At 49.9% G+C, this 142,979-nt stretch overlaps 2 protein-coding genes across 7 annotated transcripts in view; one reads left to right on the forward strand and one right to left on the reverse strand.

Annotated features, from left to right (window-relative positions):
- Positions 1-56,161: 56,161 nt before the first annotated feature.
- On the reverse strand, positions 56,162-115,084 carry WNT7A (Wnt family member 7A). The gene is made up of 4 exons (XM_033210778.1): positions 114,711-115,084; positions 109,925-110,151; positions 92,831-93,102; positions 56,162-58,750 (listed from the first exon to the last, which is right to left on the reverse strand). Exons 1-4 carry the CDS (start codon positions 114,779-114,781, stop codon positions 58,271-58,273), a joined length of 1,050 nt encoding a protein of 349 aa, XP_033066669.1. The 5' UTR covers positions 114,782-115,084; the 3' UTR covers positions 56,162-58,270.
- Positions 115,085-129,747: 14,663 nt separating this feature from the next.
- Positions 129,748-142,979, forward strand: part of LOC117083293 — a 16,845-nt gene continuing 3,613 nt past the window's right edge. The window contains exons 1-3 of one of the 6 annotated variants that reach the window (XM_033210781.1): positions 129,748-130,437; positions 133,085-133,138; positions 133,367-133,549. In XM_033210781.1, the coding sequence (XP_033066672.1) occupies positions 129,844-130,437; positions 133,085-133,114 (624 nt within the window). In that variant the 5' untranslated portion in view covers positions 129,748-129,843 and the 3' untranslated portion in view covers positions 133,115-133,138; positions 133,367-133,549. Of the gene's footprint in view, positions 133,550-142,979 lie in introns of those variants that run through there. The other 5 variants (XM_033210784.1, XR_004437034.1, XM_033210782.1 and 2 more) reach the window with 5 other exon arrangements.

Consider the following 142,979-nt stretch of genomic DNA (forward strand, 5'->3'; position numbering starts at 1 on the left):
GCTTTTGTCTACTTGTGGAGATCTTCCCTGTTGGGATCTGGTAAAGTACTTGGTGGTCACTCTTCAAGAAAATATGATGATTCCTCCTATGGTAAACATTTGCTTCACTAATGTTGCCTTTATACTCTATTTCCAGAGGCAGCAACAACCACACTCCACATCTACCTGGTGATGAGGACGGTGAGCTGCTGAGGTTCCTTCTCAGAGATGTTAGAGAAAACCAGGTATATGGCAGAATTAACAAAATACACTGTCAGATGCTGCCTGCTGCCAGGAGGTGCCTGTGCTGGCTGGCATTCTGTTGTCCTGTGGCTGTGTGTTTACCTGATGAGCCCTCTGAAGATGGTGAGCTCCTGTGAGCAGGTGATAGAGCCCATTTCTCTTGGTACCCCCAGGACCTGGCCCAGGGAAATGTTTTGGGGCAAATGGATGAATTGAGTTAGACACACAGTAGCTGAGGGCAGAGATGGTGTAGAAAGATTCCAGAAAACACTGCAAAGCAGATGTAAGAACTCAAATCACAGAAGTCTGGGGCCAGGTTGTGTAGGGTCAATATGCCTACTTTGCCTGAGATAGACTCTGAAAGTGTCACAGCTTTCCAGCACAGAAAATAGTTGGTAACGATATAAAGGCAGACCTGAGATGCTCTTAAGAGATCTTGTCCAACCCTCACCAGATAGTTTATGGAGGATCCAAGATTCAAACCTAAGTGGGTCTGGCTCCAACCATGGTGCCACTTTTCACCACCTCTGGCCAGGCAGGGCTGCCTTGGGTAGCACCCAGCTCCCTGACACTTGAGGTTTACAGGTAGTGGCAGGAAACTTGGAAACTAGACCCAGTTCCACCTTTTGCAATAGACAAAGGAGACTATGAGATGTCCAGCATTTGGAAGTCTTATCAAATATGTTTAGCCCAGCTTAAATGTTTTATGGAAGAGAAAATGGGCTCAAATATCACCTTCTTTAGGAAGCGTCTCCTTCCTCTTCCCAACACCCTTCAGTGCCCCAGGCCATTTGCCACTTGGTTGGTGGTTTGTCTGTTCCTCTGCCCTAGTGTATCAGCCATTCATGTCTGAATTTCTCTCCTTGACTACATAATAAGCTTCAGTAAAGACCCCATTTCCTTCGAGTGGCCACATGATCTGGTGGAAGGAGGGTTGACTTTGAACCACTTATACAGCTGTGTAATATTGGGAAAGTTACCCATAATATCCATGCCTCAGTTTCTCCCATCTGTAAAATGGGGATGATAATAATAGTACATACCCTCATCTGTAGTTGAGTGGACTAAATGAGATTCATAATGGGAAAATGCCCCAAAGAGTGCAGGCATTACGAAGTGAGTTCTCAGTAAATGTGAAGTTTGAGTCATCATTGCCATCATCATCATCACTATCATCATCTAGGCTTTCTTCATAGTGTGAAGCAGGTGTTTGTCTCTGCAGCACCCCGTTACTCCTTCTCTGGCACATGCCCCATCTTCTTTTGCGAATTCACTCCTGTCCATACAATGGCTAGCCCCCAAGTTCCTGGTAGGTTCCACCCTAGCTCAGTGGCTCTGGCCCCATACAATCTGTGCATCACGTCCTCAGACACAGTGATTGGTTCAAGGATTATCACATAACTCAGGGCGACCCACTCAGAAATTACAACAATTCCAGGTCTTTGTGCTGCCTTTGCCTTCAGGGACTTTGAATTGGGAAGATGTAGTGTTGACACCTCAATAGTCCTCCTTTCGCCCCAAAAGAGGAGCCTAGCTGAGGATGGAGCCAGTGCAGAAGGTGTAGACCCCATAGAGGGAGTAAGAGACATCAGTACCAGTGACATAATTGGACCCTGAAGGCAGATCTATACCTTTTAAATTATGTGAGCAAAAGAATAATAAAATAAAATAATTAAAAATTGCTAAAAATCCCTTCTAGATTAGGTTAGGTTTTCCGTCATATGCAACTAAAAGGGTCCTACACAATAGTTATTTCCAAGTCTGTATGACAGACACATTTACATATATTTCTAATTGAATTTTTAAAAGAACTTATGCACATATTTAAAATACAGTGCAGTCAGTGTGGAGATCACAAGATACTTGGCCTTTGACTGGCTTATACATACAAATGCCTCGCTCTGTACCTGCCTGGAAACCCGGTCGCCTGCTTCCCTCCACATCCTCCACAGGGTGTGAGCTGCAGCCAAGCTGTCTTGTGCTAACGCTGCTGCCCTGTGGCCAAGGGCTGCTCAATGTCCTTCCCACACCTTTCTTCACTGTGTCCCAGGAGGAAATTATCATCATCTGTAACCTTGTGGATATTTTTATATATATAGTCATCTCAACTCAATTCAGGCAATTTGGTAAGTTGTGGTTTGGTTTAGGAGCCCCCTTCATCTTTTCCCATCCCCACCTTTGCCCCTACCTGTTCTCTAGACAGTGTCACTTTAAGCCACCTTCTGGGCTAGGCTCCCATGGCTTAGAGCTCAAACTGCTGTCTCCCCTTTCAAACAAGTATATTGTAATGGTTCCTCTTCTCTCCAGAAATCAAATTCATGCATAATATTATCTACTTGCAACCCATAATTTAAACAAATCAACATAATTCCCCAGTTGTCATATTAAAGTGAAATAATAAGAAAAATAACTTGTGAGAAAATAACATATATTTCATTACATAATGCTTGAGTAAGACTACCTCAAAAGGGAGGATAAAGTTGTCGAATGATTGCACCTATTTAATAATGAATACATGTAGATTTAAGAGAAATAAGACACTCTAACTGAACAATGTGACACTCTGAAATAAAGGGCTAAAATATACATTTATACATATGCATAGAATTCACTATGAATACAAAACTGCAAACACAGACACACAGGGGTGGTTCATAGGTTAGGTTGCTGGGGGCTGCAGGTGATTTTCTGAAAGAGTGAACCATTCTTGGAAAAGTCCTAGGAACAGAAAGCATAGCTATCCTTGGATACCTGGTATCATACCTGGGTAAGTTCATGTGCATTAAAAAACCTTGCAAATAATCAAGCCACTCTGTTTAAATGGAAAATTGAAACTCTGGACACCGGTCATCATAGGTCCAATGTTCAACACCTCAGGATGCTCTCTGCAAAACGGGAGTAGCTCCACCTGCCAACCACTGGTCGACATAAACACCCCATAATTGTCCACATGCCCCTGGAGTGATACAACTGCCTTTGAAAAGCTCTAGTCTAGAAAAGAGTCTGACAGCTGCAGGAATCAGGCTGGACTTTGTGTAGCCGTGGGCAAACTGCTCCCTGAGCCTTGGTTTTCTACTCTGTAAAGTGGTGCATTTTAATGTCAGGTAAGATGGTGCATTCACACGAGGCAGGCACTCAGCAGACAGTTCTGTTGTCTCTTCTGTAGTCCTCAGTCAGGCCCTCCATTCCCTGCTCTTCCTTGCACTCCAGGATGCTGGGCATCAGGCCCTCCTAGCCCTGCCTGCTTTAGCGGCCTCCATGGGTTGCCTCACATTGCATCTAAGCTCCCTCATCCCCTGAAAGCCAGTGCCATCATCCAGAAGCCTGAAGTGAACTCTAACAGTCTCTAGCTGTCTCCCTCCAACATTGCCCAGACACCTGCTATGTATCCCAAAAGCCCTATGAATACCTGGAGGCTGAGGAACAGAGCAGGGCCCTGAGGGTGAAGAGGGCTTAGATGTAGAGCTGTGAGAAGGACATTCTAGGTAGAAGTGTTGGAGCCAACATCTGAGAGGCTGGAACATGGAAGGGAATGGAAAATCACTCTGCTTACTACCTGCCTGTTTCATGTGATAACCACTCTGATCCGCACTATTGCAACAAGGCCTGCTGGCCCCAGCTGTACCCCTCCAGTCCAGCCCTCACACCTTCTGCCAAGAGGAAATAGTCCCCGAATTCATGGTTAACCTTGTTTGTCTAGCCCCTGCTCAATCAAACCCTTAGTTGCTCCCATCTCTCGTTGGACACTCAGGTCCTTGGTGACTTGGACCCACTGATTGTTCCAGATTCTACCCTATTACTTCCTGCCCTCACCTGCTAGTTTATTCATTTCTTCATTCAACAAATATTTACTGAGCACCTACTGTGTGCCAGACCCTGCTCTAGAGGCCAGGTAGAGAGTAGTGAGTCCGAACAGAGAGATTCCCCATCTCATGAAATTGATACTCCAGTTGGGAGATAGAAGATAAAGCAAACAGAAAAATAGAAGATGATGTGGAGTTAAGAACAGAAAAGAAAAATACAGCAGCATCAGGGAGCAGAATGTGAGAAAAGAGGTTTTAAAAATGTATATTTTAAAATGTAAGGGTTGATCGGAAACTATTTTGTTTTTGCTGGTTTAAAGAATCTGGATTGGCTGGTTGCAGTGGCTCATGCCTGTAATCCCTGCACTTTGGGAGGCTGAGACGGGCAGATCACCTGAGGTCAGGAGTTCAAGACCACCCTGGCCAACATGGTGGTGAAACCCCATCTCTACTAAAAATACAAAATTAGCTGGGCGTGGTGGCAGCTGCCTGTAATCCCAGCTACCCGGGAGGCTGAGTCAGGAGAATTGCTTGAACCTGGGAGGTGAAAGTTGAAGTGAACCAAGATCATGCCATTGCACTCCAGCATGGGCAACAAGAATGAAACTCCATCTCAAAAAAAAAAAAAGAATCCAGATTTTGTTGTTGTGACTGTTTGGTGGCTAATTCTGAGAATACATTCTCATTGGATTTGGCTGATTTTGGCAGGCCCACTCTCCTTTGCCAGGGATGGATCCAGGGATGGTCATGAAACTCCGCTTTGGCCATTAGGGCTTAAGGGAAAGACCTCCAGGGGCTCCTGGAAATGATTTTCTTAGAAGGGGACATGTGTAGAGAAAGCCCTTTTTTCTCTCCTTACTTTTTGCTTTGAGCTGCTATTATGAAATGATGTTTGGAGCTATAGCAGCTGTCTTGTGACCATGAGGTCTTGTGATATCATGGCATACACAAGTAGCAGAGTGTGGAACTGGAAAGACTTATGTCCTCAGGGACAACACTGAACCCCTGGACAAGCCCAGGGGCCTTATCTTGGAACTTCTTATTCAGTCAACACTAATGTTTTAGACAAAACTTCCCAACCAGCAGGTGACAAACAGCTTCTAGTGTACAGACAGTCCTCAACTTATGATGGTTGAACTTAGGACTTTTCAACTTTCCAATGGTGCTACTGAACATGCATTCAGTAGAAACCAAACTTTGAATAACCATATGACCATTCTGCTTTTTACTTTTAGTACAGTATTCAGTACATCACGTGAGATATTCCACACTCTATGATGAAATAGGCTTTGTGTTAGACACTTGTGCCAACTGCAGCTAGCATAAGTGTTCTGAGTGCATGTAAGGGAGGCTCGCTAAGCTACCATGTTTGGTAGGTGAGGTATATTTTTGATTTATGCTGGGTTTATTGTAAGCCATGGAGCATCCGTACTGAGTTGATTCCAGGTAGCTGGAGGGGGCCGAGTGGCCTCAGTGCCTTCTGTTTTCCACCAATAATGAGAGGAACCAATGCATGCCATCATCTCTCTGCACATCACGGTAGGACGGGGCGAAAACTGGGAAGCACTGCTTGAGGGCCCAAGAGTTGCATGCGCCGCCATGGACAACCCCTCCCCATCTTCACTCCCTCCACTCCTCCTACTCCCCAGACACTTCAGACCCTATCTAACTCCATGATTTCCCACTTGCTGTCTTCTCTACCTAAATGCCCTCCCTATCTGCTCATATCTTCCTGGCAAACTCCTACTTACCTCTCAAAGCCCAGGTGTTGCCTCTTCTTTGAAACTCCTCTGAGTCTCCAAGCCTCTGAGCCTCTGCTCCATCTCTCATCTGTGCTTCCTTTTGCCCCACTGCTCATTGCCATTGACTGATGGTCTCTCCTGCTATAGACTGGGACCTCCCCAGAGCTAGAGACTGGGTTTCATTGGTGTTTGTACTCCCTGTTCCTCATGCAAGGCCTGGAGGGCTCAGACCAGGGGCTAACCATTTTTGTTGGTTAGTTAAATGAGCAAGGTAAGTGAGCGAATGAATGAGTGAATGTTTTCAGCTGCCAGACCTAGGGCAGAGGCCAGGATGGTCTCTCCCCTGAGCAGGGCACAGTCCAGAGGTGGTGTTGGCACAATGGATGTTCCAGTGGTGGAGGCGACTCTGCAAAGGTGGGCCAGGCACCTGCTGCCAGTGAGCAGGTGGAGGCCTGCCTGTGCCCAGCCCTCTTGCCTCCTCTAATCCTGCTTCTCCCCCTGTACCTCAGGCTGCCTTCTGGGGGCCAGTTCCACCCTCACTCCTTCCCTAGGCTTCTGCCAGCTGAATTATCCTCTTCCCATCTCCTTCCCTCAGATGCACTTGGGGGCTGGGGTGATGGCCCTCACTGCTCTGGGGAAAATTAACTAGCCTGGGTTCTGCAAGTCACTTTGAAGACAAAAAACAAACAAACAAACAAAAAAACAAAAACAAAACAAAAAAACAGAAAAGAAAGGAAAGGAAAGGTAAGGAAATACTCGCACGGGCCGACTATTACCATGAGGCTCATTGCTCCCCTATGCTAGGGCAGGGTACGCACCCATCATTCCACTCCACACCTGTTTTTCTAGAAAATTCGTCTTCTGAATCTCAGCTCTCTGGTACATGGTGAAAGGAGGCACAAGGAAAGCTGCATTGGTGTCCTCTCTGGTCAGGCCCCACCCGCAGAAACTGATTCCCAGTGGCTGCTGGGATCCGGAGCTTCAGAGCTGGGTTAGAATTCCCAGCCTCCTGACCCCTGCTTGGGGCCTGGCCTCTCTAAGCCTCAGTGTCTCAGCAAAATGACGACCTCAACACTTCTGGCATACAACAGGTGCTCAATAAACGGAGCTCCCAGCCTCCTGTCACTGTCTTGGGATGGAGCCGACAGCATCCTCACAGCCCCAGGTCAAGGCTGAGCCTGCTGTCAGGGCCTGGTTTCCCGGCTGCCTCCCTAGGGACCACCCAGCCAGCCTGCCTGCTGCAAGGCAAACTCCAGCTCAGAACCGCAGAGCAGCTGACAGCCCTGGGCATGAGGATGCCAGCTTCCTCCCCACAGCCGGGAAGTCCTCGCCAGGCCACGCTGGGCCAGGACAGGCTGCAGGGTGGACCCTTGGCATTAACACCCCCAGACTGGAGTTGTCTCCTTGACATACCCTGGAATGCTCCCCCTGCCCTTTCCCAAGGTGGAAACTGAGGCTCGGAGGGGTCTGGCCTCTGGTTAACAGGTACCCAGCCAGGCTTCTGGGCTTCCCAACCCAGCTGGGCTGGGGGAGGGGGTGGCTGACAGGCAGGCAGGTGAGGTTTGGCAGAGGGAAGGTCTGGGAGCTATTTAGGGCTTCAAAAGTTTGGCATGGGGAGCTGGAGGTGAGCGACGCTTCCTTCTTGGGACCCTCCTGCTTTCTGGTCTTGGCAAACCTGCCAGGCACAGGTGGGCCTCAGAACCAGCCCGTTTATGGCTCCAGGTGAGAGCTCATGGGGCCCCCCACTGAGGAGTGGGGGAGGAAGGCCGGGCCGTGGGCTCCAGATGAAAGGCCAGAGGCACCCCACTATCTCCGCTGCTCCTCATCTGGGGTTCCTGGTCGGCTCCATCACCTGGAAAACCAGAGGGCTTCTCTTTTCTCTACCCCTACCCCCACCCGGGCCCCACCCTCTCCAACTGAGTCCCCTTTGCCTTGGAAGATGCATTACCAGTGCCCGATAGGTGCCAGGCCTGCAGAGGGCACTACAAGGGACCCTTGACAGAAGGACCGGGTTGGTGGGCTTCATCTAGAACAAGCCCTTCACCCCTCCAAGCCTCAGTTTCCTCTTCTGTAAAGTGGAGATAAGAGTTGCCTCCCTCACAGGGTTCCTGGGGAGATAAGAGAGATAGAGAAATAGCTGAGTGGAGTTGTGGCCCTATCTTCAGAGGACCCCCAGGTGTTGGTTCCTAGCAGCCATGGGCTCGCCTTGTGCAAGGCACCTCAGATAAAGAGGGGAGGGGGCCTTAGACTCTGTCTCCCAAGGGAAGGCAATGCGGCTGCTTACTCCTCTGACAAATAATGCTCGGCACCTACCTGGTGATAGACCCAGTCTGAGCTGGTCTTTGCCTTAGAGAAACTCTCAAAGTGATACAGGAGATTAAAACATGCTGATGCTATGGGGAGGGAATAACAGTGACCAGCATTTATTAAGCACTTACTGTATGCTAGGCCCTGTTTCCAGTGCTTTTCATGTTTTAACTTATCTAAGGCTCTCAGCCAACCACAAGGTTGGTATTTTCACAGGCTGAGGACACAGCACGCAGTTAGGAAGTGGCAGACCTAGGATTTGAACCTGGGCTGTTGGGCCTAAGAGCCCCTTTCAGAGAAGGCTGAGGATTTCTAAACTAAAGAATTGTGGCTGCAATGCCATAAAGGAGAATGGAAGAGGAACCTGGGAGGGGCCTTGCTGTTCCTTCTAGACCACCACCCTCTCCTGCTCACATGTCTTCAGTGACTTCCCAGTGCCTACAGGACCAGAGCAGGACCCGGGGCTTCTGACCCCCATGCCCTCTGCTGGCCTCACCCTTCACCTCTGGCTGCACCCTTGCCTCCCTCACAGGGCTGTCCTGCCTTTTTTCCCTTTCTGCAGGCCCAGCTCTGGCGTCCAATCCCAATCTCCCAGCTCCCTGTGTTAGGGTCAGTCTGAGCAGTGGCACCATCTGGTGAGTTGCTGGTCCTGCCAGCCAGACACACTCACGCCGGGAGGTTCAAGAGGTGCTAGTTTTTAAAACTGGGATTGTTTCATCACGTTTTGTTGTCTTTCTTGGTTAAACCTGTGAGTATATAGTAGATATATATGCATAGCAGAAAACCTGGAAAATAGGATAGTAAAAGACCAGCAAAGACTCAGAATCCTGCAGTCCTCCCCAAGAGGTAGCTGCTATTCAAAGATGGGATCTGGCCAGCGCACCTTTTCTGTTTTTCTAGGAATGCATATTTTTAAAAGTGTTTACTTAAATTTCTGCAGGCACTGGGAAGTCTACCTTTTCCTTTCCTGTTTCACGGTTTGTTCCTCAGGTGATCAGTGAGTCCTTCTTGCTTCTAGCCTAAAACCCGCGTATGGGGTTTCCCCTCCAGAGTGGGGAAGCCCTGAGAAGATGCCATTCTGGGTTGCAGGGGTGGGCAAGAAGAGAGTCTTCCCTGACATGCGGTCACAGAGACCAGGGGTTCTGAGTATCCCATGAAATAAGGACTAGGGGGTTGCTAAGTGACCTCTACAACCCGGAAGTCCCATTCCGCGGGGTAGGTGCCTCTGTCTGTCCCGTCCATTCTTTAATCCCCATAGCTACAGGAGTGTGGGCTAGGAACAGGCACTCACTAAGTAGTTATTGAATGAATGAGGCCATCCGTTCTGTACAGAGCAGAGCATACGCAGATCAGAGGGGAGAAGGCTTTGCCCGTGGCCCTATGCTTAGGAGTCAGGATTCAGAGGCTGGGTTGTCCTCGAAGGGTGGGGTGGGGGTGGGGAGCCCTGAGGCCGGGATAGGGTGCTGCAGCTTCCTGGTGGGGTCAGAGGCCCTGCCCAGCCCCCGCCCACCATAGGGCAGAGGAAGTGGAGGCTGCATGTCAGAATGCCTGAGGACAGCCTGGCTGCAGAGTCATTTATCACCTGCAGCAATTCCAGGAATGTGGAAATAGGCCAAAGTCAGAAGAACTTGGAGGGTGGGAGGCCAAGAGATCCCCCCACCCCTTTTTTTCAAGAAGTAGAGAAGCCTAGAGCCTTGACACATGAGATGTGTGTTACCTGAAGAATCAGACTGATGGAGCATGGGTTAACTTTTGCTTTTAGAGGATGCCCACCATGTGCCTGGCACTGTCCATTGTACTTCACACCTGGCCATCTGGGGCTAGAGCTTGTGCAGTGATGCCCTGTGCTTTCCTCAAACCCGAGCCAGGCTGGGGCCTAGCTGTCTGCCTAACACCCTGCATAGCTCCCACCTGCTGAGAGGAAAAGTGGAATTCTCACAGAGGCCACAGCCCTGAGCCAGGTCTCCTCCAGTCTCCCTCCTGCTCACTCTACTCGAGCTGCTGCCCGAGCCTGCCTCAAGGCCTTTGCCCCTCCTGCTTCTTCTGCCTGGGATAAGTCTTCCCTATTCAGCTGCTTGGTTTATTCTTTTGTCTCCAGGGCCCTGCTCAGAAATCACCTCCTCCCAGAGGCCTTCTCCGACCACCCTTGTATGAGAAACTCCCCTAGCTGCTCCCCAGTCCCCTAGACCCACACTATCAAATACAGCAGCCACAGCAATGTGTAGTCTTGAAATGTGCCCGGTGACAATCCAGGTGTGCATAATGTCCAGTATGCACTGATTTCACAGACATGGCATGAAAAAAACAAAATAACTTCTTAATCATTTTTTTCATTGATGGCATGTTGACATAATATTTGGACCTAGTAGGTTAAATCACCTATATTGTTAATATTAGTTCCATTCGTTTCTTTTTGCTTTTGTCCAAGCAGCTACGAGAAAGTGTAGAATTACACAGGTGGCTCGCACTTCGGGGCACCATCACCTGACCTGTTTTTCTTCCTGGCCCTCACCTGTCTGCCACATCGTGGGTTTATTTGTTCATCTGTTTATTATCCACCCTCCCCAGGAAAACACCAGCTCTGTGAGGGCAGGGATTTGTGTCCGTTTTGTGGCGGCTGTACCCCGCACACAGAGAGATTATGAATGAATGAAGGGGTGCCCTGTGTCCGGCATTGTGCTCAAGCACTTAACCTTGAGGGAAGGCGGGAGGAAGGGAGAGGCGAGCCCACAGTGGGTGGCCAGAGTACTATAGGGAGATGAGACCTGGTTCCGGGTCCAGACGCTGCCTCTGCCTGTGGGTGGTAGGCGCCTCAATTTCCCTGTCTGTCCTATGAGGGTCTTGCTTTCTGCCTAGAGGTTCAAATGGCGGGTCCTCCATGAGGCTGTCTTGGGAGCTCCAGAAGGCAGGGGAGCTGGGCACAGCCCTTTTGCTGACTCGCACCAGAGCTGGACAGCGGATGAAAGGAATCGCCCCCTGAGTGAACCCACTGTCTTCACCATTCCTATGGAGGTGGTGGGAATGCAGGAGCTGAGACTGGCTTGGGCAGGAAGTCTCCATGCCTCAGGGTGGGGGCGGGGCCAGAGAGACTTGGGGACACACAAGTGGACATGGCACGGTCCAGGTCCTTGAGAGGAATGTCAGATAGCTCCAGTGAAGTGAGGTGGATGATGGGAGGATGTCAGAGGGGCACTGTTGGCTTCCAGGGCAAGGGTGGCCGCTGCTGGGGCTGATGGAAGAAGGACTGATTCCCGGGGCAGAGGCGTTCCCAATGGTGAGAAGGCTGCATGGGCGTCTGCAGAGCAGGGCAGCCCAGGGGGAGAAGAGCCGGCCAAAGGTGTAGGGGTGTTTGGGGCAGCAAGGAGGCTGATGAGGCTGGGAGCTGGGGGCCCTGGGTAGTAGTAGAAGCTGGCAGAGGGCTCGTCAGGGGCCTGGCTGCTCCCGAGTGGATGTGGCCTTCCATGGACTCTGTGGTCATGGTGGGCATGGTGGCTGCTGCTCCCAGTGTACTCAGAATGGGGCCACCTGGGTATCCCTGCTGCAGGGGTGCTGGAAAGTCAGCCAGCCACCAATCCAGCTAAGATAGCCTCCCCTGGGAGGATCACCGGCCAGCCCCAGCTTGCACACTTCCCAGCACGAGGCAGTTGCTTATTCACAGCGGCTCAGGATGAGGATAGCTGTTCTCCACAGGGCAAGTTGAGTTTGCCTTCCTGTGACCCCACCCCTTCCCAGGCCAGGGCTCTGTCCTTGGGGACAGAGATGTAAAACAGCCCTGCAGGGATTGAGGACCATGATGAATTCTCCAGCTGCTCCTTGAAGCCCATCTCCAGCCTGGTTCCTCCTCTGGTGACTCCCTGCCTGCCTCTGCTCTTCCTGCTGGGAGATGCAGAGGGGGAGGGAGCCCCATTCTGCAGGACCAGGGGGTGGATGCCCCCAGTTTACCTGTGACTTTGGGCATGTATGGCCCTGCTCACAGCCTCAGTTTCCTGCTCCGGCAGGTGGGTATGAATCGCAGAGCTTCCCTCGCAGGGTGAGCATGAGGCCCTTGCAAATGGCGCCAGGTCTGGCCCCATGGGATTGCTGGGCGTGCTCCCTTGCTTTCTCGGGGAACTGGGATCTGAGTGTGGGCTGCCAGGCAGGCGGGCAGGCCTGGCCCGTTACAGGGGTTAATGGGTGTCTGGCTTTGGAATGATCACCCCCCATACATGGGAGGTAGGGTGGGGGGCAGCCAGGGAGCCAGGAGTGATTTCACACCTGCACATAATTACCAAAGGATCTGCCTCCTGGGAATTATTTTGATCTTAACATTTTATGTGGTTCCAAAAATTGGGAGAGGGTTGAGCAGGGCCTGGGACACAAGGAGCAGGAGTTGCTGGGGCACCAGGCGGTCACTGCCCCTCATGGCCACCTGTCCAGGCACCTGGCACTGGAGTTTGCCTGCCATCGGGAGAGGATGCCCAGCTGTTCTGGGGCCTGCAGACCATCTGTGAAAGGTGAAAGCCCATCGAAGGCAACGGAGGCCCTGTGCTGCTGTGGCTGGGAGAGCGTGTGTGTGTGCACATGTGTGCACGTGTGTGCACGTGTGTGTGTGCAGTGTAGTGGCCGCACACTGTAGTGGCTGAGCAGGACTGGATGTGTGAGTGAGTTTAGATGGGACATATCTGAGCAGGTGAGTGTGCCTCTGAGTCTGCTAAGTGTGTGTGTCAGGGCAGTGTGTGCCTGCGCATCTGAGTGTGTCTTGGAGGAGGGCTGGGGTTGATCTTTAGTGGGGGGCGACTGTGGGTGTGCATGCACCACAGTGTGATGGTGTGTGTCTGTGCTGTGGAGTTGTCGGTGCATTTGGTTTGGGTGTGTGGCAGTGCTGGACTGAGTGTGTGGCTCAACTGGGCAGGTACTGGGAGAGGTGGGGAAGTTGTGTGTGGGGTGGGATGTATACACTGTGGGTGCTTAGCACCATAGGGAGGTGCTGAGTCAGTGGCAGTGAGGGGGAGAGCTGTGAGTGTGCAGGGGTGAAGGTGTGAGGGCTATTTGTGTATGACTGGGTGGGTATGAGTATGTATATTTGATCTGAGCCCAGATAGGGTGTATGTGTGTGTGTGTGTGTGTGTGTGTGTGTGTGTTTGAGAGAGAGAGAGAGAGAAAGAGAGAGAGAGAAGGAGAGAGATGAATATGTGTGTGAGATGAGTGGGTGGGTGTATTTACAGTTAGGCAGTTTTATGGTTCCTACTTGGGTTGAGGGACCTGTGGCTGAGTGTCTGTGCGATTGCCTGGCTGGGGCTGACCACCAGTGGGTGTGGGATGGCCCAACCAGTGAGGTGCCTGTAAGTGTTTAGCACGGGTGTGATCTGGGCTCACGGTGACCTATACCTCCCAGGCTCAAGTGATCCTTTTACCTCGGCCTCCCAAATAGCTGGTACCACGGGCATACACCACCATGCCTGGCTAATTTTTGCATTTTTGTAGAGTTGGGGTTTTGCCATGTTGCCCAGGCTGTCTGGAACTCCTGGCCTGAAGTGATCCACCCGTCTTGGCCTCCCAAAGTGTTGGGATTACAGGTGTGAGCCACCGGGCTTGGCTAGATTGTTATAAACTTAATGAGATGGTGGCTCAATCGTGGCAGCTGCTCCATGCTTGTTTGCTTGTTTTTAACCTAGAGCAAATCAGTACAGCCCCTTGCAGCTGGTGGCACCTGCTTTCTTTGCTCTCCTCATTCAAGGGGCCCTGGAAGCAGCTGGCTGCCATCTGGAGGGGCAGCAGCACCCCTGCCCTTCTTTCCCTCAGTGTTCTATCAATTCACCAGCCCTCCCTTGAAAGCCAGAGTACCCAGCCATCCTGCAGGCCACCATGCTGGTCCGCTTCATTGATGACATGCCATTTGGTCCTGGGAAATGAGAACCGTGAACGTCTTAGACACCTTGGTCAGATACATGTTGTGAGGAGACAGGAAAGAAGCCCCAGAAAAATTCAGGAACCTGTCACCTTGGTGAAACTTCTAGGGGTCCCATAAGTTGGGGCATGTCAGGGTATCCCCTCCTGGGTGAAGATGGCTAGATGGCTGCACCTCGCTCCTCTTGCCACTAAGGAAGAAGCCATGCCTGGTGGGGCTTTGGATTGTGAGGACAATGTTGAGTGTGTGGCTCTCACCCAGATTGCTGCCAGTTTTGAAAGTGACCCCAAACAAGAAAAGGCTCTGCAATAGGTCCAAAAGGCCTTGTCACTTGGGCCATATGACCCAACAGACCCAATGGTGTTTGGAGTGGCAGTGGCAGATAGCGAAGCTACATGGAGCCTTGGCAGCTCCTATAGGTGAGTTGCAGGGAGGACCCTTGGGGTATTGGAGCAGAGCCATATGATCGTCTGCAGAGAATTATTTTCCTTTGGAGAAAGAGTTTCTGGTTTGTTACTGGTAGAGCTGGGAGAGACTGAATGCTTGATCATGGGCCATAAAGTTACCATACCGCCAAGCTACCTGTCATGGCTTGAGTGCTGTCTGGCTCACCAGGCATAGGGCTGAGTGAACTCAGAAGCATCCCATCTGCAAGTGGAAATGGCATATAAAACACTGGGCTGGAACAGGTGCTAAAGGCACAAGTGAGTCGTATAAACAAGCAGCTCAGACTCCCGTGTCACCTGCTTCTCCTCTCCTCATACCTATGTTCCATGGGGAGATTGCTATGATTACTTGATGGAGGAAGAAAACATTCACCCCAGTTTACAGATGACACTGCATGATGTGTTGACACCACTCCACAGACAGCGACAGCACTATAGCTCCATTCAGGGTGGCCCTGAAGGGCAGCAGTGAAGAGAAATCCTCTTTGTGGAAAGAACTTGAACAGTGTATCTGGATGGTCATTTTGCCTTCAGGGAGAGATAAGGGTATGGATCTACATAGGTTCATGGGCAATGGCTAATGATTTGGCTGGATGATCAGGAACATAGCAGGATGAAAGGAACACTACTGGAGAATGAGTGACAAGGAAGCCTGGGATGAAGTATGTGGCTAGACCTTTGCAAATGAGCACACACTGTCAGGACATTGGTATCTCATCACTGTGCTCACCAAGGGGCAAGCTCAGCCGAGGAACCTCCCAGCAATCCGGTGGCAAGATGACCTGTATTGAGGAGGTCAGTCAGCCTCTTTCCCCAGTCACATCTGTCATTGATTAATAGCTTTATGAACAAAGTGGCCATGGTGGCAGAAATTGAGGTTCTGCTTGAGCTCGGCAAAACATGGATTTCCACTTACTAAGGGTGATCTAGCTGCAGGTACTGCTGATATTCTATCCCACCAACAGCAGACACCAGCACTGAGCTCCTCTATGCCCTTTTTGGCATAACACCAGCCAGACACCTAGTAGCAGATGGATGACATTGGACCACATCCATCATGGAAGGGGAATGATTTGTCATCACTGGAATTGTCACTTTTGCTGGATATGTATTTGCCTTCCATCTGCACTGCTTCTTCCAAAGCCATCATCTGTGGTCTACAGAATGCTCAACCCATTGGCCACAGTGTTCTACACAGCATTGCATATGGCCAGGAAAACTCATTCTACAGCGCATTAAGTGCAGCAACAGGCTTGTGCTTGTGGAATTAACTGGTCTTTACATCTCCCCATCTCCCTGAAGTAGCTGGCCTGATAGAACAGTGGAATGGTTACTTAAAGACTCCCAACTGCATGACAACAATTTGTGGGACTGAGGGGATGTCCTACAGGATGTGGCATGTGCTCTAACACAGTAACCAATATATCTGTGTGGTTTCTCCCAAAACCAGGATTCACATATCTGAATATCAAGGGCTAGAACTGGGAGTGGATCTTCTCACCATGACCTCTAACATCCCATTCGCCAATTGTTTGTTTCCTATCTCCATGGTTTAGAGATTTTGATTCTCAAGGAAGAAATGCTCCCACTAGGAGATACAAAAAAAACATTCCATTGATTGGGAGTCAAAACTGCTACCTAGCCCTTCATACCACTGAACCAATGGGCTTAGAAAGGTGTTTTTTTAATGACTGGGGCAATTGATACTGATAATCAGAAACAGAGGGCAGGCAGAGGGGAGTATAGCTGCTACAAATGTTCTCTGGGGCACCTCTTGGTACTCCTGAATCCTATTGTTACTAGAAAACTATAGCAGCATGGTATAGACAGAAGCATGAATAACATTATCCTTCCAGGAATGCAGCCATCAGGCTAGGAACTACGCTGAGATGAGGGCAAAGGGGATATGGAATAGGCAAGGAAAGATGGAAGTTACAAATACAGCCATGTGACTAGTTGCAGAAAAAGAGACTGAAGAATTTGTGCGTGTAGTGTATTTCTTGCTTTTCTGTGCATATACCCGTATAGATTCATCCACCATCTTTCTCTTTCCTTCCTCTCCTATTTCCATACTGTTGAAATACAAAGTAGGCGAATAGTAATGAACCTGTATCTTTGCATTAAAGTTACAGACATCAAAGGGGGCATGTGCCTCCGCTAGCAGAGGGGAAGTGACATGTGTAACTTGTGTCTCCTCTTGGGGGAGAAGATAGTTGCTTCCTGTTGGTTGAGGGGTTAGTTGCATTGGCTTAGACACAAGCGCAGTATTATGGTCTTCATTCAGAGGTTAAATGTAGTTAAAACAGATGTGCAGGATGCCGACTGGACAAAGTGTGGTCGTGTTGGAGCATCTGTCATTCAGCTTGGCACACTGCAAAGGCTGGGAGCAATGTTTTCATGGATCCCTTCCCGTTTGGTCCAGGGAAGAGTTTTTCCAATGAGTGGTATCTATGTGAGGTTGGGAGGTAGAGGAGATGTGGCTCCGATGTGGCAGGGTCAGATGCTGTGGTATGGGCAGATGTTGTGGCTTCCACGAACCTCTGCATGAGCTCTCATTTCATGGGCCCCTCTTGGGAGGCAGACCCCACAGGTTCTCAGATTTCTTGACTTTTCCTACATGGAAATGTATTGATCGGCTGACGTGTGATAAATGCCTAGTGCTATGGCTTGAGTATTTGTGACCCCCCCTGAAATTCATATGTTGAAATCCTCACCCACCAAGGTGATGGCATTAGGATGTGGGGCCTTTGGGAGGTGATTAGGTCATGGGGCAGAGTTCTTATGAATGGAATTAGTGCCTTATGAAAGAGGCCTGAGAGAGCTCCCTGGCCCCTTATGCCATGTGAGAACACAGTGAAGGAAGCCATCAGTGAACCACAAAGTGGGCCTTCACCAGACACCCAATCTGCAGTCTCCTTCATCTTGAACCTACAGCCTCTAGAACTATGAGAAATAAATTTCTGTTACTTACAAGCCACTGAGTCTATGGTATTTTTTTTTCCCACAGGGTCTCACTGTGTCACCCAGGCTGGAGTGCAGTGATGCACTCTCAGCTCACTGCAGCCTCAATCTCCCGAGTACAAGCGATCCTACCAGCTCAGCCTCCTGAGTAGCTGGGACTATAGGCGCACACCACTGTGTCCGGCTAAGTTTTGTATTTTTTGGTGGAGACAGTGTTTCTCCATGTTGCCTAGACTGGTCTCTAACCCCTGAGCTCAAGTGGTCCACCTGTCTTGGCCTCTCAAAGTGCAGGGGTTACAGGTGTCTGCCACCATGCCTGGTTTTATGGTATTTTGTTACAGCAACCTGAGTGGGCTAAGATACATCTACAAGCATATGGGATATAAGTATCTCCGCATGGGTGGGGACCCCAACCTTGCAGAATTGCTAAGATGGTAGAGTTCAAGTCCTCACCCCAAAGCTACTAAATAGGCCAGGATTTCTTGGTGCCAAGAAATCTGCATTTTTAGCAAGCTACATCCCTCCAGACAATTGTGGAGGCTGCGAAGACAGGCTGGGAAACTGAGATAGAAGACTCAGAACTTGTCTCCTAATCGTGGTCAGCACACGGCATTGAAGAAAGATTGAGCCAGCCAGCGAAGAGTTCTGATGGTTCTGATGACTCTTTGAAAACAACAGTAGTAATAATCCTCAATAAACCAAAGCAGCACTTTGCACTCAAAAAAATCCTAAATAACAGGGTGTCCAATCTTTTGGCTTCGCGGGGCCACACTGGAAGAAGAAGAATTGTCTTGGGCCACGCATAAAATACGCTAAGACTGATAGTAGCTAATTTACTTAAAAAAATCACAGACAAAAAATCTCATCATGTTTCAAGAAAGTTTACGAATTTGTGTTGGGCCACATTCAAAGTTGTCCTGGGCTGCATGCGACCTGTGGGCCGAGGGCTGAATGAGCTTGCTAAATAATATAAAGCAATGTTTGTCAAAAGTGGTACCTGTAGCCTTGGAGGTCATCGAGACGATTTTAGGCGGCACAGGGAAAAAATATTTTCTATTTTAGTAGCTGTAGCATGTCAAACCTATCACAGTTTGAGGGATGTTCTTGCTTACAGTTACATTAAATCAGGCAGCAAGTTTAAAAGAAGAGGGTTGGTTCATGCAAAGACATAGGTGACAGGAGAGGTGGGCAGTAATAAAGACATACCACTGTGTACACCCCTGTGCAAGACCTTCGGAAGCACCCGTCACTTTGGTGACATTCTTGCCAAAAATACATAACCTCGTTCTGATCATGAGAAAACATCAGACAGATCCAAACCGAATCCAAACTCCACAAAATTACTGAGCTGTGTTCTTTAAAAACATAAAGTAAAACATAAGTGACCAATCACGACTGAGGAACGGTCCCAAGTTGGCAGAGACATGACAACTAAAGGCAATATGGGATCTGATTTGGTACCAGAAGAAGGACATTTAGGGGAAATTGGCAAAATTCAAATAAGGTTTTTAGATTGGTTAACCGTATTTATTCATGACAATTTTCTGGTTTCAATCATTGTACTTTATTGTGCAAGATACAAACATGGGGGAAACTGAGTGAAGACTATATAGGAAAACTTTGTGAGTCTAAAATTATTCCAAAACAGCAAATTAAAAAGGAAGATAAATGGTATCTGATTGAACTGAAAAATGAAAGAAAAACAATAGGGTCTATGTGGAGTGGGCAGAAGTTTTGCAGGATGTGTAAGGGTGTCTGACTCAGGAGAAACTCACTCAGAAGTGTCTGCTCATTTGAAAGTTTGAATGATTCTTTAAAAATCAAAACACTTGGAAGTTCTAAGGATTCCAGACATTCTCCCTTCCCTCCCAAATCGAATATTCTCCAATTCTAAAGATTAGGGTGTCAGATTATTGCAAAGTTCTCAAATTGCCAAATATTCTACGGTGTTAAAATAAGGCAGTGCTCTTCAACTGGAGGATGCACAGGGTCACATTGTTTAAAATGCAGATTCATGAACTTTGTCTCCAGAGATTTGGAATTGGTAGGTCTAGAATAGGGCCCAGGAATCTGCATTGTGAATGCCCCATCTTTGAGGCTGTTGTAAGCACCCCAGAGGCCCCTCTGAAATCTCTGCTCTAGGGGTCCCAAGCTGCCCTCCAGATCAGCCCAGTAGTAGGGACCAGCCCGACTGGGAAGGGGTCTGTGTGGAGCAGAGGATGGGGCATCCTCTGGTGGGAGCTGGACAGCAGCCCAGCAGACCTCACCTGTCCCAGGTTTGAACCTGGCTGTGCCAGGGGGATGGAGAGGTGGGGTGGGGTCTCTGGGGACTCAGGGTTCCTGCCCCCTCCTGATCCTTGCCCATCTGCTGCCTGGGAAGCCAGGCCACTTGTGGGGCTGCATGTGTGGGGCAGGCAGCCTAACTGGGTTGCCACAGGTGCCCTGTATCTTGGGGATGAAGCAGGCATGCTTCCTGCCACAGGGTCGGGAAGGAGCCAGGGAGAGAGCAGGGGGGCCTGCAGCAACAGGCTGGGTGGTGACACAAAGGCCCATTCACCATCTCCAGGGCAGTGGCGACTCTCAGGGGAATCCCTCAGCAGTTGGGGGTGGAGAGAAGCCAGTTCCCAGCAGACAGCTTCATGCCTGTGTGGCGTGACATCTCTATTTCCTCCCGAGGCTCTAGAACACAGGAGCCTGCAGCCTAGGCCCCCACACCCCGCCATCCTAAAGAATGGTGGCAGGCGCTATTCTCAATACCTTAGCTGCTCTTGCTTGCTGAATTCTCACAACAACACAGATCTCATGGGGAGGTGAGTGCAGGGACATCATTGGGTAAGGATGTCATGGATCAAGGGCTCAAACCCCAACCCTGGGCTGCAATCTGCTCCCCAGCACCTCTGTGCAGGCTGTCCTGCTTGCACCCCACCCCCCAATACCATGGCCACCCATTCAGTCCCACACAGCTCTGGCAGTTAAGATGCTCTTTCTTGCAGGGTCTGCCTCCCTGTGAGTTTCCTTATGGTTCTGGCTCCTCCCAGGCTGGAGTCTCCAGCCCATCTCCTCCTCTCTTCTGAATATACCTAGGATATTCCTGCTTCTCCTCAAGGGTAGGACCCAGTTCTTTCCAGAGGACTCTGCATAGTACAGAATATAACTGAACAATCATCTCCCTTATGTTGGGTATAGGTCTTGGTTAGTATGATCTGAACTACTCACTTCTTTAGAGAAGCTATCCCACTGTTGATGCCAATCAGTTATCTCAGGTAGGCCTTAAAGTGTTAATGCTTTTCACTTGGCTTTTCTATGATGTCTGCATTCTGTGCATTTTACTTTTGCCTCTTTTTAGCTCCATCATGCTCAAGGGAATCATGGGGCATCCTTGCAGTGCCTGACTCTAGTGCCCTCATCCTGACAATAACCAATGCCAGTAGCACCCATCACACACTACTTCACACCAACCTGCTTTCCCTCACCAGTATCTCACGAACACCTTGCAAGCATCAGGAAACCGAGGCTTGGAAACGTGGAAGGACTTGCTCAAGGTCACACAGCGGAGAGGAGCAGACCTGATGACAGCGCTAATGACCACCTTTTAGCTTTACTGTGTGCTAGATATTGGGCGGGGTCTGTCTTACAGCGACCTACTCAGGTAGACTCCGTGCTACTCCCTTTGTGTAGGTGAGGAAACAGGTGCAGTGTGGTGTAATCACCCATCTGCTGCTTCGAGTGCACAACCAGTGTAAGATTTGAACCTGATGGGCAGGTTTGCGTCTACACTCTTCATTCCTGAGCTGTTCTGCCTCCCAAGGCTGTGAGGCTTCCTCATTCATACCAGGCCCCTCTCAGGCTCTTTCCTCACTGTGATTTGGGGAGAATGGTGGCTTCCCCATGGGCTTAGGGGTTAATGTGCATCAGCTGACCGCCCTCCCCACACAGAGCAAGTGATCAGGGAATGAGCATTTATAATGAAAGGAAAAGGAAGGAGTATTCACAAGCCTTTTCTGATGCCTGAATGGAGTCAGACTGCCTCTCAGGTTTCCTCCAGCTCCCCCAATTCATTCCTTTGACAAATATTTTTCAAGCACCTGCCCGAAGTCCCTAGTGGCCTACAAGGTCCCTGTGATCTGGGTCCTGTGACCTCTCTCACTCTATCCCCTTCACCCTCCTGCAGTCACTGCACTCTGGCCACACGCTCTCAGCTTGGCCTGGCACTCTCCTGCTCCAGGCATTTGCACTAGCTGTTTCCTCTCCCAGAAATCTCTTCCCCCAGATGTCCGGTTGGCTCACTGCCTCAGTTCCAAAGACCTTTCATTTCTCAGGGAGATCTTCTGTGATCACTGTGTCTAAAATTTCCACACCTGGCCCACGCAGCACATCCCGTCTCCCTTCCCAGTGTCACAGTTTCTCGTTAGCCTTTATTGTGCTTCCCCACACCAAATACCTTCCTCACGTTTGTGGTTGTTGCTGTTTGACTGTCAGCTCCACTGGGAGGGGATTGTTGCGTGGTATACTCACGGCTGTAACCTCAGCCCCTAGCCAGTGCCTGGCACTCAGAACATCCGTGAACATTGATGGGGTGAGCACAGGCTGTGTGCCTGGAGTAGACGTGTGGGAAGCAGACACTTCTTCAAGGAGCTGACGCCTGTCTGTTCATTTGCGAATATTTCTTGGACATCCTCTGTTTCAAATTTCACAGCCCTCCCCATTTTGTTTTAGTGATCACGCAGCATCCCAAGGCATGGATGGATGGCTCATGACTTGTTTAGCCAGCCTGCTAAATTAAGCCAGCCCTGTTGGATATTCAGACTGTTTCTGATTTTCGCTGTCCCAAGCTACAAACCCCCACACTGGTGGCCACCAGCCAGGAGGTGGCAAAGCCCCTGCTGAAGCCAGTTGAGGTCCATAGAAGAGCTGAAGTGGAACTTGGGCCCTTTCTGCCTGGGAAAGGGCATCAGAGTTGGGGGAGGGGCAGAACTTACAAATTTGCCATTAATACCTCAGGACCTAATTCAGAAAAGCATCTAATTAAGGGGTGCCAGTGTTTAATTGTAATTTTGGTAATGACCTGCAACTGCATACAGATTATAGGGTAATCAACTCAAATGTGCTGACAGCTGTTATAAATGCCATTTAATCTGACATGGAGCACCTCAGCCAGTGCCTCTGGGACTCAGGCAAGGCCAGGGTGTGGAGGATGGCCTGTATTTTGGCTTATAATACCAAGACAACGAGAATGGCATAAGGCCAGACTGCAAACACCAGCTGCCATGCATTTTTACTCACCCCTCGCCCCTGCCCATGAAGTGTGGCCCAGGAAGGATTGCAGCAAGAGGTCAAACCCAGATTGAACCTGGAACTGTTTGGAAGGTGGAAGAGGAAGTCTGCCTCGCTGGGTTGGCTTGGGGCAGGATAAGGAGCTCAGAGACAGGGCCATGGCTAAACTGACTTCCTCTGCACCTTTGATAGGGGATGGGCCAAGTCAGAGGTTAGACACTGGTGGCCCCTGATGTGTTTAATCTGGCCTCATGTGCTCTGAAATAATACATCAGGAAACCTCAGGTGAGGCACGTGCTGCCTTGTAACCACACACCCCACCATTCTCTGTCATCTTGCCTGTAGCCTACTCTCTTCCACTTTAACCTTTACCACCTGGGTCCTGTTGGCATTGAGTTGCCAGCATCTTTCCAGAGATAGTGTCTGTGTTCAGGGGAACACAGGCTTTGGAGCTGGACACACAACATTAAAGCCCGCACTCTGTCCCTTGCCAGCTGAGGGGCTGTGGGCAAGGAAGAGATCTCTCTGTGCCTTTCCACGTGCCAGAGAGAGTGTGCACACATGTATAATGCCCCACTTGAAGGGTTCAGTCAAAAGTTCTCCAGCTGCAAGGGTAATGCCATGCAGTGTGGGTTGTGGTGCAGACCGCCCAGGTTCCCATCCCAGCCCAAGCACCAGCAAGCTTCTGGAACTTGGATTAACTGCTTCAGCTCTTAAAGTCACAGCTTCTTTATCTGTAGAATAGAGAAACTAATAAAGAGTGCTACCTACCTCAGAGGGTTATGTAGAGTTCATGAATATGAAGGGCTAGAACAGCGCCTGGCGTACAGCTGGCACTTCACAAATGGTAGCCAACACTGATATATGCAATGCTGACTTTTGACATCTGATGTGTCTGACACTTGAAGTACATCTCATTGAGTGCCTACCATGTGCTGGGGAATTGAGGACAGGGTGAAGGACAAGACAGACAAAGACCTTCACATACACACACCATTCTCTTTTCCTCTCCCTCTCTTTGAAAACTCTTCCTTGTTGATCTGTCCTGAAAACTCATATTCATCCTTCAAGACCCAGCTGGTTTCTCCCCCTTTGCCCAGTCTTTGCTGCTACCCTCCCTCCTCTGGGGCAGTATCTGTTGAGCACTGGCTGCCTTTGTGACATCGAGCTGAGGAGGCCGTTGGCTTGTCTCTGTCTCTGAGTGGGGGTGTTTTGGTGGCTGGATCATGACCACACTGGATATGGCTCTCTGAAGAACTTGCTCAATATGGGTTGAACTGATCCTATTGAAATAGCAAGTCAGGAGGACCTTAGAGGACTTTTGTACCAGGGCGGTTGCCTTTCTACTAATTTGCTTTAAAAGGAAATGTATGTTCACAGGGTAAAAAAATCTATTACAGTAAAGAAGTACATAAGGCACAGAGTGAAATTTTCCTTTTCAGCCTTTTGAAGTTTTTAGAGATTACCAATGTCAACAGTTTTTTGTGTTTCATTGCAGACATTCTCTATGCATCTCCACACTGTCTATTTCCCCTCTAAACACACTCGTCTGCACCTTTCTTTGTTCATTTGCTAATATTTCTTGGACTTCCTTCCATTTCAAATTTCACAGCCCTCCCCCATTCATGTTAGTGACTGTGTGGGGTCCCAGAGTATGGATGGTTTGTGATTTATTTAGTTGGTCTCTTATTTATGGGCATTTGGGCTGTTTCTGAGTTTTGCTATCCCGAGCCTCACTGTGTGAGTGTTTTGGTACCAACCTTCCCATGTGTAATCTGCTGCTGGTGACACACTCAGAGGGGGTAAGGTCCCCTGAGTGGGCTGGCCCGTCCTCTATTGTTGAGCCTCCCGGTTGCTTTCAGTCCTTTTGTATTTCGCACACCTTTCAGCTGCTGAGTGCTGCTACTAAACCGCTTTAGAAACAGTCTTATCCCATGGGTCCCTCCGTAGTTCAGGATCTCCAGAGTTTTGCTGGGAAGCACCCTGAAGGATGGACAGCCAGGCACATCCCTGCCACCCTCGTGTCCTGCCCCCACCCAAGTGGGACAGTTGTGCCTTGTCCTGTATTGTATGCATTTTTTACTGTCAACTTGGAGTTTCTCAGCTATAGAACTAAGTCTGAAGGCACTCATTTAGCTGGGAGCCTCCCTCTGGCTCTCCATTTCAGGGCTAGGGAAGCTGAGGCCCAGGGAGGGGGCTGTGTGCCCCCAGGTCATCTGGAAACCTCAGCTGCAGGTCTGAGGCCTGCCCGGTCTGGGTGGGCAGCGGCTGACACCAGCCTTCCCTGGGGTGCCCCCCTCCAAGGGGCCTTCAGCCCTGTCCTTGGCCTAATCCCGTTTTCTGCCCAGCTGAACAGCCGAGAAGGCTTATTTCTCGTCCTATTTTAATGCAAAGGAGGCTGCCTGGCCTGGCCTGGCTTGTTCTGAGTGCAGTGACAGTGGCCGTGAATGGGGACCCCAGTAACGGGGACAAAAATGTGACAGGGCCCTCCATCATGGCATTGTACGACAATCGGGACATTATGGTTGCTCCTGGAACCCTCTCCAGGAAGGGGTGGGAGCCTCCGCCTGGTATGCTAAGCAGACAGAGGCCAGGCCTGCCTTGGGCCCCCGGCCTTGGCCTGGTCAGTGATTCCATTGTGTGAGGCGCTTGGACCTGAGCAATTCAAAGGGTTCTCCAGCTGCCTGCCTCCCTCCCACCTCCTGCTACTGAGGCCTGGGCATCTGGGGCGTGGGTGGAGGGGCTTTCAGATCCCACTGCTGGTCCCACCATCTTGCTGCGTGTCCCCAGGACAGCTGCTTCCCTCTCTGGGCCTAAGCTGGTAATAACAACAGCAGCAAGAACAACCACCACCACGTAACAGGGGCATTTGAGTGTTGGCCACAGCGCTTGACATGTGTTCCCTCTACCATTCTCACTGCCTTCTGCTGATTAAGGAGGTCATCAAGGCCCTGTACGTTAAGTGACCAGATGTGAGAGGCACAGTATGGCACAGGGGATGGGCCTGACTGTCCCATAGAAACACAGTGCAAGCTTCACGTGAGATTTCCAGCTTCCCGGAAGTTACGTTAAAGAATATATCAAAAGAAACAGGTGAAATCAAATTTAATTATCTAATTTATATAACTCAATCTACCCAAAATATTATTTCAACATGTAAGCTATATTTCAACTGCTACGAATGAGACATTTTACATTGCTTTTCATGAAGCCTGGTGTGCATTTGACACTTAGAGCACATCTCAATTCAGCACTTAGCACGTTTCAATTGCTCAGGAGCCACACGCGGCTGGTGGCTGCTGGCCCGGCAGAGCAGCCCTAAAGGGGACCAGGACATGTGCTCACTTCCAGCCTGGGCTGCTTACTCTCTCCATGATGCCAGGCAAGTCACTCTGCCTCTCTGAGAATCCCTTTCTGGCTGATGAAGAGGAGCAAAGTAATTCCTGGGGTCCAGGCTGCTTGGGGACAGGTACCTGAAAGGGGCTCTCTGAGGCCTCTGGGTCATTCTTCAGACCCTCTACCCACAAGGGTTTCCCCCACCAGACTGTGGCTGGGGTGGTCTCTGCTCCATTCAGGCACCAGCAGAGCCCAGGCATCTTCAGTACACTTTTTCCCGGGATGGGGGCCAGGGGTGACCTAGATAGGTCCTGAGTCAGGGAAGGTGGTCCCCAAAAGATTGTTTCCCAATGTTAAGCCTCCCCACAATGAACCCATTTTGCAGCAGTGGAAACAAAGTCCCCTTCACCCAAAGACACATAGGAAGGGAGTGGCTAAGCAGAACTTTCTCCTGCCTTTTGTCAAAACTTGGGCTAGCAGCATCTCCCTGTCCTCAGGTTCCTCAGGGCTCCATGAGATTCTCCCACTGACAAACAGAAATGCTCCTCCCTTGGATGAAAACCAGGGAATAGTTTTCCACTGGGAACTGAGGCTGCCCCACCTCAGCTCCGGCTGGTCTATCTGCTGAGCAGCTTCCAGTAGATCGTTTCTTCTCTCTACCCTAGTTTTGCGTGGGCAGGTCCAGGGTCCCTGCAGCAGGGGGCGGAGCAGGGATTGGTCAGTGTTTACAGGCCACTGAGGGTAGGTTCCAGGTCAGGGGTTGGGGCCAAGACCTGGGGCAAGATGTGGCTCTTTCCTCTCCCCCTACAGCATTCTCCCCAGACCCCATTGATCGGAGGAGGCTCCCATCCTCAGAACCACAGACTCGCCTGCTCTGCCAACCCCTGGCGCCTATTTGTGACTGGACAACTTCCAGGGCCGGAGTTGGGATAGGCGGTAATGGACCACAGAGTGAGTTATGGAGCCGTGCAAGGCGACCTCAGAGGTGATGGGGACTGGGTTGCAGAGGACACAGCCCCAGGGCCCCTGTGCAGCTAAGGGGTGGTGCCCCATCTGTCCTCACTCCCTCAGCCCCCAGTTCCTCCCCTGCGCCCCATCCTGTACCTCAGCTGAGCCTCTCTCCAGCCCTCCTAGGTTAACTTGATGGCTCCATTGTCCAGAATTGGAGACTGAGGCCTGGACAAGGAAAGGAGCTTGTCCAAGGTCACATCATAAATGAATCTGGAGTCCAAGGCCCTTCTCCCCCTGGTCTGGAGATCCTAGCAGCCCAAGCCACGGGCCCTCCCACGACCTATTCCAGTGCTAAGGGGTCCAGCCAGAGGCTCCTAAATCTGTTCTTTCCCTGCCTTGGATTGACTTTGCCTGCCCCAGGATGCTGGTCCTGCTGCTTCCCACCTTTATGTGTTGTGGCTTTGGCCCTGTAACTTCTCACTGAGTCTCAGTTTTCTCATCCATAAAATGGAGACGGGCACCCTGGTAGGGCCTCTGTGGGATCCCTGGGTCACAGAGTAGTCGGGGACAGTGTGAGAATTACCTTGGACATTCAGGACATGCAGGAAGATCCCAGAGGATAATCAGGAGCTTATCAGCCTCATTATGTTGCTCATGCATGTGGGACCCTCAGTGGACAGGACAATGGAGACAACACAGAGGTAAGCCCATGGCTGGGCCAACTTGAACTCAGGTCCAATTAATCAAGGTCTGTGCCAAAAATGAGGGAGGTGAATTTTGTGCTTTACGCTGCTTAGACTTTTCCTGGATCTTGTCCTTGGGGCTGTTTGAGAGAAGCCAACCATTTGGCTTCTCTATTTGGAGAATGTACTCCAGATGGAGAATGGGGTTGCTGGCAGTCATTGAAGGCTGCCCTAGGGCAGGGGAGTAAGTGGGGTTGTGGGTAGAGAGGGTGAAGCTGGGCTTCAGTGGCCAGAGCAACAGAGGTAGGCTCCAGGTTGTCGGGAGGGAAAGCTTGCTCCCCACAGGCCCCACAGGGCTGGAGCAGGTTGACCCAAAAGGAGGTAGCTTCCTATTCAGGGAGCTGTGTGAGCTGTGGATGGACAGCTTTGCGTGGAGGGGTACGCGAAGGGTCTCAAGCATCAGAGGGGGGCTGGACTCTGGGATCTGCAGGACTCCTCCTGCTCAGAGATGCAGACGGGGAGCAGTGTTCCCAGGGAGCAGCAAGAACCATGGCTGATTACAAATTGCTCTGTGATTTTCTCCTGTTACCATGGTGACAGCTGGTCTAGCATCTTAAGCAGCAGCAGGATGCAAGTGGATCTTTTAAAGCCCTTCAGGCTTCTTCATCCTCCCTTTCCCCTTCTGCTCCCTACCTCCTTAACACTGTTGACTCACTCCCTTATTCGCCCATGATTACTCACCCTCTCTGTGCTTGGCATTAGGAATCACACCTATTTCCTGCTCACCTTCCGAATCCTGTACTTTCTCCTTGTAACTCATGCCAAGGCTTCTTGCTCACTTCTCTTGGCCTCAGTTTCCCCATCTGTAGAACAAGGAGGGCATGAGCCTGGGTGACCGTGTCTAGCCCCACATGTTCAAATACAGCTCCCCCTTGGCTATCCAATGCCAGTAATTCCTCCTCTAGAAAGCCTCTTGATTTCCCCAGCCTGAAGCAAACTCTCAATCATTCATTCGTGGTTGCATGCGTTCATGAACCTGCGCTATCTCATATGGTAGCTGCCAGGCATGTGTGGCCACCGAGCACTTGAAATGTGGCTGCTGCTGGGTATTGAAATACTATTTGGGACATGTTGGATTAAATAACATATTAATATTATTAAAATTAATCTGTGTCTTTTTGCTTTGCAGACAATTTTAAGTTACCTATGTGGCTCGTATTTTATTTCTATTGCCAATGGCATTAAACTAACATTTGCGAATGCATGCAGGGTTGCAAGGACAGTAGCAGCTACTGTTGACAGAGTGTGGTGACTCATTTCATCCTGACAAACCCTGAGAAGTGCATTCTGTGAGTATTCTTATTTAACAGGTAAGAAAAAGGAGGCTCAGAGAAGGGGAGTGGCTTGCCCGAAGGCACACAGCTCTGGATTGTGGCAGGTGCTCTAATCTAGAAAATAAACTGGACAGCCACAGTGGTGTAAGGAAGAGACCTGGCAATTTCAAAGCTGGGGGTGGCAGTGGGCGCAGCTCCTGCTGCAGGCACCCAGGATAGTAGCGGCAGCCAGTGTTCTCCAGGCATCTGGGGTGTCAGAAGTTGGTAAGCCCCACCAGGGTGAGAACCAAGCTGGTCACAGCACCCTGAAACTCCAGCTTAATTTCATCCTGTGCTTGGATGTAACATTCAGGTCCCACCTGCCATTCTGCCCACAGGTGGAGTGATGGTGGCTGGGCCCTGCCCCTATGCAACTTCATTGCAGTTTAGGTAGCACCCTGGCCTGCCAAGCATGCTTGGCTCAAAGTCTCTGAGGCCACAGTCCGCAAGAGGAAGCAGCAGGGCTACAGCCCACCTTAGTGTGGAGCTGTCACCCAGACCTAGTCAAGATGGCTCCACAGAGTCAGCTGGGCTGGCTATTTTTTACCTTCCCACCTCTAGCCCCACCCTGCACAATGTCTGCCCTGGACCCAGGAGGCTGACCTCCCGGACCATCCAGGCCTCCTGCCCTCCTGCTTCCCATTGGGTTGAGCCTCCCAGGGTCCCAGCTCTTGCTGGGTTTTGGAACCCTTCCTCCTCTGCCCCTTCAGGCCCAGGGTGGTGGTGGCTCCCCACTGCTCACTCCCCGCTGTGCTGGCCCTGCTCCTTTCTGTGTGGGCTCCCTGAGCCTGGCCCACATCCCTCTAAATAGCACTCCCCACAGAGCTCTTCAGCTACCCCTCCTGAAGGAGCCGTGTGCTGCCTGCCTGATCCCATCTTAATCCACCTGCTGTCCTTCGTGGCCTGGAACTCGGTTCTCCCTCCTGATAGAGTCAGCAGTGGCTTCCCCTCCCAGTCTCCTGGGCCCTGAAACCACCTTTCTGTCTGGTGTGCAGCATGTCTTGCCTCTGAGCACAGCCAGCTCCCAGGAGTCTTGGCTTCCTCACAGGCTTTGAAGGCCTAAGGAGGGGATTCTGATACAGCTCTGGGAACACCATGGCTTGATGCTGGGGTCTTTGGTGCAAAGGGCTTCTCAGAGACTATTGTTCTGTGCCCAGTTCTTCTCTCCACCTCCTCTGTCCTGGGGCCTGGGACGCGGCTGACCTCAGGGCATTTTGTTCAATGACTAAGTGAAATAATAATCCAGGACATCCACAAAGTCTGCAAACACAGATGTATGTATGTGTGTGTGTGTGTGTGTGTGTGTGTGTGCATGTGCATATAGGTACATATATTATGATGTACATGGCTGCTACACATAGTATACATATATGAATATAGTTAATGTTGTCTAAGACATCTGTAGCTTGTAAAACCATCTAAAAATGCCATGTAAGTATCTAGACACTCTGGACATCCTGCAGGTGCTGATCAGATAATGTGCAGTTGCAGTGGATGGAGGATAGAATGCCTTCAGCAGTCTTCAGAGCTGTCTGGTTCACCCCGTATCCGCAAAGCATCTAGCCCGAAGCCTCCAGCCTACTCAGCATGAAGAGCGTTTAGTAAAGGATAAGCGCTTCCTGGATGGAGGCACTTTATCTTTGTGACTTGGCGTCATCTCTGTGACCAAGGCCAAGACTGAGGACTGGGGCTGGTCCCAGGCAAGCTAGTGGACAGAAGGAAGCCTGCAGACGGGTGGGTGCATGTGCTTTGCAGGAGCCCAGCTCCGGCTTTGTGGAGACAGCTGGCTGGTCATTCCCTGTAAACCCCTCCAGATCCCTTCTTAGTCCTTCACCCTTCTCCGTGCCCTGGGGGCTGACCCTGGGGCTGTGTCCACAGGCTCCCAGCCTGCTGGCTTCTGTGGGCCTGAAACGGGGCTGGAGGGTGAGCAGAGCCCCTGCACTGCAGGGCTGTAGGTGGCTGGGGCTGCATCCACTGAAGCTGCAGCTGTGGGCGGCTGCCTGCTTTTCTAGCCTCAGCTCCCTGAGCAAGTTCCAGGAAGGGCTCTCTATTCCTGTGTCTCAGGCCTTGGGAGGGAATGCTGCCTACTGCCACCAGCTCCAGGGCACCTCACCATTTCCCTTAACTCTTCATGCGCCTCTATGACAGGTCCCTTTTCTCATCACCCATTTGTGCTGTTTCCTGCCAGGGCCCTTCATGATTCACCAGGAGTAACCACCTTATAGGGCGGCTTAGCAAGTTAAGTGAGAGAATTCACCCAGCAGCCCACCTGGCTCATTGCTAGTGCTCAGTAAATGGCTGTTACTAACCGTGTCATGGAGGGTAGGGTAGGGTAGGGGTTAAAACCATGGATTCTAGAGCCAGATGGGTTCAAATCCCGGCTCTGCCGCATCCCGGCTGTGTGACCGTGGGTAAGTTGCTCGACCTCTGTGTGCCTCCCCCGTGGGAGTTACCATAACACTCATCACACGGGGTTGTTGTGAGGATTAAACACTTTAACATCACTAAACACATTAACGGCAAGCACTGGCACGCACTCAGTAAACCTTAAATAAGCACTCAGTCCACCACCGTTACCTGGCAGACTCACAGTCCCCATGTGTCCTGGTTGGAAGTGGAGTCTCAGCAGCGTGCTGCAGCCAGTACCGCTGAGATTTACCCCGTGGGGATCCGCAGGGATTGCAAATGCGAGAGCTGGTTCCCCATGCAGCTGGAAGCCTCCTGCCCGCTCATCTCCACTCTCTACTCACAGTTTTATTTCCCCATGTTCTCCTCAACTTCCCCTTCTTTTCGGAAGTTGGACACAGTCAAGCAGTCCCGAAAGTGTGCTCCCAGCTCCTCCTTCCAAGGTGAGCTCACACCTGGGGAAAGGCTCACAGGGCTGTGCCCTCTTCACACCTCACATCACCTCCCGGCCTCGTTTGTCTCAGCTTCTCACCTTCTCGCTCTGCTGGCTGGCTCCCTGTTGCCTGCCCTGGGCATGCAATGGATGGGGGCACGTCAGCCGGGCCAGCAGCTCCATGGGCCCTTTCCAGAGCTGGTGCACCCCCCTTGCCCAGCCGGCCGTGTAACTGGAGCTGCAGGCACTGGAACTGAGTCCCCCGGTGGCCAGATCGCACAGGTATCAGCTGACCGCCTGTGTCCCGTTTTCCTTCACACACGGCGCAGTTAACAATGGCCGACAGTCCTCACAGGGGGCCCGAGCCCCCCCAGGGAGAGGCCCCGGCATGCTATCGGGCCACATGATCTTGCCCCTTAAAAGGCCTGCCCTCCCTGCTGACATAGCACACAAATAGGGCCTTTACTCGCTGCCAGCGACCGTCTGCCGCCCTGGGAGTGTGAGCCGGAACCCGGGCCCCTGTGCCAGCCAGGCCCGCAGGGCTCGCTCTCTCCCTCCATGTGAACCTGCTCTCGATACACCTGACCATTCTTCTCCCCTCGGCCTGGATTACACCCCATGAAAGCCCTTTGTTCCTTGGCCCTGGACGAAACTGAACCTGGCACCGCAGGGGGCTCTGCCAATGTAGCCATCTGCCCTGACCCACTCTTGGTGGAACACCAGCTCTGGGCAGGGAATCAGGTCGGGGGTGGTGGGCGGGGTGACAGGGGTGCTATTATTGTCCCAGATAACCCTGGTTGGTCTCTGCGGCAAGATGCTGGGCTCCTTGGCTCTAGAAGTTTCTCTGCAGCAGCACATGGGAGGTCTGGGTTTGTCGTTTCGTGTGGCCTCTGCTTTCCTGGGGGACCTGGAGAAACCTCTGGCCCCTGCTGAATATTTCCCCTCTTGCTTGGCAAAATGGGATAATAATGATTCCTCTCTCCCTGTGCACACCTGGATCCTCGCAGGCCCTCAGTTAATGCTGGCCATGGCTGTGGTAGGCCCAACAGACAGGAAAAGAGTGGGGCTGTCAGGAATGAGGATTTCTATGCAGGGATGGGGAGGACTGGGCCCAGGTCCTAAAATTGGGATTGAGACCTTTACAAATACACCTCTCAGGTGGGGCAGTGGAGTGTTGTGGGGAGGTAACTTGAAGAGGCCCCAGGGATTTGAGATTCTGGAGAGATCATTTGAAGCTAAAACCTGCCCTTGGAACCCAGTCTGAGTCTGTAGAGAGCCCAGGTCCTGGGAAGATGCTAGAGCTGCTCTAGCTATCTCATGCTCATGCACTAGATGCTGGAGATGCTGTAGCCAGGAGCCACAGGTGGCTATTTAAATTTACCAAAAGAAAAATGCAAAATCCAGATCCTCAATTGCATCAGCCATGTTTCAAGTACTCAGTAGCCACTCATAGCCAGTGGCTGCCACACTTGGTGGTGCAGAATATGATATTTTCATCATCATAGTAATTTCACTTGGACTGTACCACTCTGCAGGCTGTGGGGGATTAATTCAACACACACTGCTGAGCGCTTCCAATATGACATGTCACGTGAATGTGACAGTCACAGGAGCCCTCTGAGCTTCCATGACGTGCTCTTTCCACGCCCGTTTTTTTTTTAATACTTTAAGTTCTAGGGTACATGTGCACAACATGCGGGTTTGTTACATATGTATACATGTGCCATGTTGGTGTGCTGCACCTGTTAACTTCTCATTTACATTAGGTATATCTCCTAATGCTATCTCTCCCCCCTCCCCCCACCCCACGACAGGCCCCCGTGTGTGATGTTCCCCACCCTGTGTCCAAGTGTTCTCATTGTTCAGTTCCCGCCTGTGACTGAGAACATGCAGTGTTTGGTTTTCTGTCCTTGTGATAGTTTGCTGAGAATGACTAGCTTCATCCACGTCCCTACAAAGGACATGAACTAATCTTTTTTATGGCTGCTTAGTATTCCACGGTGTATTTGTGCCACATTTTCTTAATCTAGTCTATCATTGATGGACATTTGCATGGGTTCCAAGTCTTTGCTATTCTGAATAGTGCCACAATAAACATACATGTGCATGTGTCTTTATAGCAGCATGATTTATAATCCTTTGGGTATATACCCAGTAATGGGATCTCTGGGTCAAATGGTATTTCTAGTTCTGGATCCTTGAGGAATCGCCACACTGTCTTCCACAATGGTTGAACTAGTTTACAGTCCCATTAACAGTGTAAAAGCGTTCCTGTTTCTCCACATCCTCTCCAGCACCTGTTGTTTCCTGACTTTTTAATGATCACCATTCTAACTGGTGTGAGATGGTATCTCATTGTGGTTTTGATTTGCACTTCTATGATGGCCAGTGGTGATGAGCATTTTTTCATGTGTCTGTTGACTGCATAAGTGTCTTCTTTGGGAAGTGTCTATTTATATCCTTTGCCCATTTTTTGATGGAGTTGTTTTTCTTGTAAATTTGTTTAAGTTCTTTGTAGATTCTGGATATTAGCCCTTTGTCAGATGGGTAGATTGTAAAAATTTTCTCCCATTCTGTAGGTTGCCTGTTCACTCTAATGGTAGTTTCTTTTGCTGTGCAGAAGCTCTTTAGTTTAATTAGATCCCATTTGTCAATTTTGGCTTTTGTTGCCATTGCCTTTGGTGTTTTAGTCATGAAGTCCTTGCCCGTGCCTATGTCTTGAATGGTATTGCCTAGGTTTTCTTCTAGGGTTTTTATGATTTTAGGTCTAATATTTAAGCCTTTAATCCATCTTGAATTTATTTTTGTATAAGGTATAAGGAAGGGATCTAGTTTCAGCTTTCTATATATGTCCATGCCTGTTTATTAAACATGACGGTGGAGTGGGCTGGCGCTAGAGGGAGGGGTGCCGAGCTCTGTCCTCAGCAAGCTCGCAGGCAAGCATCCCAGTCATACAAACCTGCATGTGCAGGCCAAGTGCTGGGGACCTCGTGGAGGAGAAGTCCCCCCAGGTGGCGCCAGGGATGCTTCAGTGTTTCTAGACGTGCTGAGGATGAGTTCCCAGGTATTCAAGTTCTGAGTTAAGCATCTGGGAGCTTTACCACCAGGGTTTCCAGTGGCCTCAAAATGTGCTTATAGACATCCAGGAAGGAGGAGATCATTAACTCTGCTTCAGCAAAATGTAGCCTGGCTCAGCTATGGTGGGCAGGATAATGGGCCCCAAATACATCCATGGCCTAGTCTCTGGGACCTGGGACTGTTACCTTATATGGCAAAAGGGTCTTTGATTATTGTGAAGGAATGAAAGCTCTTCAGATGGAAAGATCACCCTGGATTATGCATAGAACCAGGCATAGTCATGAGGGTCATTACAAGAGGGACATGGGAGGTCAGAGTCAAAGAAGGGGCAGTGATGATGCGAGCACAGAGTGGAGCCATGTGCTCTGCAGGTGGGGAAGGAACATCAAGCCAAGGCATCCAGGAGCTGAACAAGGCAAGGACACAGCTTCTCCCCGTGGAGCCTCAGAGGAGCCGGCCCTGCCCACACCTTGACTTTAGCCTGATGAAACTGATGACAGACTTCTGGCCTCCAGAACTGTAAGAGAATACATTTGTGTTGTTTAAAGCCACTGAGTGTGTGGTCATTTGCTTCAACAGCTAGAGGGAAGTCATGCACTAGCATAGAGGTGACAATCATAGGTTTTGGCAAGGGATAGAAACAGGTTTGAATCCCAGCTACTCCCTTTTCTAATGGGATAATCATGAGCAAGTGGCTTCATCTCTCTGCTCCTCAGTTTACCTTATCTAAGAAACGGGGAACATAATGATACCCATCTAATAGGGTCATTGTGGGACTTGAAGGAAATAAGTAAGTGGATTATTCCGAAAACGCTCCCTGCTGGCCTCAGTATTGCTATCCCTTGGAAGGAAATTTGTGGTTTATTGAGCATGGAATGCCCAGAGTCAGACCATCTGGCTGTAAAATTACGCAAGCCTGCCTCAGTTTCTTTAAATTAGGGTAATAACAGAGGATATAATGATCACCAAATGAAATAATCTGCACGTGGCACTAAGAATAGCGCCTGGCCTCTGGTAGATATTTTGTCAACACTGGTTATCTCTGGTGTCATTTTATTCCCAGCTCCAGTACCCCATACTGAAGCCCCGCATAGGCCTGTCCCTTTGACAGAAGGGCCCGAGGTTCAGGGTTGGGCACATGGCCAGGAGGGCTGTCCAGCAGTGCCCTGAAGAGGAGCAGGGCAGGAGGGGGCTGTGCTGGGCCTGGCTGGGCCTGACTCTCGGCATCTTCACTTTCTCTGCCCCTGCACCCCTCAAGCTGTCCAAACACCGGCCAGGCGCCCGAGGAGGACTCCCAAGGTTTGGCCCTGGGAAAGGTTGGCTGTCTGCAGCGTGTGGTTGGAGGAAGTGGCCCTTGTTTGCTTTCCCGCAACCCTAGGAGCTTCCTTCCCTCCGCGTGTTTGCTTTGCTTTCTTGAGGCTACCTGCTGTGGAAGGCTGGCTGCTCAGTGGACCTGGGCCCTGGAGCCCTGGATGCTTCCAGACCTGGAGAAGCACCCAGAACAACAGCTCTGTCCTGGGCCTCTGCTCCCAGGATTGACTCCTGGACTCATCACAGTTGAAGCTCAGGACAAAGCTGCCAAAGCCAGCATGAGCTTCACACCCACTGTGTGCTGGACCTCGCTTCAGTGGTCCCTGAATGCTCTCACGACACCACGAGCCCAGATATTCTCTTCCCATTTACAACCCAGGAAACTGAGGCATGGAACTGGCAGACAATGTGCCCGGGTTCTGCAAAGTACTCAGAGTTAAACTTGGTCTTCAGTAGCCTCACTCTAAAAGCTCCTGCCCTGTGGGGCCTCCCTGGAGCTTTAACATAGAATGAGAGGTTCAGAATCACCAGATCAGAGCATTGAAAAACAGAATCACAGAATCCAGGAATCTGATTATGGAAATTCTCAACAGTAGTACAGGATCTTGTAACGAAATCAGATTCTTAGATTCTCTGGCTCATCACATTTCACTGGCAAAAAAGACCCTATATGTTGTATGGTCACCCCTCCTTCTCCACCCCTTCACCAATGATTTCCTTGCAACCCCCAACACAGGACACCCCCAGCCCACCCATCCTATAGCGCCGTGGTTAGAATTGTCTTCCTGCCACCTCCACAGCCCCCCTTCCATCTTCCAGCCCCCTCTGCTCATCTCTTCTCTTCCTACTTGCCTGCATAAATTAGCACCCCAGCCTCTGAACATCTGGTGACAAACAGTGGCACTGATTCTAAAAGGCTGTGTACTTCTTGTATGTATTTCACAGGGCTGTCTCTGAGGGATGGATGGGGAAATTTCATCTTCAAGCTGTTTGTTTGGCTCAGGGTTGCTCTAGTCCCCCCAGGCAGGCTCTGGGAGAGGGAACTTGAGCTGCGAAGGAACCTCACGCAGCTCTCAGCCAGGATTGGCCCCCAAAAGTTTGGATGAAAATAAAATCTGCTAGTGGGAACAAATGACAGGTCATCCTGGACACCCGGTGTTCGATGGAGAAACCCCACCTGCAGCATCCTCGTGGTGGTTGTCTGAAGCCCCTTGCATCGCTCCAGCAAAGGAAAGCTCACTACCTCCCCGGCTCTCCGGCGTTTATCCAGGGCCATGGTATAGAATGTACGATGCTCCAGCCCCCAGGTGCTGACACCCTCTGTGGAGTAGAGTCAGTGGGGGCATCTCTTTTGACAGGGAATCTAATGAAAATGTAAAAACCACCACTGTCTGTCCCCAAAACCCCACTCTAGGAGCCAATCTTACAGCAACACTTGTGCAAAAGAGAAAATGTTCAAGGATCTTTGCTATGACATCGTTTGTGATGGTGGCAAATACGTGGAATCTTATTCAATGTCCATAAATAGGAGATGGATGAAATACATTTGGATACTTTCAGGCTGTGAAATACTCTGACTTGTGTTTGTTTGTTTGTTTGTTTGTTTGTTTTTGAGGCGGAGTCTTGCTCTGTCGCCTGGACTGGAGTGCAGTGGCCAGATCTCAGCTCACTGCAAGCTCCGCCTCCCGGGTTTATGCCATTCTCCTGCCTCAGCCTCCCGAGTAGCTGGGACTACAGGCGCCTGCCACCTCGTCCGGCTAGTTTTTGTATTTTTAGTAGAGACGGGGTTTCACCGTGTTAGCCAGGATGGTCTCGATCTCCTGACCTCGTGATCCGCCCGTCTTGGCCTCCCTACTCTGACTGTTAAAGAGAATGAGGTGTGTTTACTTGTGCTTCTTGTGACGTTCAGAAAACAACTTGTAATAGTCATATAATGGGAGTATGTATGTATATGTTTATAATTCACATAGGCAAAACTGGTCATAGTGGTCACTTCTGGGGAGTACATAGTGGTCACTTCTGGGGAGTAGGATTTTGGAGGAGATGGGTATACTTCAACCCTTTGCTTTAGATATTTCTGCATGTTTTAAAACTATGAAATGTGTATTACTTTTGTTAATAAAAATATAAAGGATATGGCCAGGCGCGGTGGCTCACCCTTGTAATCCCAGCACTTTGTGGGGCCGAGATGGGTGGATCACTTGAGGCCAGGAGTTCAAGACCAGCCTGGCCAACATGGTGAAATCCTGCCTCTACTAAAAATATGAAAAATAGGTGGGTGTGGTGGTGCCTGCCTGTAATCCCAGCTACTCGGGAGACTGAGGCAGGAGAATCACTTGAACCCAGGAGGCAGCGGTTGCAGTGAGCTGAAATTGTGCCATTGCACTCCAGCCTGGGTGACAGAGTGAGACCCTAACAACACCTATATCTATATCTATATCTATATCTATATCTATAGCCACACACATATATGGATATTACTTCTTTGCACTGGAGGGAGCACAGAGGGGCAAGGGCTGGCTCAATTCATCCCATCCATGGATTCACTCACTGAGATCTATCAGGCACTGGCCTACTCTGGTTTCCTCCTACAGTGAATGTGACAGACCTGCCTCAATGCCTCAATCCATGTTTTAGTTGGTTATTCCAGTTGCGGCTAAACCAAGGCATCCTGGTGGCCTAACACCATGGAGGTTGGTTTCTTGTGTTTCAGTAGTCCAGGAGGGCATGCAGGAAGGGGGTCCCCATGGGCAAGGTGGGTCCCAGCCTCCTGCCACCTGTGGCTCCTCTATTAAGGTGATAGTCCAGCCGGCTAGGTTCATCAGCTTCTCTCCACCCAGGTCTGGCTGTGGTGTGTCTCCACTCCTGCTCACAGTTCCCTGAAAAGAAGCCGTCCTGCAGAACCATTGTCTGGGTGCATGGGGCTGGGGGTAGGTGGGAGATCCATGCTGGGGCCTGCAGGAAGTGGCTGTGCTCTGAGGAGGTGCAAGCACAAATGCACTTGGCCTGTCCGCCTCCACTGCCAACATCTTCTCTGGTGCTGATTAAGCCGCCATGCCTTAAGAGCAGCCAGTGGAGAGGTATTAGGTGGAATCCCATAAATGCCAGAGTTTAAACAGCCCTGGGCACTATGTCAGGGCAGGGTGGGGAAGGCACCTGGGGGCCTGGGCTCCCGTATGGGGGCTACACTCTTTGTTATGGACTTGGCATTCATCAGCTGCCTCACCTCCAAAAACCCACAGAACACGCGTGACTTAATGACCAGATAGATTGGTAAGGGCCAGGAAAAGACAAAGCTAGCTCAGGGAGTGGAGTGGAGGCAGGTATCCTTGCACTGGTACTTCAGGCAGGGAGGTCAGGGAAAGCCTCAGGGAGGAGGTGACTTGCGACTTTTTTTTTTTTTTGACAGGGAGTTTTGCTCTGTTGCCCAGGCTGGAGTGCAGTGGCGCAATCTCTTCTCATTGCATCCTCCACCTCCCAGGTTCAAGTGATTCTCCTGCCTCAGCCTCCCAAGTAGCTGGGACTACAGGCACCTACTACCATGCCCGGCTAATTTTTTTATTTTTAGTAGAGATGGGATTTCACCACATTGGCCAGGCTGGTCTCGAACTCCTGACCTTGTGATCTGCCCGCCTCACCCTCCTAAAGTGTTGGGATTACAGGCATGAGCCACCACGCGTGGCTGGGAGGAGGTGACTTCTAAACGAGGGCCTGCCTGGAGGAAGGGAGGGTGGAGAGGAGCATGGCAGGTCAGACCCAGCCAGGAAGCCCAAGTGGCTTAAGCAAGTGAGCAGGGACATCAAAAGTGCTCAGAGTCAGCTGGGGCCAGAGTGGACCCTCTGGCTATGGTAAGGAGTTTCAATTTTATCCCAGTTGTGAAGGGAACCCAGTGGGTGAATGAGTGAGGCAGATGGGTGAGCAGGGGTAAGGATGCAACACAGTCCCTGCCCCCGGCTTGGAAGGTGATACCCAGGGAACTATGGGAGTGCAGGGAGCCCAGGACACTAGGGGCCAGTGTAGGCTTCCAAAGGAGCCAAGGAGGCTGGCTAGATGGGAAGCTCAGAGGAGGCTTTTCAGATAGTGGACCCAGTGGAAAAATGCACCAAATGTATTAAACCAGCAGTTTATAGAAGTGGAAACAGAAAAGGCCAAACAGCTCAGGAAGAGATGGGCAAACTCATTAGTAACGAGAGAAATGCAAATTAAAATAACAATGAGCTATCACCTTACATTGATTAGACTGGCAGGAATTAGAAAGCTGGGTTATGCCAAGTGCTGGCATGGGCGTGGCATAGAGAACCTCTGGTGTCCTGAGTGGAAGTGGTCACTGGTGGAACCAATCAAGAAAGCCATCTCCTAATCTCCCGGTTCTTATGTACATGGAGTTACACTCACCCGAGAAGTAGCAATTCTGCTCCTTGATATTTATCCTGAGACATTCTCTCAGGTCCCTTAGGCCACATGCAGTGTGTGAGGATGTGCTCTGCAGCACCTGGGTGCCCACCACTCAGGTGCAGATGGACCTGTTCTCACCAACCATCACAAGGCACGTGACCTCATTCCTTCATTGAAGAAGGAATTCCTTATTAATCCCCATTTGACTGCTAAGGAGACAGGCTCCTCGGCAGGTGGAAGCCCTGGCCCAAGTCATGCAGACAGTCAGTGGGTAAGGTTAGTGACTCCACCTCACCAAAGGCAGCCAGGGTCCCAGAGGAGTCCTGTCCTCAGTGGTTTTACTCTGCTCCCCATTAAGGGGGCTGCTCCTGCAGAAATGGAGGCTGTAAGTTCGAGTGGAATGTGGTCTTGCAGCATATACCCTGGCTATTTTTGGGAGCCCAAGTGTAAATCCTGGCTCTGCCACTCAGCAGCCACTGCTTGGCAGGCTCAGGCTTGCCACCTGTGAAGTGGGTCCTCATGACACCCGCCTCCGAGGCTTTGGTGAGGTTTCTTGTGCCAAGCTCCTGGCATAAGAAAGATGTTTCTTTCCCTTCTCCCCACTTCCCAAGTTCAGGGGGAAATCAGCCATCACTGCCCCACATTTAAATGAGGAAGACTTCTCAGATGGGGCGTGTCTAATCATGGAGACCAGTTTTGCAAAGGTGAAATCTGGGCAAACTGAGCTCTCATGCCTGCTGTGCAGCCTCTGCTAAGTGCCCATCCATCTCGGGGCCTCCAGCCCACCCTTTGTTAAATGCAGGGGCTCTCCGAGCTGGTCCAGGTGAGTAGATACTCTATGACCCAACCAATGGTTAGGGACCAGGAGCACTGGATGCTCTTGAAGAAATTGCCCAGAGTGGGAAAGAGGGACATCTCAAAGAAGCTTGGGATGATCTCCACATTGACTCATGTGGGACATGTTGAAGGGTTCCAAGCAGCTGGAGGCTGCATCCTGGTGCCTGCTACATTTCCAAACCTGCTCCAACCAGAAGCCCTTCTCCCACGTAACCCCCTTAGCAAAGCCAGCTGAAGCCTAGTATGCCCTGCCCTCCACCTGGGCCCAAATATATCCAACAGGGAAGCCTGGCACTGAGCTGCAAGCCTTCCTTGGCTAGTAAGCTGGAAGCTGGGATGGGGATGTCAAGAACCTGAATCATGAGAGAGGCAGAAACACAGAGTCATCCGATGTGGGGCTCACTTAAAAGAGTCCAGGCCCTGGAGCTAGCCTGCCTGGGGCAAGTCCTGGCTCTGCCATCTCACAGCTATGCACCTGGGCAAGTCCTCTTGCCCCCTATGTTGCTCCAAGGGGACAACAGCAGTAACTGCTCACTGGATTGTGCTGAAGATGAAGTGGGGGCAATTGCGGGGTGGTCTGCACACAACACAGATAAGCCACTGTTACTGTGACACCTGCGAGGCCACCCTTCCCAGTGCCAGGGGTGGGTGGGCAGGGTCAGCAAGCGCTCAGGGTAACACATAGACAAAAATTGCAGATTCAGATCTATTAGGACCAAAGAGCTTATTCTGTTGGCATCAGTCAGGAGAGGCGAGGCTATGTTGTTGTGACAAAAGGCCCCAAATCCCAGTGGCTTAATACAAACAAAAGCTTATTTCTGATGCGTGCCACATGTGCAAATGGGCTAGCAGCAGCTTTGCTTTGTGCCATCCTCACTCGGGGAGCAGGCTGATGGAGCAGCCACCATTGGGAGCACTGCCAATCTTTGGGCAGAGGGGAGAAGAGAATGGTGAGTCACATGCTGGCTATTATGGTGTCTCATCACTTCCCCTTCCGTTCAAACTGGCCAAGGTGTGTCACGTGCTGAACCCCAATGGGGCAGGAGGCACAGCCCAATTCCATGCCTGGAAGTTGGACAGACAGAATATCTGTGAGCAGTTCCAATGATGGTCACACCTCCCAACCTCCTCTATTACAATGTTGTTGTTTGCTATTGTTGTTCTAAGGATGAGTATGCAGGAGCTCAGAGGGATTGAGGAGTTGGCCCCAGACCACAGAGCAGTCAGCGCAGAGCAAGAGCCATTTTCTCATTCAGTAAGTATTTATTGACACTCATGCTAGACAGACACTGTTTTAGGCACTGGGGAAATTACACAAAACAAAGATCTGTGTTTAAAGCAATTGTTATTCTGGTGGCAGGTGGGACACAGATGATAAGTGGTAAACATAATAAGCAAGTGAAAGGGATCATAAATGGGAAGGTGGGAACAACAGAGCGGCAGGGAGGGGAGGTTGGAGTCCTGGAAGGAAGCACATGCTTTTAGTTCCAAATAGGGTGGTTGGTCCTCCTTGAGGAGGTGACATGTGAGGAAAGACTTGCAGGAGAGCCATGGGGATGTTTGGGGGGAAAGCATTCCAAACAGAAGGCCCATTCTGTTATTCAATCAACAAACATTTATTAGGGTTTGCTCAGGCAAGGCCAGTGCTGACAGCTTGGCACACAGAGCAGAATAAAAGAATCTTTCACTTTGAATCCTTGGCGCCCAATGGGGAAGAAGAAAAAGACCTGATCATTAAATGAATTTGTCATTTATTAATTCCCTCATTCACTGAATTCATTGACTCATTCACTAAGCATTTATTGGTATTCACAGTGCGTCCTCCCTGTATGGGGTGTTGGGCCCTTGTTGCAGGATCAGATATGGTCCCTGTCCTTGAGGAGCCCCCAGTCTAGTTGGGGGAGGCAGGAATAGATAGGCAACTACTAACCAATGGGAGAGAGAGAGGGGCACGGAGGTCAGAGGAGCCCAGAGAGGGACTGTGGCTTGGACAGCTGGGAGACCTGGCCACATTTTGGGGAAAGACTGGGGAGGCCTGAGTAGGTGATGACAGTGGGGTTGGAGCAGGGAGATTTGGGAGATGGGATCAGTAGGACTTGGTGACTGATTGGATGTAAATGCTGGGAGGAGAAGGGGGAACCAAGATTGACTTTCGGAGGGGGGGTCCCACCTTGGGTTCTGAAAATCTGGAGAAGGACCATTCTCTGGGATCACAAATAAGGAATGCAGAACAATTCTGGTAGAAAACGCTGAGTCCAGACTAGGTGTACATACACACACACACACACACACACACATGTATATGGGGTGTTGGGGCGTTGTTGCAAGATCAGATGTGGTCCCTGTCCTTGAGGAGCCCCCCAGTGTAGTTGGGGGAGGCAGGAATAGATAGGATATACACATATGTATGTATGCGTGTGTGTGTGTGTGTGTGTATGTAAGTATATCCACTCACAGCTGACCTTTGAGCATATGGGTTTGAACTCCTTGGGGCCAATTATCCTCACAGTTTCTTCTGCCTTTGCTACCCCTGAGACAGCAAGACCAACCCCTCCTCTTTCTCCTCCTCAGCCTACTCAACGGGAAGATGAGGATGGAGACCTTTATGACGATCCACTTGCAATTAATGAATAGTAAATATGTTTTCTCTTCCTCGTGATTTTCTTACTATCACTTTATATTTTCAAGCTTACTTTACTGTAAGAATACAGTATATAATACATATAGCATACAAAATATGCATTAACTGATGAGGATGGAGACCTTTATGACGATCCACTTGCACTTAACGAATAGTAAATATGTTTTCTCTTCCCTGTGATTTTCTTATTAACATTTTATATTTTCAAGCTTGCTTTACTGTAAGAATATAGTACATAATATACATAACATACAAAATATGCATTAACTTTTGATATTGTCAATAAGGCTTCTGGTTAACAATAGGCTATTAGTAGTTAAGTTTTTGGGGAGTCAAAAGTTATACATAGATTTTCAACTGCAAGAGGGGCCAGTGTTCCCAACCCCCACGTTGTTCCAAGATCAACTGTATGTATAACTATTATAGTTTCATTTCCACCAAAAATGAAATGAAACTCTTAAAGCCTGGGTTCACATCCATCACACTGTGCAGCAGGTGATTTACCCTTTCTGTCCCTCTTCTCCACATTTAAACGATAACTTCTGTAATAGGCTGGTATTTTTGTTTAAACAGTCAGATGCGGTGGGGCGTGCCAGTAATCCCAGCTACTTGGGAGGCTGAGATAGGAGGATCCCTTGAGCTCAGGAGTTCAAGACCAGCCTGGGCAAAATAGTGAGACCTACCTCTAAAACTACATTAAAAAAAAGTCAATTCTTGAAAGATATTTAAATAACATAAAAATCATCTTTTACGTCTCTCCATGGAATTACCATTTCCAGTGCTCTTTGTTCCTTTGCATAAATCTGGGTTTCCAGCTGGTGTCATTTTCCTTTTGCCTAAAGGACATTCTTTAGAATTTCTTGTGGGTAGTGTGGGTCTGCTGATAATGAATTCTTTCACCTTTTGTGTGTCTTGTTTTCCTCTGGCTGCTTTTAAGATTTTCTCTTTTTCACTGGGTTTTGAGAAATTTGATTATGATGTGCCTTGGTGTGATTTCTTTCATGTTCCTGTGCTTGGGGTTTGTGGAGCTCTGGGCTCTGTGGGTTTATAGTTTTCCTTAGATTTGGAACATTTTTGGCCATGTATTTTCAAATACTTTTTCTGTTCCCCTAGCCCCTTCTCCTTCCCAGGCCCCAATTCCTTGCATGTTAGGCTGCCTGAAGTTGTCCCACAGATTGCTGATGCACTTTTTTGTTAAAAAGTTACATTTTCTCTGTATGTTTCATGTTGGATAGTTTCTATTGCTCTGTCTTCAAATTGCTAATCTTTTCTTCTCAATGTCTAATCTGCTGGTAGCCCTGTCTAGTATATTTCTTCATCTCAGAACTTGTAGTTTTCATCTTTAGAAATTTCATCTCTAGAAAGCTTTTTCTATATTATATGTATCTCAGCTTAACTTTCTGAACATGGCATGCAGTGACAATGACAATTGTTAATGTCCTTCACTGCTAATTCTACTGTCTGTGGCAGTTCTGGCTTGTTTGGGGTTTTTTCGGTCCGGGGAGAGGGTAGACAAGGTCTCTCTGTCATCCAGGTTGGAGGGCAGTGGTATGATCATAGCTTACTGCAGGCTTGACCTCTTGGGATCAAGAGATCCTTCCACTTCAACCTCCCCAGTAGCTGAGCCTACAGGTGCAAGCCACCATCTTTGGCTAATTTTTGTATATTTTGTAAAGGCAGGGTTTTGCCATGTTGCCCAGGTTGGTCTCAAGCTCCTGGGTTCAAGCAGTTTGCCCACCTTGGCCTCCCTAAGTGTTGGGATTATAGGCATGAACCACTGAGCCCGGCCCTGAGTTGGTTTTGATTTTTCTTATCATTTTGTTTGCCTGTGCATGTCTGGTAATCTTTGATTGAATGCCAGACTTGTGAGTTTTTCCTTGTTGGGTGCTGGATATTTTTGAGTTCACCCGGTTATGGCCTTGAGAGCTTCCATGTGGTGGCCTGGGGAGGTGGGGCTACACAGAGCCCAGAGAACCCCGGGGAGTCCAGGAAGATGGGACAGTTGTGGTTCAGAGGGCAAAGTGCCAGCGAGGAGAGAGGGAGCTCTGGAGACCTGAATCTCCTTGAGCTTTGGGGTCTTCTCTTTCAGAGAAGTCTGAAACCTCTTCAGGTACCCAGGCTAGGACGGATCATTCCCCACTACTGAGGCAAGACCTTCCTGAACAGTCTACTTGCTGCTCTGGCAATTGTGAGATATCTCAGTCTGGCTGGCGGGAACATTTACTATCCCCAGCCTGGGACACTACAGGCAACCTTCTCTCTAATCCTTTCAGATGATTCTTCCCTGGCCTCAGCTAGTTTCCTCACACACATGCACTGACCAGTGCTCTGCCAAATACCCAGGGGAAACCTCTGCAGGTCTCCAGAGCTCCCTCTCTCCTCGCTGGCACTTTGCCCTCTGAACCACGGCTGTCTCCGTCTTCCTGGACTCCCAGAAGTCCTCTGGGCTCTGTGTAGCCCCACCTCCCCGTTCCACCACCTGGAAGCTCTCAAGGCCATAACTGGGTGAGCATTACATTCTTTGTTGCCTGAAATCCAGTTCCTTGAAAATCGCTGTCTCAGGGATTTTGTCTGCTTTGCTTGTTTGTTTCACGTAAGAGCCTAATTTTGGCTGCCGTGACTCCATCTTCCCTAGTGATTCTGTGCCTTCTTCACCTGAATTAAATTCAGTTACTCTCCTCTCCTCCCTCTTCCCTTCTGCAAACTGAGGCTGATAGGTCCCCTGGTTCAGGCCCTCCACTGAGCCTCAAGGAAGGCCACAGGAAGGTGGGATCACAAGGTTTGGAGAGCCTTGGACATCAAGGGTCCCAGCAACTGGAAAGAAAGAGGAATGACGCATGTGGCAGTGCTGTCCCAATGCGCAGAGGCATGTGCTTAGGAGGACATCTGGGAACCCATTGGAACCTGGTAGCAGACATCTGAGGAAGGGTTATTACCCAATCTGAGAGAGGAAGGAAGTCCCAAACCCCAGCCACAGAGCCATGAGAGATCAGGGCTGCATTTGAACCCAGGTCTGGCAAACCCTCATATTAACAGCTAACAGGTACTGTTCCAAAAACTTCATAGGGCTTACGGCATTTAATGCCCAGCATAGCCCTGCCAAATATGACTGCCTGGCTCAGTTTTGAGTGGGCAACACTGCAGAGTGATTGAGAGTGGCCTGAGTTTGAATCCTGCCTCTAGCTCCCTGATGTGGGTGACCTTGAACCCACCACTTTGACTTCTCTGTCTCAGATTCCTCAGCACACCCAGGTGTTATGGGATGAGTTGTGCCCCCTGCAGAAAATTCCCAAGTTGAGGTCCTAACTCCTGGTACTTCAGGAAGCGTCCTCATTTGGAGATAGAGTTAATCAAGTTATTTAGAGTTAATCTAATTAAAATTAATTTTAGAGTTAATGAAGTTAAAATCTGGTCGTTTATAAGGATATCAGTCATAGTTCAACATGACTGATATCCTCATAAAAAGAGGACATGTGGACATAGAAATGCACACAGAGGGAAAACAATGTGAAGAGATGAAGACAGAGGGAGAAGGACGCCTTCTGCAAGCCAAGGGTTCTCCCTCACGACCCTCAGAAAAACCAACCCTGCCCAACCTTGGTTTTGGACTTCCTGCTCCTCAAACGGTGAGGAAATACATTTCCATTGTTGAAGCCACCCAGTGTGCAGTACTTCATTACAGCAGCCCTAGCAAACAAATGCAGCAAGGCTGACAGAAGCGCCTACCGCGCAGTGTTACTGTGAGGATTACAGGAGTGCATATGTGCAAAATGGTTGGGGTAAGGCCTGGCACGCCTTAGCATGCAATCAAAGATGAGGGTACTGAGGTCCAGGGAGGCTGAGCAGCAGTGTGTGAGCTCTGACCCTGTGCTCCTGGCTACTCTGCTGCCCTGTCTGGACTCCAGTCCCACTCTATCCTGAGGACACTGCCAGGATCCCTGCCACCTGTGCCCTCCGTGCCCTTGGTTGGTGCTCAACCATGTTAACTGAACATCCTTTCAGAGATCAAAGGAAAAAATGAAATAGCAGAGAGAGGCCCAGGCTGGTGGGAAAAGGATGTTACGCAAGGAAGTAATTACATATTAAGTGAAAAAGTCCACCCAAGTGCTCACTGATTCTCCACCCGCATCCCTGATGGATGTGTGGCCCTGGCTGCCTTCCAAGGGCAACGACTATGTCAGAGTGTCTGCCACATGAACTCTGCTGCTGTTCAGGTATGCCAGCCTGCAGGTGAGGACCAGAAGAAGATGTCCTTATGGAGAGAAAGGCCCACCTGGCACCTAATTAAATGCTAAAGGACACAGCCTGGCAGCTGAGCCTCAGTTTCCTCAGCTGTAAAATGGGTGTCACTATTTTACAGATGGGGAAACCCTGGGACCTGCAGATATTCCAGATCTTGTTGTCAAGTGGAATCTCTGCAGCCCAGTCCTCCTGGAGAGCACTTGTGCCCAGAGAGGGTCAGAACCGGGTTGCAGAGCACGCAGCTCCCCTTGGTCGCCCAGGGTGGGGAGGCAGAAGGAAGACAGAGGTCACTTCTGGGGGATGGCAGAGGGGAAGGAGGTGGGGTATGCAGATTCCATGGCTCTAGGGACAACTTCTCAAAGCAGACCTCACTGGCTATGGGGGGGGCTGAATTTGGGGGAACGTGTTGCCAGAAAGAAAAGTGCCCATAATCACCACAGCATCTCAGCTGCCCACTCTGCCCCCATCTCCGCCCTAGAGAGAGGGACCAGAATGCTTCCCTCTGCAACTCAGAGAGGTAGGGGCACTGGCTGCAGGGTGCACAGCTGGAAACAGCTGGGCAGTCCTGCCTGGACCAGAAGTCTAGGAGGCAGGGGCCTGCCTATCTTATTCAGCATCCAGAGCAGCCTGGCACAGTTAAGGTTGCCAGATTTAGCAAATAAAAATATAGGACACCAGTGAAAATGGGAAGTTCAGATGAAATTCAAGTGAACGATTTTTAGTATAGGTATGTCCTGTGTAATATTTGGAACATATTTGTACTATATTTTGTTGGCGTTGCTTATCAGAAATTCTAATGTAACTGGGCACTCCTAGGTACAGGGAGAGGCAAGAGGTGGTGGGGTTTGGGGTGGGATGGGCAGGGATGGCCTCACTTCAGACTGCCTCGGTTTGAGTTCTAACTCTGCCACTTCCAAGTCCATGATCTCATCAAGTTGCCGGAAACAGCCTTGGTTTCTTCCTCCACCTTGTTTTAAAATAATAAATTTAATGGTATTTATTTATTTATTTTCAACAGGTTTTTGGGGGAGCAGGTGGTGTTTGATTACATGAATAAGTTCTTTAGTGCTGATTTCTGAGATCTTGGTGCACCCATCACTCGAACAGTGTACACTGTACCCAACGTGCAGTCTTTTATCCCTCACCCCACTCCCACCCTTTCCCCTGAGTCCCCAGATTCCATCATTCTTATGCCTTTGTGTCCTCATAGCTTAACTCCCACTTATTAATGAGAACATACAATGTTTGGTTTTCCATTCCTGAGTTTCTTCAATTCCATCCAGGTTGCTGCAAATGCCATTATTTCATTCCTTTTTGTGGCTGAGTAGCATTCCATGGTGTGTGTGTGTGTGTGTGTGTGTATAAAACATATATCTCATATATATATATGTATATTGCATTTTCTTTATCCATTCTTTGATTGCTGGGCATTTGGGCTGGTTCCATATTTTTGCACTTGTGAACTGTGCTGCTATACACATGTGTGTGCAGGTATCTTAACAGCACCTACTTTGCAGGGCTGGATTCCATGCGGTAACTCTTCTGACACCCTCAGAACAGGGCCTGATGCACGGTGAAGACCTGAGGATGTGCTCCTTATTTTTATCATTTACTAAATCTGGATGAGCAGGGGAACTATAGTGACTTGCTGGCAGTGTGTCTAAGGCAGTAGTTCTCAAGCTGTTGGATCTCAGGATCCTTTAACATTTAGAAAAATTAGAGCGGGCCTTGAGTTGCTGTGCATGGGTCTGTCATATCTATCCATATTTACAATAGTAGAAATTAAAGTTGTGAAAAAATTATGTATTAGTTCATTTGAAAATGTTAACGAACCTATTTTGTTTACATAAATAATACATTTTTAATGAAAAATAGCTCTATGTTTTAAAACCAATAACAGAACATGAAAGTGAGAAGTGACCTCGTTTTACATTTTTGCAGATCTCTTCACTGCCTGGCTTAATAGAAGTCAGCTGGACTCTCACATCTGCTGTTGCCTTCGTTCTGCTACAATATCACACCATGTGTGGCCCTGGGAAACTCCACTGTACACCTGTGAGAGCACGAGTATGATAAGGCAAATATCTTCCTATTGCTATGAAAATAGTTTTGGCCTTTTGCTCTCTTGATCCTCTGAGAGACGTCTTAGGACCTCACTTTGAGAATCACTGTCTAAGGTCTATTTCAGGCAGGGGCCTCTCCAGTCCCTGATGCCCACCTGGCACCTGCTGGGCCCGGGGCTGAGTCCAGGCTTGCAGGCTCTAGTGGTGGCGGCGTGGTTAGTTGATGGTGTGCATTTACAGCTGCTCTCTGATCCAGTAGCACTGGGAAGGCAGGCATGGGACTTCCCTGCACTTTACAGTGAGGATGCTCGGGCTCAGAGGGTGGAAGGGCCAAGAGTGGGGGCTGTGCAGGGGGCATGCTGCTCTGCGTGAGGCAGGAGGGAGCCTCAGAAGGGTGCTGTCTTGGGCCTCAGAGGTTGTCTGTCTTCATGCATAAGTACCTCTTGCCTGATATGGCCTCCTAGGGGAGGTGGCATTGGGTGTCTCTCCAACCTACACATCACCAAGTCCACCCCATCACCCTGCACCCAACACACCCTCACCTGCCTGCCTATCAGCTCCCTCAATCCACACACTGGGGCCTGCGGCCAGGGAGGTGCGGGGACTGCAGGTGAATGATGAAGGTCAAGCTACGGGCCCCTGGGTGAGACAGGTTTGCCCGGGGCCTCCCTGAGCCCTGGTCTGTGGCCTGGTCTGGACGGGTGTGCATTATGTGCATGTGACTTGTACCTCTGGGGGTGGCCCGTGTGTGTCTCTGAAGCCTCTTGCGGGGTCTGTCAGAGCTTTGTCCCTCCTTTTGTGAGCGTCTGCTCACTCCTGGGGCTGTGTGGCTCCTTCTGGGTCTCTTACTCAGTGACTCTCTCTCTCTGTATGTGTGTGTGTGTGTGTGTGTGCGTTGCACATGCGTGGTGTGACACTCTCTTGGGTCAGGGCAGCTTGCCATCTCGGGAGCTAAGCTGGGGATGGCTGCAGAGCTCTCCCTTTGTCTCCAGCACATTCTTCTGAGGCCAGAAGCGTTGTTGTGGCAACAGGTGGCTGCCCTGTCAATGGGGCAGATGTGCCTGTGACCACGTCGAGGGGGCTTGATCTGTGTCCACTCCTCCACTGGCCCCTGGGCAAGCAGGCAGCCCTCAGGACAGACCCTCCGCTTGTCCTCCAGCTTCTCCACTCAGACGCCCGCCCAAGCCCACCGCCACTGAGCCTGGGCCCAGGCAGGGGGCCTGGCGAGTCTGGGAACAGGCTCCGATCTCATTCTTTCTCATTCAACAAATATTTATTAACCCCAACTGTGTGCTGGCACTGGGAACCCAGCAGCCACAAAGACAGACAAAGTCCTGCTCTCATGAAACTTAATGACCATATTAATACGCAAAGCTCACACTTCCACACCCACACCCTCATGGCATGCCAGGCAGTATGTTTAGCAACTTACATATATTAACTCATTTAATCACTGTGATAATCCCATTACTCTTCCCATTTTACTAATGATGAAGTACAGGCACAGAGATGTTAAGTTACTTGTCCCAAACCACACAGCCAGTAAATAGAGCCAGGAGTGAATCCACGGCATCTGGCTACAGGGTCCGAGCTCTTAATCACTATCCTGTAAAGCCTCTAACAAATGAGAAGTATCATTTCAGATAGTGGTAAGAGCCACAAAGAAACAAAAATAGTGGGTGAGGGGTTGCTGGGAGCCAGGTTGGTTGTGAGTATATCCTGAAGTGTTGGCATTTGACAAGAGTCCTATTCACAAGAAAGAACCATCCATGTGATGACCAGAGGGAGCAGCATGTGCACAGGCCCAGAGGCAGGGTGGAAGCTGGCTTGTTAGAGGAACAGAAGGAGGAGGGATAGGCTGGATCCTGGATAGAAAGGGGCTCTGTGCTGTACCAAATGAATTCCTGGATCCCACGGCCGTGAATTTCTTGCCTGTAGATTTCCTGACTAGCAGATTGACTTTCCTCCAGGTGGCCAGTCAGGGACCCAGAGCCCTTCCTTCTGTGGCTTCACAGCTGGCACCCTATGGCCTACATGGGTAAGGAGTGTTGGGGGTGTTGATGGGCCAGGAAATGGAGTGCATTGCCTCTACTCCATCATCCAGAACCCAGTCACATGGCCCAGAACAAGAGGAGCTGGGAGTGGCAAAAAGCCAGCCAGACTCAGCCCCATAGATGGCTGGTGGCTGTGCAGACAGAGAGAGCTCAGATTTGGGTATAGTTTAAGGTTGAATCAATGGGACTTGTTGATGGATGGAGTAGAAGAAGACAAGACCCATGACTGTCTCCGGGACTGCACAACCGGCAGGGTGAGCAGCTGAGACTCAAGGGTCCCACACAGCAGAGTGGCTGTGTCACCACCACAGCATCAGTGCTAAGGAGCTCTCCTTCTGTCCCGTGGTTGAGTTCTGGGAAATCATTCCTCTCCCTGTCCCCACACCCTTTGCTATGTAGCTGAGCAGGTCCTACTGGTAAGAGGTGGCATCTGCTTCCCTACACCTTGAATCTGGGCTGGCCTGGACTTGCTTTTGCCAGTGGGACATAGGAGAACTAATGCAGTGATGGTACTGAGTAGTGATGGTACTGAGCTGGGGCCTCAGGAAACCTTGCAGCATCTGCTCCCACTTTTGGAGTCCTTCCCCTCTGATGGAAACCAACTTGGGCCAGCCTGCTGGAGGATGAGACTATATGGAAGAGGCTCTGGTTGTCCTAGCAGAAGCCACCCTACAGCAGCCTATAGATAGCTGACCCCAAAATATATGGAAGATTCTGCTAAGCTCAGCAGCGCCACCTACTTGACCCACAGCTGACCATAGGTGTGTGAGAGAGCCCAGTTGAGACCAGAAGTTCCCAGTGCACCCATGGACTCATGAGCAAAGATCAATCCATATTGTTTGGAGGCAGGGAGTTTGGGGGTAGTTATTCAACCATAGCTCACTGACACAATTCCCCAAGCAGGAAAGGAGCCTGATCATCGAGCCTGGGACATGGGTTCCAGTTCTGTGCCTGTCAATGAATTTTCACGTGGGTGGGTCATGTAGCAGGCTCTGGAGCACTGTCAGGGAGTGTGGTTCTGATTCTAGCAGGCCAGGAAGAGAATGTGAGCAAGGCCTGCATGTGGGTGACCCTGGGTCTCATCCTCCCTGCAGCAGCACAAACAGACTCTTCAGAGGAGTCTTCAGAGGAGTTTGTCAGGTGGGGGAAAGAAAGGTGAGTGCTCTGGGCAGAGGAGACAGCAAAGGACAAGATGTACAGAGAAATGGGACCACAGTAATTCTGTACTGGAGATAAATAGGGTATGGTGATGAAAGAGAGGGCATGAGAACTGCTAGAACCTCGTCTGGCAGAGTGCTTATCTCCTAAGTGGCACCATTGCTACTGCTGTGCAAAAGGCTGCCAGCATGGCAGGTGCAAGGTCACTGTGGGATAAGGAACTCGGACTTTACCTACAGGACAATGGGGAGCCATGGCTGGTGGTAGGTATGGTGTGAGTTGGTCTGGCCAGAGCTTGGAGGCTGGCTTGATGGGGTATGAGTGGAAGCAGGGAGACCTGGAGGAGGCCTTGACATTCTTTCAGATTCTCACCTGAAAGAGACAATGGTGGCCAAAGAAGGTGATGGGCAGTGAGAAAACTCATGAGATGCCCCAGGGAGAAACTGCCAGAGCTTGGTAGCCTGTTGAATGTGCCTGGTGATGGGGAGGAAGTTGATGATAGCAGTCTGCATCTGGCATGGACAGCCTGTGTGGTCCACAGCCTGAACCTTTTATCTCTATCTTCCTCAAGCCTCTATTTGAAGTGGTAGAAGGTTCAGGTGATGATGGCTCAGATGATGTGGGACAGCCCAAACTATAGCCTTCCTTCCCTTGCATCTGGGTGGTGGGGCCTTGGAGAGGTAATTTCTCTTCCCTGAGACTGGTTGTCATCTGTGAAGCAGGAGCAAGAGGCTTCCTAGGGTCTCAGGAAACATGTGTTAGACCTGCCTTGAAGTGTACAGGGGACAGCCCCACCTCAGGTGGGAAAAGCCTCCCCAGGACTGTCCTGACCTCAGGTGGGAAAAGCTTCCCCAGGACTATCCTGACCTCAGGTGGAAAAGCCTCCCCCCCAGGACTGTCCTGACCTTGGGTGGGAAAAGCCTCCTTGGGACTGTCCTGCCCTTGGGTGGTGAAGCCTCCCCAGAACTGTCCTGACCTCGGGTGGAAAGGACTCCCCAGGACTGTCCTGACCTTGGGTAGGAAAAGTCTCCTCAGGAATGTCCTGCTCTTGAGTGGAAAAGCCTCCCCAGGACTGTTCTGACCTTGGATAGGAAAAGCCTCCCCAGGTCTGTTCTGACCCAGGTCTTGCTGACAGGTTCCCTTGCCATTTGGCAGGGCACTCTCTGCAGAGAGGTTCAGGCACTGAACCTCAGGGCCTTTGGGAAAGCCCAGTTCCTGCTTCATGAAGCCCTGAGATAGTTTTAAACTCAAGTCCAGAGGCTGCATGTGTGTGTGTGTGTGTGTGTGTGTGTGTGTGTGTGTGTAGGAACTTTACCCCCTTAATCCCTTCCCTCAAATTATTTTGCTGCCTCCATTGGTGCACTATGTTGGTGCAAGGCCATCCCCGGGAGGCACATGTCCTGGACTGGGTTTTCTTTCTGCCAAATTTGCTGTGTGGCCTTGAGTAAAGCCCTGGCCCTCTCTGGGCCTCAGTTTCTCCAGTTCTAAAACAAGAGATGGATCCAAGTCAGAGACTGTACCCTGGTGGCATGAAGGCCAAGTTCAGCCCACAGTCATGTTTTTGTCATGGTGTTTGTCAACGTACTGAAAAAGTGGGGTATTTTACTTAAAAACCTGGATGTTTGTCCTTTCTTGAAAAATCAGAGGATCTGACCATGAAGAGGCCCACATTCCCATGTGGCATAATTGCCCTTGTGTTGAGCAGCTTACTTTCTGAGACTTGGTTCCTGCTAAGACCCCTAGCATCTGGGTTCTCATCACTATAGTCCTGGGCTTTCGGATGTTTTTGGTTCAGCCTCTAATGATTTTGGCCTTTGCAATGTCAGTTTAGTTGAAAAGCTACTTTAGGAATAGACCAAAGGGGCTGGTGGATACCTCTGCCCAACGCAGAACCAAATATTTATTACCACAAGCCATGTTTGAAGAATCCCGTAGTTGCAGAGAGAATAGTGATAATAATTAATAATAATATTTAGCATTCATCCATTACTTTGCAACTCAAAGTGCCATACAGTCATTACTGGGAGGGTCCTCACAACAGCCCTGTGAGGTAGGTGTTATTATTCTGATTTCACAGGTGGAGAAACTGGGGCTCAGAGCACAGCTGAGCAGGGCACCAGAGAGAGGGCAGGCCCAAGAGTTGGGAACCCACAGTGAGGGAGGACACAGGGATGACTCTTCTGAGATTGTGTTTACATAACTATCATTGAATACTCATGTGGGAGAGCTGGTCAGAATCTCCCCCATTCCCAGGTGCCAAGGAGGCCAGAAGCAGAAGGGTTGCAGGGTTGGGAAGCCATCCTGCTCATGGCAGATCTGGTGGGTTTTCCAAAGCAAAGATAAAATGTGACCTGCAGACTCCCAAGAAACTCCTCAGCTACCTATCCATAGGTGTACCTACCTCATCCACCCACCCACTTTCCTATCTGTTCATCCATTCATCCACTCACTTATCTATCCATCCACCCATCTGTTTATCCCTTCATCCATCCATCTACCCATCCATCCATTTATCCATCCACCCACCCCACCTGCTTATCCATCCACACATCCACCCATTCACCTACCTACTCACACATTCATCCATCCCTCCATCCATTCACTCCATGGACCCTTCACATGCCCACTCCTCTAGACACCCAAGTAAAAGAAAAATGGAAAAAAAAATGTCCAAGAGAAGAAACCATGCAACCATCCAGTCACTTTTATTTGCCCATGCTGTGATCCAGGCTCAGTGTGGACATTGAAGAGTCAGACACAGCCTAGATACTGAGGGGCTCCCAGCAGGTGGGGCCACGGGGCTATGCTGTGGTCTCAGAGGTTTCTGGTTTTCACCCATGGGTGTGGGTAGAGTTCAGAGGTGCCATCTCTTGGTTGTTCAACACAATCACACACAATCTCTGCTGTCTGCCTCACACCACCAGCCCTCACATGCAAGCAGAGACCCTGGGGAGCAGCAGATGCAAAGGCACGCAGCTCCATGCCTGAGACCTGATCTCCCAGGCACATGGAGAGAAACAGACACTTGGGTAGCACGGAAACACACAGACACATACACACATGAGTATGGCGGAGGCACTGCAAGATGCAAAGTCACGTGACTACCCCCAAGTCCCTACACACACATACCGGAAATGCAAATGGACACGTATTACAACACCCCCAGCCTGCTGGAGGACAGTTTTCTAGGCTGAGGCTCTGGGTGTAGCTGGACCCAAAGCAAAGTGGCCTCCCCCGAACCTCTCCCTGCTTCTTGGCCCCGGGAGCAGGATATCCAGGAAGCTCCGCTGGGCTCGGCTGCTCATCGGCCCCTCACCCCACCTGCTCTGGGTCCCCTCATCTGAGGACTGCATCTCACCTTCCAGGACACACAGGCAATGGCTAGTGTCTCGGTGAGGTGCGGGGCTCCCTGAACTGGCCTCTGCTGCATAATGATGGTGAAGTCCCTGTGAGGGGCACGATGACCACCCACCACAGTGACTCATTTCCAGGCCACTACCCAGTGGCCCTGCTTGAAAGGCTTGAGCTTAACAGGCTGAGGCTGGGAATTTGCTTTCTTTCCCAGCTAACATGGATGAGATGACGCCTCAACCCCAGGCATCCAGGGGCATCTTGTGCCCACTTGGCAAACAGAACTCAAGAATCCAGCTGTGCAAGGGGCCTCGTGGGGCCTGACCCCACAACCAGGCATCGCCCCTCCTTACTCCAAAGTGAGTACCAGAATTAAGAAGAAGCACAGGCTGTGGAATGATACAGCAGACTCGATATAAATAAAATATTCATATAAAAATAGTCTCTTACAAAATATTCTCTCTTCTCCGGTGGCTCACTTTCTGAAAGATGGAAACTGCTGGGAATTTATTATTATTTTTCCTCTCTCTATATATTCCAAACTGGATTTTTCTAATGGTGAAGTTTGAACAGGGGAGGGCAAAAGGATGGGAAACATACTCTGGAAAAAACATCTCCAAATGTGGACCAGCTTAAATTTCTGGATAAGTAGCAGCAAACAGAAAATATATATATATATATATGTGTGTGTGTGTGTGTGTGTGTTGTGTGTGTGTGTGTATCTATATATGTATAAAGGATATCTGCTCTTGTACTTAAACATCTAGTGCTGCAAGGGGGGTACTTGCAAAATCAACTAGTAGAAATATCTGCATAAAGAATAGTTATGTACACTTCTACATGGCTCCTTATCCTAGCAACAAAATCATCCCGCTAGGAAAGCAAGCAGTTCACTTTGATTGCAGAAAACGGATCCCGACGAGGTGGAAGAATTCTTTTTAATTAAATAAATTAATATTATTTTTATCAGAATAAATTGTTAAATATTGCTATGATGAGGCCCAGGGGTCCAGAGTTTCTGCTGCAAAAGGCTTCGCTCCAGCCGCGGAGGGACCTGGGCTGTGTCTGGGAGAGGGTGGAGCAGCATTGGGTGTGGAACAGAATAGTTGAGGGTTCTGAGAGATTTTTTTTTCCCCCACAGATGCCTGCAGGAAACCCAGGAAAAGTACCCTCCTCAGCAGAAAAGACAAGCTCAGCATTCCTGCGGTTCCCTGTGAGGATCCAGGCAGTGACCTGCCAGGGAGCCCGCAGCTTGGAAACGGTCCTGTCCTCCCAGCAATCTGACTTGCAGTGGGAGGGTGGTGTGCACACGGGGCTCACTTGCACGTGTACATCTCCGTGCGCTCGCTGCACGTGTTGCACTTGACATAGCAGCACCAGTGGAACTTACAGTTGCACTGCCACACGCGGGCGTACTGGTGGGTGTTGTAGCCACGCCCACAGCACATGAGGTCACAGCCGCTGGCCTGGGGGGCCGTCTTGTTGCAGGCGCGGCCCTGGGTGCCCACACTGCCGGTCACCGGGTCCTCCTCGCAGTAGTTGGGCGACTTCTCGATGTACACCAGGTCCGTGTCCATGGGCTTGCGGTATGACAGTGGCTTCTTGATCTTCAGGAAGGTGGGCCTCTTGTTGCGGCTGGCACGCACAGGCTCCACGTGAACGGCCTCGTTGTACTTGTCCTTGAGCACGTAGCCCAGCTCCCGAAACTGTGGCAGTGTGGTCCAGCACGTCTTGGTGGTGCACGAGCCTGACACGCCGTGGCACTTACATTCCAGCTTCATGTTCTCCTCCAGGATCTGCAGGGGAGGGCGGGGAAGAGCACAGCACAGGTCACTGCACGCCAAGGCCAAATGCAGGCCCCAGCTCCCCCTACCCCTGCCCCACCTATCTGGGTCTGGCTTTAGTTTTTTCTTTCTGGTGTAGGAAACTCAGACCTGGATTCCAGACCCTCTCACTCCAGCCTTTGTGCTGTGCAAGCCACTTCAGCCCTCTGTGCAGTAGTTTCCCCATGTGTAGAATGGGGATAATGATAGTGCCTAATTATACTCATACAATGAACTACTACACAGCAAGGAGAAAGAATGAATTGCTCACACATGCACAAAGAATGGATCTTTCAGAGCTAACGTTGGCCGGGTGCGGTGGCTCACGCCTGTAATCCCAGCACTTTGGGAGGCCGAGGTGGGTGGATCATGAGGTCAGGAGATTGAGACCATCCTGGCTAACACGGTGAAACCCCGTCTTTACTAAAAAAAAAAAAAAAAAAAAAAAAAAAAAAATTAGCCAGCATGGTGGCGGGAGCCTGTAGTCCCAGCTACTTGGGAGGCTGAGGCAGGAGAATGATGTGAACCTGGGAGGCGAAGCTTGCAGTGAATCGAGATCACACCACTGCACTTCAGCCTGGGTGACAGAGCGAGACTCCGTCTAAAAAAAAAGAAAAAAAAAAAAGAGGTAACGTTGAGTGAAAGAAGTTGGACACCAAAGAGGACATACTTTATGATTCCATTTATATGAAGTTCAAGAATTGAATAGCAGATGCTTTTCATTTAAACTTTATTCACCTACAAAGATAGTGAACTAGAGTTGGGCCATGAGCCATATTTTGCTTACCTTTGTTTTAGAATAGCTCAGCAACAAGAGAAGGCAACATTTTACCCAGCACCCAGAGTACAGCATATTCAGGTTATTTTCAGGGTACTTTAAAAACTTGTTTTTATTTGTTTCTCTCACTTTTCTTCCTTCCTTCCTCCCTCCACCCCTTTCTTCCTTTTTCAACTATAAAGAAATATCTTTGGGACTAAAGCTTCTCTTCCTTCCTCCTCCATCCTAAGACATGAATTGAGCTCCTGCTGTGTACCAGGCACGGAGATGGAGATTTCCCGGTGAGCACAGTTGCTCGGTCACCATGTGTGAGCATTTTTATTATCGTTCATTCAGATTGTCAAATTGCTTTTGCCTGTTATATCATGAAAGAATGAATGGAGGAAGGGGTAAGTGGGTAGACATTTATTAACCCCCTGCACACACACTGGGCCCATGCTTTTATGTATGGCATCTTTTTAATTCTGTGAAGCTAGTATGATTGACTACTTTTTACAGAAAAAAAGCCTTGAGGTTCAACTAAGTCTCAGAGCTGGCCTGTGAGACATTCTGAGGCAAGGGGCTTGGAGCTGAGGGGTGAACTGAGTGTCTGCTGGCCACTTAGTTTCCATGTGACGCTTCTTCCCTGGGTCTCAGTTTCCTTAACTCTAACATATAGTGAAGACACTTCCATCTTTTCTGAGAAAATTAGGGTGCTGGAACGGAATCAGACATGCAAAAAACACTCACTAGTCTTGCCTCTGGCCCTGAGCCTGTTCAGGATGCTGGGGATACCCAGGTGACAAGATTAAGTCCCTGTCTCTGAGGATTGGGTTCATGTTCAGGGTCCTCCTAGCCCTAAGAGCTCTGCTTCCAGGAGAGGTGATCAGTATTTGGTCAATAGAACCACCAGGGAGGGAGAGCTATCACATTTCAACCTCAGTATCTGCAATCAAATAAGCCAGTGGTCCCTCCATCCAGAGTGTTCAGGAACAGGACTGGCGGGTTGAAGGCTCTGGTTCTAGAACACCTGGCATCACAGAGTACCTCCTGTAGGCAGCACTCTCCCAGGACCCCCACACACGCAGCCTATGCTGGATGAGCAGCCCGTTCAAATGCAGGCTACGTCCCACAGATCTGTGTCCCCAAAACAACACAGATATCCCTTTTGATTGTCAGTGAGGGGATAGTTCCCAGGTCTCCAGCCTGCCTTTCTGCCTTGGCTTAAGAAGTAGGAGAAAGAGGCCGGGCGCGGTGGCTCAAGCCTGTAATCCCAGCACTTTGGGAGGCCGAGACGGGCGGATCACGAGGTCAGGAGATCGAGACCATCCTGGCTAATACGGTGAAACCCCGTCTCTACTAAAAAAATACAAAAAACTAGCCGGGCGACGAGGTGGGCGCCTGTAGTCCCAGCTACTCGGGAGGCTGAGACAGGAGAATGGCCTGAACCCGGGAGGCGGAGCTTGCAGTGAGCTGAGAGCCGGCCACTGCACTCCAGCCTGGGCGGCAGAGCAAGACTCCGTCTCAAAAAAAAAAAAGAAAAGAAAAGAAAAAAAGAAGTAGGAGAAAGAGCAAAGGCTTGGAGGTGTGATGACACAATTGGGGGCAGAGTTAGGCAGGTGTTTCTGATGCACTCAGGCCCAGTTGAGCTGGAGGCTTTGACATAGAGATACCTGGGGGATGCTCAAAATGGATTCTGACAATACTGAGTGTTGGCGAGCATATGGAGCACCTGGAGCACTCAGGCACTGCTGGAGGCATGCAAAGGTGGTACATGTATGTTAGAAACCCATTTTCCAGTATCTAGGAAGGCTGAGGATACACCTTACTAGTAAGTCTGATATGACTCAGACCTTCAATTTCCAAGACACATACCCTAGAGAATCACACTGTGTGTGCAAAGGAAACAGGTTCAAGAATGTCCACGCAGCAATGTTCATAATCGCTCTGACCTGGGCACCATCCAGATGACCATCCACAGTGAGTGGATAAACCACAGCATGTGCATTTCAATGGAACACAATAAGGCAATGACAATGAACAGCTCTAACAAGCCACACTGACAGGGACTAACTCAGAAACACAGTGTGGAGGGACAGAAGCAAGCCAGAAATGATTTCCACAGAGTGATTTCATTTGGATCAAGGTCAAAGGCAGACAAAAGTGGATTGTATTGTTTAGGAGCCCATCCACCAATATCAAGACAAGGTTATTCCCAGGGCAGGGAGGGGCTGTGGTTGGCCAGGGGCACCCAGCGGTCTTCTGGGGGTCCTGGCAATATTCTGCTCCTTGATATGGGTTATGGTTATGTGGATCATGCTTTGTAACTATTCTTTTAAGTGAACAGGGATGCTCTGTGTACCTTTTTCACATAAGCAATATCTCAATTTATAAAAATGCAATGGATACAATCAATGGCCAACAAGCACATGAGAAGATGTTTAGTAGCACTGGTCCCCAAGAAAAGGCAAATCAAAACCACAACAACATGCTCCTTTACACTCACTAGGAGGCTAAGACAATAACAAGTGTCGGCAAGGGTGTGGAGCCATCAGAACCCTCCTGCACTGCTGGCGGGCATCTGAAATGAGGCAGCCACTCTGGAAAACAGTCTGGCAGCTCCTCAGAATGTTAGACACAGAATGTGTGACTCAACAATTCCACCCCTAGGTGTATGCCCAAGAGAAATGAAAACATGTCCACAATAAAATGAGTACATGGTTACTCATAGCAGTATTATTCATAACAGCTAAAAAGTGAGAGGAATAACTCCCTTAACTATTAACAGATAAGCAAAATGAGGTATACAATGGAATATTATTCAGCCATAAAAAGGAATGAAGTACTGACACATGCTACAATGTGGATGAGCCTTGAAAACATTATATGCTAAGTGAAAGTAGCCAGATGCAAAAGGCCACATATCATGTGATTCCATTTACATGCAATGCCTAGAATAGGCAGATCCATAATGACACATGGGAGATCAGTGGTTGCAGAGAAGAAGGGAAATGGGGAGTGGCAGCTAATGCGTACAGATTTCTTTATGAGGTGATGAAAATAATGTAAAATTGATTGTGTTGATGGTTGCACATATCTGCAAATATATATTAAAACCCATTGAATTGCTTACTTTAAGTGGTGAAACTGTATGGCATGTGAATTATACCTCAGTAAAGTGGTTTTCTTTAAAAAGGCGACGGGAAGACCCTGGAAGGTTTTCATGGGAAAGCAATACCAAGGCTTTTATGTATTTCCACATCTGTGATACTGAGGGCTACTACTATGGTAGGCCCTAAGCAATGGCCCTAGTGCAGAAAGCGGCTCCTGTGTCCTGGATGGGGGTCGCTGCTCCTCCTGCCCCTCTTGGACCCCTGAATGTGGCCTCCCTGTTCCTCTGAGGCCACTGATGGCCTGACGCCATGGTGGTATTGAATGGGCCCTGATCAGGTGGCATCCAGCCCGCTAGCCCTGCATACTCTGCATTTTGAGAGCTGCAGTGACTGCATTATGTCCACATTAAGCCAGGCATAATCACAGCTGCCTGGACAGGGCTGGCCACCAGACAGGCACCCAGCCCTCTCTCTGAGGCAGGGGACAACAGCAGAGGAAGTGTGTGAGGGACAAAGCTGCACTCTTTGCACCCTACTGCTTGAGGCCAGGCTTCTGAGCTGCCTGAGGAGACTTCTGAGCTCCCTTCCCCTTTGGAAGAGCCTGGGCTCTGTGCTTCAGTGTCAGGAGGTCTGAGGGCTTTCAGGCTCAGGCTCTAAGATGACACGGCTCCATGCAGCTTCCCAGTGACTGGCATACAGCAGGTGTGCAGAAAACGACTGAAGGTCATTCACCAAGGGGGTGCATTCAAATCATTCCACAAGCAGTATGCCCCAGGTCTGAGCAATTGTCAGTTGAATGTTCAGGGTCCCACAGGCCCTGCTAGGCTAGCCAGGTATCAACCCTCCATTGCTGGATATAGGTGAAGTCGAGAGGACTCAAGGTAAAGCCATGGCAAAGGTGGGGGACAATCAAGGGGCTTGGAGCAGCTGGCAGAATGTCAGTATTTTATATTGGTGGCTGCACCATTGGGTTAAAGGTTAAAGACCAGCTGCATGAAACTGCTAGAGTTTACCATTTTGCCATCTTGTGATGCTGAGATTTCACAATACATGAGAAAAATAAATAAGGAAGTAAATCTGTGAATCTGGTGTGTGTCCTCAGTAGGCCCTTCCAGGTGGTTTGGCCAGTGGAAGGCACTGGCAGGAAATCAGAGGGCAGGAGAAAAGTTCTGGGAGTTATTTCCCCTGCTTGCCCCCTGCTGGGCCCTTCAGGATGTCTGCACACCCCTATCACAGGTCACAGCTCTTGCTGCGAAGTCCTCTCTCTACAGCCCCTGGATTCTAGCAGTTCAGCCTTCCCTGTCTTCAGGCCTAAGGAGTAACCACTCCCCAGTGTAGCCAGCCCCAGGGTGCTGCACCAACTCTTTCGGTTCCTTTACTTTTGTCCTCTTTTGTTAGCAAACTCTTTCTTTTTTAAAACAGCTTTACTGCAGCACAATTCACATACCATACAATTCACCTATCAAAAGTGTACAATTCAGCAGTTTTTAGTATATTCAGAGTTGTACAATTATCATTACAATCTAATTCTGGAACATTTTAGGTCCCCCCCAGAAGAAATCCCATACCCATTGCAGTCATTCCCCATTTCCCCTTTTCCCAGTCCCAGGCAGCCACTAATCTACCTGCTGTCTTTGTAGATCTGTCTGTTCTAGACAGATCTATTCTATAAATGGAATCACAGAGTATGTGGCATTTTCTGTCTCCAGCTTCCTTCCCCGAGCATAAAGTTTTCAGGGTCTGTGCATGTTGTAGCATGTGTTAGAATTCTTTTCCTTTTCATGGCTGAATAACATTCCATGGTACAGGTATGCCACATTTTGTCCACGCATCCATCGGTCATTGGACAGTGGTCTCTTTCTAAACTCTCCTTAATTTCCCAGTCTGAATGTGCCTGTGGCATCCAGCCATGACCACAGTGGATACACCTGGCTCCTCTGTGGCAGGGCCGAGCTGAGCCCCACCCTCCTGGCCTCCAGGCCCATGCTGTCTCCACAGCAGCCGCCTCCGCTTGAGCAACCTCACCCCTTCCATGCCTCTCGGCCCTGCACCTGCTGTTCCTTATCTGGAAGGCCAATCTTTACCACCATTACAGACGATGGCCCAATAATTCCCCTACTGAATATGTACCCTGCGGGGAGGCTTGTGCTTGTGCAAAATGTCAAAGAGCCTCACAGAGACCTTATCTGAAATATCCAAAGGCCAAAAGAATCTGAAGATCCACCAGTGGGGACTGGTTATGTAAATTACGGCACACCTATGAGCTGGAAAGCCCTATAGCTGCTAAAGAGAATGAGATGGCTCTTACTCACTAACCAAGGACACTGCAAGGTCCATGGTTAAGAGAGCAAAGCAAGGTGCAGAAAGGCTTGCAGCATGGGAGCTTGTTTGTATGAGAAACAAGACTCATACACGTATGCTTGTAAGAGCACAGGGTATTTCTGGAATTATATGAGGGGAACTGGTGAGAGCGGCTGTCTCTGTGGAGGACACCACTGCCAGGGGACCAGGTGGACAAATGGGAGTCTTACTTTTCATGGGATTATCTTTTGTAGTGTTTGATTATTCTGCCATGTCAGGAAAAAAGTCACCTCCTCACAAAGCCTTCCCTGATTGTCAGGATAGACAGTGCCTCCCTCATGGTTTCCATGGCTGGCCTGTGCTGTTAGAGTCCTTGTCTCCTTAGCACTGTGATGATCTGCCTATATGTCAGCATTCCCCAGGCCAATTGCCCTCCAGGGGAGGACTTGCTTCATAGCTACAAGTAGTGGTATATGCTGCTCAAATTGGCTCTCAAAAAAAAAAAAAAAAAAACAACAACAACAAAAAGCCCCGTTATGTGGTGTTTCCCAATTCTGAGGAATAAATTAAATGTTCCCACCATGGCTGACTTTAAGCTACCAACAGTTTAACAACTGACAAATCCCTGAATATTTAGTAGTGGGTCTTCCAGCCCATAGGAGTGGGTTCCAACACACTGCTGGCCTGGGAGAATGATTAGCGCACAGCCTCCAGCTGTCAGATCCTTCAGGGTGTGGGGCCCTGCATCTGGGGACCAAGAGAGGCAGGGGTATAAAGATCTGGCCATTTTAGCCGGTGGCAGTCCAACATAATGGGCAGGACCAAGTCCAGCACTCCCCATCAAGGCTTTGCTGGGCCAGCATCCAAGTGTGAGTCCTCCATCTGCCCAACCCTGCTCCTCCTCTTCCCCTTTATGCAGATTCCCAATAAATAGCTGGTACCTGAAACTCCATCTCAGCCTCCGCTTCCAGAGAACCCCACCGGCCACAGGCACACTCCTCAGGCCCCAGGCCAGGTCATTCACCTTGAAATCCCCAGCCTTTGATGAAGAGCCTCGCATGCAAACGGTGCTGCCTCGTGTTTGCAAGGGGAACGGGACCTAGGGCATGTCTGTCCATGTATGCATTCACTCATGCACCTGTTTTACAATGAGGACCTACTCTGTGCTATTTGGCGTCACCCCTGCTGGGGAATTCCCAGGAAGACTATGACACAAGCAGGTGCTGCTCCAGTTTTCTCTGAGCTTCTGGTCCCCACCTTCCCTGAGTTGCAATCCTTGCCACCTCTGAGCTTGTGATTCCAACCAGAAGTAGCTGTGGAATTAATAATTCCCCCAAGTCTAATCATACACTGGTAAGTGCTATGAAGGAGTGAAAGCGACAGAGAAGGAAATTTGAACCCATGGGAGCTGCTCCTGTGTGCATCTCAAGGAAGCCTCCCCCAAGAAGGCCAGGGCTGAGCTGAAGTCAGATGACAGGAGGGATAAATTAGAATCGGCCAAACTCAGGGAGATGGGAAAAAGGCATTTCAGATCGGGAAACAGAGACAGAGAACTGGAAGAGGGAGCAGGCTTAAGGAAGAGCACATGTTGTGCACATAATGAGGACATTTCAGGCACAGTGAGTGGCCAGAAAGAGGGGCATCTGGGGAGTAGAAGAGTCTTTTGGTGCTACTGAAATCTGACTCCAGTTAGCTCAGGCATCTACAGAGGATAATGTGAGTGAAGTGCCAGGTAGACTTCAGTCCCTTCCACAGAATAAAACAAGTGGCTGAAACCAGCCAGAAGGCTGAACATCTACAATTTTTGATATCTAAAAAATTGATTGCAAAATCACAGTATGGGAGAGACTGAGAAAGATTGAAATTGACCACAAATTCAATATAAGCTAAGAGGCTACTGAAAAGCCAACACTCTGGGGCCATATTAACTAAGGCCTAATGCCCACAATAAAGGAGGGGATGGTCTTGCTATACAGTTTTCAGAACTGGACTATGCCTCAGCAGATGGAAAGAAACAGAGCATGTCTAGAGGAGAGGGCTGGAGGACCCACAGTGAACGAGCTGGAGCTGCTCAGCCTGGAGAAGGTAGTTTCTGGGATCCCTAGTCACTACTCCACAGGGTCTGCAGGCCTGACCCAGGACAGAGTGAGCAGGAAGGACTGTGTATCCAGAGGGCAGAGCTGGGACCCCAGTTGATGGCAGGAGTCACAGAGCAGTAGATTCCTGCTCAGTGAGAGGCCAACCTCCCCAACAAGGCTCACCAGGGCTCAAGAGGATTGCTGGTGAGGTAATGAGCTCCCTGTCCTGGAATGTGTGTAAGCAGCAGCTGAGGTCTGTAAAGGGGACTCCTGCACCAGGTTGGGTGGGGCTGCAAACCAGAGCCTTCTCTGCCTCCCAGCCATGCCCCAAACCTGTCTGGAGCAGCAGGAAGGATTTTCTGCACCACTGGAGGGAGAAAAATCAATCTCTTTTTGACAGGTCCCCCAGGAAGTGCCAACAATGTACCAGGTGCTGCCCAGAGCCCGGAATTACTCAGGGTGGGGTTCTCAGGCCTGGGAGGGGACTGGGGAGAAACTTGGCTCCAGAAAATTTCTTGATTCATAATGCCAAATAGATACTATCAAATTTGGTGCTTCTGGTCCTGTCCCAGACACTCGGGCTGCCCAGGGGACCTGGGGGTGAACTTCCTGGAAGAAGGAAGGATTCTTGGGAGGGGAGGTCAGACAGCAACCTTTGGCTCCCACAGGGTCCATGCCACATGGTGTTCCTATGACTGGAAGTGTCTGCCACCCTCCATAGCATTCTGAGGGGCATCCAATTTTTAAAACCAAAGGCTTCCCAGCATTGAACACACTGCTCACTGTCATCCCTGCCCCCAGCACCCATGGCAGGCACCCTAAAGCACTGGGTGCTCCAGGATCGATCCTGCGCTGCCCTACTCCAGGAATGTGTCCCCATTCATCTCTGCAGGCCCAGCCCAACCCAGCCCTCTATAGCCCTCCACAGTGCCACCTCCTCCGCAGAGCGGCCTGTCCCAGCCCCACCCGACCCCAGCACCTGACATCTTTATCTTGGTGCCTTATTTTCTAGCAAGACCAGTGGGACCTTGGAGCTTTGCAAACAGTAACTCCTCAGTGAGGCCTTCCCTCTCCCCTAAACCGAAGTAACCCCACTAGTCATTGCTAAGGATGGGTGACTCAGACCAGTCAGGGCCAAACTGAAGTGAGTCCTGGGGATTCTGCACACACAGAAGACAAGAGCTACTGGTTATCTCCCACTAGATATGAACAGGAGGGAATGCAGGGGCCAGAGCTGTGGACAGGCATCTTACAACTACATGGGGCAGAGAATAGCATCAACTAGGAAAGCAGAGCTGAGAAATAGAGAGGCGGCAAGGGAGGGGTGCAAGGCTGGGTCCTGGGAATATCATTTGCACCCTGGATCAAGCCAGACCTGAATTCATTAACCCAAGACCACTGTGTTCCAGGAACTAATGAATACCCTTTGCTCTTAAGCAAGCTTTAGTTGGGTTTCTATCCATTACAGCTTAAAGTACCCTAACTGGAATAGAAATCCTTTCATCTGGGTGGTGGAGGTGCCTTTTGTAAAGCAGATAGCCAGCCCCTAGTTGATGGGTTTTAAGCCACACATGGCATGGCGCAGGTCTGGGGAGCCAAGGACTGGTTTGCCTAAAAAGGTATTTGGAAGGCCAGAACCTTGAGGGCTGGAGCTCAAGACTCTGGGTTCGCTGAATATCTGCTGCTTCCTCCCCTCTGGAACCCCTCTGAGGTTGGCCAGCCTGGCTCCTCTGAAGGGAGTGGTCAGTTATGGACTACTTATACCTCAGGTTATGAGCGGTGACCTGGGCAATCAGAACCAGTCTTCAGGAAAGCATGATGTGGCCAAAGGCAGCCTGAAGCAGAAGGGCAGGCACTGTGGCAGAGTCAGGTCACCCAAGAAGTTCAATCCAAATCCCACTCCTGCCACCACATGCTGGTGATGGCAGAAATGGCCCAAGAGAACATGGCACACTCTCTGGCTCTCCATTTCCTCATTGCTGCTGGCCTACCTCTGGACACGGAGACCAAAAACACAACACATCGCCTGAAAAAAACAGAGACCCGGAAGAGCAACTTCTCCCTTTCTATCTTTGGATGCTGTGATGTAAAAGTGTGATTCCTGGAGCTTAGGCAGCCATCTTGTGGCCATTAGGCAAGACCTAAGAGGCTGACAAAGTGACAATGGCAGAATGGAAGGATGAAAAGAGCTGGGGCCCAAGAGAAGACTGTTGAGCCTCTGAAAGAAACCACATCCAGATTTTTATTTTGCAGGAAAAAAAAAAAAAAAACTCCTATCATCAATACCACTTTTGGTAATAGTAAGGCATTCTGTTACTTGCAACCTAATGCATCCTAAGAGATTTGTCCCTTGTTGTAAAGTAGGAACAAGTCCTCTCAAAGGGAACAATGGGGATTAAATAGGAGAAGGCTTTTTGAGACCTGGTACCATGTATCTCATAGAACTGGCACCCAGCCTGTGGGAACTTTTCTCATTTTGAGCAGCGGATGCTGCTGGGATGAGTGCGCACAGGGCTGGAAGGGCAGGGCAGGGAGAACGGCGCTGTGGGGCGTAAGGAGCCGTCGGATGGAGGTCCTGCTTCTGTCTGTACACTGCTGTGTGCCTGCAGGCAAGTCCCTTTCCTTCTCTGAGTCTCAGTTTTCCCTACCAATGAAGGCACCACAGGGGGATCTCGGAGAGAAAAGATGGGGACACAGAGAAGCAGGTTGGCTGAGGTTGTCCACACTCTCCCAGATGTCCCTGGGGTGAAAATCCATTTCTGTGCAGTGCAGCAGCTGCAGAGATGCAAGGAAGTCACCATTTCCCCCAGAGGTCATTTGGAGTTCCTGGGAGCCCCGCTGTTGAAGCCTCGGCCCTTCATCCTTTCTCCTGCCTTCTCCCACACCCAGGTCAACTCACCCCAGAACCCCTGTCCTATTGCAAACACCCTCCCAGCACCAGAAGCATGTCTGTGCTGCTGCCGCCTGACATGGCAACCCCAGCGCATCTTTAAGCAGCCCCTGCAATGGCTGCCTTTGTTCTCCCCTCACATGATGTGCTCCTGGTCCCCGCAGCGTCTTCTCCCATCCACACTGCTGGTACTGCTGTCTCCCATGCTCAGACCCCAGCTACCCTCCCCCCAGCAGGAGGCTCCTTCCTGAACCTTCTCCAAAAAGATCCAAGCCAGCTGGATCATGTGGTAAAGGTGGGCCCTGGTCAAAAAGATGCACAGAAAGCGGGTAGGAGCTTTGCTGGGTGTGGAGGCCCCTCACTCTCAGGCTGGGGGACTGATGGCTTAGTTTTCACAGAAAGCCATGTCAGATCCAGAGACTTGAGGCAGGAGATGGTCACCAAGTTCCGCTGGCTTCCTCTCCTGTGCCCCATGCCCCATCTGTTCATGTTTCTTGTGTCCAAGCACCCACCCTGCACCAACCAAGTGAAACACGGGTCCATCATCCTCTGTGTGTGGTGGAAGGTGTCCCTGGCTGCTGCTCACCCCTGCTCTGCCCCGGAAGGCTGAGCTGTGTCCCTCCTTGCTCTCCAGCTTCCCAGTGGGGATCCCACAGGGACTGGAGGGCAGGAGAAAATACAGTCTGGACTTTTACACTCTGGACTCCCTGTCCGTGGACCACATGGCGGCTGTGACTGTCTACTTAGAACCACAGCACCTGCCAGGAGGCCCCTTTCCCCAAGCCACGCTTTCTCCACTAACACTGCCCTCCAGGGCAGTCAGAGCTCCCCACTGTTGCCAGCCCTAAGGCCTTTTCAGGATTCCCTAAATCCTGCCCACATCCCTGTAGTCATTCTTTACCTAAACTTTCCTCTGTTACCCCTGACTACACCATCTCCCAGACTCTGGCGGCACACTGGGTAAGTGAGTCCCTCCTTGAGCCCCAGCTTTGTCTCCTCATGACATGGGCTCAATGGAACACACCTGGTTGTTCAGCATCTGGGTTAAATGACCGAAGGTGGAGTTCCAGGGAAGGAGGCACTGGTAATCACCGCTGTGATTATGTGCTATTGTTCAAGGCTCTGCAGGCAATGTTGGTGTTGGTGTCAGGATCAGAGTGAGGACAGTTTCTCGGCCTAGGGCTCAATGCTGGCCTCAAGTCCTAGCTTCTCAGTATCATTTCTTCCTATGTGTATGCCTGAACCTCTCAGCATACACACAGGAAGCAGCACAAGGGCAGGATCCATGCCCACCTCTAATAAAAGCCGCTGCTTCTGAGGTAGCTGCGGCGTCCAGTGCCTGACACGAATGCACACAGAAACCTTATGAGGAAGGTTGACCATCATCAGCCCATTTCACAGATAAGCAGACTGGGGAGCCAAGGGGTGGCAGTGCTGGCCACAATCACATGGTCAGGAAGCGTGGAACTGGTATTGGAATCCAGCAGTCTGGCTCTAGAGCTGTGATGCGGCAGAACAGAAGGAAGGTGGGTGGGCTAGGATGGCCTTGTCCCCTCAGCGATGGTCACCTGGGCTGGATTGTATAGTGGACACTGTTGCATGCCACCGGGATCTGTCCTTCAGGACCAGACACTCCCTCTGCAGCTGCTGGGAGTGTTGCTGTGGATGGCTAGCAGCTGAGTTCCTTCCTAGGCACTGCCCTCCCCTGATGGGAGCTGTCTCACCTAAGGCCACTCCCCCTCCCTGGGCAGTCCTCCAGCCAAAGACTGGTTGGTGCTGGGTACAAAGGCCTATCTCCCTGCCTCCATGGGGCTAACCCAGCTCCAGGTTTCTCATGGGACCAGCATAAGTCCCTATGGCTGCTGCATCACTGGCCAACTTCTCTCAATGCCCAGGGCTGCCTTCTTCACTGCCTTATAGGTGTATCTCCCCAGAGTCCTGCCCAGGACCCATCCTGCTAGCTAATGTCCAAACCAGGGACCCTTTCCAAGGCACTGAATGAAGACAATGTGGAGGTCAGTGGGTAGGCAGCCTTGGACCCCCCACCCCGGGAGACAATGAGTGTGGATATCCACACCAGAATAGGTGTTACAGGCTCCCATCCAGAGCTGCCGCTACTTGCTTCCCTCCTGTTCCTGCTCCTGATGATGTTCCTCCTCCTCCTCCTCCTCTTCCTCCTCCTCAGGTTCCTCCTGCTCCCCCTCCTCCTCAGGATCCTCCTGCTCTTCCTCCTGCTCCTCCTTCTCCTTCTCAAGCTCTTCCTGCTCCTCCTTCTCCCCCTTCTCCTTCTCTTGCTCCCCTCCTCCTGCTCCTCCTCTTCCTCTGCAGGCTCCTCCTCCTCCACAGGCTTCTCCTTCTTCCCAAGATTCTCCTGTTCTTCCTCCTTCTGCTCCTCCTTGAAATCCTTCCTTCCTTGAAATCCTTCCTTCCTCATCCTCCACAGACTCCTCCAACTCTTCCTCCTTCACAGGCTCCTCCTCCTTCTCAAGCTCCTCCTTCTTCCCAAGCTTCTCCTACTCTTCCTCCTCCTCCTCCTCCTCCTCAGGCTCCTGCTACTCTTTCTCCTGCTCCTCCTCCTCCTTCTCAGTCTCCTCCTGCTCCTCCTCTCCCTCCCCATGTCGATCCATCTTAGTAGAAAGCTGCATTTCAGCCAGCTGCAGCTGTATACCTCTGGGCAACTCAGATGAAAGAGCAGAAAAAAATGCTTTTTTTTCTGTAAACATTTGAGGTATTTTCTTTTTGGTGCATTCTTTAAGTCATTCTGGATGCACTGATTTCAAGCAAATATTCCTGCCTGACATGGAGGGGATGGCAGGGAAAAGATGCACCCCACAGGACAGGCCCCCTGGAATGCAGCCTGGGAGGTGCAGGAAGAGAGGTTTCCACTCAAACCAGAGAGAAGTTTCCTGGTCTACATTGGGGGCCTTCTGAAACTCAGTGTTTGCCAGGTTACAACTGCTCAAATGCTCTCTACGGCTCCTTAGGTTAAAGCCCAGATTCCTCTGCCTGGCTTTCAAGGCCTTCCACGAACTGGTCTCTGCCCAACTTTGCAGTATTGTAGGACCCCAAGAACTGTGGACACACAGCCCCTCACCCCAGACTCATCCCTTTCTAGGCTCCTACCCCCTACCCCAAGTAACCTGTGCGGCCTGCACACAGCCACCCCTCACCATGTGCTTACACACACACAACCTCCCCAGGCACGGCCCCATGCAACCCCCCCACAGGCTCACACCTTCATACTCATCAGCACACTCAAAGCACACACTCACACCTGTGCACACACTCACACACTCTCTCACACGTATGCATGACCCACATGCTCACACACAGGTGCTTCTCATGCTGTCCATCCCTACACAACATATGCATAGATAGCCCTTCACACACAGTCCTGCCCACATACTTCCCAGCACACAAGCTCACACACACACACCCTCAACCATGGAGGGAGCCCATACGGTGGTGGCTAGCAGATGGACCCACTGCACACTGGCGCAGGGGGCCAGGGGTCAGGCCTCAGCTTTGCTCCCCTGTAAATTGCGGCATTTAAAGTAGCAAACCCATTGAGAGGTGGAATAGTCGAGCCCCACACAGTGCAGCCTCTCCTAGATGCATTCTGGATGCCTCTCTTTCACAAGCGACCTTCCTGCAGGCTGCTAGGTTGACTACGGGGCAGGGGTTGCCTTGGGCAGGCCTGGCCCAGAGTGTAGGTTAGTGGGAACTGTGGCCTGTGACCTGGGGTGAGGCAATCAGGTGACCCCAACCACAGCATGAGGGGCAGGGAGGCTGACAGTGGGGACATGGAGCCACTGAACCTATGTGCTTCTCCCTACTGCTGGAGTACCATGAAATGGCCTTGGCAATCAGTCATTCATTCACTTATTCATTCATTCACTCATTCATCTTTCCACTACATGCTAACTTAATCCATTCCCTGGCCAGGAGCTGAGGTTGGTGGCCAGGTGGGCAGAAAGAGGCAAGCCCTCGACTCCCTTGAAGCTTAGGCTCTGGAGGGGGAGGTGGCTGTGCTGTCAAGTGTCACACGGGCACGAGGCTGATACCAGCGTCTACCAATGGTGGCTCTGAAGGTGGCTCCCGCTCCTGTGGTCACAGCTCCCAGAATTTCCCCCACAGCCTGGCTGGAAAATGTTTTTTAAAACAATTTGAGAAATCAGAATCAGGCAGGGTGTTAGACAGCATTGCACAATTATTTATTTTGCTCAGGGTGATAATGGTACCATGGTTATGTTTTTTTAGAAGTCCCTATTGATTTGAGATACACAGTCATGTGTGTGTGGAATAACATGTTGTCTAGGGTTTTCCTTAAACCCTTCCAGTTGTGGGGATCTGAGAAGAGAAAACGAGGTAGAGGACTTGGACCACAAGCTGGGGTTGCTGCTGCTGGGGGTCGGGTGCATGCTAGGGGTTGGGTGTATGCTGGGGGTTGGGTGCACACTGGAGGTCAGGGGCACGCTGTGGGTCAGGTGCATGCTGTGGGTTGGGTGCTGGCTGGGAGTCGGGTGCATGGGGCTCCTTTTACTGTTCTCTCTCCATCTGTCCTCCAGGCATCCCCTGCTGCGTCTTTGACCTCATCTCCTATGCCCTCATTCACTCCATGCTCATCACAGTGGGTTCCTTGCTATTCCTCCAGCACCCCAGGCATGCTCCTGCCTCAGGGCCTTGGTACCTGCTGCCCCTCTGCCTTGGGGTACTCTTCCCCAGTCTCCACATGGCTCCCTTCCTCAGTGCTTCTAGCCTTTGCTCAAATCTCACCTTCCCTATGAGGCTCTCCCTGACTTTTGCCCTGGTCTTTCCCACCCCTGCCCTGGCTTGTTTTGCTCCTTAGCTTGCGTCAAATGTGACACAGCACACATTTTAGTTGTTGTGTTTATCATGTCTCCCTCTAGAATGTAAACTGCCCAGGGGCAAGGACCTGGTCTGTCCATCCCCTGTGGTGTCCCCAGCAGCTAGACCAGTGCCAGGAACAAAGCTGGTGCTCAGTAAATACTTGCAAATGAATGAGAGCAGTAAGAAAGAAAGAGACTGGAGTGATGAGGTGAGGAAGTAACCTTGAGCTGAGAACCAGACATTGAAGAGGAGTCAATGAGACAAAAAGGGAGGAAAGGGCAGGCCAGGCAGAGGGAAGAGCATGGGCAAAGGCTGAGGGCAGAAGGAAGCAGGGAGCAGTCAGGAAACAGGAAGGAGGGCAGTGGGCCAGGCTGGAGGGCCGGCGGGGTCTTTGTCCTGATGGTTCTCGCTGGGGTCAGAGGAGTACATGTGGAATGGTACTGGAGAAGCTCTCCCAGGCATCCACGCAGAGGACAGGCTAGTGACCTGAGCAGGAAGGTCCTGCAATGCAGGAAGATGCAGGGTGGAGGCTCAGTCAGGCAGAACCAGAGAGAGAACGGGGAAGCACGCAGAAACCAGAGGACCGCCCGCCTGGCTAGTTCCCAGGGCAAGACCCCTGTGAACCCCTTTGGTGGTAAATCAGCTACAAACTGTGCAACTGATGAGGACCGAGCCAGCATCCACAGCTCCTGCTGATCGGCCTGGCCAGAGCCAGCCCCATGAGGACGCAGAGCAATGGGACACAGAGGTAGAGGACCCAGAGCGCAGGCCCCTCCATCAGTCCAGACCCTCCTCTCTTGGCCAGAGACCTGGGCTCTGTCAGGGACAACCCCAAAGATGGTGGACTTCAAAGAGGGATGGGACCTCCCCACGAGGCTGGGGGAATAGTAACACCAGAAACACACACACACAGACTTGTCCACGAATGTCAATAACAGCATTATTCATAATAACCAAAAGGTGAAACAACTCAAATGTCCATCAATGGATGAATGGGTAAACACATGGTTGTCTTTCCATACAATGGAATATTATTCAGCCATAAAAAGGAACGAAGTACTGACACATGCTGCAACATGGATGAACCTTGAAGACATTATCCTGAGTGAAAGACGCTGCACACAAAAGACCACAGTGTGTATGCTTCCAGATATATGCAATGTCCAGAACAGGAAATCCATAGAGACAGAAAGCAGAGGAGTGGCTGCCAGGGGCTGGGAGAGAGGGAATGAGGAGTGACTACTAGTGGGCACAGGGTTTCTTTGACGGGTGCTGAGAAGTTGCGAAATTGATTGTGGTGATGGTTGCACAACTGTGAATACCCTAAAAACCATGGACTTGTACACTCTAAGAGGATGGATTGTACGGCATGAGAATTGTATCTCAGTAAAGCTGTTTTTTTTTTGTTTTGTTTTTTGTTTTTTGTTTTTTTAAAAAAGACCAGAGATCCCATTGGGCCAGTGTCCCTAGGATCTTGGGCCATGGAGCACAGCTGCTTGTGCAATGACAGGGGCATCAGCCCTTGTGTGGGCATGCAGGGCTCAGCCCTGGCCTCCAGATAGGCACAGCAGAATCCGCACGCTCTCCCCAGGCTCCGCTGCAGCGTCCCAGGCTTTCAGAATCTGCTGATGCCTGGAGCCCACCCCCAGAGGTTAGGATTTCACTGGTCTCAGGTGTGGCCAGGTGTCTGCTATTTTCAAAAGCTCCTCGGGATTCTCACATGTGGCCAGGGGTGGAGAGCCCTGGTCATGTCCTCCATCCACTCTGGCCTTCCTGAACCCTCCAGTGGAACCTCCCACTGCCGGGCCTATGCTGGGTGCCAGTAAAGTGAGGGTGGCTGGACAAAGTCTCTGTCTTCAAGAAAAACCCAGGTAGTCAGGGAGACAGCCAGACCAGTAGAAGGAAGACTGGTCCAAAATAAAGGCCTGTATGTACTGCCATGGGGCCCATGAGCAGTTGGAGGTGACCATGAGCAGTTGGGGTTTGAAGGATGAAGAGGAGTTCACCACTGGAAATTCGAGGGCAGGCTGTCACCCGCGCCTGAGCAGGAGTGCAATGCCCTGGGGCTGGAAAAACCAAGGGAGAGGGTGTGGGTGCAGAAGAGAAGCTTGGTGCAGCAGTGACAGCCCCAGGTAGGAAAGGAAGGCAAGTTGGGACCTGAAGGGAGGCCTGGATGGAACTGCCATGAGACTGAGTGCTGAGAGCCAGGGGCCTTGCTTCTCCTGGCTGGAGCCCAGCACACTGCAGGGCATTACTGGGGGTGTCTGGTTGTGGGGGTGTGGGCAGTTACCAGAGGCCAAGTGGTAGCCTCTGATGAGAATGCCATCCTCTGCTCTGTCCTCTGAGGCCCCAGTGCACCCACTGCCTCTCAGCCCTGTCAAAACCCTTCTGTGAACACTTAATGTCAGGTATTCCAGGACCACACCAAGCCCATTCCTGCCCCAGGACTCCGCAGCGGCTGATCCTTCTGCCTGTGACTTCCTCCAGTTCCTCAGCTCTGGCTCAGCAACATAAAGCCACCCTGGATGGCCCCCTCTCCACAATGCCCCACGTCAGCCCCTCTCACATCACTCTGTCTCACATCCCACCAGCCACTCAGAGTACTTCGGGATGACTTGCTTGCTCTCCCCCTTCCCTCCTGAATGTCAGCTCCAGAAACACAGAGCCCCCATCTGCTGTATTCAGGAGCATCTAGAAGAGGTCTGCCTCTCAGGAGACACCCAGCAAGCATTTTCTGAGTGAATGAATGAATGAGTGAATGAATAAATTCACCCTTGCTCAGGAGTCTAGATAGCCATTCTTTCATGGTGGGTTCTTGTAGAAGAGGCCCTGACTTAGTCCACACAAGATCAAGGCTGAAGCATCCTGGAGAGTCTCTGGGGCAGGGACACAGGTGGTGATGCTCCGGAACATGGAGGAAGGACCCAGGAGCCGGGTCACACCTGGCTGAACATCCTCTGTGCCCTTGGTCACCTCCATCTGAGCTGCCTGGGTCCCAGCAAGGCCCTTGACCACCTCCATCTGAGCTTCCTGGGCTCCAGCAAGGCCCTGCCCAGGTGGCCAGCTGCCAAAGAAGCCCTATGAACCTCCCATCCCAGACAGGAGCTCCCTGAGACACGAGGAGCAGCTCTGGCCTCTCCTGACTTGTGTTGGTGTCCAGCATGCAGGAGCTGGTGTCCAGGAGGCTGGACTGGCCTGAACCAAGGTTCCACACTGCCCTGCAACAGCCCAGGATGTGTGTGCAACGACACCAGCTCTGAGATATTCTGTTCCCACCCCTGGTGGGGTAGAGGTTTTCCAGTCGGGCAAATGGAAATACACCCCGGTTATCTCTATGCTTCTGCAGTTCCCAGCTGAGGATGCAAAGGGGCCTCTTGCCCTGAGCAGAGTGGGTGGGGGGCATGATAAGCCAACTGGCTTAGGGAGTAAAGTTGGGTCTCCCCAGCTAGTCTCAAGGGGCAACTCTCAGCTCGGATTCCGTAGCTATGGAGTGGACTTTCCAGAAAGTAGCGAGCTCCCTATCACCAGGGTATTCAAGCTGGATTTAGATCTGCACCCTCCAAAACGGGAGCCACGAGCCATATGAGTGCTTGAACTGTGGCTAGTCTGAGTTGAGATGTGCTATAAGTGTAAAACAAACGCCAGACTTCAAAGACTTAGTATAGAAAAATTAAAAAGTATTTGTATATTGATTACATATTGAAATGATATGTAATCAATATCAGATAGATATTTGGGATATCTTAGATGAAATAAAATATCTTATTAAATTTAATGTCACCTCCTTTCACTTTTTTGATGTGGCAACTAGCAAATGTCATATGACCCATGTGGTTGGTATTATATTTCTACTGGATGGTGCTGGTTGAAATCCTTGCTGCTCAAAGTGCGGTTCCTGGACCAGCACCATCCACATCACCTGGAAACTTGTTGGAAATGCAGAATCTCAGGCCCCACCCTAGACCCACACATGGAATCAGGACCTACATTTCCACACGCTCCCCAGGTGAATTTTGAGAAGCTCTGAAGAGCCTGAGGCTGGGGGTCTCAGAGGGGAGCCCAGATAGGGGGTGGGAGCACATGGCCCGAAGCCCAGCCCCTATCAGGTGAAATATTAAGTCACTGATGCCTTTCCCTTAGTTATACCCTCAGCCCATGGTGTCCTTTAAATCTAACCCTCACCAGGAAGTGCACATGGACTTCAAGGAGAAGAGGGCAACTTTGCAAGGGATTCGGCTCTGTGGCTTAGCAATGAATGCTATCAGGGAATACACCAGGAGCTGGTCCCATGTGACTTTTTAAAGCCTGAGAAATGATCCCAGAAAACAACTGAAAAATACATCTGTGTGTTTTAAAAACAAACAAACAAAACTTAACCGACCCCTTCCCCACTCCATCACCAAATTCCTCCTTCTTTTTCTCTCTGAAAACTTGGCCAACAAGCATTAAATGGCACTAAATATAGAAATGGTGAGCAAGTAAATCACTCAGAGGTGCCACATGTTGCCCAGGGCCTGTTTTACGGTTGAGTTGTAAACCATTGAGAGCGTGGAGCTGTAATTAAAATGCTGACAGCTTCCCAACTGCCAAGCATCCAGGAGGGAGCAGCGCTGGGAACCAGCAAGCAGGGGTTTAGGGAGGGTGATGCCCTTCCTAACACTGATCAGCCCAATGTCCATGGGCTTCCAAGACATAGGCAAACCCTTCTCTCACATGGAAGCAGGGCCCTGCACTCCCCGCTCTCTAACACACCTCTCTGTGACCTCCTCTCCTCCCTGAGAGCCACAATGGCCTCTTTGCCTCTGGGCTCTGACCTTGTAATTCCCTCTAACTCAAATGCAATTCCCCAGATGGCTCATTTCCTCACTTCCTGTTCAGAACTTACCTTCTCTAGGAGGCCTCTCCTGATTGCCTAAAATAAAATGCCCCTGCTCCTGACATCTGTGCCCTTTCATCCTGCTTTGTTTGTTCATCATAGCATTTATAACTCTCTGACAAGAGATTCCATATATATTCTATTATTTGTTTGTTGTCTCCCTTCCCCCAGAATGTCAGTTCCATAAAGTCAAGTACCATGTCTAATCCCAGAGCCTGAAACAGTACCAGACACATAAATAGGTACTTAATAAATATTTGTTGAATGAATGAATGAATGAATGCCTGGATTTCCATCCCTTTCTTTTAGCTGGTCTAGTGATCTCACTGGGAAAATGTCCAACTTTCCAGCAGTGAGCTCAGCTTTTTACTCATCCACTCACCCAACCATCCTTCCAAATAGCTATTCATCCACCCATTCATCCATCCATCCATCCACCCATTCAGCCATCCATCTATTCAACTACCCAAACATCCATCCAACCATCTGCTAAGATCTATCCGTTTAAACATTCATCCATCTATTCATTCATATTCCATTCATTCAACCAGCCCTCCCATTACTATCTATCTAGCAAATATCCATCCATCCATCTATCCATTTGTGCATGCATCCATCCATTTATCCATCCATCCATCCATCTGTATATCCATCCATTCATCCTACCACTCAGCCACGCACCCACCCAAACCAATCCCCAAATGGTTAGAGCTCCTATCCTGTGGTCCCATAGTCCCCTACACACTCTTCTACCAAATCCAGTTCATGTTGTCATATTTACATGCGGTAATTCACTCTTATTCCTCTGTCATTAGAATGTAATCCCCCTCAAATTCAGAAATGGTATATTATTTGTCTCAGACCTCAGTGCCTAAAACAGAGCTGGCATATAGGAATTTGGCTCTCTGGCTTAGAAATGAACACAATCAGGGAATACACCAGGGGCTGGCCTCCTCTAACTTTTTAAAGGTTGGGAAATAATCTCAGACATCGGTGAATGGTTGCTGAATGAATATGTTTTTCCTTTTCCCTTATTTACTTGTTCAGCATTTCCAACTAGACTGAGCTTCCTGATGGCAGGAACCAGTTTTTAGTCATCCGTTGGTCTCCAAAATCTTGCACCTAAGGCAAAGAAGACACTCTATAAATTCTTAATGAATGAGTAAGTGGATGAATACACAAAAGGGAGGAAGTAGAGCAAGAGTGCAGCCTCTGGATCTGGACTGCCTGAGTTCATATCCTGGCTCTTTGCTTATCAACTGTATGACCTTGGACGAGTTGCTGTGTGCCTCAGTTTCCTCATTTGTAAAAGGGAGACAATGCCAGGCTGACCTTACGGAGTTCTTATGACAATTTTAGGAATTCATGCATATGAAGTAATAAGAACAGTGCCTGGAGTAAGACAAAAGCAGTACAGGTATAAAATATTCATGTGCTGCTGGCCCACGGGAACAAATATCGAAGGCACAGAGGGGAAACGGTGGGAGGGAAACTTCTGTCTGGGCCTGTGCTGTTCCCATAGGAGGCCTTCTACAGCAGGCACTCTAACTTTTCCCAGCCACACTGGGATCACTTGGCCAAGTACCAATATTATGTCAGGTGGCCATGAGTGCTACGCAGAAAAACAAAATGTGGAAGGGAACAGGAAGCAATGAGACAGACGGGAGGGCAAGTTCAAATATGGTGGTCAGGAGAGGCTTCCTTGAGAGGTGATATTTGAGCAAAGACTTGAGGAGGTGAGAGGGTGAGTGTCTGTAGGGAGAGCGTTCCAGGCAGAGGGAACAGCAAGTGCGAGGGACCTGGGGCAGGGACATACCCAGTGTGTGTGAGGAGCAGCAGGGAGACTGCTGCAGGGTGACAGAGAGAGCGAAGGGGAAGGAGACGGGGGTGAGGGAAGGGCCTGCGAGCCACCGAGAAGGCTTCTGCCTCTACTCTGGGTGAGATGGGAGCCATGGTTGAGATTATAAGTGAGGCAGGCAGGGTTTAACCCACATTTGAAAAACCTGCAGGGGCCCAAGTTAGTAGGCTGGTGTGTTCCTGCAGGGAAGAGACGCTGGTGGATAAGACCCTGGGGCAAGGGGACTGTTGTGCCACTGCAAGGAAGAGATGCTGGTGGATAGGACCCTGGGGTAAGGGAATTGTTTTGCTACTACAGGGAAGAGATGCTGGTGGATAGGACCCTGGGGTAAGGGGACTGTCACGCCACTGCAGGGAAGAGATGATGGTGGATAGGACCCTGGGATAAGGGGACTGTTGTGCAATGTCAGGGAAGAGATGCTGGTGAACAGGACTCTGGGGTAAGGGACTGTTGTGTCACCGTAGGGAAGAGATGCTGGTGGCTTGGACGATGAGCTCAGGGGTATAAGTTATTAGGTGACAGATTCTGGACAGATGTTGTAGGTATAACTGACATGTTGGATGTGGGGTGTGAAAGAAAATAAAGTGTCATGGCCAAGGCAAGAGCCGGGGTTTGGCTTACACAACTGGAAGGATGCAGATGCTATTTACTGAACCAGGGGATGGAGACAAAGGCACCAGCAAGTTTGTGGGAGAAAGATCAGGAGTTAGGCTGGGATAGATGTGTGCTCAGGGGCCAGTTGACATCCCGGAGCAGGGAGGCAGGGCGGGCAGCTGGATGCACAGGGCTTGTGTTTGGGAGGCAGGTCTGGGCTGGAGACTGGACTTTATGGACAACTTTCAATGTCCTGGAATGTGGTACTTGGGTACGTGTGGCATGGGGCTGAAAGCACAAGGGCAGAGGCCCCCCTCTGGAGGTGGCTGCTCACCAGGACTGAAAGACCTAGGTGGACATCACCTATTTTGGATAAAGGAGAACCAGCATGACCTTGCTATGGCTTGGTGTCCTGTGGCTCTCCCTGCTCAGTGCAGCAAAAAATCTCAATGGCGACCTGGACCGCTCCTTCTCTTGAGTCCGCTAGCACACTCTACAGCCAGCACATGGACGAAACAGAGTTTTAGAGCTAGAACAGTCCTTAGGAATAAAACGTAAGAATTAAAACTTGACCGTGGCTTTAAAATCACTACTACTGCTGATACTAACAACGATATTCATAACAGCAATGACTGCTTTCAAGCACTCATCGTGCCTGAGAACGTAGGACGTGCCTGAGGCACTCCAGGGGCATTATCTCATGTAATCTGCACAACAGCTCTGACAAGTACTAAATCCTCACTGCCTTTTTCTCAATGAGGAAACTGAGGCTTGAGAAGGGTGACTGCCCAAGGGCACACAGCAAACAAGTGGCACAGTCAGGGCTCTGATCGGAGCTCTTTCCACATCCAGGTCATTCACATCTCCCTGCATGGTCTGGCCAGGAGCTCCTGACCTGCCTCCGATTCAAAACTCTCAGCCCAGCAGAGAACCCCTCTGGGGGACTGAGTAGTACTCAACCAGAGCCTCGGCTGCCTCTGCAAAACAGGCACAATAACAGTGCTCACCTAGGGGACAGCTGTGAGACTTGGCCAAGAAAAGATGTTAAAAAATAAATAAATAAATAAAAAAGGTCTTGCAAATCAGAAAGTATTTTACCAATGTCATGTGGGAATCTTTTTTTTTTCCCCTGAGATGTAGTCTCACTCTGTCTCCCAGGCTGGAGTGGCGCATTCTCAGCTCACTGAAACCTCTGCCTCCTGGGTTCAAGTGATTCTTCCACCTCAGCCTCCCAAGTAGATGGGATTACAGGTGTCCACCACCTTGTCCAGCTGATTTTCGTATTTTTAGTAGAGATGGGTTTCTCCATGTTGGCCAGGCTGGTCTCAAACTCCTGAATTCAGGTGACCCACCGCCCTTGGCCTCCCAAAGTGCTGGGATTATAGGTGGGAGCCACCGTGCCTGGCCTTGTTGGAATCTTTATTATTTCAAAAGACTACCAATCCATCCAAGTCCAAAAATACACACACATCCACATACACACACCATTGAGAGCTAATAAGAGGCTGTACCAAGGATGAACAGAGCTTGGATTGCAGAGTTGGGATGGCTGGAGGGAACCCTGGCTCAGATGCTTTTTACCTGGGCAACCGCAAGCACACCACTGAACTGCTCTGTGCCTCAGTTTTCTTCATGTTAAATAGGAATGACAATAACCCCTTCCCTGTGAGATCATTTACAAAGAGCACTTGGGATGGGACCAGAACATGGAAGGGCAGGCCTTGTGAGGGGCACACAGTGCCTTGCAGTGAGCAGCTGAGTGCTGGCCTCACTGCCCATGCCCAGCTGGCGGGGAATCTGTCCCCTCCCCGCCATGGCCTGGGGAGGCCCTGAGACTCTGAGTCCAGCTCTCCTGCCCAGGAGCCTGGGATGCTGCTCATGTTCACTGCCCAGACCTCCGCTGCCCATCCGAGAAATGGAGTTACCAAGGGTCCCCAAAGATGTCCGGTCAATCAAATGGAGTAATCCCGGGAGAGCACCTAGAACCTCACCCTGGACAGAGCGAGCGCAAGTGCTTGCCACTGTGAGCAGCCGTGACAGTGTCTCGATGCACGCTGAAAGGAGGTAATTCAAGGAAGTGCCTTTGTCAGGCAAGGAGTCCTTCCTAGGGACACGGTTGCACCTGGATTTCTCTTCAAAAGACACAAGTGTTGAGGATTAGGAAAAGTGACAGCTGCCAGCTCCTGGTTCCAGACCCTCCAGAACACCTCGTTTCTCCTTCCCTCTAGGATCACTCCTGCCCCTCTCCTCACCCACCTTCCTCCCATCACTTGGCTCCCCTCCCTCCCTCTTCCTGGCAGATTTGATAACACCCAGGAATCCCAGTCCCCTTCCCGAGGACAAAGGCGGCAATTGTCCCTGGTGGGTGCCTTTTGACTTGGTCTCACCGTGGTGTAACTGAGCCCGTGACTCTACCTCACTTAGGGGGCTCTCAGGGCCTCGCCATGCTGCCCCCTCCCTACCTCAGGTGGGTTTCAAATGAGTTCCCAGCTGCAGGGCCAGCAGCCACACTGGGAATTCCTTCCAAGATAAATCAGATGGCCAGCATCTGAGACCCCCTTGGGCTGGCGGGAGGCCAGGGAGGTGATAGGATGAGCTTCCACCACAGCTGAGATCTTTTCAGGCCCCTTAGTAGTAGTACCAACATCTCAGCCCTTACTCTGTGCCCGCCACTGTAAGACAGTAATGTCCAATAGACCTTCCTGCCACCACGGAATGGTCTAGTAGGAAGCCACGAGCCACAGGTGGCTACCAAGCACTTGAAACGTGGACTGTGAAACAGAATTTTTAATCTTATTTATTTGTAATTCATTTAAATGTAAGTAGCCCCATGTGGCTAGTGATCATATTGGACGGGGCAGCTCTAAGCAGTTTAAATTCTTCTAATCATGTAATCTTCGTAACACTCTGTGGCGCTATTAAGTGACCTTGAGAGACTGAGGCACAGAGAGGCAGAGTAACATGGCCAAGGCCACACAGCTAGCAAGCAGTAAAGCCAGGATTGGACCCCAGAGCCCACCTCACAGCACAGGGAGCACCCGCCTCCCGCCTGCCCCCTGTGCACGCCTGGGAATGAGAAGGCAGGGACAGACACACCCAGCCCAGTGCCCCTGGTGCTCTGGTGGCTGTTTGTGACATGGCCTAGGATGTGTGCCACTTTATGTCACCAAGAGTATGCCCGGCCCAGGCTGGGCTCTGAGAGACACCAAGGTGAGTCTCGCGACTGCCTGGAAGGATTGGGGGAGAAGAGAAGTCTCCCCAACTGATGTTCATCAGGCTGAACAAGTCCAGAAACTCTGCTAAAACAGGGGGCGCCCTGGTCCCTGCACCAGGTGTGGTTCTCTGGCTGGCCATCTCCTTGTCCAGTCTCATCCTGAACCCCCATGACAGACTGGGGCCAGTCACCTGCCAAGATGGCACACAGAATCCCCTCTTCTCACTCATAACCAGGTTCCTCCCTGGCCCTGATGTGTCCTCTCCCAGGAAGAAGGTAGTGGCTCAGGGACTGCCCCCAAGGCCACAATGACCAGAGTAGGAGAGGATGCACGTGTGCATGCCTGGATAACCCACAACCCAGATGACCACATAACAGGGCCTTCTGGGGGCTGAGGACTGTAGTCTCCAAGTTCCTCAAATCAGAGGATCTGTGAATCTTAGGGTAACATCTTGGAATCACAGGATTTCAGGATCAGGAGACTGTGGGGATAAAAGCATCTCAGTCCAAGACTCCTGGGTGTGGTAGCATAGTTTGAGGTTAAGACCTGGATCTGGAGCTAGGCTGCTTGGGTTTACATCCCAGCGCTGCACCTGCCAGCAACTTTCTTAACCTGGCATTAAGCAACTTTCTTAACCTCTCTGTGCTTCCGTTTTCTTATTCGTAAAATGGAGAGAACACAGAATGCTAATCTCGTGGGACTACTGTGGGGATTAAATTAGTACACATATTTCAAGTGCTGATATTAGAATCATGTCCATATTCTCCAGGCAAATGAAAATCTTTCCTCCACCTGTACCACCTGCTCTAACAGGGACCGCATCCTGCTTCCTGATAGTAAGTTCCTTCTCACTTGAGCTGCCTTTTCCCCATATTCTTGCATTCTGTGGATCCTGGTCCTGCCTGCCACCCTCCCAACCACACCACCCCCAGTCCTCAGGGACTGCAGGATGGTAACACCTTCCTGAGGCTGCTCCAATCACAGCTGAGCCACCTGACTCCTCCCAGGCCTGAGTGTTCAGCGCCTCCTCAGGGCCTGCCCCGGCTGCCCACATGCATCCAGGTTGGGGGTGGGGTGGTCTTACTAGCCCAGAGCAAAGTGGGATGCCAGGGACCAGGCCACATGAAGCTGGGGCCACAGACGTTTCCAGTCTCTGTGGGAAGGGCTGCTCCTGCCCCTACCCATGTGTCCTCTCTTATCTCATCCCCTTCCTGCCTGGGTACTGTCCACTGCTATCACAGTGGCATCACTGACAGGACCTGGCTGGGCCCTGCCCTTGCTGTGTCATTGGAGAAAACTGGCCAAACCTCAGGCCTCGTGGGCACCCTCCGCCCCAGCCTGGGCTGGTCCCCCTCCAACCCGTCCTTGGTAGCTTCCTCTCTGGTCTCGTCTGGGCTTCTTCCTCTGGGCCCACACACCCTGGCCTGGTCATCCCACTAAGCTTTTCTCAAGCCCACCACAGACCTCCTGGCCCCTACCTCAGCCTCTCATCCAGCTCAGCTCCCCGGCCCTGGCCAGCTCCAGGAAGCGGAAGGGAGGTCTGAGCTGGGAGCCAGGCCCTAGGTGCAGCTCTTGCTTCTCCATTCCCTTGGTGTGTGGCCTTGGCATGGCCCCTCCAGGTCAGGGTCTCAGTCTCTCATTGATCAAATGCCCACAGAAGAGAGAATCTCCAGCTCTAAAACAATCCTACAGCTTTCCTTGGCACTGTGCCAGGCCACTGTCCTTGACAGTGGAGGCTAGGGAGGGTTCCTGGATTTAGCACATAAATAGGCTGAAAAATGAACCCTGACCTAAACTTACACCTCATAGAAAAGTTAATTCAAAGCAATCACAGAACCTTTCAGACATTACACTAACTGAAACAAGCCAGACGGAAAAGGACAAAAACTATATGATGCCTCTTATGTGGGGCGCCTAGAGCAGTCAGATTCAAAGAGACAGAAAGTGGAAAGGTGGGTGCCAGGGGCTGCGGTGGGGCGGGGGGGCATGGGAGGTGGTTGTTTAACAGGGACAGAGTCTTCGTTTGAGAAGATGGTAAAGTTCTGGAGATGGAAGGTGAGGATGGCAGCGCAACAGTGTGAGTGTGCTTAATGCCACTGGGGTACACACCTAAGAATGCCTAACATGGCAAGTTTCATGCTAAGTATATTTTGCCACAATTGAAAATCAATAAAAATGTAACATACAACTTAAAAAAGAAATAAATTTTCATTGATTTTTTTTTAATTAATGAATTTTTTAAAAAACAGGTCACAGAGTTGAATGTGAAACATAAAACTTTTAGGAAAAAAAATGGGAAATCGAGACTATCCTGGCTAACCCGTGAAACCCCGTCTCTACTAAAAAATACAAAAAACCAGCCAGGCGAGGTGGCGGGCACCTGTAGTCCCAGCTACTCAGGAGGCTGAGGCAGGAGAATGGCATAAACCCGGGAGGTGGAGCTTGCAGTGAGGTGAGATCCGGCCACTGCACTCCAGCCTGGGCGACAGTGCGAGACTCCGTCTCAAAAAAAAAAAAAAAAAAAGGGAAAAACTTTGGGATCTAGGGCTGAGCAAAGAGTTTTTAGATAATACCAAAGGTACAGTCCATTCAAGGAAAAATAGATACATTGGACCTTATCAATTAAACTTATCAAAGTTAAACACTTTTGCTCTGTGACAGACCCTATGAAGATGATAAAAAGACAAGCTACTGACTGGGAAAGTATATTTGCCAACCGCATGTCTGACCAAATACTAGCTGCTAGAATCTATAAAGTAATATCCAAACTCACCAGTTAAAAAGTAAACTACCTACTTAGAAAATAGGCAAAAAGACATTAACAGATGCTACACTGAAGAGGCTATCCAGATGGCAAATAAGCACACAACATGCAGGAGTGTGTTGTTGGAGGGTGGTGTGTGTGGGAGAGAAGTTGGAGACAAGGTTGGGGTACAATGGTCCCAAGAACCCCATGTCATTTCCCAGCCCACATGTCAGACCTGGAGACCCTCCTGGGAGCAAAGAAAAGAAGCCCCTGCCATGGAAGAAACCAAGGCCCTGAAGGGCTGAGATGTGCCCAAGACCATTCCTGCTCCAAGTCCCCTGAGTCCTGGCTGCAAGCCTTTCCATTTGCAAGGGCGAGAACCCACAACTGTGCCCAGGGGCGGGGCAGAAATGGAGGGCATGGCAGACTGAGGATGCCTCCTCCCAGCCTGGCCTGTCCAGTCAGCTTCAGGCTGGGTGGGGCCTGGCTCCTCAGGCCCTTGACATGCCACCACTGGCCACTCTATCTGGTCAAATATGCAAGTGGCCCTCGGGACAGCAGAGAGGAGCATAGCTAAGCAGGCCTTATCTGGGCTCCGCCCCAGCTGCCAGGGGCTGGTCCCTGGTGTCCCCTGACTCACAGGCCTGCCTGCGGCCAGGGCAGAGGTGGGAATCCAGCTCCCAGGAGCACCCGGACCAGACGGGGCAGGGCAGGAAGGGACAAGACCGACACCCCTCTGTGCAAGAGGCTGGGCAGGGACTGGGAGGTGACTTTTCACTTCGGTGGAATTCCATCCTCCTGAGCTCACCTCCCTTGGAGCAAGCTGTGCATTCCAGCAGGGGCCAGCCCCGTCCCAGCTGGGCCCCCATCCCCAGGGCTGCCTCTCCTGGGCTCAGTCACCACACTCTCATGAAGGGGTTGCTGAGGGCTCCCACCCTCCCCCGGGCCCCCGGAGCTCCCTGGTACACTTCTCTCTCTGTACAGTAAGGCCTCGAAAGCCTGGCCTGCCAAGTACAATATTGTCATGGAGGCTTGGAGATCCTTGGCCCTTGGCTGGGTTTCGCAGCTGCCCAGGCTTCTCTGCACTCCTGCAGGGGGATGTCTACATGCACTCACAAATGCACCCAGAAGGCCCAGGTTCTCCTGGTTCTCCTCCAACCTCCCTGACTGTCCTTCCCTTCCCATAGCCCTCCTGTCCCAGTACCCATTTGCCCAGGCTGTGGCCCAGGCTCTCTCCTCCTTTTCCCCTTTAACCCTGCCACCGGGCAATCTTACAAAGACCAGGGCTTCCATCACCACCCTGCTCCTCCACCCCAAACACACCTGACGCAGCTCCTACCTATTAAGCTTCCTAAACAGCCTCCCCAGCCATGCCTCCCCAAGGCCCCTGCTGGGTTTAGGCACCCACCGTGGCCACAGCCCCTTCACTCTGTTCTCCACTCTATCCCAGATAGGGCCAGAAACCTGCCCAAGTGCTGCCCCACCAAAGCCTCTTCTGGGCACCTCTGGCCTAAGACAAAGTCCCACTCCTTGTTCTGGCATTCAAGGCTGTGTGTTAGGATCTAGTCCCCTCTGCAGCCTCATCACTTGTCCTCCCCACCGTCGGCCACATGGAGCCCCCACAGCATGCTTTGTTAGGACTTCATGCTTGTAAATATGCCTGTGCTGCCTGAACTGCCCTCTTCCTTCCTGATGCCTTGTCAACCTGGAGGACTCCTTAGCCTTCAAAGCCCTGCTAAGAGTTCTCTTCTTCTGCCTAGCACTCTTCAGACTTCAAGAGGAAACAACCACTCTTCCTCTGACCTCTTTTCTTCACTTTCTACATCACGTTTCTCCTAAGTGTATAGCTCTGAATCACAATTTTTGCTTCTTGGACCTGATTCTCTCACTAGACTGAGCATCTAGTCTTGAGGGCAAAAACTGGGTGTAATTTCCTTGCTGCCCAAAAGGCTGGAAAGAAATTATTCAAAGCCACAAAGATTCCACCATCCAAAGATTTCAACACAATGCTTCTGACTCTTCCCTTCCTCCCAGTTGGGGAGCCTATGATTCCACACATCACACGCTAGGATGTGAACTTCGTATTCTAGGACCCCAACCTGAGCGACCACTGATTTCAATCCAAAGTACAAAGACCCCGAACTGCCAACAGGGGAAGCTATAATTCTAAAATCACCTCGCCAAAAGATATTGGCACCTAACCATTCTGATTCGGCCTGCAGACCACACAACTGACGAGACAATGAGGGAAAGGGGGGGATGCCCCGCAGCCTCCTTGCGGTGCTGCCCCTGCCCCATGGCCCCCACCCTGCTGGGCTCAGACTCAAACTGGAGACCTGCGAGGGCAGGACACCCCTGCGGCATTTATTCTTCCTCATCTGCCAGGGGAGTCGGGGGCTCCCCTGCAGCTCTGGGGCAGCCCCTCATCAGGTCTGCAGAAGCCACCCCCACCCTGGCCTCCCCGCTTCCCCTTCTCTCACACCAGCTGCCAACAAGCCCCAGAGCCTGTGGTCAGGTTGAGTCTTGTTTCCTCACGGCAGGAGTGAGGGAGCGGGTGATAAACACATCTGCGAGCCTTTCCGAGGCGCTCAGCCAGGAGCAGCGGCAGGCTGGCCCCTTTGCTCCCGTTGGTTCCCAAGCCCTGCCATGTGTGGGGCCCATGGCAGCCTGTTGGGAGGGGGCTTCTGGGTGGGGTCCCATGCCTTCGAGTAAATGGCATGTTGCAAAATCCTGGGGAACCAACTGGCACCGGTCAGAACAAGGAGAGGGTCATAGTCCCAATCGACAGATGTGGAAACTGAGGTCACAAGAGGGGCTGGAACCCACAGCAGCTGGTGGCTGTCTTTGTTTGTGCCCTCGTCGGGGCCCTTGGGGAGTCCCAAGGCAGCAAGTGAGTGTCTGGCCATTTGGGGCTAGGCCAGAAGACCACCTTGCTGTGCTCTGGCTGAGTGGTGTGTGTGGTCACTGACCTAAGTCCCATGGGTCAGCTGGCACGCTCTCTGAGCCTCCATTTCCACCCCTATATAGCAAAAAGGGGCGGGACGGGTGATGACTCAGGCCTTTCTCTGCACACACCGGGGAGTCCGCAGTCCCACCTCTTGGCTCAGGAAATACATAGTGTCTGTAGAAGTGCTTTTCTAGAAAGCCATCCCCAAGGGTCCTCCCTAACCAGAGAGCACTGGGCAGGCAGGGGGATGTATGGCCCTCCACTGGGCTTTCCTGAGCTGGGAGGGCTGTTCCTGCTCAGAAACATCAGGTCAGGCCTGGCCTGCACTCCACCTAGACCCAGCTCCTGACCACACTCAAGGTAGCCCTGTGCCTCCCAAGGGTCTATGACTTCTGCCCCTCTCCTGCCCCAGAACCATGAGTGGCTCACCAGCAACCACAAGGCACTTATCCGTTCACTCCATACATATTTGTAGAGTGCGTACTGTGTGCCACGCTCTGGAGTGCTGCTGTGTCTGAGACACCCCAGGCCTTTGTCCTCAGTATGCTTACAGTCTAGTGAGGGGAGAAAGCCACAGAACAAGGCAACCTTGGAGAAAAGGCTAAGAAGGAATGGGAAGGGAAGCCTCTCTGGAGAGAGGACATCATGGCTGAAACCTGAAAGACAAGGACATGGCAGCCATAAGCAGATCTGGGTGCAGAACACAAGGCTGCTCCGGCCCCATCCTGCAGGGGTTCCCCTGTCAGGGGCTCACAGACTGGTCAGTGTGGTTCCCAACTGGCCCCCTGCCCCTACCTCAGGGCCTGCATCCATTCCTCCCCAACTCACCAGATCTTGGGTGCTTCCACCTCCTTTCCCTGCCTAGCCAAACCTCACTCATTTCTTGGGGCCTGTCTCCTCCAGGAGGCTCACTGAGATTGGTCGTATAGCCTCTGACAGTTCCCAGTGTCTGTGTCGCCCATGGGCTCATGGCAGCATGACAGAGCAACAGCCACAAGCCTCACAACCAATGGAGCTGTGTGGCTCACAGAACACACTCCCACGGGATCCACCCTGACCCTGACTTGCTGCAGGTCACGTGCTATTCTCTCCTTTAATTCTCACCATGGCCCAGTCAGGGAGCTGTGGGTGAGGAAACCGAGGCTGGGAGAGGGAAGCCATGTGTCCTCTTCCTGTCTGCTTTGAGGAAGTGAGGGCTTCAAGGCAGGAGGGAGCCTGGGACCTGGGACCTGCAGGGTGATCTGACCACAAAATCAGGGAGGAGGGAGCAGCTGGGACCCCTGCAGGGATGTGCCACCCTGGGCAGGAGCTCCCAGCCATGGGACTAGACAGGCAGGGCCTGGTAATTTCCCCCAGGACGTTGTCCTGGGGTAGACTAGGTGAGCAATTCCCCTGTGTGACTCACCAAGGCCACCTGGGAGGCTCTGACACACAGGATGTGGCCAGAAGCCTGAGAAGAGGGAGGAAGGGAAGGAGGGAGAGAAAAAAGGAGGGAGGGAGGCAGGAAGAGAGCAAGGGAGCAAGGGAGAAAGGCTAATTTGGCTCCTCCCGAGGATAAGAGTCCACATCTGTCCCTCTTTCCATCTTGCTGAGTAACATCCAATTCGTCTTAAGGGAGACTCAGTTATCCAACCTCTCTGATAGCTGACAAGCTTTGTGCCATACACAAATCCTGACCAGCCACAAGCTGATGCCAGCGCCAAGCAGAATGAAGCTGAGGGCAGAGCCCTGTGGCTCCTCACCAGACACCCAGTACCAGATGTTACGAACAAGTCATTTCGCAGCATCTCCGCGAGCGCCGCCCAGCTGCCCTCCCTGGCTGCCTACCTTTCGGCCTGCCTCGTTATTGTGCAAGTTCATGAGAGTCCGGGCATTCTGCTTGATCTCCCGGGCATCCACAAAGACCTTGGCGAAGCCGATGCCGTAGCGGATGTCGGCAGAGCAGCCACCCCACTTCCAGCCCTCGTCCCGGTGGTACTGGCCTTGCTTCTCTTTGTCGCAGCCACAGTCGCTTAGGTTGCCCTGGGTACAGGCAGCTGTGATGGCGTGGGCCACGCCGGCAGCAATGATGGCGTAGGTGAATGCAGCCTCCCGGCTCCCTGCGAGGAGGAGAGGAGACAAGTTGGGGTCAGGTCCCAGGCACTTGAAAGGAGGCTGGGCCTGACTAAGGAGTGAGGCTGAGCTCAATGCAATGGCTCTCCAAAGCTCAACTGCATACCCATTCCTAACTTGCAACAAAGCTCCCTCTTAGGGTCATGAGCTGAGCAATTGCCATTACACACACATCCATTCAACCCCAGAACCCGGGGAGTCAACTGGGCAATAAAGGAGGAATGTATGTGGGCTGGTTGCCCGGGTTCTGGAAAGCCAGATGGGGGGGACCCCTCTAGCCCATCAGTCCCCACTCCCCACTCCCAAGCACCCTTGACCTAACCATGTAACCTGCACACGTGCATAAAGCTCACAGCATCGTAAAGCAGCGTTTCCCCAACACCCACGGAGGTCACTGGTTCTGGGGCCAGAAGGCCTGAGTTTAAATCCCAGGAACATCAATCCCTGGCTCTGTGACTATTGGTCAAGGACTACCCCTCCCTGCGCCTCAGTCTCTCTGGCTGTAAAATGGAGACATATCATTGGTAACTTTCTCATGGCAATGAGGGAGAACAAGAGTTTGTCCATGGAAAGCTCTTGGCCCCATGTTTCGTTTAGGGAACCTGCCTGCACCCTACCTCTTGTTTTCGTGGCCACTATTACTCCTTCTGTGTGTCACCTGCTATTTCAGATGTCCATCCCCTCCCTTCTTCTGTGTGCCCCTCACTGGACTGTGAGTATCTCCAGTGGAGGGGCAGGGTCCTGAGCAGCTGGGGTGCAGAAGACAGTGCGGGACGGGCAGTCACTCAGAGCTGGTGTGAATATGGTGCTGCCACCTAGCCTCTTAGCCTCTCTGGACCTCAGTCTCCTCACCTGCAAAATGGGTTCAAGGGCTATATCTGCTTTACAGGGTGAAGACTGACCAAAGCAACCTACGGGAAGCCCTGTGTGTGGGATAAGCCCTGAGGAGCACTGGGCAAGTTTGCTCTCATGTAGCCTGGGTGGGTTTCAGGAAAGGCACCTGGAAGAAGAGGCCCTGGAGCCCGGAGCAGGCAAAGGGGGGCCAGAGAAGGTGTTTCAGAATGCCAGGATGGAGATGGCTTCAGCAGTGAGTGAGGAGGTGGATGACTTGCTCCAAGTTGCTTCCAGCCTCAGGTCACTCTGTCCCATGCTCAGGGAGGTCCTTTCCCCACCCACCTTCTCATTCACCTTGGAACCTCCCTCCCCAGGAGGGAGACAGACACAAACAACTTGTCCGCTGCCCTCCCACCCTGCAGAAAGTAGGCCTGTCCACCTGCTGAACTGGACAGCTTCCCCATGCCAGGGCTGGCTTTGCCGTGGCACGCCATGCCAGCCCACCCATGGCGTCCCTGCTAACCGAGTCCCATTTCACAATGTCCTGAAGGTCACAACAGAGAGGCAAAAAACAATGTCCTGAAGGTCACAACGGAGAGGCAAAAAAAACACAGAGGCTCATCCAGCGTCTGTCTGCCCAGCCAAATTTCAGGTTTACAAGATGACAGGGACCATGTCTGTCACTCCCACTATCTCCAACACCCTCCAAAATGTGCGAGGGATGAGACAGACCTGAGTCCCAATTTCAACCCCGCCAAAAGCTGTGTGACCTTGGGCAAGTCACTTAACCTCTCTGAGCCTCCATTTCCTCATCTGTTATTAGTAACTACCCTGTAGAAAGAAGTAGACATCACCTGGCACCTAGCAGGTACTTAAACAAACAGTAGTGAGCATTATAATTATAATAATTGATGAAATTATAGGTGCCACTGGGTGGTACAGAGAAGAACTTACCCTGCCTCTGTTTTATCCATGGCCTTTATTGCTCCTTGCCATTTTAGACTTAGCTGCTGATTATCTGTTCCCCGTACCAGCCCTACCACCATGACCCCTGCCCCTCTAGGATATAATTGCTCTGAAGATAAGCACTTTGTCATGGCCCTTGCTGTGTCCTCAGGGCCTGGCACACAGTAGATACTCAGTAAATAGCAGTGGAATGAATAAATGAATGAAAGAAAGCTCTGACTTGGTCACCACTGACTGTGTGCCTTCAACCACATGGTCTTTCTTGGGTGCTTGTGGTTCGCCAGACTCCACGCTCAGCACGTTAGAAGAGGATGCCCATCTATTCTCTAGGAAAACAATCCTCAAGGCAGGCAATAACAGCCTCTCTGTTTTGCAGATGGGGGAACTGAGGCTCCAAGAGGATCTAACCAGCAGGTGTGGAGCCTGTGATAAACTCCAGGCCCTTATAGCCCATCTCCTAGCCTATTCATCAAAACAAGACTGCCCCAGGGCATCAGCACATTTAGCCAGACACTTGGGTTTTTTGTTTTTGTTTTTTTTTAAGGAAGATGGGAAAGAGTGGAGAGAAGGTAAGATTTGTTGGGCACCTACTAGGTTCCAGACCCATACTTGGCCCTCCGTGAAATGTTTCGCAACATTCCCCAGTGTAGACGCCATTCCCCACGGCTTTACAGTTGAGGAAATGGAGGGTCTGAGTTAGAGTGATTTGCTGAGGTCACCCAGCTAGAAACCAGCCAGAACTGGGATTCAGGGTCCAAGTTAGGCGGTGTCCTCTCTCAGCCCCACCCCATTAGGCAGTGTCCTCTCTCAGCCCAACCCCAGCTCCCTTCCTGGCCCATCAGTGCATGGAAACCCCATGGTTAGAGATTCTTTTGGCTTAAGACATCAACTCTTGTCAAAATGCACTTCTAAAACGAGATGGCATTCAGTTGTTATCAATTAAAACTTATCAATAAATAATTTATCAAAACCATTCAAATTGGATGGCTTGCTGAGCTGAGAACAGGGTTTGATAGTAGAAAGAAAGCAGATAAAGCTTCTGGAATCTTAAAATAAATCTCAGATTCCATCCATGTCTGCCTCCTTTACTCATCCCAGGTAAGGTGGGGAAACTGAGGCTTGGGGAGATGAGGTGACTTGCCCAGGAAGAGTTAGGATGCAAACCTGGAGGTCACCTGCTGTGCCTAACCACTACAGAGAACACCCTTGGACCCTGGTCACCCTCACTGCTCCGAGAACCGCCCTTTTCTCATCTGTCTGGGGAAGCCCCTTCATTCAGGTGGGTAATTTCCTGAACGCCATCTCATTTCTCTTAGGAGATACCTGCAAGGGTGGTCTGTTCTATTGCTGTGGAAATGGGATGAGATCATATGCCCAATGGCATATAGTTCATAAAAAGCTGAGCAAAGACATACAAAATGTTTCTTATTCACCAGGCTCTGTTCTAAGCACTGAATATAGATCTACAATATATGGCAACAACACGTGAGGTGGGGGCTGCTATTATCTGCATTTTACAGATGCAGAAACTGAGGCCCATGTGATACAACCTGTAAGGATTCAAACTTGGACAGCTGGCCCCAGAGTTTGACCCACTCCCTTGCCTCAAGGTCTTGAGAACCATTCCAGTCCTACTGACTCCAGGCCTACATTCTTGCCCAGATCATCCATGTGGAGCCTGTGAGTGAACCCTGGGCTTGGCCACCATGGCCTGTGTACCCTCCAGGATCAGATCCTCCATCCTGGCAGTGGGGACAGCCTGCTGTGAAGGACGTGCCTCTCCGTCCTGCCCAGGAGCAGAGGAAGAACCTCCCTCAAACCTGCCCTCCCCTCCATCTCCTTGACCAAGCCATCTATTCCTTCATTCATCAGATATTTCTTGAGCATCTACTATGTGCCAGGCACTGTTCTACAGCATGAGGAAAGTCAGATGAGGAGTTTAGACATGGCTTTGTCTTCATAGAAGGACAGGCAGCAGGATAATGCCACTCCGTGGTAGTTGAGGACTTTGAAGGAGGTGACACAGGGCAGTGATGGGAGTGGGGGACATCTGGAATGGTGACTTGAGCGGGGAGGTCAGGAGACTCTCTAGGGGCAGAGAAGGCATCAGGCCAAGTGGTAGCCTGAGTGATGGCTCTGACGTGGTGTGGTCAGCTAGTGGCAGGAGCCGGTGAGCCAGGGCGGCACCACAGGAGGTGAGGCTGAGGGCATGTATGGATTCTACCAGCCCTTCCTCTCCCCAGAATCAGAGAAAAGATTTCTCAAGCCACAGAAACAAAGCCAGAGGGCTCCTACTGGAATGATAGCTTCAAGGAGGATGGGAGACTTGCTCAGTGTCACCAGTGACTCAGCAAGACCAGAAGATCCCCCGGGCTCCCTCACCTCCCCCATGCCCTCCTTACCTTTCAATCCACCCACATCTCCCAGGTCAAGTTTTCATCCAGAAGCCCAGAGACCTTCCCTCCTGGGATATCCCAGGTGACTTCAGCTCAGAACTCAGGTAAGATGGAACCCGTCAGTCCCTCCTGTGTACTTCTCATTCACTGGGGGAGCCCCAAGCAAGGACTCTGCCTCTCAGTCTCAGCTTCCCCATCTGTGAAGTGGGAACCCTTAGGAGGACATTGCCAAGTCGTGAACATTAAATGAACCTCTGTGGAATGAAGTCTCTGTGGAGCTCCCAGAAGGTGTGTGATAAAGAACGATACGTATTATCACTGAGATGAAAATGGGGAGCCAGCTGACGCCCTCTGTGGTTCCAGCTCCATAACGATCCCGGCGGGTACAGAGGAAATAAACTGATGTCCAAGCCTGCCCAAAAGATTCCATTCCACCGCCCTGTGCAGCCACTGTAAATGGTTTGCACCGGAATATTATCTGGGTGTATTTACGGTATCTTACTGGAAACCACAAAGTGCATTGTATTTTTTTTTCTTTTGCTATTTAAAGCCAATGGGTCAGAGAGCAAGCAATCTGCAGTGACACAAGCTGAAATATATGATTTGGAAAATATACAGATGGAAAAAGGTTGCACTTGCCAGCCCCATGGCATGGCAGTTCATAGCCCCTCTGGGCTCAGAATGCCGCGTGGGGCTGTCTCATCAAGAGGAACCAGGGAGCCTCTCAATGAATAACTGGAAGATTTGGGGGTGCAGGGAGCTATGTCTGGACTGAGCTTGGTAAGGTAACAGGCCCACAGCTAGGGAAACTGGGGAGGGGTGTGTGCAAGCCCCAGCCTCTGTCTTTCTCCATCCAAGGGTCTCTCTCCCTATGAGCAAGGCCAGAGCACACTGCTGACCACTTGCCAACGGTCAGCATCTGCTCCTTCCTGGCTTCACAGCTTTGCACATGCTGTTCCCTCAGCCTGCAATTGTCTTCCTTGTTCCATCTGCCTGCTAAGGGGCAGGGAATGTAGCACAGGAGGTTTTAAAGCAGAGCCCTGGAGGTGGATAAATCTGGGTTTACGTCCTGGCTCCTTTTCCTGGCAGTGGGACCTTGAGTGAGTTAACTCACCTCTCAAGGCCTCAGTTTCCTCATTTGTAAAGTGGGAATAACAAAATATCTACCTCCCAGGGTTGTTGGGAGGATTAAATAACCAAACGCACATGACAAGCTCAGCCTGCACTTGGTAAGGGATCAATAAACAATAGCTCTTACCAGATGCATTATTGGTTAGCACCATATCCGTCAAGCCACGGCTCCAAAGTTCCCTACTCTGAGGGGCCTCCCAAATGTCCCTTCCTTCCACTTGAGGCCCAGCACCCTGTCCATCCTTATTTTGTATTGAATTGAATGATCAGTCTTTCGCCGCTAGGCTGTGGGGGCCTGGATTATTTATCTGTGAAGCCTCAACAGTTGAATGAATGAATGTGCGTGTGAAAGCAAGTGTGTGTGTGTGTGTGTGTGTGTGTGTGTGTCTGCATGTTGCATGCGCACGCACGCCTGCTTGCCTGCCTGTCTACCATATGAAAGCTGGGAAGAGAACATTATAACAAAAGACTCATCTCAGAGAATAGTGTCAGGAGAGCTAAAACCCAGGATGAACTGAGGCTTGCAAAAAAAAATGCAAACGAGACAAAAAGTCCTTTGTTAGCTGCATTCTAAGCAAGAATAAGGAAAGAATAGGTCTTTTGCTTGGGCAAGATGGCGCATTGTTAAGAAATGGCAGAGAGAAAATGGAGCTGGCCCGCCCCTTGCTTCTGTCTCTCTCACTGGAAAGGTCTTCAAATCCATCCTTCTAAGCAATCACCAGCTCACCAGACATGTGTTGCACTCTCACAGCCCTAGATGAGTAAAATGATGGAGTCCTTTTTGCAAGATGTGGGGACTCCCAGACGCAGGGATCCCCAGACATGGGACCCTCAGCCCACGTCACCTTGGGGAGAGGAGAGAGCTGCTCAAGTGACTGCCCAAGAGAAGTGGTGACAAATTCTACAGAGGCAGAAGCCCAGAAATGCATCAGAGTTTCCCAGATTGTAGACAGAGGAGGGTGGACTCCAGGGGTTGACTCCTAGGTCATTTGTGCCCATCCCTGGAAAAATTCCGGCAGGGGGGTACCAAACAGGAGGTCGTGAGCATGTGGAAAAGAATGCACCCATCCCCAGGAGCACACGGCGGGAAATCACCATTTCTTTGCCGATGATAATGCCGGAGACATAGCAACTTTCTGTATGTGCAAGGAATTTGATTATCTTCCTACATCCTGTCTCTCCTCTGATTAAATACCTCTGACAACTTCCCTCCCAAGCAAACCCCCTGAGGCTGGTCCCAAAACCCTGCAGGATGCCTGGTCCCACCTCTTCCCCCAGCCTCTTCTACCCTCCCTACCCTGCAGTCCCTCTTGCCAAGCCACTCTGGATCCCAGGGCTCCTGTTTGGGTCACCCAGCCAAGCCCTTCCTGCTGCCACTGCTCTTCCCCTCCTGGGTTGTGGACGGCCCCTACTTCAGGTGACCCATACAGGCAGCTTCTGTGCTCATCTCCCAGTGCCTATTTCTCTTCCACTAGATCCTCAGAGCACTTTTCAGCCTTGTCTTCCTAATGTGTCCCCACTGGACAGCAAGTGCCCTGGACAGAGCCTGCACCCCAGCATTTACTGCAGAGATTCTAGTAAATATCTGTAGGATGAAGACATGAATAAATGACTGGACATACAAGTGGAGGAGTCTTATCCCATGAACATTTAACTTGCATAAATTGAACGAAATATACCAGAAAAAAATAAAATATTACATACTTATATTGTGGATATATACACTTCATTCTATACACTGCATATATATACACACACACATATATATACACACACACATATATATACACACATTGCCCTATATACATTTTACATGTATGTGCATGCTTTCCTGTACTTGTATGGAAACTCAGGTATTCTGAATTTTATGCATGATTGAAGGGACTTTCAATGGTAATGTGGATTAGAATGGATTTCACTGCCCATGGCAATGTCAGAAGTGAGGATGTGCCTCTTCTGTACCCTTGGGGAAAGATATGGAAATTGGTGATAGGTGGATATACTTTTTGGTAGATTCCAAGTTGATGTATAAACCACATTCTCAGTATGGTCAATCTGTGAGGGTCTCCAGGGTGATATTCCCCAGTGTGTGTGCCCCTGAAGAGCAGCTCCACTAGACAGTCAGTGAGTCCAAGGATGGAAATGAGTGAGCTCAAGCTGCTGTCTTGTCCGCAGGATGTTTCAGCACCTTTAATATGCTGGTAGGCATCCTGACTCTCCAGGAGCAGGCAGTATAACATGCTGAGTTCCCCCATTTTAAAAGGACACCCATGGGAATGTCCTTTTCTCCCCAGGGCAGCTGGCAGTAGGCAGTGGGTGGAGCCTGGAAACTGGTGATTTGCTGAGCAGACCCTGGGCACAGCTCCTCTTGAATCATGCCATAGCGGTCTTTCCTAGGCACTAGACCTAGTCAACATTTTTATCCCATTTTAAGCCAATGCAGAGATGGACAGGAGAGCTAACAGAATGGTTGATCAAACTGACATTAAAAAGATCTTGATGAGTGAGACTGCCCAGCTAGGATGGATCTCAAAGAAAATGTGCAGAAATGAACATGCAGTTTTGTATTTGGGGTGAGAAATGAACAGCAGTCACTCACAGGACAGAGAAAATGGAGCACCTACTGTGCATGAGGTGCTCCCAGACCCGGCAATCAGAAGATAAACAAAGCAAAGCCTATCTTCAAGGGCTCAGAGCAATTGGGGCCACACAAGGTAGAAAGGAGCTGGCCTGCCTGGGGACTATGCACTTGCACTTCTTCACGTGTTCCATGAGGACCTACTGTGTGCCAGGCCCCAGGACAGATGCTGGAGGTATGGGGAGAAGAGGATCAGCAGATCTGGGCCCCATGGAGCCTCATAATGGCAGAGAAGATAATGTCCGATGGGTTCTTGCAAAAGTAAACAAAGTCACTTCCAAAAGTGGTAAGTGCTTTAAAGACAACCGTGCAGGGTGCCCTGTCAGGGAAGGGTGGAGGATGCTGTCTTGGGCAGGATGGTCCAGGAAGACTTCCTGGAGGAGGTGGCCTTTGAGTGGAGACCTGCATATGCAGGAGAGGACAGGTTGCCCACCATCACTCAGCTGCTTCTCCCAAGTACCCTCTGTGCCATCTCCTGCTGCAGAGAAGAGCTGGGGCGGGGGCTGCTCTGGTACTTGTGGTGTCCCTAGATCCACTGAGCATCTCCACGGGGACTGTATCCTCCATGTCCCAGGCACTGGATCAGAGGCCCCTGATCCCTCACAGAGCTGCCTTCTGGTCAGAGAGGCAGACAATAATAACAACACAGCTACGATGTATGGGCACTTCCTGTGTGCCAGGCACTGTTCTGAGCGCAGTAAGTAACCTCATCCTCCCACCACCTGTGAGAGTGGTGCCATTATCACTCCCGTTTGGTCAAGGCCCACTGTTGGTAAATGACCAAGCAGGAAGCGTCAGGGCTGAACCGCTACACATCGCTGCACAGATGAGCAAGTTAGAGAATACATCCTGGAGTAACAAAGTGACATAAAGAAAAATGCTACACAGTGAGAGTGGACAAGGACAGGCGGTGTACACTAGAGAGGGGGTAATGAAGGCTTCTCCGAGGCCTGACAGGTGAGCAGAGGATAGAAAGACAGAGGGAGCGAGCCAAGCTGGCAAAGAGCATCCAAGCAGAGGGAACAGGGAGGGAAAGGCCCTGAGGTGGGAGGGACTTTGGCATAGGTCCATAAAGGAGCAGGGAATGGGTGTGCATTTTATTCTCAGAACAACAGGAAACCGCGGGAGGGTTTTACACAGCAGGATGCCACACTCAGAGCAACACGGAGAAGATGTCATGCTGGATGGCTGCATGGGTTGCAGGATGAAAGGGAGGAGGTGGGGTGCATTTGGAGGTTGATGTCATTATCCAGGCGACAAGTACCTGAAGATGGCGGTTTGAATGGGGAGGTGGTGGTGAAGGTGGTGAAAACTGGACAGATTGGGGGATATAGTTTGGAGGTAGAGTCAAACGGTCAGCTTACACCGGTAATCACCAAGAAAATGGAGAGCGTGGGTCCCGGGTTCCTCAAGCTTGTGTGCATATGACACGTCACACAGGCCTCCTGGAAGTGGGGAGGGGATGTCACCAATGGACAACAATGTGCCAGGCTCTTACACCCCGTATCATGTAACGCCGCTACCACCCAGCAAGGTGGGTGCTTGGCTCCCCCACTCTGCAGACTGTCAGAAAGGTGAAGTACTCATTTAAAGTCATGTGCAAGGTAAGGGTGGGGCTGGGATGCAAACCCGGCCATGTGACTCCGATTTCAGTACTCACTTGGCAGCCCCACACCTGCAACAAGACAAGGGGTTCTCAAATACATGGCAGACTTGAGAATCTCACCTGTGGCAGGATCGCACAAACAGAAGAATCCCTCCAGCGAGGGGGGACTCACGACCGATTTCAGCTCTGCCACGAAACAGCCACATGATCGTGGACACCCTCTGCCTGACTCATAGCCTGTCTCCCAGGAACAAGATGGAGGTGGACACACTTTCTTTCAGGGGTGCCAAGGACCCAATGAAGTGACGGATGAGAAAGGGCTGTCTTGGCTCCTGGTCCACACTGATCCTCAGTGAAAAGATACAAGATGGAGTGAAGCTCCCCACAGCCCACTCATCCTGAGGAACCCACTCACCCCGAGGAACCCACTCACCCCGAGGCATTGCCTGGTCTAACCCTGGTTTCCCTGCACTGTGACTACAAACACACTGGCCAAATCCAATGGGAGAACCCACAACCCAACAGAAAAATGGGGACAAAGCATGAAGAGGTAACTCATGGGAGAGCGAACATGCACAGCCAGTACATACAGGAAGAGATTTCAACCTCATCACTTCTCAGGGAAGTGCAGATCAGGATGCTGTTGAGATTGTCTTTCTCACCCACTCACTGGGCAGACATGCAGCTGGCCAGTCCCAGCGTTGGAGCTGTGCCGCCAGCGGGGGAGGAGCTTGGCACAATAGCAATTCAATCCAACCAAAATGAAGTCATTTACTTTGGGGGAAGATCTCCATATGATACATTAAACATAAATAAGCAAGGGAATGGGATACTCAAGATTCAAGATAGGGAAAATGTAGCCAGGGAGGGAGAGGTAGGGGAGACACGAGGGAGGCTCACAGAGGTGGATGACAAGTTGTGTTGGGGGTGAATTCAAGGGAGGTCACAGTATTATTTAAGAAAAGCAAATGGCTGGGTGCAGTGGCTCACACCTGTAATCCCATTGCTTTGGGAGGCCAAGGCAGGATTGCTTGAAGCTGGGAATTTGAGACCAACCTGGGCAACACAGTGAGACCCCTGTCTCTACAAAACAACAGAAAAGAATTAGCCAGGTGAGGTGGCGTGTGCCTGTAATTCCAGTGGAAGGATTGCTTGAGCCCAGGAGATGGAGGCTGCAGTGAGCTATATTTGCACCACTGCACTACAGCCTGGGTGACAGAGTGAGACCCTGACAGAAAAGGAAAGGAAGGAAGGAAGGAAGGCAGGCAGGAAGGAAGGAAGAAAGAAAGAGATAAAGAGGGAGAGAGAAAGTGAGAGACAGAACGTGAGAGAGAGAGAAAGGGAGAGAGAGAGAAAGTGAGAGAGAAAGAGAGAAAGAGAAAGAGGGAAAGAGAGAGAGGGGAGGAGGAAGGAAGGAAGGAAGGAAGGAAGGAAGGAAGGCAGGCAGGCAGAGAGAGAATGGAAGGAATAAAGCAAGGAAGGAAGGGAGAAAGAAGAGAGAAAGAAAGAGGAAGAAAAGAAAGAAAGAGGAAGAAAGAAAAGAAAGAGAGAGAGAAAGAAAGAGAGAGAGGAAGAGGGAAACAGAGAGAGGGAGGGAGAGAGGAAGGAAGGAAGGAAGAAGGAAAAGAGGGAGAGAAAGGAAGGAAGGGAGAAAGAGAGAGAAAGAAAGAGAAAGAAAGGAAAGAAAGAAACAAAGGAAGAAAGAAAAGAAAGAAAGAAAGGAGAGAGGGGGAGGGAGGGAAAAAGGGAGGGAGGGAGAGAGGGAGGAAGGGAGAGAGAGAAGGAGAGAAAGAAAGAAAAAAGAAAGAAAAGAAGGAAAGAAGGAGATGAAAGAAAGGAAGGAAGGAGGGGAGAAAGAGAGAGAGAAAGAAAGAGAGAAAGAAAGGAAAGAAAGAGACAGAAAGAAAAGAAGAAAGAAAGAAAGAAAAGAAAGAAAGAAAGAGAAAGAAAAAGAGAGGGAAGGGGTGAGGAAGGGAGGAAGGGAGGAAGAGAAAGAGAGAAAGAGAAGGAGAGAAAGAAAGAAAAAAGAAAGGAAGGAAGGAAAGAAAGAAAGAAGGAAAGAAAGAAGGAAGGAAGGAAGAAAGAAAGAAAGAAAGAAAGAAAGAAAGAAAGAAAAGAGAGAGAGAGACAGAAAAGTCTAGAGGGAAGTGAAGGCCTTCTTATACCCCCCGACAAGGGTCACACTGTGCCTTGGTAGCAGTTAATCAAACTGATGTGGGGCCACACACCCCACTCAAATAATCCCTGGCATTCAAGGGTCTTGACAGCTAGCCTGCCATCTCACAGGCGACTCCCTGAGCCAACGTCTCCTGAGGCTGCAGGCCCCTGTTCACTCCCTCCACAGCTCTCACATGACCATGTCTTTGCTCTGTTGTTTCCTCTGTCTAGGATCCCACTCACTGGTAAAGTTCTCCTCACCCTCCAAGTCCCAGATGAAGGGCCATCTCCACTGTCCAGACCCCTCCCTCCATCCCGAGGTCTCACTTCTGAGAGCCCACCACACCCCCTATGCCTCTCCCTAAAGCCTGAACCATGCTGCACTCTGGTCACTCATTGCTGTGGACTGAGTCAATACCTCAGAGTGTGACTGCATTTGGAGATAGAAAATTTAAAGTATTATAATTAAGTTAAAATGAGACTGTTAGTGTGGGCCCTAGTCCTATATGACTCATGTCCTTATAAAAAAGGAGACCAGGACACAGGAGATTCCTGGGGCACATATACAAGGGGAAAGGCCATGTGAGAACCCAGGGAGCAGGTGACAAGCCCAATAGAGAGGCCTCTGAGAAAGCAGCCCTGCTGACACCTGGATGGCGGATGTCCAGCTTCTGAAACTGGACGGTACATTTCTGCTGTTTAAGCTACCTAGCTGCGGAGATTTGTTCTGGCAGCCCTAGCAGACTAGTACACTCGTGAGCAGTTCCTCTCCCCTGAGAGATGGTCTGGGTGGGGCTACCTGGCTGGGCCAGAAAAAGCACTGTTGCCCTTGGCCACTGTGATTAGTTTGGGATGGGCACACAACCAAAAGTAAAGCCCCATTAGCTGGTCCAATCTGAGTGAATCTTAGAACTTCTGCAAGTGCTGCTAGAGAAAGGCCAAGGCTCTTTCTGGGGGGACTTGAACCTGGAAGTTGTGGCACTGCAGGTGCAAAGGCCATCCTGCTGGTGCTGGGGTTGATGGATGCCAATGTTACCTCTGCTCCTGTCCATTTCAAAAGTCAGCACTATGCTCTGGCTCTCCAGTTCCTTAAGCATACATAAGTCCCCCTTTTACCAGAGGTGGCTTGAACTGGGGTTCAATTTCTAACATGCAACGGGACTTTACCTGGTACATGCCCATTGCTGCCCCTCAGCTCTATGCAGGAAACCTGAACGCTCAGAAGGGAGCCAAGCATGGGATAAAGAACTCTTCCTCGTCAATCACAGAGCTCCAGCTGGTCTCATGTCCGCTCTGAATACAAGATTACACTTCCCAGCTTCTCTTGCAGCTTGATGTGGCCATGTGACTAAGTTCTGGCCAATGATATGTAAGCAGAAGTATGGGGTGGAGCTTTGGGAAGTTTCTCTTTAAAGGCAGACAATGGGTCCTGGTGTTCAAAGTCAGGACTTGATGGCCACAGCTCCAAAGGCCAGATCCTCACCCCTGCAAGACAGCCCTTGTTAGCTGGTCATTCCCAGAAAGTGGCAATACCATGGGGGTGAGAGCACTGAGAAGGAGCCCAGTGACCCTAAATGTGATGCTTGCTTCCTGATGTCCTGGAGCAGGACACCTTTCTATATATGAGGAAACCTAAGCTCAGGGGTGTTTTAGACTGTCAGGGCTCTCATCTTGACTCATCTTCCTCTTCCCACTGCAACTACCCTAGAAGTCCAGACCAGAGTGACTCCCTCCTTCCTTAGCAGGCCTTTAGGTTGTCACCCTCCCTCCCTCCTAGCTGGCCCTTAGTTTGTCACTCTCCCTCCTTCCTGGCTGGTGGCTTTCAAAGCAGGTCTCCATGGCTATCACTGAGGCTGAGCCACCATCACCTCCTTACTGGAAGACTCAGCCAGACTCCTGACTCCCACTGCCATCCTACCATGCAGTTCATGCTTTTCCCAGCAGCCAGAGTGATGATGCTAAACCCGAAGTCGGATGCTGTCCCTCCCTTATTGTCTCCCTTCAGAAGGTCTCCATTCCCATGAAGGGAAATCCAGATCCCCTGCCCTGGCCTGAGGATGCTGCACCATCCAGCTCCTGGCTCCCTGAGCCTTCCCCTTCAGCCTTCGTCACTCTACTCCAGCCACCCCAGGCCCCTCGCTGTTCCTCAAGCCACCCCCAAGCATGTTCCACCTCAGGGCCTTTGCACCTACTGTTCCCTTTGCCTGACATGCTCTTCCCCCAGACATGCCCATAGCTCACCTCCCTCACAAATCCAGAGCCCTTCCCTGACCACACACACTGGAACAGGAGCCTCCAGCCACAATGGACACCCAATAACTTGGTGAATGCATGAATAAATAACAAGTATTAAAATGAATGAATGACCTTATACCCACTCTTTCATGAATCTTCTAAAATTCCTATAAGGTTGAATGGATTCCTATTCCTATTAGCGGGTATGGATTCAACCAGAGACATGACCCTCACTGGGAGTCCTGAATGCAAGTCAATGCATAATATATGCATATCAACATATATTATGTTGCTACTTTTGTGGGCCAAAAATCATTTCATAGTGGCAATTTCATAAGCTTAACCTATCTTCTGGCAGTCACTCCCACACTCAAAATCCTCCAATGGCTCCCGCTCAGAAATTCAAACTTGTTAAATTGACCCTACATACCTCCTGGCTCCAGCTCCTGCTTCCTTCCGGGCTCACCAGACCAACTGCCCTGCATCGCTATCCCAAGGATTTTCTTGTGCACCTCTCTTTGCTGGAATTCCCCCAGCCACCTCTGCCTGCCAAGCCCACTAGAATGCCTCTTGCCACTGGCCTCTGCTCCTCCCTGGTGTGCACTGGCAGTATTCCTCCTCAGCCTCACTTCTACAACCATGGCCAGCTGGGGGCTGCTCAACAGGAGGGGATCCTTGTCCAGGCACTGCCCTGCACTGTAGCCCGCCTGCTGCACCCCAGACCTCTGTGGGGACTATTCCAATGCCAGCCGATATACTGACTGTTCTGAGACTGAAAGTTATGCTGGAATGAACCCAGTCCTGAGAGGCCCTGCCACTCACTTTTGTTGACTTTGAGCAAGTCCCTTTTGAGCCTCAGTCTCCCCATCTATAACATCTTACATATCAGAAGTCACAAATTTAAAACAATGCTGGAGCCCATGCCTGGGTCCCAGGAATGGTGTGTGAGTGTGTGTGTGTGATATCTGAGTAGAAGAAAGCACAAAAACCACAAATGACAAGGAAGGGGAGGCTCACAAGACAGATTAGGCAACCTTAACTGGAGTCTCAGTGTTGATGCCACTCACTATGTGACCTGGGACAGTCCCATTCTCTCTCTGGGCCTCTGTTTCCACCTAAAAAGTGAGCCCTGGAATTGGGAAGAGGGAGAAGCAGGGCAGATGGTGCAAGGCAAAAGTCTACACAACAAAGATCCTAGAAAAGGCTTACCTCCGGAAAGGTCCCTGCCAACTTCACCAGTGGCCCAAAAAACTGGTTGCTGGTTTGCACCTCTGTCAATAAACTATTGGGGTGGTATGGATTCAACCAGAGACCCGGCCCTCACTGGGAGTCCTGAATGCAAGTCGATGCACCTGCAGGACCCCATGCTGAGATCCTGTCTGCAGTTCTGTAAGGTGCAAATAAGAAGGCACTCACAGAATATGATGACAAAACCAGGCCCGCTGCAGGGATGGGTAAGGCCTTCCAAAAGGCAATGGGAAGAAAGTGTTCAGTGGCAAGCATGGGAGTGAAGCCCCTGCCCTCATGAAGCTGACATTGCAAACCAGTTCAGAATGGATTCAGACAGTGTGAAGTGCTTGGCCGATGGGATGGAACTTTGAGGTGAGAGGGGACTTTCGACAAGGTTGCAAAGGTCTAGAAGACCTGGACAGGGTCAGGAGCATGGGGCTGAGGAAAGGAGCTAAGGCAGAAGAAATAGCTGGTGTCTAGCATGGTGTGTTTGGGAAAAAGAACAAGGCTGGTGAGCAAGGTGAAGAGGGAAGATGGAAGCAGAGGTCAGCAGCAGCTAGATGAGCAGTGGGGATTTCATTCTGATGCAAGAAAGCCTCCAGAGGGGTTTAAGCAGCACAGTGACATGATCTGACTTCCATGTAAAAGGATGATCCTGCCTGCTGGGTGCAGAAGAGACTGCAGGATGGCCAGGAGCAACAGGGAAATGAGATGGGGGAGCATGGGACAACCTGGGAACCCAGACGTGACAGCAGTGTGACCTAAGGAGGAGGTGGCAGGGATGCCCAAAGATATCCGAGGCTGACCTGGCTTTCAGGGAAGTTCACAGTGCAGAAGAAGCCAGCCTGTGGCAATTTCTGGTCCCCTAATGCACATGCACACAAGCCAGAAGACACACAGCATGGCCTCCTACCACTGACCAGGGCCTCCTGGAGACCAGCATTGCTCTCTCTGACCCTTTTCCACCAGACTTTTTTTATAATTGCTTCAGAAGTCAAATGTGTGGCTCAAAACTCTATGTGTACGTATGTGTCTGCATGCACCATTCCCATAAAACAGTTTCAAAGTCAAAAGCCCACAGGGATCAAGTGGATCATGTCACAGGATTGCACAGGCTGGGCAGCAGTGGGGAGTGGTGGGGACTGTGGCAGTGAATGGGTTGCCCATTCACTGCTACAACTAAAGGGAGCTGTGTTCTCAGCTTCAGGTCTTTGCAACCACGTGGGCACACATGTAAATTATGAGTAGATCTGCCAACTTTTCAAAAGAAACCAGAAATTCCTATATTTTAGGTGAAACAACAAGTTTTAAAATTTGGGCTTCAATTCAAAACACAGCATCAGCACTGTATCAGAGGTTAGCATTTGGGTCATTGGTTGCTGGTTTGCACCTCTGTCAATAAACGATTGAGGGGGTATGGATTCAACCAGAGACCTGACCCTCATTGGGAGTCCTGAATGCAAGTCAATGCACATGCAGGACCCCACACTGAAGGACATTCTAGCAAGGGCAGGCGACAGAGTTCCAGAGGGCACCTGAGGGTATTCTGGTGTCCCTATAGCCTGATGTCCCTATAACCTGTAAGACTCTGCTGGGGTGTTTGGGTGAGCACATACCCACTTTCAGCTCCTTCCCGAAGACAGTGCGCTCTCCCAGTGCAGAGCAGTTCCAGCGGCCATTGCGGAACTGAAACTGACACTCGTCCAGGCCCATTTGCGAGCCTTCTCCTATGACGATGATGGCGTCGGGCCGGCTCTGGCAGATCGCCCGCTGTCTAGGAGCTAGGCCTGGGATCTTGTTACAGATGATGCTTGCGCCCAGAGCTACCACTGAGGAGAAGCCACTGGAGGGAGAGACACAGAGAGATGGAGTATTAGGCCAGCAAGGGGGCATGGACTAGGAACCCTTCCTAGGTGTCCAGCACTGGCCACCCCACTGCCCCCAGCAGTGGTCTCCCAACTTTTTTGATTCTGCACCCCTAACTCATGTCCATTCGAATAGAAACCCTATAATTTCTACATAGGCTCTTGTATCAATGCGTATACTCAATATCAGTGAAACACACACACTTGATTTTTGTTTTAGAAACAAGAAAAGATGATGTATGTCACAAACATTACATTGAGTGAAAAAGGCAAATTGCCTTTGAGTTTGTGGTAGGATGCAATTGAGATGAAGTTCAAAAGCATGCAAAAGAAACCCTATATTGCTAGGGAATCATCTCTGGTAAAATTGTAAAGGCAAGCAAGGAAATGATGACTTAAAAGTCTCATGCAGCAGGTGCCTCTGAAGGAGTGATGGGTGTGCAGATGTTCACTTTTAAAAAATCTGTTTTTTAACGTATATGTAACATATACTCTCATGTATGTATATGTTTTATTATTGAAAAAAACCTTAAAAAGTAATTTTAAGTAGCAGTCCTGGCATTTTCTTCCTGCTGTCAATGGAGTACATGTATCCCACTCCAGGCATGACTGGCTTAGAGGATGTGTGTGACTATTATGAGGGCAATTCCTATCTTCTTCAACTATTCACTGATATGTATCAGATTCCCATCATGTGCCAGGTACCATGCTAGGGGACAGCTGTGCACCTGACAGGCAAGGCCCTGCCCTCAAGAAACTAGGGAGGGTGACAACACAGGTGTCACAAATGAATAAAACAGGCCATCTCTGACAGTGATATGTACTATGAAGAAAGTAAAGGAAGATGCTGGGATGGCAACCAGGGTGTGCAGGTGGTGAGGAAAGTGAGGGCCACTTTAGCTGAGGTGATCAGGAGGACTTCCTTGAGGAGGTGACATCAGAACAGAACAGAGATCTGAATTGCCAGGAGGCATCTGTGGGAAAATCTGGAGAAGGGTATTCTGTGCAGAGGGAACAGGAAATGCAAAGTTCTAGGAGACAAGCTCGAGATCTTCAAGGAATAGAAAGAACCCATGGAAACTGCTACAAAACCAGGGCTTGAGATGCAGGAAGATCCTGGCGAGAGGAGATGGCTGAGGGCTGGCATTTTCTCAGTGCATCAGGCAGCACCAGGAAGCACTGAAGGGTGTAAGCAGGACCTTGACATGACCTGGTGGTCCCTGCTCCATGGAGGAAAGACCTGTGGGGTGCCAGAGCAGGAGCAGAGGGACCAGGCAGGTTAGGGTTGGTGGTGGCTTGGCCTGGTGGCAGTGGTAGGGCTGCAGGTAGAGCCACTGGGCAAGTGCCTCGTCCTGGGGCTCAGCTGTGGGCAGTTGTTCTGGAGTTGTGATTTGTTAGAGCGAGGTTCTCCTGTACCAATAACTCGAGGAGGTGACGTGGACCCATGCCCCCCAAGAGCACAACTGATCACTCCTGCCATTTCCCTAGGCTCCTGCCATGTGCCAGCCTTCTCCCTGCAGCAGGCACTCTGTCCTTGCTGGCCCCTCTCCCTGGAAGTGCTCTCGCCCCTGATCTTCACAAGCTTGGCTTCTTGTCATTATTCACATGACCTCAAGAGTCACCTCCCTGATCAGCCCAGCTAAGGGAGCCTCCCTCCCCTCCCTTCCCCTAATAAATTCCTATCACAATCTCTGTTTTGTTTACTGGATATTCTTGATTACTCATGGTAATCATGTATTCATCATGTTTTCATGTATGTGTTTTTAATTTGCATGCTCACTTGATCACTTGTCTTCTTCCTGAGAGGATGAGCTCCCTGCGGGCAGGGAGGCTGTCTGCTGGTTCACTAAATGTCTACCGAATAAATGGATTGTGGCACTTCAAAGATATGGCTCCAGGTGAGTACCTATTACATGGCAGGTGCCCCCAAATATGCATCAAATGCATCAGTAAACTTGGGCAGTGTCCCTACTATGTGCCAAGGCAGTATGGTGGGTGCTGCCACAAACAGCAGCTCATGTGACCTTTCCACACAGCCCTGTGGGGCAAGAATCATCATATAAATTTCAAATATCTGAAAATTGAGGCTCACAGAGGTTGGGACCCAGAGGAAGGTTCTCAGCTAGCAGGTGTTGGAGGTGGGACAGCCTGGCTTTGCATCTGCATCTCAGCCCTAAACCAGGGTCTAACACACACTAGAATGCTGGGAATGTCTGAGGAAGAAGCAACATGAGAAGATTAAGTGGAGATGTTTTGGCATCATTTGTCAGAAGGACCCTCTGAGCACCTAGCTGACCACCAGGAAATTTCTACACCAGCAGAGAGTGGACGGATTGGCATACCGAGGCCAAAAATTCCTAGGTACAATAGACTAGCCCCTAAGGGTCTGGCCTAGGTTCCCACCTAAGCTTCCCTCACTTATTAGTTGTCCGATCTTAGGCAAGTTTCCTTCCTTCTGCACTTCAGTTTCTCCATGGCTAAATTAGGGTATTGATAACTAGTCCCCACCTAATTGGCTGCTGTGAAAACCACATTTGCTAGAACATGGAAAGTGCTTAGAAGGTGTCAGGCACATAGTGAGCGCCCATAAATGTAGTGGTGGTGTTGTAATTATCACTATTCTTATTGGATCTGATTGTGGCAATAGGCTAGTGCGAGTAACAGAACTATCCGAGTAAAATAAGAATACCACAGATGCCCCACCATCAACCAGAAGCGGGTAGAGCCCAGTCATACGTGGGGAAATGGAAAAACCTTTTAGGGATGTTGAGACTTCACCCCTCACGCCCACTATACAGATGAGTAGCCCCAGGCACAGGGAGCAGCAGGGCCTGGCCCGAAGTCACCTGCAACTCCTACCTCTCCGACCTGCACCTCTCCCCACCCCAGAGGGCAGCTTGGGGCGGAAGGCCAGCGCCCTGCAGGACTCCCTCCCTCCCTCCCTCCCTCCCGGGCAGCTGGGCCCCCGCAGGGCCAATCCGGGGAGGCCGCGGCGCTGGCGGGAGGGCGGCCCGCGGGCGGGCGGGGCGGCCAGGGGAGGTTATTTTCTGCTGTTTTCCCTTTCTCTCTCCCCCGCCACCCGGGTCCCTCCTCCCCGTTTCTAATTAAAAAGGAGATAAAGCCGCACGCGGCCCGAGCCAATCGGCCCGACCGGCTTCCTGGATGCTGGATGTGCGCGGGGCGGCGGGGCGCGGGCCAAGATGAAGATTAAAGCAGGGGAAAAAAGAAAAGCCACCCAGACGCGGGCGAATCAATAACACTTAAAACACACCGGCAGGCTGCCGGTACTGGCGCGAGCCCCGTAGCCGCCTCTCCACCGCTGGTCCGGCTGGCGGCCCCTGGTCTGCTCTGCACGCACCTGCTCGCGGCAGCAGCCCGACAACTTGTGAAATCCCCGCTCCAGAGACGTGGACTGGGGAAGTGACGGGGTAGGGGGGTAGTAGTGACAAAACACAAAGGATCCTCACACACACCCCCTCGCCGCAGCCCCTGCGGTCCACCCCTCCTCAAAAGGGGCAGTAGGGGGTTCACTGATGGGGGGTGGAGGGGCAGGGTGTGCGAGACCTACCAAACGGGCCCTTCAGCGCCAGAACCTCTATCCATGCCTAGACCCCCACCGCTGGCCCACTGCTCCTAGCTTCACACGGGTTATGTCTTAACTACAAAGGGTGACCGGCTTTGCACAAGCAGCTCCAGGACGCGTCCCGAGCTGCCCCCTCCCACCTTCCAGCCAGAGCGCCCCTGAGCCCCACCTCCACAGAAACGCTGGGTGAAGCCAGAGGGCTGCTCGGGCGCCCGGCAGCCTCTGCTGCCCAGTTCCAGGGGGCGGGGTGTCCCGCCTCTCTCTAGCGCTTGTCTCCCTCGGTGTCTCGGGCCGCCTCTTGTCCCACCTTTGTGTGTGTTTGTTGGGGGCGGGACGTGCTGTCCCCTTGGCCCGGGAAGGGGCTCTGGGAGTCTAAGGGTCCCTGGAAATCGGGTGGTGCCAAGGTTCCGAGCGGCGGTTTATGTTTTTGCCAGGGAAAGTCCTTCCCCCTGGGTACCTGTTCCCTGTTTGCACGGACCGGCCCCGCCGGCCACCTGGGGACCGCCCAGTCTCTAGGAGCGGCTGTGCCGCGCCTCCTGAGAGAGTTCCTCTCGGGCTCCCCGAGAGCGGCTGTGGTCCTGGCTTGATGTTCCTGCTAGACCTGCTGTCCCTATGCCCGGGTTCGAAGAGTACCCGGGATGGGCTGAACCTTTGCAGCAGCTAGCCCTCCCCCAGAGTCCCTCAGGCTGGAGCGTCCCTACCGGCTGTCTCTGGTCCTGGGGGATTCCAGACTCAGACGTCCTCAGGATGGCCAGTCCCCCTGCCTATATCTCCTGGGGCGTCCGCCTGCGGGGGGCCTTTGTGCTTCCACCGCTCCCACACCGCACCCACCCGGCCTCTCAGAGAAGCTGTGGAAGTTGGTGGCCGGCAGAGGCTCGCCGGCTGCACACCTCCCTCCCCGGGCCGTGCCAACTTTGCCAAGACACGCGCGGAAAGGGCGCAGGCAGCCCTTACCCGATCCGGAGGTAGACCATGCCCAGGCTGAGAAAGAGGTGGCCCAGGCAGCGCCGCGCTTTCCGGTTCATAGTCCCGGTTGGCCGCCGGGGCCGCGGGCTGGGCTGTGCTGATCCCGCGGGCCGGCCCCGGCGGGGCAATCAACATAGCCCGCCCGGGAGGCGCGGGCCGAGGCGTCCCCGGGGCCGTCTGTCCGTGCGCCCGTCCGCGCGCTCGGCGCCTGAGCCTCGCCAGGAGCGCGGGAGCCACGGAGAGGGAGGAGGGAGGGAGGAGCGAGCGCGGCGTGGGGCGACGCCGGGCTGCGCGCGAGCGACCGGTGCAAGTGTGCGAGACGCGGGGAGTGCGCGGGCGCTGCTGCCTCCCGCCCCCGCCCCTCCCTCCTTTCCCCCGTCCCTCCCCCGCCCCCTCCCCCCTCCCGCCTCCCCGGAGCGCCAGCCCCGCGCTCCTGCACCCGCGGGACAGGGCCTCCTGCACCAGGCGCGCGCTCGTACCTTTCCATGCACGCTCCCGGGGGCCCCCTCCCTGCCCTGGGGTGCAGGTGGGAGGCTGGGGAGCACAGCCTGTTTGGAGGCGGCAGGAGCCCGCTCGTCCCCCACCCGTCACTAACTTGCAGGTTGCAAGGCGAGTGGGCGTTGAGAGGCTGCCCTCGGGTGAAGTGGACCATACTCGGCCGAAAGCCCTAGTGCCTTGGTCTGCTGCCCCGCTCGCTCAAGCCCGGAACAGGGAGATGGGGCTGACAGAGCACACCCCAGTTCCCCAACCCCAGCTTCAGGGGAGGGCGCCCCCTTTCGCGGAGCGACGGGCGGACTGGCTCAGCGTATTTCTTCCCTACCCCCACCTATTCGAGGGTCGTGGCGGGGGTGGCAGAAGATACTTGGGCAGCCTTCTCTGGGATCCTGCTGTTAGCCGACAGACGGAGTCAGGCTGAGGCCCAGGAGCCCGGCGCGGAACAGCAGTGGGGCGCCGGAGCCGCGGGAGTGTGAGGGGCGCAGCTGGCCGCTCAGAGCACGCTCGCGGCGACACCAGGCGGACGCGGCGGGTAGTGCACCTTGGCCTCGCTCCCGGGAACAAAACGCTTTAAGTGCCCTGGCCTATCCGAGGGGGCTGACCCCCTACTTTGGTGTACACCCCATTCAGTGAGCAGGGGGAGTCTAAGTGTCCCTGGAAATTGGGTGGTGCCAAGACTCCGTGCGGCAGTTTATGTTTTTGCCAGCGAATGTCCTTCCCCCGGGTACCTGTTCCCTGTTTGCACGGACCGGTCCCGCCTGCCACCTGGGGGATGTCCAGTCTCTAGGAGCGGCTGTGCCTGCGCCTCCTGAGAGTGTTCCTCTCCGGCTCCAGGGACTGAGCTCCCTGGGAGCGGCTGTGATCCTGGCTTGATGTTCCTGCTGGACCTGCTGTCCCTATGCCCAGGTCTGGCAAATCTGAACTCAGGTTTCAGCTGAAGACACTGAGGCTCAAGAGGGTGAAGGTGTTTGCCCAGAGTCACCAGCTAGTGAGTGGCAGAACCATATGGGAAACAAAGTATGCCCAACTGTAGTAATCTCCTGCACCCAGGCTTGCCTATCCTTCAAGATTGCCTTTCTAAATTACACACACACACACACACACACACACACGCGCGCGCGCCACCATTCAGGCATTCATTCACATTCCATATTCTGTGCCAACCACGATGGTGGGCACTGTGGACATAAGGAAAAAGAAAGGCGAGAGTCTTTCGTCTTGGGGCCAGGAAGGGGGCAGATCATAAGTGAACAAGAACAGGAGTTACAGATAGTAGACCATTAAGCAGGGTGATGGGAGAGGGAATACTGGGTGTTGGAGGCTTGATTTTAGATCTGAGGAGGTGGCATTTGAGCTGAGGCCTGAAGGACACAGCATCAGGGGTCCAGCACTGCAAGAAGGGTACCAGGATGTGCAAAAGCTCAGGGGTGGGTATAAGCTCCAGAGAGGAGATGGTGGGCTATGATAGAGAGAGAGAAGGCCTGAGCTTGAAGGGAGATGGGCTACGCAGATCCACAAGGCTGTGTGGGCATATCAAGGAGCTTGGATTTCAGTGGTGTGTTCAGCTGGGGACATTGGAAGGATGAAGAAGGGGGTGACTGATCTGATTTGTGTGTTCAAAAGCTCCCCGTGGCTGCCCTGTGGGAACACACTGCGGGAATGGAAACAGGTGAGTAAAGTGCACCGTCAAGCAGACCTGAGAGGAGATGACAGTGGGGATCCAGGTGAGACATTGGTGGTTTGGGTTAGGGTGGTGCTCTTAGAACATGACCACCAAATTATTTGACACTCCTCCCATGAAGAAGTGGGTTCTCTGTGCTCTCCCTGCGTGAATACGGGTGGGCTTGTGATGGCTTCCACCGATAAGATGTAGTAGAAGTGATGCTCAAAATTACAAGTCTTCATGATAAAAGACAACGCAGTCTTTGTTTTGTTGGCTGGAGTACCAGTGCTGGGGCCCTGAGCCACCATGGTAGAGGCCTAGAGGCCACCAGGCTGTGAGGAAGCCCAGGCATAGGCAGAGGACACCTGTGCTTGCTCCAGCCCATAGTCCCAGGTGAGTTCAGCACTGGAGTCACTTTGCCCAGGTGCCAGAAATGTGGGTAAGGGTACCCCCACCGTCGTGTCATGCTGGCTTTGTGTCTGCCAAGCTAAGGCATGGTGGACGGTGGCTGTGGAGTACCCCCAGTGTACCCTGCCCAACTTCCTGAGCCCTGTAACTTGTGAATATGATTGTTTTACACCACTAAGTTTGGAGGTGGTGCTTATTTTTTTTTTTTTTGTTGAGACGGAGTCTTGCTCTGTCGCCCAGGCTGGAGTGCAGTGGCCGGATCTCAGCTCACTGCAAGCTCCGCCTCCCGGGTTTACGCCATTCTCCTGCCTCAGCCTCCCGAGTAGCTGGGACTACAGGCGCCCGCCACCTCGCCCGGCTAGTTTTTTGTATTTTTAGTAGAGACGGGGTTTCACTGTGTTCGCCAGGATGGTCTCGATCTCCTGACCTCGTGATCCGCCCGTCTCGGCCTCCCAAAGTGCTGGGATTACAGGCTTGAGCCACCGCGCCCAGCCAGGTGCTTATTACACAGCAGTTGTAACTAGGACAATAAGGGTGGAAGTGGGGTGCAGAGAGGAGAAAAGGACCCAGGATACGGGGCCTGTGTCTTGCACAGACAGGACTTAAAAGGATTCAGGGGAGAGGGTAGAGGGGTACAGAAAAAGAAAGAGGAATGATAGGTGACCCCGATGTTGGCCGGAGCATTTGGGTGAATGGAGGTGCCTTGTAATGATCTGGAGATGGTTGGAGAAGCTAAGGGTTTGGTAAGGTAAATCACAAGGTCTGTCCTGGCCATGTTCTTCCTTCCTGCATTCTTCCTCCTCCTCTTCCTCCTCTTCCACCCAGAGATGCAGTCAGCACAAGCCCTGAGCAGTCTACCTCCAAAGAATCTCTCAAATATGACCTTTATTTTCTGCATTCACCATCATTCCTAGACCAAAGTTTCACTCATGTCGTGAATGCTGGGATGTACTTGTGACCCAATGTCAGGCCAGGTGCTAGGCACATACCAACAGCTCAGTGTAGGTGCTGGGTGCATCGGAAGGTGAGGGAGGAGGAGGAAGAAGAGGAGGAATACAGGAGGGAAGAATATGGCCAAGACAGATCAGTAGATCAAATAAATCCAGTCTCTGCCCCTCTGGAGCAACCCATCTGAGGACCGATTTCATGATCAAACATATAGGTAGCACTATTACATGCCAGGCACTGTCATTTATAGCCTCAGCGTATCAACTCACTGAATCACCTGAAAATGCCAGGAGGCAGGTGCTCCACTTGTTGGTATCATTATCACAGCCATCATTATTTGATAGTATGAGGAAAGTGAATCAGGGAGGGATTGAATAAAGTACAAAATTCTCACAGCCAGTCCATGGCCGAGCTGGGCTTCAAACCTAGAGAATACTGATTTCAGCATCTGCTCTTAATCTACCCCCCAGCCCCATTCGGCTGTGTATCTAATAGAGGAGGGCGAAAGACTTGGGACACTCCAGTAGGAAACAAGGTGTTAGGCACCAAGATGTGTGGTGTGCAGAGGGCTGTTGGAACACAGAGGAGCTCCTCATCCAGTCTCAGTGGATCAGGGAAGGCTTCCTGGAGGAAGTGTTCCTAAAGTGGGATCCCAAAAGAATGAATTGGTATTAAGCAAGTAGACTTTTTGAAACCAAAGGAAACAGGGCCACAGAGGTTCAAGGTGCCTGGATATTGGTGTGTTAGAAGGAATAAGGGTGGAAGGAGATAAGCAGGGAAGAGGCCCAATGGGGAGTCTAGGGACGCAGGGCATATTAAGAGGGGCAGGGGTGTTACATGATCAGGTTTATGTTCCACAAGGTTCATGGTAGCTGTTGTGGGAGCCAAAGGAAGAGGAAAGAGAGGAGGGCGAGTCAGGAGGTCTCAATATTACCTGTGGGAGAGAAGGCTTACCCTGGACAAAACGGTGGCAGACGGTGGGGAGAGAAGGGGGTGGATTTGAGAGCGAGTTTGAAGGCAGGATAGACAAGATGGGGAAGGCCTCCAGTACAGTGTCCTGTCCTGTGAGAGTGTGGCTGGTGAGAAAAATACAGAGTGGTGACCCAGAGAGCAGGAGGTCTCAGGGACTGAAACTTGGTTTTGGACATGCTGAGTCTGAAGTGTCTGTAGGTCACTGAAGGGTAACTGGTGCTTGGGGAGAGGCTTTGGGCTGTTACTTCTAGGTTGGATATCCCCAGCTAGAAGTGGGCAGACATTCAAATCAAGGCAAGGAGAGGACGCCCTGGGAGACTAAGAAGGATGAGTGGGGAAGGCCCAGTGCAGAGCCCCAGGAATTCAGCATGATTTAAAGAACCAGCCGGGGAAATGGAGTGACTAAAGGTAACAAAGACAAGCCTGAGAGGCAGGGAGTTCATCAGAGAGTGAGAGAAGGAAAAGGAATTTGTAGTGTCTGGCTTCACAGGGAAGGAAGGAGAGGCAGAACTAAAAAGGGTTCCATCTTATCAGCCTAGCATCCAGAGATCTTTATGGTCTAGCTCAAAATTACCTTTACAGCCTCCACTTTCCCCAAACACTTGTGCCCATATCACAACAAATTAGTGGGTTGCCACTAGCATTTATGAAAAGAAATAGATCAGAAAATAACAGGGGACATTATGCATAAGGTTCCAACTGTGTGGTGTGTGTGTGTGTGTGTGTGTGTGTGTATTGGATGTGTATGTGTATACATTGTGGGTTGTGATTTTTAAAAAAGTTGAGAGACTACTACTGCAGCCTGTCATTCCTTTGCATATGTCTAGAGTGCCTTTAGCTGTCTTTTCTACCTGGTAAACTCCTAACTTATCCTCCAAATCCCACCCAAATGTCAACTCATCTGAAAAGCCTTCCTTGATCTACATTACTCCTATCCTAGGCACTTGGTCTCTTCCTCATTCAGTCAGCCATCAAACATTCGTTGAGGATTAAACTGTGCCAGTCCCTGGGCTGGGTTCACTGCTAGGGTACAGCAGTGAACACAATAGATATGATCTTTGAAGGGACCACCTTTTCATGCATCTCTTCCTCTGTGCTCCCACCCTTCTTGTGTTGATCTTGGCAGAGCCCTTCCCACCTCAAATGTTGTATGGGCTCACTCCCCTCCCTCTTCCATCAGAACATAATCTCCTTGTGGGAAAGATGCTGTATCCTTCATCTCTGTCTCCGGCACCCAGGACAGGGCTTTCATCAACGTGAGGACCATAGTTTGGTAAAAAGAATTCAGACTTTTGGGTCAAATAAGTCTGAGTTTGAATCCCATATCTGCTACTTACTAGCTTCGTGATCCAGAACAGCTTATTTTTCACTTGTATGGATTTCTGTGGGCCTGATAATGTTCAGGTCATTTAATCCTTCACCTGACTGGGAGCTTCTCCAAGGATTCATTCCAAAACCTGGAACCTAGTGTGAATAACGGTTTCATGACTGTTTCAATGGGACCCATTGCATAAAGTTCTTCTTTGGCAGAGTCGTGCTAGCCCAGAATTTTTCTCCCCATTTAGCTCCCTCTGCCTGGATTAGGAAGTGAGAAGGATACCTCTTCAGCAGGTACTGTTCGTTTTTAAGCCAAATCAACTATACATACCTGGGGCAGGTGCACAGTCAGCCAGGTGCTTTGTCGCCCCCTGCTGGATACAGAAGGAGATCAGCTTAGCTCTCACCCGCAGCAATCACTAAGGTATGGAGTCCTGCTGTATACCAGACACTGCTGTCAGTGAGGGCTCTAGAGGGGTCCACATCCTGGCTCCACCGTTTATTATCTCTGTGACCTTGGAAAAGTTACTTAAATCCCTCCTTGCCTCAGTTTATCTGTAAACTGAGAGCAGTAATGGTTTCTACCTCCTTGGGTAGTTTTGAGGTTTGAGATACTAGACGTAAAGTGCTTAGCACATTGTCGGGAACATAGCCAGTGCCGTGTACATGCTTGTAAATAAAATTGGTGCTGCCACGGATCAAGAAAGGGTGTTTGTGTTTAAGGAGATCTCGAATGGCGGGTGTCCAATGACTTTCCACCTGCGTTTGGTCCCTCCATTTTCTTCATTTGTGCTTAGAAGAAAACTTCAGCAGCACAAACCATAGCCAAAACTTTTGGTACTAAAGTGTTGGAGCTGCTGGGAGCCCTGTGCTGGGAGTATCATTTCTGTTGAATGAATAGATGAAGGAAAGAAATACTCTCACGTGGGATAGTGCTCAGAAGAAAATGAAATTCAGAGCTGTGACACTGCAGCTCAGTGGAGAACCTCAGGTAGTGTGACCAGCGAAGGCTCTCTGAAGAGCTGAGAACTGAACAATGAAAAACACCCTTGAAGCTGCATTTTGCCTCCTCCAGAAGCCATCCCTGGCCAACTCCTCCAACAGGATATTGACTTTCACAGCCCCTGTGCTGGCCCCTGTCCAAGCAGCCACCATGCCAGCTCAGCCTCACCTGTGTGTTTGTCTGCTCCCCATCCCCTGACATGGCCACCTCCAGAAGGACCCAGAGCTGTGCACCCAGTGATGGTCACCGGAACCCGGGTAATTGGCCCGGGGAGAGTGGAGGAGTTGGAAAGAAGGAGAGGTGGAAAGCAGGTGGCAGAAGCCATTAGGGTGTCAATTGTAAAGGCCTGTAGCCTTCAACCTGTAGATGGAAAGGCACCCACATTGTCAGAGCAGGGCTATGATCCAGTTCCATGTGGGTTTTCACCAGTGAGATCAGCCTTTATTATTTTGTGGCTATCCAGCATTCAACCCCTGTGACTGGCACCATGGTGTCTGATTGGGGAGCCCCACTCTGTGCGCCAGGCTGGTAGGAGGTTGTGCTGCCTCTGACGGAATCTCTTCTTCCTCCTTCTGCCTTGGAGCTGTTGGTCCCTGGGTCCTCTCTCCCAGGATTAGAGTGGGCAGGGCAAAAAGCTGGGGCCTGAAGACTATATTCCTACAGCTGGGGAGCAGCAGGAACACAGAGACCATCCATCTGCTCAAATAAGGAAACAGCCTCTGTCTTTGCACTGTGAGAGCATGCACGATTTACTGTGGACCTAGTATGTGCCAGGCTATCTGATGGATGCCTTATATTTATTTGCTGCTGGCAGCACTTTTCTCAGATGGCTGTATGGTTCACCCATTACTTCATTCAAGCAGAATATCACCTCCCACATCGCTGCCCCACAGGGGTGACCCCTGAGTACCCTGCCCTTTCATGGCACTCTCTAGACCACCTCTTACTCCGGCTTTATTTATATGCCTAGAATGTATCAGCACCCCCCAACTTTACATTGTTTATTTGTTGACTTATGTTTGCCTGTCTTCCTCATTGCACTGTCAGCCCCACAAACATGAATATTTGTTACTTAACAGCTGCATTTCCTAGAACGCTGCCTGGTACATGGGCAGCCCTTGTTGAATAATTGTTAGACACATGAATAATTGGATGATTCTCATGCACTCCTCACAACAACTTCATTTTCCAGAAGAGAAAATTGAGATGTTGAGGTGTTAAGTTGCTTACCCAGCATCTAGCTGAGAGTCTAGCTGAGTGTCTGGCACTTATGTTAACACACATCGCCATTCCCTTTTTGTCTTCTTCCACATCTCCTCACGCCTGCCAAGAATAGGCTCCTCTACACTGATTTCACCTACATGGATTTCATCTCCACCCCAGCGTTCCTAATGCCCACTGCTATCCACGAGGTGGGCCTCACCCAGGCCAGTGATTCAGCGTTTATCAAGGGGGTGGGAGGTGGGGGCAGAATGGTTAGGGCCAGAGCATCCTGACTGGGAGGAGCTGGAACATGGGCCTCGGGGCTGGAAAATTGATGTCTCCCTCCTCCTGCTGCCAAAGTCCTATTGACTCTCCTGCTGAACCATCAACACGTTTGTGAATCTGGGGGCCAAGACTGTGGAAGAGGCTGCAAAGAGACAATCCATCCCACAGGTGGGGAGACTGAGCCCCAGTGCAGGCCCGAGAGGCTCCAAAGGCACATGGCCAGCTAGGGGCAGAGTTGGATATGAAATACTGCTAGGGCACTGGGGCAACACGCCCAGCTTTGAGTTTCGGCTCAGCCTCTTGCTGTGTGACCTTAGGAAAATGATAAACCTCCCTTAGCCTATTTCCTTATCTATGTGGAGATGATAATAATAATAATGCCATCTTATAGGTTACAGCAATCATATGTATAACACATTTAGCAAAGCATCTGGCACACAGCATGCTCAACACATAACAGTTTTTTGATGATGATGATTACAGCAATAATGATGTGTATTGGAATCCAGCCTTCTAGGATCAGAAGGAATCTTAAAGAGCATCAGGGCCTCTGTTTCTCAAACTTCTATGTGCATCCAAATTACTTGGGTATGAAACAGATGCCCAGGTCCCCCTTGAGACCTCCCAAGTTGGACTTCCTGGCAGAGGCAGAGGGAAGTCTATCCCATCTTTACTGAGTTGTGGCCAACTGTGCTCAAACCTCTTTCAGGGAGAGCGGCTCACTCATCCCAGGGGAGCCCCTTGCATTTGGGTACAATGGTGACTGGGACACTTCTTCCTCATGCCAGTGAGAAATCAGCTGATAGAGGTTAGAGGGATCAGAGAAGGGAACAGTGGGTCCCCACTGTTCTGTGGGCCTTGATTTCTCCAGCTCAGAAATGGAGTAAGGCATGCCAGCTCTAAGTCTCTGTCTCTTCAAAAGGGGTCTATGGACTTCCAGGTTTCCAGAGAGGCATGCTCAGGGCTCCAAGAGTGAGAATTTCAAAATGGTCTTTTTTTTTTTTTCTTTTCCATTTTAAAATGAATCTAATATCCTCATATTTCAAACTATTAAGATGACCTCATTATAACTGAGAACTGTCCTCTAATTAACTTTCCTGTTTAAGTTTGCATTTTTGCTTATGGTCATAATGTTCCCAGGAAAACCACTTTTGTGATTTGGAGCCCAGGAGAAGAAAGCAGTAATGCATTGAAGCCCCTGCCCTGTGTGAAGAAAGGGTTAGGAGGAGGTGGGCTAGAAGAAAGGGGTTGGGAGGTTTGATTCATCTCATGACAGAGGGTGATACATGGCGCCAAATTTAATGGGCCCCACATGGTGGCAGTTGACACCATGGTCAGGCTACAAGCTGCCACTCAGCTTCAGCAAAGTAACATTCTCTGACATATGTCAATTATCATTCATTTAAAAGTAAGGTTTTGTTGTGTTTATGTTAGTTTATATTTCACCTGGAACTTGCAGATTTTAATAGCACAAGAGCCTACACTTAGTTTTATGATAGTACATATCTAAGCAATGGCGTAATAAAAATTAAACCACCATTTTGTGTGTTTACTGGCTGGCGGGGGGTAGTGTACACGTGGCTTCCCCTTTTAAGGAACCCACATATCGCTCAAGTGTGAGAAACAAACCCCTGTTCATTTTGAAGGACCTCTGCACTCTCGTGGTTTGTGGGCCCATGGATGGATCATCAGGTGGATGGGATTGTTTTAATTGAATTTGAGGTAAAGACCATTGTGGGGTCATTTTATACCACATACCAGCCTGTGAATGTGTGTGTGTGTGGACTTTGGGTTTTGCTGGCACCAGAATCCCCTGCAGGAGGACTAGTTAACACTCAGAGGGATGCCCACTGCCCAGGTTCACATTCAGTCCATCTGGGGCTGAATGAAATGCACCCTAAAATGTGCATTTCTAACAAGTTCCCAGGTGATGCTGATGGTCACACTTAGAGATCCAGAAGATCATCACCTGTGGGCTGGGAGGCAGGACTCAGGTCCTCTGGCCTCTGTCCAGCCTGCTCTGGAGTCCTGGGTAAGCCCCTTGTTCTGGGTAAGCCTCTGGACCCCCTACTTCCCACTCCTGCAGTAAGAAACTGGGACAAGTCTAGTGCCTCATCCAGGAGCAAGCATAAGCTCTGACACTTGGTTTGCCATTTGGAGTCTAAAGTGGTGTTTTATCTGTGAAGTTTCATGTCCACCCAGGAAGCCCCTGGAGCAAGAGGGCAGTGGCAGTCTTAGCTCCCTGCTTTGGGGAGACAAGCTGCGGAAACAGAAAGGCACACTCCAACTCCAAGTCCCATCTCTGGCCCTGTGACCTTGTGTAAGAGACTGGTCTCCAGGGCTTTCCCTCGTGTTGTAGGGTCACTGAGAAGTCCCTTCTGGAAAGCACCTGGAGCTGGTGGGCACTCTCAGACTCATCTGAGTGCTCCCAGCCACACTTTGTCTCACCGGTCACTGGCCAGCTGCCCATGGGCTCCTGGTCACCTCGGGAGGAGAGCACTTATCACCATTCCACCCCCAAGGTCTTCCTCAGGATAATCTCTGGCCTGGGTGATTCATCTCATGGGCTGGGCCCTTCCTCTCGGGCCTGAAATATCTCCCTCCCTCACCATTCCTGGGTCATGCCTGTGCCCCCAGCCATGTGACTTCCTCTGGGGACTGGCCCTGGGCCCCTGCCCTCCTGCCAGCCCTCCAGTTTCTAGCTAGCAACCCATTCTGGGCCTGCCATATCAGGCAGGGCTCAGCTGGGAGGGAGGAAGCCCACAGCTTGTTGTGCTGGGGAAAAAGTGCATCCCCACGTCCGGCCCCCACCCCAGCCCAGCCACACCTCTGCCTTCAGCGGGCTGGGCTTCCGGCACACATCCTGGCATGTCCTGGCCTGTTTATCACTCAGTTGCCACCTGGCGCTCTGCCCTTCATGCACACACATTCCCTGGGAGGCTTCTGGGGCTGGAGCAGAGGAGTTGGTCAGTATATCCCCCAGCTTTTCAGAGGCTGCCTTTTTGTGGAGCTAAGGATGGCTCTTTGGAGAAGATAGACCTGAACATATATCCCAGTTTCACTGTGGAATTGCTGTGTGACTTTAGGCAAGTGAGTCCACATCTCTGGGTCTTAGTTTCTCTGATTTTAAATAGAAAGATAAATACCTCCATCTGCAGTTGTTGTGTGGATTAAATAAGATAATTACAAACACACTGATGCTTGAATCCTACCTCCAACCACTTAAATCAGAATCTCTGTGGAACATATAAAAAGCTTTCAGGGAGGTTCTAAGACACAGCCAGGGATGGAATCCACTAGTATGGAATAGTTAATGGCTGAAGCTCTGGACTAGACCAACATGGATTTGAATTCTGGCTCTGTTATATAATTATGGAGCCTTGAGTAGATTTATTAGCCTCTCAGAGCTTCTGTTTACTTGTGTGTAGGATGGGGATAATAGTAATTACTTCCTAGTACTGTTACGAACATTAAATGAAGTAATAGATATTAGGCACTTTGCACACAGTGACTATTTCCTATGTAAGTCAGGTGAGGAGAGGACAAGCCCTTCATTCGCCAGTTTACACAAATCAGCTGGCTCTGTGCCTGGTCCCTAGATGGCATTTCAAATGAGTATCTGTAAATTACTAAGTGTAGTTGTTTTCATTATCTTAGACTAAAAAGTAGTGAAAAATCTCAATTATCCTGGTGATAAACTTCTTTCTGTCTTGTGACTGACTTTAGAAACTACATCTCCCAGCATCCTTTGCAGCTAGGGGCAGCCATGACTTTGTTCTGTTGAAAGAGATGTAGGTGGAAGCCCCTGGGCTTTCAGTTCCTTGAGTTTCCCCTTCCTCTGGCAGCCATTTTAAGAAGGATGGCTGAATGGAAAACAAGAAGGAACCTGGGACACTATGGCATGGTTGAGCTGCCATAGCATCCCCACAGCCTGCCTCTGGGCTTTTTTTTTTTTTTTTTAAGTGACAGAAAAATCTGTTATTGTTTAGGCCTCTGGGTTGGGGGATTTTTGTTTCTAGTGGAAGAAAATCAGATGCATCGGGCCTCCTCATTGTCCTACCTTCTGTTCTCAGTCCTCAGTGTCCAGAAAAATCTAGGCCAAGAGAACCAGTCACCTAAATCACTAATTCGTTCCTTAAAGCTCTAGGGCTGGGTTAGAGGCACTATAGGAAACCTGTCCAACCCTTAATCTGACCCCTTGAGGCAGAGTTAGCCCTGAGTCCTGCCCAGCCTCCTCTGGCAGCCCCAGAAAGTTCAAGAAGAGAGAGTGACTCCCTTCTTCCTTAGATGCCAACACCCAAGTCCAAAATCTCACAGCTGCCATGGGTCTCCTGAGCTCTCCCTCTGGAATCAGGCAAATATTTGTCAGAATCTTGGCTCTGCACTGATTTGCCATGGGCAATGTGACTTTGAACAAGCTTTAATGTTCCTATCCATAAGGTGGGTCTATGGCAATCAAGAGAAAAATCTAAATAAGACACTCAGAAAGGGATGCAGTGGCTCTTGCCTATAATCCCAGCACTCTGGAAGGCCGAGGAGGGCAGATCACTTGAGGACAGGAGTTCAAGACCAGCCTGGCCAACATGGTGAAACACCATCTCTACAAAAAAACAAAAAAATTAACCACGTGTGGTGGCGCATGTCTGTAATCCTAATTACTCAGGTGGCTGCGGCACGAGAATCACTTGAATCCAGGAGGCAGAGGTTGTAGTGAGCTGAGATCATGCCACTGGCACTCCACTCCAGCCTGGGTGAGAGTCTGTCTCAAAAAAAAAAAAAAAAAAAGAAAGAAACTAAGAAAGAGAAAAGTCAAGGTATGACTAGAGGTGAGCAATGCTAACAAACCAACCCAGAACTAGGATTAAATATTCAACGGCAGGGAGGTGGCAGAATATTACAAGGTCTGTGAATATTATAGACCTAGGCATTATAAAATCAATAGCACTGCTGGGCGCAGCAGTGGCTCATGCCTGTAATCCCAGCACTTTGGAAGAGTGAGGCAGGAGGATCACTTGAGGTCGGGAGTTCAAGACCAGCCTGACCAACATGGTGAAACCCCGTCTTTACTGAAAAAATATACAAAAATTAGCTGGGCATTGTGGTGGGCTCCTGCAATCCCAGCTACTCAGAAGGCTGAGGCAGGAGAATTGCTTGAACCTGGGAGGCGGAGGTTGCAGTGAACCGAGATCATGCCACTGCATTCCAGTCTGGGAGACAAAGCGAGACTCTGTCTCCAATAAATAAATAAATAAATAAATAAATAAAATCAATAGCCCAGCGAGACTCTGTCTCCAATAAATAAATAAATAAATAAATAAATAAAATTATTTTTAATCTTATTAAAAATTAAATAAAACACTGCTGCCCAGCAGCAGTGTGTTAGGTGTGAGCATGATAGAAAGTGTGAAGGACTTAATTTTCTCATTCTTCATAACACGGAAAAATAAATGCTAGGATTTAAACATGTAATTTAGGGGGGAGATGGCCCCTAATCTCTTAATGTTCTCCACAAACCTCGGGGGATCTTGTAAAACATATTCATTTTGGTAACAAATCAAATATATAAACAACTGCTTTTATTTCGCTCAAATTTCCTTTTGTTAAATTCATATGGAAATACGCTTCATATACTTTTTTTTAAATTGGCATATACAGTATAATCTCATTTTAATAAAATTCCTTTCCTTCCTTCCTTGCACCCTGCCTCTCTTCTTTCCTTCCTGCTACCCATCCTCCCTCTCTTACGTCTCCCTTCCTTTCTTCCACTCCCACCCCTCCTTCCAAATATATGCCTAGAAAAACATCGGGAATTATGTTGCCTAATATTAATTCTGGGGTTTGGGGCAGTAGGGTTTGTAGTGATTGCCCTCCTCTCTCCATTTTGGCAACATTTTGCTATATAGCTTAAAGGGTTTATAAAAGCACTTATCATTTTAATAAAGACAATACAATAATTTTTTTCCAAGAAATTATTCATATCCATTTTATAGGGTTCTCTTGAGCACTGAATGACACGACCAGGAAAGCGTCTGGCACACTGTGGCAGGCACAAGTCCAAGATGGCCCCGAGATTTCTTTCCAGTGATGTACATGCTGGTCCTTCTACCTGGAATGTCCTTTCCTTCTCCCTTTAGCAAATTTCTACTCATTCTTCAAAACCTAGTTCAACGCGAAGAAGTCCCTGACACCTACATCTAGCCAATCTGACCCTTTCTCTGGACACTTAACTGGGATGGCAGAAAGGGTTAACATGCATTCACATAGCAGCAGTGTCCAGGGGTGACTGTTCAGAGGTCTTTGGCACCAAGACTACCTGGCAAAGCCCAACTCCTGCTTTATTGAACTTTGTCTTCAGGTTTCCCTTATTCCACCACCTCCCCAGTATCCTTCCAACAAATTGTTTTTATTTAAAGTGGCCAAGTCAGTTTCTGCAGCTTGCAACTTAAGTACCCAACTGTTGCCCTGTCTCCCCAACATTGAGTTCCAGGCCCTCAGAAGTTTGTGAGATGAATTGTAGTCATGCAGAGGGTCATTATAAAAGGCATCCTTCCTGCGACCCAACCTCCTGAAGGATGGGGCAGGAGACAGACACCTGTGCTGCCTCTGTGAGATGTCTGGGGCTGGAGGGCAAGGGCCAGGGGTTTCTGCAAATATGCTTGTTTAATCCTCTGTGTGTGCCTCCACCTTACACACAGAGGGCGCTCAACACGTGCTCACTGGCCCCTAATCCCCCCGCCCGGCCCGAGAAAGCAGTTAGCAACAGCTGCATTTTGCAGATGGGAGACTGAGACTTAGATGTGAGAGATGCCCCAGGGCATCCAGTTGTGATGTGGGGGTCCCCAGAAGCGTCGCCAAGTCAAAATATCCCGGAGCTCAGTTCGTTCCTCAGCCCGCGCGGTGCCCACGATGATGTAAGACTTTGCAAGACCCCTCCTGGGTCATTTCGAACCGAGCTGCCCCAGAGCTGTCGGGTAGGTTGGGGGGAGACAGGTGCACGAGTGGACCTCGTCGGTGACCGAAGAAGGGGAGTGCAGCAGGCCCGATGGAGCCGACCTGTACCCGATGCAATCTGCTGTGGGCCGAAATGGGGGCTGAGCCAGATAAAGCAAACGCCTCCACCCGAGCCCAGCGGGGCGAAGAGGAGATCCCGCGTTGTTCCACCTGCGAAACAGGGCGAGCGTGTGGGCCAATCGGAGCCGAGCCAGGGTCGGGGCCAAGTGGAGCGGATGGGGCCGAGTGGACTAGCCGAGGGAGTGGGGCGCAGCCGAAAGAAGCCGAGTGGAGCCGAACAGAGAGGAGGCGCGGGTCGGGTGGAGCCAAGCGGAAATGAGTGGAGCCGAGCGGGGCCGGGTGGAGCCGAGCCGGTGAGAAGCCGGAGGCCGTGCGCGTCGGGCCGGCTTGTATCGGTGGGAGTTGTTGAGGTCTGTCATCTCTGGAAATCCTGTCATACTGTCGCTTTTGGATTCCGCCGTTTCCCTCCCAACGGAAAACTAGGGTTCCTGGATTCCCCCGGCCCGAGTTGTAACCACCGACGAGAATCTTTTTCACCGGCGGCCTCAGCGTCAGCATTTATAAAATCAGAGCGCGGGAGGGCGGCCGAAGACGGGTGTGGGGAGCCTTAGGCCTCCCGCTCGGGTCCACTTTTCGTATATTCGGGTAGGATCGGATGTGGTGTCTTCCGCTGAAGTCCCTCGGGTCAAGTTCACCTGGGAGCGGGTGGGGGTTCTGGGGAATGTCACTTTAAAGACTTTGCTTTTGGGGAACGGTCCTGGCGCTTCCTGTGTAGATGCTACAACTTAAGGTCCGGAGAGGGTCAGTGCGTGACGCAGCGGACGCTGGGGAAACCTGGTCTGGATTCCGAAGTCCAGCTCGTTTACCTGCAACAGGCCGGGGGTCCGTGCAGCCTGGCAGTGAAAGAATTATACACGGGGTGCTGCGCCTCTGCCCTTACCAGGGCAACCTCACTGAGCCCCACTGTTTGTAAGATGAAGAAAGCGATGCCTTCCTCTCAGGCTGCTGTGAAGCTGGATGGGGTGGGGGCTCTGTATTTTGACAGTGTTATCATGTAGTCATATTTGGAAAAAATGTCATTTTATTTTAAAATAAAAACATTTAGGTACCAGGCACTGTTCTAGGCAGTGGGGATACAGACGTGAACAAATCAACCAGTAATGCCTGCATACATTCTAGTAGGAGCTGCTGATCCAGTGGTTTGGCACAAGACTTCAGGCAGTGAACATGGGCATGAAGCATTGAGCCCTTAGGTGTGTGATCCGTTGTCACCCACCGTGCCTGTGTGCCTACTGCTGAATTACTCTAAGACACAGATCTGATCATGTGGCTTAGTTGCCAGTGCCTGTGCAATAAAGACCGTCAGAAGCGGGCCCTAGTCTGCTTTTCCAGTTGCATCTCCCCATCCCTTCTGTTTTCAGGAACACCTGGCCACTCACTCCTCCCAGTACATTCCTCTGCTGTGTGTTTTTAAGTGCCGGGCTCAGTGTTAGACACGAGATGGCGCCAGTACTGTACTGAAGACTTTCTCTAATGGCCACCGAGTACAGGCCTGTTAACTGGCTTGATTATTGCAACTTTTAGAAAGCCCCTTAGCATTTGTTTTATAGACAGCCCATATATTTTTTAGTATAATTCTCAATGAATTTTGTGTATTGAATAAATTTTCTAGATATAAAAAGGGGAGTATTATGAAACTGCCCCAAGGATTTCGGTACCATCATCTCAGAGAGCAAGCCAGCCTGTTTTACTCAGAAGCTCATCAAGGGTCCTAATTCACTCACAATCTCTTCTTACAGTGTTGTTGCTGGGATGCTTTAGGGAACTTGGCCAGGGTAGGGGAAATTCCCTTCTCTTGGTTGGGCTCTGATTTTGTAAGCCAAGAATGATTTTTGTAAACCAAAAATTTGGGGAAATTTTCCCCAAAGTCCCATTTTCTCTCCAAGCTAGTATTAGGTAAAAATCAGATATTACCTGCCCTGGTTTTTCAGCAAAATTTATTTGAAATGTGTGAGATTGCAGGCATCTCCCCATCTAAGGAGGGGCCGCAAAATGGAATTTCATCCAAAATTAAAACAGAGATGTGACCTGGTCTCTGCTGGCATCCTTTATAGATAAGTTTCCTACAAAGACAATCTATTGGGGTGGGGAAAATCTTAGAACGATAGTAGTTAGTATTTCACTTCACCTTTTAAAATTTGTATTTGTGACCATGTAATGTAGTGTACACCATGAGTCAGTTGTATACATCAAACCTGTGTTTTTCCACATGACAAAAAGATTGCTAGAGGACAGTGGCCAAGAGCTTTGCTGGTTTTCCCAGGATCTTCTAGCCAAAGGGGAATCCCTGGAACCTAAAGGGGCCTCTCTAGGAATGTCTCCTGTAGGTTTTGTCTTTTCACATCTCAGCCTCAGTTTCTTCATCTATAAAATGGTGCTCACAATCCCTTCTTCATGGAGTTGTGAGAACACAGTGAGATCTTGTGTGTAAAAAGGCTTTGAAAGCTGTGATGCCTGTGATAAACAGGGCTCCTGTTAGACCGCACAGCACCTTTGGGCACTGTGGAAATTGCACCCCTTTCTCCTGGTGGATCCAAACCCCTGACAGGGTACATGACTTGGTGAGTTGAGCCTTACTGGGTTGCAGTCCCACTTGCCCGTTTGACCAGGCACCCTAAGGCACAGTCTGCACAGGGTTGTGACAACCCTGTGGATCAAGTCCAAGTTCATACAGGGGAGCCTACCCTGACTGCCTCTCCCATTCCTATACCCTGTGTTTCTACCAAACTGAAGCCATCACTGTTTTGAAAGCAAAAGATCATTTCACCCCTCTGTGCCCTTGCATATGTAGGTCCCTCTGGCTTGCATGCACCTTCCCTTACTCTAGGTGCTCTTCGTGAACTCCTACTCAGTCATTAAGACCCCACTTAAGTAAGTCTTCAAGTCTATCTCATTTGATAACGTCTCCTTTTATATCCCTCCTCTTCTTCCATCTGAGTACACTCCCCTATCCTAGCCGTAATGCAATTATCTTTTCTGTTCTGCTTCTTCTGCTAGTTTTGGACAAAGATGAAGAAACAAATCTAGAGAGTGGATGACATTGGATCTCAGGTAAGTCCACCTTCAGCATGTGAGCTTGTTAACACAGCAGTTTCTTGTAAAGAGCGGTCACTCTGTGAAGAAATTGCCGGACTGTGGAGCTGCTCAAGGCCAGACAGCATGATTCATTCACCTCTTGGTGCCTGGCTTGCACCATGCCCAGGGCCTGACTGTTGGGTGCTGGTAAGTAACTGTTGACTGATTTACTGACTGTGTCTCATAATTGCCTTCCTGCCCTAGCCTTGAACCAAAGCCATGGAGATGAAGGAACTCTGGGGGTGTACAGACAGGGTGTTCCAGCTGCAAGAGGAGGGGAATGCAGGAGTTGTCTTTTAAATTTGTTATCTGCACCTGAACTACACGTATGCCTTATCCTTGTGAAAAATAAAAATATTGCAGATTAGGCTGAAATTCAGCCCTCACAGAGGTATCTGCTGTTCTAAGTGGATCAATCTCTGCATGTGGTTTATGTGTCTGTTAGTTTACATGCTAGCTGCAGTGCCAGAAAAACTTCCAAATCTCAGTTGCTTAACACAAAAAAGTTTATTTCTTGCTCAACACACAGTGGGATGTGGTCGGGAGGTGACTCTGGGCAACTGTTCCAGAAGGTGTCTCAGGGTCTAGGCTCAAAGTAATGCTCATCCCTTACTTCTAACCTGTGACAGAAAGATTGAGTGGGACATTTTAGGGGCTCACCTACAGGTAGCATATACTAAGTGTTACATATTCCAACAGCCAGGACTCAGTAACATGGTCTTAAAGTAACTGCAAAGGAGACTGGGACATGTAGTATTCTTATGCGGGGAAAATTTGTGAGCATCAAGCAATCTTGCCACAATAGTCATGCGTATCAATAGGTTATATATTGTATTACATGATGGCATGAGGCAGTTGAATCAAAGTGGTTGAATTTTGGATATACATTATTTTGGCTGTAGAGTAGGCAGTGGGATAGATGGATAGACATGGGAGGTAAGGGACAAAAGAAACCAAATCTGATTCCTGAGTTTTGGCATGTGCAACATGGGGGTTTGTAACACTGGATTCTTGACAGAGAGGAAGAGAGACTTGGAGCAGGAAAAGTATTGTTGTTTTTGTTTGTTTGTTTGTTTTGGTGGGAGGAGTTCTATTTTTCCATTGTTAAGTTTGAATTGCCTAGTAGGTATTCATGTGGAGAGGTCTGTAAGCCACAGGAGAAGACAGGGAAGTAGATCTACATTTGGAAGGCGTAGGCATGTGGACAATATTGAATGCCAGGAAGAGGGTGCAGATAGAGAAGCATGGAGAGCCTTTCTGTGAGTCCTGGGGCACATCAATATTTAGAGATGGAGCAGAGGAGAAGTCTATGAAGGAGACAGAAAAAAACATTCAGTTAGGTAGATGGAAAACGAGGTAAATGTAATGACATGGATATCTGAGAAGAGATTATTTCAGGAAGAAAGATGGGGCCACCTTGCACTAAAGACCACTAAGAAAGTGAGCAGGAGAGTGACTAAGAGGGAACTATTAGATTTGGCACCATGAAGGTTACTTGAGGCTCTCAGTGGAACCAGTGTCCTGTCCTTCAGATGCAGGAAACAGAAGCCAGTTGGATACGTTCTGGGAGAACAGGAGTTGAGGAAGTGGAGGCAACAACCATAGATAGATATTTTTTGTAACTAAAGAGAATGAGATGAAAGGATACCCATCCAGGGTTTTAACACTGGTGGGCTCTGAGATACGGGATCAGGCTCATTCATTAAAGTCTGTATATTGTTCTCATTTGTGGCCACTGAACTCTGTTCTGCTACCATACAAATCAGCTGTGAATTGGAGATATGTTTTTTTATTTTTATTTTTATTTTTTCCTGATTTTTTTTGTTTATTAAAAGTATTGCTATTCACATACCTTATATGCTAATACATGCATTAATTTCATTCCACATATGCTAATGATTCCAACTCTGCCTCCCCCAGTATATACTCCAGTGGCAAGGATACTTTCAGTCTCAACCCACTCAAAGTTGCTCAATGCTTTGTAAACACAGTTCTCTTTGAAAATAAAGTTGGTTTAGAAATATGTCCAAAGGTAATAATGTCTTTTGTAGAGTTCCTTTGAAAAGTAGCTTTATTTTAGATCATTTGAAAAATGTGCCATACAATTAATGTGTCAAAACTATTTGCAATTGCAAAGTCAACTTTTTTCACGTATATCTCTTCTCTTCTAGTCCCTATATTTATTGCTATAATTACAGTCATAACTTAGCTTTTGTCTTGTCTTTTTCATTGAAGTTTTTGATGTTGTGATGACGTCTTCAGGTTTATCACTTTTGATAAACACATACTATTTGTTGGGGCACTATGACATTTATCTTTGACTTTGACATTTGGCTAAAATCTTTTAGGTACAGTCAACTTTGCCCTCAGTTTATGTCTATGTCATTTCTGGGATCCTTGGTATTGTGCATGATCAATAATCCTATAATTGTTGTAACTAACGATATAAAATCACTGTCATCATACTGTAATATAATCACGGCATAACTTATGAGTTGATTTTAATAAAAATTTTCTCTTTCACTTATAATATGTATTTTAGATGTATCTTGGAGTGAAAAACACCTCACTTGTCTCTTACAAAAAGACAAATCAAAATATTGATATTTGCACAAATGCTCTTAATCAAAGCATCATAAGCCTGGTGTAGGTATCGTATACCCATCTGTCTTAAAACAATTTCTGGTATAAGAAAAACATTATGCTAGAAATGGATTCTTTTGGCCTATTCTGAAATTTTCTGTACTCATACATATTGTAGAGGTGACAGAAATGATTACAATTCACATTTAAAATTCCCCTCTTCTCTTTCCAACTCTTGTCAATGTTGTATTCCCCCTGAGAGTTCCATAAGAATGAAGCAGAAATCATGGAAAGAAATATCAAAGTAGAGCTGTCGTACTTCATCTAGATAACAAATATCCAGCAAAACTCTTTATCTTAGAATTACAGCGTGGGAGAGTCATCCCGGGAATATATATTAGTTGAGTTTATTGAAATTAAAAATAATACAGCATTTTTTCCTGTAAGAAATAAGTCCAGTTTGAATGGTTATTTTGACAATAAGGACTGGCTTTGCAAGTCAGGTTACTGGTGGAGACTTTCTTTAAATAAAATGAACTAAATGTGCAGGTTATGGTTCTGATCAGATAAAAGCCTTTTATGAGGCTTTCTATTGACAAAGTATATAAAAATAAATGATATTTCAAAATTTCCAAACTTTCTGAGTATATTTGGTAAAAGTTGTGTTTCTAAGAAAGTAATGATAGGTGGCTGTTTATAAGTCCTTTTTTTTTTTCCTTCCTTCTATTTAACTGTGTATCTTTTTTTTTTTAATTATACTTTAAGTTCTAGGGTACATGTGCATAACGTGCAGGTTTGTTACATATGTATACTTGTGCCATGTTGGTGTGCTGCACCCATCAACTCGTCAGCACCCATCAACTCGTCATTTACATCAGGTATAACTCCCAATGCAATCCCTCCCCCCTCCCCCCTCCCCCCTCCCTGTGATAGGCCCCGGTGTGTGATGTTCCCCTTCCCGAGTCCAAGTGATCTCATTGCTCAGTTCCCACCTATGAGTGAGAACATGCGGTGTTTGGTTTTCTGTTCTTGCGATAATTTGCTGAGAATGATGGTTTCCAGCTGCATCCATGTCCCTACAAAGGACACAAACTCATCCTTTTTTATGGCTGCATAGTATTCCATGGTGTATATGTGCCACATTTTCTTAATCCAGTCTGTCACTGATGGACATTTGGGTTGATTCCAAGTCTTTGCTATTGTGAATAGTGCCGCAATAAACATACATGTGCATGTGTCTTTATAGCAGCATGATTTATAATCCTTTGGGTATATACCCAGTAATGGGATGGCTGGGTCATATGGTACATCTAGTTCTAGATCCTTGAGGAATCGCCATACTGTTTTCCATAATGGTTGGACTAGTTTACAATCCCACCAACAGTGTAAAAGTGTTCCTATTTCTCCACATCCTCTCCAGCACCTGTTGTTTCCTGACTTTTTAATGATTGCCATTCTAACTGGTGTGAGATGGTATCTCATTGTGGTTTTGATTTGCATTTCTCTGATGGAGAGTGATGATGAGCATTTTTTCATGTGTCTGTTGGCTGTATGAATGTCTTCTTTTGAGAAATGTCTGTTCATATCCTTTGCCCACTTTTTGATGGGGTTGTTTGTTTTTTTCTTGTAAATTTGTTTGAGTTCTTTGTAGGTCCTGGATATTAGCCCTTTGTCTGATGAGTAGATTGCAAACATTTTCTCCCATTCTGTAGGTTGCCTGTTCACTCTGATGGTAGTTTCTTTTGCTGTGCAGAAGCTGTTTAGTTTAATTAGATCCCGTTTGTCAATTTTGGCTTTTGTTGCCGTTGCTTTTGGTGTTTTAGACATGAAGTCCTTGCCCATGCCTATGTCCTGAATGATTACCTAGGTTTTCTTCTAGGGTTTTTATGGTGTTAGGTCTAACATTTAAGTCTCTAATCCATCTTGAATTAATTTTCATATAAGGAGTAAGGAAAGGATCCAGTTTCGGCTTTCTACTTATGGCTAGCCAATTTTCCCAGCACCATTTATTAAATAGAGAATCCTTTCCCCATTTCTTGTTTTTCTCACGTTTATCAAAGATCAGATGGCTGTAGATGTGTGGTATTATTTCTGAGGACTCTGTTCTGTTCCATTGGTCTATATCTCTGTTTTGGTACCAGTACCATGCTGTTTTGGTTACTGTAGCCTTGCAGTATAGTTTGAAGTCAGGTAGCGTGACGCCTCCAGCTTTGTCCTTTTGACTTAGGATTGTCTTGGAAATGCTGGCTCTTTTTGGTTCCATATGAACTTTAAAACAGTTTTTTCCAATTCTGTGAAGAAACTCATTGGTAGCTTGATGGGGATGGCATTGACTCTATAAATGACCTTGGGCAGTATGGCCATTTTCACGATACTGATTCTTCCTAGCCATGAGCATGGTATGTTCTTCCATTTGTTTGTGTCCTCTTTTATTTCACTGAGCAGTGGTTTGTAGTTCTCCTTGAAGAGTTCCTTTACATCCCTTGTAAGTTGGATTCCTAGGTATTTTATTCTCTTTGAAGCTATTGTGAATGAGAGTTCATTCCTGATTTGGCTCTCTGTTTGTCTGTTACTGGTGTATAAGAATGCTTGTGATTTTTGCACATTAATTTTGTATCCTGAGACTTTGCTGAAGTTTCTTATCAGCTCAAGGAGATTTTGGGCTGAGACGATGGGGTTTTCTAAATATACAATCATGTCATCTGCAAACAGGGACAATTTGACTTCTTCTTTTGCTAACTGAATACCCTTGATTTCTTTCTCTTGCCTGATTGCCCTAGCCAGAACTTCCAACACTATGTTGAATAGGAGTGGTGAGAGAGGGCATCCCTGTCTCGTGCCAGTTTTCAAAGGGAATTTTTCCAGTTTTTGCCCATTCAGTATGATATCGGCTGTGGGTTTGTCATAAATAGCTCTTATTATTTTGAGATACGTTCCATCAATACCGAATTTATTGAGCGTTTTTAGCATGAAGGGCTGTTGAATTTTGTCAAAGGCCTTTTCTGCATCTATTGAGATAATCATGTGTTTTTTGTCTTTGGTTCTGTTAGTATGCTGGATTACGTTTATTGATTTGCGTATGTTGAACCAGCCTTGCATCCCAGGGATGAAGCCCACATGATCATGGTGGATAAGCTTTTGGATGTGCTGCTGGATCCAGTTTGCCAGTATTTTATTGAGGATTTTTGCATCGATGTTCATCAGGGATATTGGTCTAAAATTCTCTTTTTTTGTTGTGTCTCTGCCAGGCTTTGGTATCAGGATGATGTTGGCCTCATAAAAAGAGTTAGGGAGGATTCCCTCTTTTTCTATTGATTGGAATAGTTTCAGAAGGAATGGTACCAGCTCCTCCTTGTACCTCTGGTAGAATTCAGCTGTGAATCCATCTGGTCCTGGACTTTTTTTGCTTGGTAGGCTGTTAATTATTGCCTCAATTTCAGAGCCTGCTATTGATCTATTCAGGGATTCAGCTTCTTCCTGATTCAGTCTTGGGAGAGTGTAATTGTCCAGGAAATTATCCATTTCTTCTAGATTTTCTAGTTTATTTGCATAGAGGTGTTTATAGTATTCTCTGATGATAGTTTGTATTTCTATGGGGGTCGGTGGTGATATCCCCTTTATCATTTTTTATTGCGTCTATTTGATTCTTCTCTCTTTTCTTCTTTATTAGTCTTGCTAGTGGTTTATCAGTTTTGTTGATCTTTTCAAAAAACCAACTCCTGGATTCATTGTTTTTTTGGAGGGTTTTTTGTGTCTCTATCTCCTTCAGTTCTGCTCTGATCTTAGTTATTTCTTGCCTTCTGCTAGCTTTTGAATGTGCTTGCTCTTGCTTCTCTAGTTCTTTTAATTGTGATGTTAGAGTGTCAATTTTAGATCTCTCCAGCTTTCTCTTGTGGGCATTTAGTGCTATAAATTTCCCTCTACACACTGCTTTAAATGTGTCCCAGAGATTCTGGTATGTTGTATCTTTGTTCTCATTGGTTTCAAAGAACTTCTTTATTTCTGCCTTCATTTCGTTATGTACCCAGTAGTCCTTCAGGAGCAGGTTATTCAGTTTCCATGTAGTTGAGCGGTATTGATTGAGTTTCTTAGTCCTGAGTTCTAGTTTGATTGCACTGTGGTCTGAGAGACAGTTTGTTATAATTTCTGTTCTCTTAACATTTGCTGAGGAGTGCTTTACTTCCAATTATGTGGTCAATTTTGGAATAAGTGTGATGTGGTGCTGAGAAGAATGTATATTCTGTTGATTTGGAGTGGAGAGTTCTGTAGATGTCTATTAGGTCTGCTTGCTGCAGAGATGAGTTCAATTCCAGGATATCTTTGTTAACTTTCTGTCTCGTTGATCTGTCTAATGTTGACAGTGAGGTGTTGAAGTCTCCCATTATTATTGTATGGGAGTCTAAGTCTCTTTATAAGTCTCTAAGGACTTGCTTTATGAATCTAGGTGCTCCTGTATTGGGTGCATATATATTTCGGATAATTAGCTCTTCCTGTTGAATTGATCCCTTTACCATTATGTAATGGCCTTCTTTGTCTCTTTTGATCTTTGATGGTTTAAAGTCTGTTTTATCAGAGACTAGTATTGCAACCCCTGCTTTTTTTGTTCTCCATTTGCTTGGTAGATCTTCCTCCATCCCTTTATTTTAAGCCTATGTATGTCTCTGCATGTGAGATGTGTCTCCTGAATACAGCAGACTGATGGGTGTTGACTCTTTATCCAGTTTGCCAGTCTGTGTCTTTTAATTGGAGCATTTAGTCCATTTACATTTAAGGTTAATATTGTTATGTGTGAACTTGATCCTGCCATTATGATATTAACTGGTTATTTTGCTCGTTAGTTGATGCAGTTTCTTCCTAGCCTCGATGGTCTTTACATTTTGGCATGTTTTTGCAATGGCTGGTACCGGTTGTTCCTTTCCATGTTTAGTGCTTCCTTCAGGGTCTCTTGTAAGGCAGGCCTGGTGGTGACAAAATCTCTAAGCATTTGCTTATCTGTAAAGGATTTTATTTCTCCTTCACTTATGAAACTTAGTTTGGCTGGATATGAAATTCTGGGTTTAAAATTCTTTTTTTTAAGAATATTGAATATTGGCCCCCACTCTCTTCTGGCTTGTAGAGTTTCTGCCAAGAGGTCTGCTGTTAGTCTGATGGGCTTCCCTTTGTGGGTAACCCGACCTTTCTCTCTGGCTGCCCTTAAGATTTTTTCCTTCATTTCAACTTTGGTAAATCTGGCAATTATGTGTCTTAGAGTTGCTCTTCTCAAGGAGTATCTTTGTGGCGTTCTCTGTATTTCCTGAGTTTGAATGTTGACCTGCCCTACTGGGTTGGGGAAGTTCTCCTGGATGATATCCTGAAGAGTGCTTTCCAACTTGGTTCCATTTTCTCCCTCACTTTCAGGCACCCCAATCAGACGTAGATTTGGTCTTTTTACATAATCCCATACTTCTTGCAGGCTTTGTTCATTTCTTTTTCTTCTTTTTTCTTTAGACTTCTCTTCTCACTTCATTTCATTCATTTGTTCCTCAATCGGTGATACTCTTTCTTCCAGTTGATCGAGTCGGTTACTGAAGCTTATGCATTTGTCAGGTATTTCTCGTGTCATGGTTTTCATCTCTGTCAGTTCGTTTATGGCCTTCTCTGCACTAATTATTCTGGTTATCAATTCTTCCACTCTTTTTTCAAGATTTTTAGTTTCTTTGCGCTGGGTATGTAATTCCTCCTTTAGCTCTGAGAAGTTTGATGGTCTGAAGCCTTCTTCTCTCATCTCGTCAAAGTCATTCTCCGTCCAGCTTTGATCCGTTGCTGGTGATGAGCTGTGTTCCTCAGTTGAAAACGCAGAAATCACCTGTCTTCTGTGTCGCTCGCGCTGGGAGCTGGAGACTGGAGTTGTTCCTATTCGGCCATCTTGCTCCACCCCCTATTGTTTTTTTAAAGTATAGAACTAAGACTCTTGGACTGCTGAGGGGCACTGTGTGTGTGTGTGTGTGTGTGTCTAGGCATGCTGTCAACACTTGGAGAGGCAGTTCATGACCCTGTCTTAGATTTTACTTCTGGCTCATGCAGAGCTTCGTGGACAACCTCAGGTGAGAGCTAAGGGCCCTGTTATGTCTTTCCTAGCATATTTATAGTCCTGAGTATGCATGCTATTCTTATGCATGTTTAAAGCCCCCCGTGGAGACTTTGTTCCTGGGATTTTACTTTTTAAAAGGTTTTTGGTTAGCTTGTTATTTGATCCACTCTTACCACTACCTCAGGCAGCTGCAGTATTAAACAGTTGCCATTGATGATTTTTGATGAATGCCTCTGGAGAAAAAAGGCCTTTCACACTGCAGGAAATCTGAATGAGGTAAAATAAAGAGAAGACCTTTGAGTGGAGCCTTCTTAGGAAGCTCCAGACGGATTAAATAATGACAGTTCTCTAGGATTGGGGTGCTGTATGTGTTTCAACCTGTTCTTCCTTTCCAGTAGCTGCTAGGTTGCAGATTTTAACTGTGATTACTGATTTTTGATTTTCAAAGGTACTGTGCAGGTGGAGTAAAGCGAGTAAGAATAGAGCAATTTATATGCCAGAAGAAATGCTGTCCTTACCAGTATTCAGCCATTTTCTTGAATAAATGCTCTCTGGATTGTGATAAGATTTTGGTTAATTTCTAGAGTTTTGAAAGACTTGATTTCAGTAATTGTTGACTGTGTTCCCATTGCTTTTATGGAGTAGGGGAGTTTTGGAGGTCCTTATTCTGCCATTCCCTTCTGACATCACTCTAGCTGTTATTTCTAGTAACTCCATTTCCTGTCCAGTCCTCTTTGTGCTTACTCTCTGTTCTGTATACTTTCTGTTTCATCTTTTCATCTTCCTTCTATTTATTTTATTGGCTTTCTGAATAATTCAAGATCATATTTGAAATTACTCAAATGTTATCTTCCCTGAATTGTTTATTTCTGCACCACTTGCCTTACAAGGAGTACTTTTTCAGCTAGGGAAGAGGACATTTGCAATTGAGCTCTCAATAGTTCTAGAAGGTGAGACATGAAACATACAGTAGGACAATTCTGAACAAGGTTATTCCTAAGTTGACTGAAAGAATATTCACAAGGAAAAGCTCTCTGTACAATTTATTTCAAGAGGAGGGGAGGGAGACTTGAAGCCAGGTACATTCATCTCGAATAAAGCATTGACTGTGGAGAAAAGAAATGAATATAGTAAAATTGGAAGCCAGTTTTTATCTGAGCTCAA

The sequence above is a fragment of the Trachypithecus francoisi genome, unplaced genomic scaffold (genome assembly GCF_009764315.1).
Source record: "Trachypithecus francoisi isolate TF-2019V2 unplaced genomic scaffold, Tfra_2.0 Lachesis_group0, whole genome shotgun sequence".
NCBI classification, from domain to species: domain Eukaryota; kingdom Metazoa; phylum Chordata; class Mammalia; order Primates; family Cercopithecidae; genus Trachypithecus; species Trachypithecus francoisi.

Excerpts from the sequence above, each read along its gene's own strand:
- WNT7A (XM_033210778.1), bottom strand. The coding sequence starts at position 114,781 with ATGAACCGGAAAGCGCGGCGCTGCCTGGGCCACCTCTTTCTCAGCCTG. Across the intron at positions 110,152-114,710 it reads ATGGTCTACCTCCGGATCGG|TGGCTTCTCCTCAGTGGTAG; the intron begins GTAAGGGCTGCC and ends CTCTCCCTCCAG. Across the intron at positions 93,103-109,924 it reads CGGGAAGGAGCTGAAAGTGG|GGAGCCGGGAGGCTGCATTC; the intron begins GTATGTGCTCAC and ends TCCTCCTCGCAG.